This window comes from Quercus lobata, chromosome 10 (assembly GCF_001633185.2).
Source record: "Quercus lobata isolate SW786 chromosome 10, ValleyOak3.0 Primary Assembly, whole genome shotgun sequence".
Classification (NCBI taxonomy): domain Eukaryota; kingdom Viridiplantae; phylum Streptophyta; class Magnoliopsida; order Fagales; family Fagaceae; genus Quercus; species Quercus lobata.
Window position 1 is genome coordinate 19,235,942 of NC_044913.1, and position 144,179 is coordinate 19,380,120.

Genomic DNA, 144,179 nt, shown 5'->3' on the forward strand with positions numbered 1-144,179 from the left:
AAAATTTCAAGTAAAACATGGACGAATACAAAGCAAATCTACAAAGTGGATGGATCATCCCAAGAGGATGGAAATTTTAAGTCCAAAATGGACGAACTCAGAACTATTCCACAAGGTGGACGGGTCTCCCAAAAGAGTGATAATTCTTCTGACAATGTAGACAGAAAACATCCACAAACATGACAGATCCAATGAAAAGCAAAAACCAATAAGGAGATGGGTACAAACAGGGTCCGCAATAACAAAATTCAAGTGCAAAATTAAAACACTCAGCATATAAAACGAAGTGAACGGATGTATTCGACAAAAAATATAATAAGCCCTTAAAAGGAAATGTTTACATATCATCCACAACGGATGAAAATTGTTCTCCCAGTACGTTTAAAAAAAAAAAAAAAAAAAAAAAAAAACTATCTACTCAACTTGGTCCTCATTAACAACGGACTAAGGGACCGTTTCCGTATCAGGCTATACTTGTGCAATTTTTGCTGGTGCTGACTCCCCGTCACCAAGGACATCGTCATCAGCAAAGAGGTCGTCTATATTCTCTGAAGCCGCAAGCATGATGGATGTCTGGGCTGGGTCTTCAAACTTGATCTTTGAAACGTCCAAGTCTGGATAAGCTTGCTTGACCTGACGGATGGCGTCCTCGAAACCCTGAAGGAAGGAGTCCCTTAGTTCAGAAATCAGGGCGTCAGAGTCACGGTACTCACGAACCGTGACGTCCTTAGCCTGATGGACCTCATTCTTCAGGTCTTGTATCTCTTTGTCCTTATCTTCAAGAGTCTTCTTCGCCTCCTCCGTCACCTGTTCAAGACTTTTCCTTACCTTCTCTGAAAGTTTAAGTTTCTTCTCCATCTTGGGTTTCCAATTTCGCAACTGGTTAAACTCGTCCTCCGTCTGCTCCGCTTTCGCCCGTACACGATCCAAGGCCGTCTCATTGTTGAGACACCCTCCCATCAGCCCCTTCATCATAACCATTGCCTAAAAATATAATAGTGATAGTTATGAAATGAAGAGTGTGGACAAAAAAGAAAAGTAATTAGCATTGGTAAAGTAGACGGAATGTCTTACCTGTGTAATCGCAAACAGGCCTGTCTCCCATGGCCTCCGTCGAATGGTTACCTAGATCTTCATAAGCCTCCGTCGACATAATGGAGGAAATCTGTTCTAAGGCATGCTTAGAATCCTCACGAAGGAGGACGGACGACTTTTCTTGATCCTTCGACGGCCCCTTCATGAGGCCCTTGCCGACCCCATGCTTGATTGGAGTGGCCATCTTCGCAGCCTCAGCCATAAGCCCTACGACGGGCTCCAAGAATACTTTGGCCTTCTTGGCCTGACGGTCCCCTTTGGGCTGCGGTTTCCTCTTGACAGACGGATTACTTGGGCCCGTCCTAAGGGGAGCTACATCGCCTGTGTCTTTCTTCTTTGTGGCTTTGGACCTGATCAAAGCTCTCCTCTTGGCGTTATCCATTTCTAAAAAGTGGACGGACAATGTTAGCTATCAAAATAAGATACAGAACTTGTCAAGACAGAACCAAGGTCTTGCATGGTCCTCGGACTCAAACCTATGGGGAAACTACAGAACCAAGGTCTTGCATGGTCCTCGGATTCAAACCTATGGGGAAACTAATTACTTCAAGAAGAACCTAAGTACTAGACAGAACCAAGATCTTGCATGGTTCTCGGATTCAAACCTATGGGGAAACTAGTTACTTCAAGAAGAACCTAATTACTAAACAGAATCAAGGTCTTGCATGGTCCTCAGATTCAAACTTATGGGGAAACTATTTACTTCAAGAAAAACCTAAGTACTAGACAGAACCAAGGTCTTGCATGGTCCTTGGACTCAAACCTATGGGGAAACTAGTTACTTCAAGAAGAACCTAAGTACTAGACAGAACCAAGGTCTTGCATGGTCCTAGGACTCAAACCTATGAGGAAACTAGTTACTTCTTGAAGAACTTAAGTACTAGACAGAACCAAGGTCTTGTTTGGTCCTCAGACTCAAACCTAAGTACTAAACAGAACCAATATCTTGCATGGTCCTCAAACTCAAACCTATGGGGAAACTAGTTACTTCAAGAAGAACCTAAGTACTAGACAGAATCAAGGTCTTGCATGGTACTCGGACTCAAACCTATGAGGAAACTAATTACTTTAAGAAGAACTTAAGTACTAGACAGAACCAAGGTCTTAATTGGTCCTTAGACTCAAATCTATGGGGAAACTAGTTACTTGGCATCTTCTAAAGTGGTTAAACAAAACCTTAGCTATGTCGGGTTCTCGGACCTCCTGCTTTAGGGAAATTAACACGCACTCGAATCTTTTGAAGCGGTTAAACAGAACCTTAGCTATGTCGGGTCCTCAAACCTCCTGCTTTGGGGAAATTAACACACACCCGAATCTTTTGAAGCAGTTAAACAAAGCCTTAGCTATGTCAGGTCCTCGTAGAGGCCAAGACCCAAAAGTCCATATTCGCAAAGACTTATCTAGCTTTTGGAGGTTTGGAATATTGACTCGCCAGTTTGTAAAATCTATATAGTAAGTATCACTAGCTCACGAAGCAGACGGATGGAACAACTTATCTAGCCTCTACTATGTACTATAACTATTGTCTTTAAGAAATTCGTTAATTAAAACTTTTTATTTTTTCATTAACTAAATTTTTTTTTTCCTAATACATTAAGAATAAAATAAGGGAAATATTAACAAACATTATGTAATGTTTGTTAAGATTTCTCCATATAGATCTTACTTAAAAAAAAAAAAAAAATTATTAACGGACACCGCACACGACCAGATTACTGAACGTGTAAATAGGAAGCGTGTAATAAAGCGTGTTTTGTGCCCCCACATAACACACACGCCCTGTTTGACGAACGTGGAAATGGTAAGGCAGTTGGCCAACCCACCATAATTATACATTAATATTCCACAAAGTTTATTAAAGAGCCAATTGGACTGCACAGTAAGATAAGAAGAATAATAAATGTGATGGTTTGTGACTTTTTCGGCATGTACGAGTCTCCCCTCTCTCACTCTTTTCTTTTTTTCCTTAATTTATTTATTTTTTATGGTCACTCTTTTCTTTTTTACTCTTTTGCTATGTGTGTGACTTATGGTCTTTGCGAATATGGACTTTTGGGTCTTGGCCTCTACTATGCTCAATTCAATACATATACAACAGTCATAATAACATCTCTCTGACTTATGTGGCAGACGGATGGAAATGTTGTCTGGAATTTGATAATTATCTCTAAATGTTTTGAAGTGCTTTTCTTTGATAATAGATATGAAGTAATTAACCGTCCACTCTTGTAGCATGACGAACTCCCTGAGCCCATCAGCACCAATGACAGATCTAACTATCTGTTCCTCACCGTCATCAAAGCCCTCTTCTTGTTCAACCACCTCCGTGTCCTCATATGTTGAGGATGAGGAGGAGGAAGATGGACTCCTATCATCACCTGGATTCTCTTGTTCTTTGTGACCGGATGGATATACTTCCTCGTAATCCAGCCCGTCACGGACAACCGATTGATTACTGGACGCACTAGACATTTCCTACACGAAACGATAAAAACCTAAGACTCTGACCGATCTATATATTCGTGACGGGTGTGTATAGTTAGGTGAATTAAAACAAAATTGGTCTTTGGAAAAAGAGCACTTACCAAATTTGTGAGTGAAAGGAGGAAGTACAACGCTGACGATTGAAGCAATGAGACGTTTCAGCCTCTGACAAGTATGACGGGTGAGCTCTGACAAGTGAATTTTTGCTGAAAATGGAGAAATGAGAAGGAAGACTCTCTTATTTATAAGGAAGACGCACGGAAGCCGAAGCGAAACTTCGATACGAGATAAAACCCAATCAAATTACGACGCGTGTCATCATCATTAATGACTTTCTTACAGCCTGTCAGTAGTTGGTGTGGTCGACGGTTTCCTCGCTTGCACCGTCACCTTATCTGGCATGAATCCGTCAACCCGTTATAGTGGTAACCTCAAATCCTTTGCTTTAATAAACTCATTGGTCTCATCCCGTCATCAAAAATTGTCCGTCACGCCCTTAACTTAGGATCGTCACCCCATGGTTCCTTTGTTCTAAAATGACGGACCCTTGGGGTGAAGGGGGCAACTGAAGAGGATAAAATATAGCCTGACAAGCCTGTTGTAATGGGCCTGACGGATCTGATTCTTTGGGCCGATATGGAGCTGGTCCAACACTCGTTAAAGCCCATCGCTGATGGATACAGTAAGGGCCCTTGATCTAAGGTCTCTATTGCTTACTTCAGAATCACCCTAGAATCTCAAAATGGAAATCCTAGCATAAGGGGAATTTTAGAAGATGATACGCACACTAAAAGAAGGTCTCCTCTACAAGGAAAGACCTTGCTCACCACGCTCGGAAATATTTAAGTAGAGTTCTATAAGGAAAAGACTTCCACACCAAGGAGGAGTAGCCGATCATCTACTACTATAAAAACCCCAATACCCTCGCAAGTGAAGGTACGCATAATTTACCCTCTCTAGCAATCTAGAGCTGTGAGAATAATTCTAACTTGACCTTCGGAGGGTATTTGGCTGGCACCACACCGATACTCTCTGAGGTCGTCTATCATTTTGTTGTGCAGGTCTGCTTTGAGTCGCGAGTGTTGTGTGACCTATTGGTGATATTTTCGGCATCATCAGTAATATTTCTAAATATAAATGTCTTTGAAACTTTGCTCAAAAAAAGAAAAAAAGAAGAAAAAGAAGAAGAAGAAAGTCTTTGAAACAGTCTAGACTGTCTAGTCAAGATTAGAAAATCATTGGATAATAATTTCTTAAGACAAAATTTAAGTACAATATTTAGGTGCTGTTCTTTAAATTCTCTTCTTAAGATTCAGTCATGTGATTACTTAACTAAAAAATACATTTTTATTCTATAACAAAAAATCCACATGGCAAAATTTTAAGAGGGAAACCTAAAGAACAAAACTTAAGTACTGTACTTAAGTCTTACCCAATTCCTTATATGAAAAACAATGTCTACTATCAACCAAATGGGAAAAAAAAATACACTTCTATTTTATGACAAAAAATTCACATGACATAATTTTAAGAGGAAAATCTAAAAAATAATACCTAAGTACTGTACTTAAGTCTTGGTCAATTCCTTATAAGAAAAACAATGTCTACTATCAACCAAATGGAAAAAAATATCTTCTTCACTAAATGCATGAGACCTATTATTGAGTAATAATATGTGAGTCTCACATATGTAGGACTCATATATCAATGAAATATGGGTCTCATAAAATATATATATATATATATATTTTTTTTTTTTCTTTTTTAAGATGTGCGAGACCCATCTCTCGATTACATGTAGGTCCTACATGCATAGTACTCGCATCACTTAAAGGATTTCTCCCTAATGTCATTATTTTACCCCATTAAAAAAGAAAAAAAAAGTCAGAGCATTTTTTTACTTACACAAGAAAATAGTAATATTTTTACTATGTCATTCTCCCATTAAAAAAAAAAAAAAAAAAGCAAGGGCTATGTTTTTACTGACAAAAAAAATCTAATAATATTTTTACAAATCAAACTATTAATTTACCATAGGTCCAAAAAAAATAATTATACTTTTTTTTGGAGAAAGAAATATACTTGAACAACCAGAACTCAAAAGTCAACGCATCAAAAAAAAAAACTCAAAAAGTAAAAAAAAAAAATAGTAAATAGATAAAAAGAGAGAGACAAGAAAAGATGGGCGAGTAGTTTATGTGGCACAATCTAGTAGTTTCTAGCGCCACCTGGCACCGCTTCCACGACCTTCCAGATGTCTCTGTTCTGTTAACATAAGGGACTCCCACTCTCCTCTTTCTCCTCACTACTACTCTGTTTCTTACAACAACAAAGAAAAACACCACACACACAAATTTTCAAAATAATTTCTTTCATTTCTTTGAAACGAAACAAACAATTTTGCTGCTGACGATTTCAGAGATTGCAAAACCAGAATAGCGGAAAAATCTTCTTTGCAAAGAGCAAGTTCTAAAGACCCATCAACGAATTTCAGTATCTCTCTGCTAAAAAGGTACTGGAAAAACCCTATCTGTTTTTTTTATTTGAAAATTTTTTCTATGATTGTGTAACTCTGATGGGTCTCTTTTGCTTCTCTGTTGTTGTTTCTTAATGCCTCTGGAATGCTGTGGTACTTGTGTTTTTTTTTTTTTTTTTTTTGGTTAAGGATTGAAAAGTAGACATTACATTTAGCTTAGTACAATTCAGATTGTCATGGTCCCAAAAAAAAAATACATAGTTCTTACAAACTGGGGTGTCATATTTGAAACAGAACACAGAAAGCAATTAGGAAAGTTATTTATTATGTTGTTGATTTGATAATTTGTATAGCTAAATACATTCAATTTTTTTGCTATGTGTATGTGTGTGTGTATTGCATGTTTCATTTGGGGTATTGTATAATTTTCGGTTTAATATGCGACTTTTTTGGTTGCGAAGCTTTCTTTTTTTCTATATGAATTCTGTTCCTTGTGGCTTTGATGTTATGGTAACAAAGGTTTTTAATAGTGATTTTTATATTTTACAGTCTTTATAGGTGCTAAGACGCAAAAAAGATGAATCCTGAGAAGAACACCCACAAGACCAATGAGACTATACTCGCGGCTAATGAGTTAGCAACGACTGCTGGGCATGCCCAATTCACTCCTCTTCATCTTGCTGTTGCTTTGATCTCCGATGCTAGTGGCATCTTCAAACAAGCAATTGCCAATGCTGGTGGTGAAGATGCCACCAAGGCAGTGGAGAGAGTGTTCAGCCAGGCATTGAAGAAACTCCCATCTCAATCTCCTCCCCCAGATGAGGTTCCAGCCAGCTCAAGTCTTATCAAAGTAGTGCGCCGTGCCCAAGCCGCTCAAAAAACACGCGGGGACACGCATTTAGCTGTTGATCAGCTGATTCTTGGCCTTCTTGAGGATTCTCAAATTGGGGACTTGTTGAAAGAAGCCGGTGTTCCTGCGGCGAAAGTGAAATCAGAGGTCGAGAACCTTCGTGGGAAGGCAGGAAGGAAGGTGGAGAGTGCTTCTGGGGATACCAATTTTCAGGCTTTGAAGACTTATGGGAGGGACCTTGTTGAGATGGCAGGAAAGCTTGATCCAGTCATTGGCAGAGATGAGGAGATAAGGAGAGTTATTCGAATTCTCTCAAGGAGAACTAAAAACAATCCTGTCCTTATTGGAGAGCCTGGTGTTGGTAAAACTGCTGTGGTGGAGGGTTTGGCTCAAAGGATTATGAGAGGTGATGTCCCTAGTAATCTTGCTGAAGTAAGACTCATAGCATTGGATATGGGGGCATTGATAGCTGGAGCAAAGTATAGGGGAGAGTTTGAAGAGAGATTGAAGGCTGTATTGAAAGAAGTTGAAGAGGCTGAGGGAAAAGTTATACTTTTCATTGATGAAATTCATCTCGTTCTTGGTGCTGGTAGAACTGAAGGGTCTATGGATGCTGCAAACCTCTTCAAACCAATGCTTGCGAGAGGGCAGCTAAGGTGCATTGGTGCAACCACACTTGAGGAGTATAGGAAATATGTGGAGAAAGATGCTGCATTTGAGAGAAGGTTCCAACAGGTGTTTGTGGCAGAGCCTAGTGTTGCTGACACAATAAGTATCCTTCGAGGTTTGAAAGAGAAGTATGAAGGTCATCACGGTGTGAGGATTCAGGACAGGGCTATTGTTGTTGCAGCCCAGCTCTCAAGCCGTTACATTACAGGTATGTACTTTCAAGACTACCATGACCTAGTGTGATTGTGTTGGTTTCCTTTTTAGATGTGTTCTTTCATTTGTAAGTCTTATTCTAAGTTGAGATATTGATGTATAAGTTTTCTTTTTGGTTAGGGCGCCATCTCCCTGATAAGGCAATTGATTTGGTGGATGAAGCATGTGCAAATGTGAGAGTCCAACTTGATAGCCAGCCTGAAGAAATTGATAACCTTGAGAGGAAGCGTTTACAGCTCGAAGTTGAACTTCATGCGCTCGAAAGGGAGAAGGATAAAGCTAGTAAAGCCCGTCTTGTTGAAGTAAGTGTTTGTTTTCAAAGACTGTCTGGAATATACTTGTGGTTGTTATGTAAAATGTTTTGTATCATTTGCGTTCTAAATCTATTGTCCTCCTTATAGGTACGGAAAGAGCTTGATGATTTAAGGGACAAGCTTCAACCTTTGATGATGAAATATAAAAAGGAGAAAGAAAGGATTGATGAGCTTAGACGACTAAAGCAGAAGCGAGAAGAGCTCTTGTTTGCTGTACAAGAGGCTGAAAGAAGATATGATTTAGCTAGAGTTGCTGACTTGAAATATGGGGCGATCCAGGAAGTGGAAGCTGCTATAGCACGGCTTGAAGGAAACGCTGATGATAACTTGATGTTAACAGAAACTGTTGGCCCAGAGCATATTGCAGAGGTTGTCAGCCGCTGGACTGGCATACCTGTCACAAGGCTAGGCCAAAATGAGAAGGCTAGGTTAATTGGCCTAGCTGAGAGGTTGCACAAGAGAGTAGTTGGACAGGATCAAGCAGTTGGTGCTGTTGCTGAGGCAGTATTGAGGTCCAGAGCTGGGTTAGGAAGGCCTCAACAACCAACAGGTTCATTCCTATTCCTAGGTCCAACTGGTGTTGGTAAGACTGAACTTGCAAAGGCTCTTGCTGAGCAACTCTTTGATGATGAAAATCTGTTGGTGAGGATTGACATGTCTGAGTATATGGAGCAACACTCGGTTTCACGGTTAATTGGTGCTCCACCAGGGTAAGTGTCTTAGCATATTTATTCAACCAGTCTTTATATATTTCCGATGTGAAAGTAGATTCTTACTCTCATTCTACTCTTGCAATTCTCAGGTATGTTGGACATGAGGAAGGGGGACAGCTCACGGAGGCTGTGAGGCGCAGGCCTTATAGTGTAGTACTCTTCGATGAAGTGGAAAAGGCACACATCTCTGTATTTAATACTCTACTCCAAGTTTTAGATGATGGAAGGTTAACCGATGGCCAAGGCCGTACCGTTGATTTTAGGAACACTGTGATTATCATGACATCAAACCTTGGAGCAGAGCACCTCCTTTCTGGACTGATGGGCAAGGTCTCAATGCAAGTTGCACATGATCGTGTAATGCAGGAGGTATTGAATTACTTTCAATACTTAACAAATAAATGTACATATTTCTGTTATGTTGAAATTGGTAGTAATCCCTTTGTTGTTACTTGACAGGTAAGGAAGCACTTCAGGCCAGAGTTGTTAAATAGGCTGGACGAGATTGTGGTATTTGATCCTCTTTCACATGAGCAGCTGAGGAAGGTTGCTCGGTTACAAATGAAGGACGTTGCAAGTCGGCTTGCTGAGAGGGGAATTGCCTTGGCTGTAACTGATGCTGCTTTGGACTTTGTATTAGCAGAAAGTTATGATCCGGTTAGTATTCCTTGTCCAATTAGTCTAAAGACACAACTTTTCTCGATACTTTTATTTTCCTTACTTTTGAGTTGACAAGTTGTTAATGGTAGTAGACAATAGAGTGCTGTTAATGTTGAGTCTATATGAATATCAATAACTTGACAATTCAACGGTTGTAAAAAGTGGTTTGAAAAAAGATTTGTCCCGCTTAAATCTGGTTTGCTTTGAGCTTGCAAGAAATACTTAATGGTATTTTTTTTTTCCCTGTTCAGGTTTATGGTGCTAGACCAATCAGGAGGTGGCTGGAGAAGAAGGTTGTGACAGAGCTGTCAAAAATGCTTATAAGGGAAGAGATTGATGAAAACTCAACTGTGTACATAGATGCTGGGCCTAATGGGAGTGGATTGGTGTACAAGGTGGAGAAGAATGGAGGGTTGGTTAATGCAGCCACTGGTCAAAAATCAGATGTTTTGATCCAAATCCCTAATGGGGCAAGAAGTGATACTGCTCAAGCAGTAAAGAAGATGAAGATAGAAGAAATTGATGATGATGATGATGAGATGGATGAGTAAAGTGTTTCCTTAGGAAAAAGAAAAGTGTGTAGTCCTATGCATCCCTAAAGGGGATAGTTAATGAGCATTTTGCGGTTTCTGTATTTGAATGTACTTTTTTGGTTTTTGCTTTTCCTTGTTTTAAAGTACTGCCGAATGATGAAATGCAGTGGGGAGTTCCTCCCATGTATTGTCTACTGAAATATATAAATGGTCCTTTTTTTTTATTAGCTCAGTCTTTATTCATTTGGTTATTGAGATTTGAGAATGTTAACTATTTTTGTTTTTTTTTGTTTTTTGGCTAAATATTACCTATTTTTGTTAATTGTTAATGCTCATCTATAAGAAATTGTTAATTCTCATCTAGCCGACCCTAAACCATAAAAATTTGGGACTAGGATCTTAGACTGCCATTAGCTCTTTGTTTTTCTTAAACTTCATTGTTGACAGCTGTTTCCAAGGAAACATCTTTGAAAGTTTTTTAGCAGTGTTTCAGAAATCAGCATAATCAGGGAAAAATATAGACTAACTATGTAATCACAAACAAGAAGGATTGCAGCAACCCGAATCCACCGTTCGACCATTATCTAATGATGCCGGACAATCTTTAAGTGCATGACTTAGCAGTCCACAATGGTAACAAAAATTGGGGAGTCTTTCATACTTGAACTGGACCCACCTGGACTCACCTCCTTCAATGGTGATTCTTTTGCCACGGACGAGTCTTTTTGTAGCATCAATCTGGACACGCACCCTAAAGGCATTTACCCCAGTGCACTCCTGAATCAGGGACATCAACCTCCATGGCAGTCCCCAAAGAGGACCCAATCGCCCAACCCGTTTCCTTTGTCCAACTCATTAGAGGTAAATTAAAAATCTGAATCCAAAAGGGCGACCATTTTAGCTCCATCTCCTTTGGAGTTAGCTCCCCTTCAAACTCCTGTATAATCACCAATTGTTTCTCAAAACTCCGAGGGCTCATATCGAGAACTTTCTTTTTATCTTTCACATCTCCAAACTCCACTAGAAACAACTCTGCTTCAAGCCCATTTGTTTTCCACAGCATCCTCAGGTTCTTTCTCAAGGTATCTAAGCTTATGCTTCTATGGGTCATTATCTTCATAATAGCATAATTTTAACCCACCTCCTTTGCAGCTCTGGTACTGCTGCTACCCAGTTCAACACCTTCACCCTCGTAAAGGATAACTTCCTCCATAACACTTCCAACTCTTCAGCCATTTGTACACTTCTAGCGTTGCCCACCCCAAAAGGATGTTACTGCCTTAAAAACCAACGTCCACCCCGACCTTACCCACGGAAGGCCACGCTAACTCTTGCAAGGGCTGCAAGACAAAACTGCTTCTACGTGCACAAAGACACGAGAGCACCTAGATCCCACAAGTCTAAAGTTTCACCCAGTTTTCCCCAGTTTTTTTCTTTTAGAGATTACTGTTCCATTAAAGAGAAAGGGGGACGGGCCCAGCTCATAAGCCCATCTTTACCTACCTTCGACAAAACAAGACATCATTTTCATTTTCACTTGGTATAAAGCCTGTACAATTTTAGGTATTCTAAAGTGGCGCATAAAAACGACATGATTGTATGAATTGAATATGTTTCGTTTGGTTAGGTATTAGTCCCTATCCAACCATAGTCAAGTGAAAATAAAAATTCCTTCAAAAAAAGAAAAAAGAAAAAAGAAGAAGAGTGAAATAAAAAACTTGCTGCTTAAAATGTATTCCTGTCCCTATAGAATAGTTGGACTTATTTTAAGATGACAATGGCATTTGGCCCATGGGATTTGCACTTACGGTTGGTTTCACTACAAGTTACTTAGTAGAAAATGTAAATAGTTTGCCTAATAGGGTTTTACAGATATTGTATTAAAAGTTATCTATTTGAGATTACTAATAAATATAAAAGGTTGTGTTAATATGAAAATGGAATGAAAGATGAATGGTTAGAATGAAACTTTTGAATGGTAAAGAATCAACATAAAAAACAACTCCTAACTTTTAAGGCCAGGAATGTACTTCAATCTATATTTTATGTGTCATTATATTTTTTGTCAAGATGATGCATGGTTGATCACCACTTAATTAATACACCGTTTATTAATTCTATATCTCTGTATATTCCCTACTATATAATAAAAGGTAGGCCTTAGAAGTGGTAATTTTATTTTTATTGAGAGATTCAACCTATGGTGTCCATTTAAATTAATAAACAATTTATTAATTCTATATCTATGTATATTCCCTCCTATATAATAAAAGGTAGGCCTTAAAAGTGGTAATTATATTTTTATCGAGAGATTCAACTTATGGTGTCCGTTCTTGATGATAACTCTCTATTATTAGACCAAAACACCAATCAAATTTTAGTGTAAACGAAGATTGAATCCCAAATCTCTTATTCAATCATTAAAGATTTTACCAGTTGATCTAACTGGAACACTTAGAAGTGGTAATTATGTCAAGAGGATATCCTCTTCTTTTTCTTTTTCTTTTTTATCAACCTCGATCATTTTCTCTTTATGTCATCTGATGCGTTATAAGTACATTAAAATAATTAACAAACTAGCTTTGTGTGATGCACAAGATATTGTAAAACTAAATATTAATTAACTAAAAGGAAGAATTAATTTATACATTTCAAATCTCTTAAACTGTACGTAAGCTGAATATATTAGGATAAAAAGACAAGTTCAAGAGTAGAGGGGCATATGATTATTACATTTAGCAAAACATTTATAACGCCCGTATAATTATCAGCATCACTAAGAAGCTGCATTCTAGAAGTAGACAAATTTTAAAAAGACTTGTCAAATAATTCAATTGGAGTTGGTGTAGAAATGTGTAGAACTTCTACAACTAAGACATCTCTTCAGCTGAAAACTGAAAATTGAAAACTGAAAACTGAAAACACTGTAGCAAAATAATTTTCAAATGTGTGAATAGTACCGTGGGACCCATTTTTAATGAAAAAATTGATAAAAAATAAAATTTGTGGGTCCATGAACAGTGCATAAATGCACTGTTCATGAAAAACTGGTCAAATATTGCAGCTACTGTTCATGTACAGTACATGAACAGTAGCCGCTTGTGAGGGGTAACACGCGTGCTCCAAAAAAAAAAAAAAAAAAAAAAAGAGTAAACGCAGAAATAGAAACGCAGCAAAGAAAACGCTGTATCCAAACTCCCTCTAAATGTTAATTTGATTGTGTGAATAGTACTTTCAGATTGCATTATTTGCGTTGAATCCATTACTTATGAACCTCTTCGTAGCTCTTGTGAATTCAACAAGCTTGTAGACACACTATTAGTTATATACCTATTATATATTTTATTATAATTTTAAAATTATTAATTAATTATTTGTGACATCATCCAACCTTGGTTGAATAAAAAAATTGGGAACTAGTCTCTTTTCCAGTTCTTTGTCTAATATAATTATTAAACCATGGCTAGCTAATCCAAAACTACAAACCAAGTGTGCCAACCTTCACTTATGATCTTGTAGCTACATTCCAATAAGGACCCTCTTAGCCATTATAGGATAATAATGTGCACAAGGCTCACCCAAGGTTTTAAAAAATAAAACATTTCAATCAACCCTAATTAACCATGTTTATATCAAATTCAAACAATTTTAGACGTGTAGCTAACAATGCAAACACCTTAAGCATGTTAACAGCATGTTATTCATACCTTTAGCACGTTTTTAGCATACTTCTAAAAGCTGGAAACAAATCAAACAACAACCCAAACTATAAACTCCCTAAAATATGGGTTTTTAGGTGAGCCTACGCACACATGTCCAATCTATGTACATAAGCTCCTCAATATGCGTATGTATGGACAAGCCTAAGTACGCGCTTTGGGGAAGAAACCATAAATTTAATCTAAGAGTTTGTTTGTGATTCATTTATTTTACTGAAATTGAAAACTTTTTACTGAAAATATTGTACATAAAGGTGAAAGTTAGCTGAAATAGTAAAGTGGGACCTATGAATAGTACCAAAAAGTACAGTGGGGCCTATGAATAATAGCAAAAATAAGCTGAATAGTAAAATAAATTAACTTTTTAATTTGGAGCCAAACGCACACTAAGTTAGCCTAAACATGTTCCTAACCTAAGAAAATCTAAGGCAAGAAAGCAATTAATCTACAGAGTAAAATAACTAAATAAAAAGTCATAAAAAAAGAGCTTACCTCGATTTGGAAGAGGCTTTGGCCAAGCAAGAACTAAGAACTCAAAGGAATTTAAATTAAACTCTGTGAGAGTCCCTTTTTGGACAGTGTCTAGGCCCAAGCTGAAGCGAGGACCCCGGGCCCTCTTGTTGTAGTTTGAAGGGACTGAACTTGGTTCACCGTAGCTAAATGGGCTGTTTACAAACCAAGTGGTGCACAGAACAAGAATCCTACAATACGTACATACTAGCAAGCAAGAATATATGTATTGAACAACAAGAAAAACAGCAAAGGAAAACAATGTAATAAAGAAACACACAAAATAACTATTAAGGATCCTTAAATCAGTATGAAATATTTCATTATTTTTCTTAATTGTGGATTACAATGTGCTCACTAAGACGTGTTAACAAGGTTCAAATAAGCTCAAAAATTACAGACTTAGATGGCTATCTAAGCCTCTAAGACTTGCAAAGTTTGAATCCCTTTGAATCCAAGTATGTTCTATAGTGGCTGTTTTTGAGATACCGAGCGATATTTCCCTACTTTCTTTAAATTTTTGACAGAGTTTTCTCAATGATTTTATTGTGATTTACTCTTACTGAATGCCCATTTAACATTGGTTGCTTCCCCTTTTATAGTGTCACTCTAGAGCTCTAGAGTACCACTGATTCCTCTTTTTTACTCCCCTAGATACCAGAGCCCGTGCTGTGCCAGTCACTTAGAGGGCTGGTCCTTTTCTTATTTCTTATAATTTTCTCCTTTTGGTGTTGTCTCCCTGAAAGTCCCTTACTAACTTTCCATTCTGAGGTGTCCTTAGGGAGCTGGCCTCAGCTTTTTGGCTTTTTCACCTTTTTAGACTTAGCTTTTGGCTGTCCTTCTTCTTGTCATTTTTCCCAAGTGAGCAGAATCCATTCTTGCTGGGTGGAAGGTTTTCCTAGCCACTTCCCTACTTGTTCATGAATGGTTACTCCAAGCCTTCTGATTCCCCGTTGCGTCATTGGGTGCTTGAGAAGGACACATCTGTCCTTCGTCCTTGTGTTTTTTTGGTACTCTCTTTGAGCTGTCTCAATCCCACCTCAGCTGTGCTGCACGTCCCGAGGATCTCGAGCCCTTGGCAGCCTTTGGGGATCCCGGCCCAATTCTTTCCATTGGACTTTCTTTGATCCTTTGATCTTGGTAGGCTGGGCCTTTACTTTCTTCCCTTTGTTTCATGGCCCCGAAGGCCTGTCCTTTCATGGATTTTGGGCTTCAAATCTTTTGGTGAACCATCATTTTCCCTTGTGGCGAGCTCAACCCTTTTAATATTACTTTCTATGGGGTTGACCCATTGTGCTATTTTTTGGGCCTTGGTGTTATGATTTTTTAGACCTCAACAAACTCCCTCTTTTATTTAGGAGGAATCGCTTTGGTAGCAATTATAATGTGTATTTTTAAGGACATTTGCTTCTCTTTGTTGAAGGGGGTGAGTGGGGATTTTTATAGCTAAAAATCTAAGTTCAAAGTCTTCTCCAACGATGTAGGATCAGTCTTGCAACTGATTGTCGAGTAGAAATTTCCATAAGCAACGTATGTATGGATGGACCAATTCTACGTACGACTGTACGTAGCTCTTTTGTGTCTTGCTTGATCAAACCCTCTCAATAATGATTCCCTCATGTATTATCATTGGTGAACGGGACTAAACTCATTGTGTGAGATACAAAATGAGATGTCTAGAAGCATGAGCGGAGCAGGACTAAACTCATTGTATGAGATACAAAATGAGAGGTCTAGAAGCATGAGCGGAGCCAAGGAGGGGGAGGGAGGGGGGGGGGGAGAGAGAGAGAGCAATTGCATATCTTTTCACATTTCCTTATGTATTATATGTCAAATTTTATTGAAAAAAAAAATAGAAGAAGAAAAATATCATTGAAGAGAAAAAAAAAAAAAAAAAACAAAAGCGAAATAAAAATTGTAACCCTCCAAATTAAAGTGTAAAGAGCTCAAATTATTTATGACTTATTCATATATAACAAACAAACAAAATATAATTGATATTTAACTATGTTTTATCCTTTTATCTTTTTATGTATTTCTATCATTGAAATAATGTTAGTATTCACAGGAGTTGTGCACACGACACACTTGCTCATTCAAAGACATGTGTATATATTATTTTAGGTAAAATACTATTTTTGTCCCTAAACTTTACTAAAAGTTTGTTTTTCGTCCATAAACTTTAAAAAGTTCTTTTTTCATCCCTAAACTTTGTAAATAGTTTTTTGAATAGTAGAGAGACAAAAATAAGAATGAAAAAAGAAAATTTTCAATAGTTTAGGGATGAGAAACAAACTTTTAGTAAAGTTTAAGGATATAAATAAAACATTTTCAATAGTTTAGGGACGAAATATAAACTTTTCAATACTTTAGGGATGAAAAATGAACTTCTTAAAGTTTAGGGATGAAAAACAAACTTTTAGTAAAGTTTAGAGACTAAAATGGTATTTTATCCTATTATTTATACATAACATTTGCACACTTTAAAATCAAATCTTGGCTCCATTATTAGTTTATTACCTACAAACAATGCATTTTCTTTTTGATTTGACAATTGGGTTCCTTGTGGTCATAATAATTCAAATTCTTTACAGTTTCATCTGATTAGTTATTCTAGAATGCTTCCTTAAGTTACTTGACTTAATTACTCTGTCAGAAAATTTGAATTTTCACTTATTCATCCTTCATATTGACTTAGTCATATTCAATAAAAAGAAAAAGAAAAAAAAAGAAGAAGATGTTATTCCAGAGATTCTTTATTTCCTTGAATATATATATATATAGAGGGAAATGCTAACAAGTGCCCTTAGGGCACTCGTTAAGAATCTAGTTAAAGAAAGTTTTGACATTACTTTTATGGAAAATGAAAAAAGTTATTAAAACATTAATTTTTTTTTTCTTTTCCCATAAAAACTTTTTTTAATTGAATTCTTAACCAGTGCCTTATATATATGGTCATAACTCATGATAGTAAACTTTAACCACCAATCATGACTTAGTCATCTTCCTAGTTTTAAACTTTAACCACCAATCCTGCATTATATATGGTTTAATTGAAGCTTTTCATATCCTCTGCAGCTATTTCTTGTTCTAAACTTCAATTTATGAAAGGAACCCACTTAATTCATATTCAATTATCACTTAAAAAATGAAAAAAAAAAAAAAAAAAAAAAAAAAAAAAACTCTAAAATTTAACTATTTTTGTCTAAGCATTTTTTTTTAATTAATCAAGATTGGCACCTAATTACGGTCATAGCTCTTAATTTTTTTGTACCACTAACGGACATGTTATATTATAATTACAGTCAGAAAATCCGATTGGTACCGACCCCCTCACCCACTTTTTCATAGGCTCCCAAGTCCCAACTAGTACTTATTACTAATTTACTATGCAGTGGATCTCAGATTTATTCGAGCAAGCATGGATGGTGCCAAAAATTGCTAATTTGACACTACAAAAAGTTACTTTATTTATTTTACTATTTCACTTTATAAAACATCCAATATTGGTAGTTTTATTATAACATTCAACACAATAAAATAATATAAACAACATAATAAAATAAGGACAAAGGCTACAACTAGTTTGTAGCTAAAACTATAACCTTATTGAATATCTTTTTATTGGAGGTGAATTTTGACAAATCTACTATTGGATTACATTTTTTTTCTTATATCCTCCATACTTGTAAAATTTCTAAAAAAATTAAATATCAATAGCTATATCATTAATAAATTGTTTAAATTATAAGTTTCCATAGTTTAAATTTAAAATTATGCATAAACTATAATTTTATAGATAATATAGTAAATAATATTCAATTGACACAAAATTTAACATGTGTATTAAGAGCGTAAAGAACATGCAATCTAATTATTAGATTTTTGAAATATGTAGTAATGTTAATAATATTGAGTAAAATTGTAACTTTAGGCTACAACTAATTTTGTAATTTTTTTTGTAGAGAACTAATTTTATAATTAAACTTTGTTTATAAAATAAATTTTTTTGCTTTATTTTAGCATTCAACACAACACCAACAACAAAACACCCACCACCACCACCACCACCACCGCTCAACAACCGACTCACAAAAGCCACAAAACCCAGCAACAAACTGACCCACATCGTCACCAATCTCAGCTAGAGAGAAACGGAGAAGCGAAAGAGAAAAAGAAAAAAAATAAAGAGAAAGAATGAAGAGAGAGTGAGTGGAACAAGAGAAACGGTGACTGGGCAGGGGAGATGCGAGTGGAGGAAGAGATAAAAGAAAAATAAAAGGGTGAGGGTGAGTGGAACAGAGGGATGAAACGGAAAAAGAGAAAGAAAAAGGAATAAGAAAACATTATTTAATTGAGGATCAAATAAAATAAGGCAGTGCACTGTAACTAAAGTGGTAAAATTTATAGCAATAGCTCTACTAATGTAGGTTCATTTTTGTTATCTTGGTTGTTAAAAATAGCAATTTCGCAATTTGACACTACCAATGCTAATATTCTAAACCTTTATTATAAAATTACAGATAGCGAGCACAATGGTCGGCAGGAATTGAAGATGTTTTGCTTGGTTGCGAAATAAGTAAAAACTTTGAAATAATTTGCGGCTTAGAATTTGTTGTAAAATTGATGTGAATTTAGCACTTCTTTTAATAATAAAAATTAGATTTCTTACAGGTTCCTCAAAAAAAAAAATTGATTCAAGTTTTACTTGCTGACTTGTTGTAACTTTAGTATTCGTTTGCCTCCAGTTTATTCAACAAACTTTTAGTTTTTAATTTTTATGTACATGTTTTTTTAAAACTTAACTCTTTTTCACATTTTCAAAGTATAAGTACAGTTTAACACAATTTCAGTAAAAAACTAAATAAGTTAATACCAAATACATACTAAGTTACATTATTTAATAATATATTTTTATATTATAGGTGTATTTTGATAAATTTACACTTTTTAATTTTAAATTTTTTTATATATTCATCATGCTTATAAAATTTCAAGATGATTAGAAATTAATAACTATCTTATTTATAAATTCTTTAAATTTCAATTTTTTTTTTTTTTTTTGGTTTTTTAAATTATACAAAACATAAGTTTTGAATCTAATAATAAATGAAATTTGACATAAACGGTATTGATTGTTGTAACATTTATAAAGAATTATATCAGATTTATCCCACGGATACTTCTCAATACATGAAACTACCAAATGGCGGTAGTTGGCTGCAACTCACTTTTTCTATTAGTTCCCTTTTGTTTTTTTGTTTATTTTTTAATAAGTAATTAAAGAGAATCAGAATAGATGAAGATTTATAGTGGTCCATCCACATTTATGTCTCTGCTTTTATTTATTCGTAAATGTAAATAATCATATATAGTTATATACCCTTCTAGACTATTTTAGCATTTCATGTATAACTTTCTTAATCTTTTCTTTTTTCTTCTAATATATTTTTCTTACTTACTCTTCAAGAGATTTAAAATGTAAAATCGAATTCTTCCTTTCAGTTAATTTGTATAACATCCTTATGTTTAGTTTTACAATCTCCTTTGCACTGCACAGGTTAACAGGTAGTATGCTAATTATTTAGTTTTCTTTGTCTTCTAATGCAGGTTTCTGAATATGACTTAAATGTTTATTTATTTTTTATTAATATGCAAATTGCATCTTCTAAGTTTAATTGAAATTCATTTCAGTTTTTTAACTTTACTTTTATTCAATTGAGTAATCTAAATTTCAAATTTATTCAATTTAAACATTCTGTCCAATTTCGCTAAAAATTTTCCATTAAAAAAAAATATTTTTGCTCACATTAAAAATTTTTATAAAATTAATAAAAATATGTTATAGATTTTTTATGTGAGGATTTTTTTTTTTCATTAGGTAATTGCATACTTAACGACATTTTTTTTTTTTAATAACAAAATTGGACGAAAAACTTGAATTGAATAAGTTTAAAACTTAGAGGACTCAGGGTCCGTTTGGATACAACTTATTTTTGCTGAAACTGAAAACTGAAAACACTGTAGCAAAATAATTTTTAAATAGGTGAATAGTGCCGTGGGACCCGTGAACAGTACGTAAATAATGCATAAGTAACACAACACCACACATTAGAATACAGCAGGTAGAAGCAACAAGAAATATGATTTTCAATGATAGAATCAGACCTCCACAACCTATTCCCAATCCTTGTTTCTCTCCTCTGCTTTCTCTTTCACTCCCCTCCTTCCAAACAACACAAATATAATTAATGGTCCCCCAACCAAATCAGACTAGTACAATTCATAATCGCAATTAATACCATCCATGCATATGTACTTTAATTATTGTGGATTATGGGTTAATAAGGAAAGAAAAAATGAGACTTTAATAGTTTATAGGAATGAAAAATGGAAGGGGTGGCAATGAAGTGGGGTGGGGCCGAAGGATGAGGTATTTGCCCCCGTCTTATATGGTTTTGTCTTGCATCATTCCTGTCTTTTGGAGCCCGTGAAACCCCGGCCCACTCCGTAAAACTCTACTTTTTATTAATTTGTCTCACAATTATTATAAATTTTTTTTAATAAAGTTTTGTTTCGTTAACAAAAATATAATTGAAATTCTAACTAAATTTATCCCATCAAATCAAATTAATTTTTTTGCAAAAATAGGATAGTATTATCCAAGTGTTTAACAAAACAATATTAAAATAAAAACAAAAATCTCATAGTATAACAGGTAACAAAATAGAAATAAAGAGTCACATTGGGTAAAATAAAATAAGCTAATATTGATATGTTTATTTAAATAGCAGGATTTTAAAGTATAAAAAAAAAAATTATAATTATAACATTTATCAACATGGGGCGGAGTGGAGTGGAGTGGGGCATGGTGGGTTAAAAAGTCTAAACCCATTCCTGTCTGGGGCTAAAATCTCGCCACATCCCTTTTGCAGGACGGAAAAAACCAGTGTTGGGCAAAGAGGAAGGGGCAAGTCAAGTGAGGTGGGGCAATTTTTGCAAAATTTGTCTTATGGATACAACTAAACTACAATTTTTGCAAAATTAGAGGAAATTTTCTCCAAACTCCTCTAAATTGGTTAGGGAAAAAATTTTGTTTAAAGAGAAAAAATTATCATACTTTATGATCATTTATAATATCCACTTTATGATGATTAATCTTTATCATTTAAGTTATGATACTAATTAGTTTATGGTGTAAAAGAAATTTAAAGTTCAAATATCTTATTCTACTACAAGAAACTTTACTAAACTATTAAAGGTAACCCACTTACTTACCATATATATATATATATATATATTTTTTTTTTAATTTTGTCAAACAGAATTTACCGTCAAAACATATAACTTGCCAAGGGGCAGATGGGATACAGAGTTGTAGATGATGTACATGTGCTATGTACGTAGCTATCTAACAGTCAAGTTGACCTACCACTCAACAATCTCGATAAATGAAATCACGTTTCAATCTAACTCTATGAGGGCGTGACTCACCCGCCATCTCATCAAATATTGTTTATAAGCTCCACAAGCAAAGACACTCGTACAAAAGCTAAACACACAAGAAAAAAACCATGTCTTCGTTCTCTCTCATTTTGGTAACCATAGCCATAGCTATCTTTGTATATTACCTCCTAAACCTTCGTACCCGTAGTAGTAGAGGTCTTCCTCTTCCACCAGGTCCAAAACCATGGCCCATCATTGGAAACTTGCCTCACTTGGGCACAGTACCTCACCACTCTCTAGCAGACATGGCTCGAACCTATGGTCCTCTCATGCACCTCCGTCTAGGCTTTGTTGATGTTGTCGTGGCGGCCTCGGCTTCTGTTGCTGCACAGTTCTTGAAAGCCCATGACGCAAATTTTTCAAGCAGACCACCAAACTCGGGTGCTAAGCATATTGCGTATAACTATCAGGACCTTGTGTTTGCACCGTACGGCTCGCGTTGGCGTATGCTAAGGAAGATCAGCTCAGTTCATTTGTTCTCTGGAAAAGCCTTGGATGAGTTTAGACATGTTCGCCAGGTTAGATACCAATTCAACATTTTCCAATTTCAATGCTGTTATAGAGTATTCATTTTTTTTTTCGTTAAAAACAAAATAAGTGTATAGTGTGTATATAAGAGTAATTATGGATATATATAAAATATGTATTTCACGCCTACAAGTGGAAAAGACATTTGTTATTAGATGATATTTATTAAATTCTAAAAGACGTAATATCATTTTATATAAAATACTTTTTTTTCAAAGTGTGACCACAAAAATGAAAATACTCTACTATAGGGCATGATCACTATTTCAATAATTCAATGAGTTGACTGGTCCCATTAGACAACTGCATAATTTTTCTTTAATTTTTTTATTATAATTATTTAACCAGATGTCCTTTTCGAGCGTTTTGTTGTTTTCTCTTCCTGTTTTTGTTAAGCATGAATAAGGGAGGATTCGATCTTTGAAGTATATATCACGAGAAAGATGTGTGGTGTGAGACAGTCTCATCATGAGACTCCACTCTCTCACTTTTGTATAGTATGTACTACTTGTATATGAAATTGACAAAATAATGTGAGAAAGTGTAATTTTCATTTTCCAAAATGGATGAGTATTACTATTATGGACCACGACTTCATGAGATCTCATGTAACAGCATATAGGTAGGGGACCCCATTAATGGAGCATAGTTCCTGCATAGGAAGGTTCTTGATTACTCCTTAATTGCGTTTTTTATGAGTTTGTCTTTTATAAGGGTATGCAGTTTTTCAATTTTCATGATGGAATATTGTAATATATAATTTTTTTTGGATGATTCGATAGTTAGTAAAGGTAGGATTTGAACCGTGACATCTTGATTGAATATACTAGGAATTATCAATTGAGCAACAATGCTCTTAGCACAAAAGAAATAAATATATTTTTATATTATATTTTAAAATATATAATTATTTTCAAAAGTGAAAATAAATTAATGAGCATAATATTTTTTTTTTCAATTATTGTTTACTTTATTTAAAAAGTCACTATATATTTTTAATAGCTCTATTTTAGTTTGAATTAAGAATCATTGATTTAAAACTGATATTTTTTATTTAAAAAAATCTGAAATACAACACATTGAATAATATTTACTTAAAACATTGAATATATATACGTTTGTTTGGTTCAATTTAAAAAAAAAAAAATATATATATATATATATATTAAATATTCAACATAAAAATGAAAAATGAAAGAACATAAATAGACGTACATATTAGTATATTACAAATTTGAGTGAAAATTTTGAGACTAAAAAAAAGACTGTAAAATTATTTCATCTATTATTCTATTATATTCCAATTCAATAGCATACTATACTATTAGTATAATTTCGTAAAATATTATAAAAATTAATTTAATAAAGCATTCAACATATAAGTATTTTTTTATAAAAACTTTGTTAATAAAACAAAGGTTGAAACCACCAGATCTCCCTTTCTTTTTTGTGCAAGTAAATTGTATTGATTCAATCTACATGAATAACCAGGAAGAGGTGGCAGTGTTGATACGTGCTATAGCAAATGAAAAGTCGAAGCTCGTGAATTTAGGACAATTGCTCAATGTATGTACCGTAAACGCCCTAGGGCGGGTGATGCTAGGGCGGAGGGTTTTCGGTGATGGTAGTGGTGGTGGTGATGCCAAGGCAGATGAATTCAAATCAATGGTAGTGGAGGTGATGGTGTTGGCTGGAGTGTTCAACATAGGTGACTTTATTCCAGCATTGGAGTGGCTAGACTTACAAGGGGTAGCAGCTAAGATGAAGAAGCTACACAAGAGGTTTGATGCATTCTTGACCACAATTGTTGAGGAGCACAAGACTAACACTGGTGGGCAGCACAAGGACATGTTGAGTACCTTGCTTTCATTGAAAGAGGTTGCTCACGATGAGGGAGAGAAGCTCACAGACACAGAGATCAAAGCCTTGCTTTTGGTACCTATCAATCTCTCTCCTTTTAATTCTCTTATTTTTTTGGCCAATCTTTCTCTTTGAGTTAAAGAATAATTCTAAATACACTCAATTGCACACATAATTTCACAATTTGTTGATTTGTGAAACTGTAAATAGTCCACATTTTATGCTCACTATTGACTTGTACAACCAACCACTTTTTATCAATTACTTATAATAGCACAAATCAAGAAATTGTAAAATTGAACATGAAAAATAAAACATTAAAATTGAAATGTAACATGATACAATAAAATGGGCTTAAAACAAACATTAGGATATATAAGAATTGATTAACTAATGTACATAGGGGAACTTATACTTTAAATATGCTTTGTTTTAATGAATCATCATATTACATAAAAGAGTGCTAAAAAGTGAGAGATGGAGTATTGATCTTTTAAACGAGGGTAGTACAATTTTAAATTGACATTGCTACACAAATTTTCTCAAAAAATCTTAGAGGAGTTATTACGTAATGGACATAGAATTGAAAACTCGGATGCACTTGATACACGTATAACATTTAAAAGTCCATATAGCTGGAACTATCACAATTGAATTGAGGTCTTATGAAATGCAAAGAAAAATAGGGTCCACCTTGAATCAAAATAATTTATACTTTTATACATTTTCATAATGTCCTTCATGCTTATTACTGACTTTCACGATCCAATACTTTTTGTCGATCAATCATAATCACACAAGTAGATTATAAATGAATTACAACTGGTTCATTAATAGGTACTGGCCGACACCTGTTAACAAAGTCCTTATCTTTATGGAAATGTATATTTTAAATATGATTTGTTTCAATGAAACATATACCATTAAATTATGAGTACTAAAAAGTGACGTGCTGATCTTTTATACAAGGGTAGTACAAATTGACGTTGACATACAACTAACATAAAGTTTTGATAGGATTGCTACAAAAATTTTCTCATAAAATCTTATTGGAGTTATTAGGTGATTGACGTAGATAGGAAGATCGGATGCAATTGCTACACGTATAACATTTACATGTCCCAATTATCACAATTGAATTAATTGAGGCCTTTCAAAAGGTACAGATGGAGATGTGTCATTCGGACCTAGCAATTTAATTTTTTTTCAATCAGAGAGAAAATGGCTAGGAATAATAAAATTACAAAATTATCCGTAACTATAATAAAAGTATAGAAATATTTACTTCTTCATCTCTCTTACCAAACACACGAAAAAAAAAATCTTTATTTTCTTTTTCTCCCACATTTTCTATCATTTCTATATTTTTTATTTCCATTTGTATCATCCTCTTAACCACATATACACTAAAATAACTATCGTTTTAATTTTTTTTTTTTTTTTGAGAAGATTGTTTTTATTAATTAATATCTAAAAGAATAAGTGCGTGAATGGGAACATTAGTTTTGTAGGGCCACTCATTTTGCATGTTATTTTTTGTTTTGTTTTTTTAGTTTTTCAAATGTGTTTAGTTAATTTATTTGCTATTAATTTATTTATTTAAGTGTGATAAAAAATGACTTAAAAAATAAATTACTTTTTAAAATTTTTTTTTTTAAAAAAAAAAAGTAAGCTGACTTTTAAGAAAATAAGCAAATTTTAAACAACTAAACGAGTTTATTTACTTTATATGTGTGTCCTCAAAATGCTCTTTGTGCCAGCCTAAAATGGTTAACTCAAGGGTTTTTTTTTTTTTTTTTTTTTTTTTTTTTTTCTAAATAAGGAAATGCATGCACTTGTTGTCGTTTCAAATGCAATTAGAATCATTTCTCATTCCCTTTCATGCTTGCTAGCTTATACCTACCATAACAAATTAACAATTCCCTTGCCTAATAGAATTGTCCAAAAGAAGAAAAGATTGCATCAGCCATTCTTTATCTTATATACACTATTTGAAGATAGTGATTCGAATGTCTATCTCTTGTCTATGTGCTTGCCTTTACTACCAACCTACCTTAAACCACTGCACTTGCTTGTAGAACTCCCAAAACACAGAAAAGTGCTTGCTTTTATATATATATATATATATATATATATATATATATATATATATATATTTTTTTCCTCCTATAAAAGTAAATTTTACATATTTTGCTATGACATGATTGAACATAGCTGACAACCTTTGTAATTAATTCATCTTTGTAGAATATGTTCACAGCAGGCACTGACACGTCATCTAGCACAGTGGAATGGGCCATAGCCGAACTCATCCGACACCCTAAGATCTTGGCCCAAGTCCAACAAGAGCTTGACTCCGTTGTGGGCCGAGACCGGCTCGTAGGTGAATTAGACCTAGCCCAACTCACTTACCTCCAGGCTGTGGTCAAGGAAACCTTCCGGCTCCACCCTTCAACCCCGCTCTCTTTACCACGCATGGCAGCTGAAAGTTGTGAAATCAATGGCTACCACATTCCAAAGGGCTCCACTCTTTTAGTCAATGTTTGGGCCATATCTCGTGATCCAAAACAATGGACCAACCCATTAGAGTTTAGGCCTGAACGCTTCCTACCGGGTAGCGAAAAGGCCCATGTTGATATTAAGGGAAATGACTTTGAAGTCATACCATTTGGTGCTGGGCGTAGAATATGTGCTGGGATGAGCTTAGGTTTACGCATGGTTCAACTATTAACTGCTACCTTAGTTCATGCATATGATTGGGACCTGCCTGATGGATTGATGCCTGAGAAACTGAACATGGATGAGGCATATGGGCTGACCTTGCAGCGAGCCGCTCCGTTGATGGTGCACCCTCGGCCGAGGCTCTCCTCACACGTCTATCGAGCATCCTCTTGAAAGAATTTTAATATGTAACAAAAAATTGGACCTTGTACGTTTTTGTTTTTTTTGTTTTTTTTTTTTTTTTAATTCGATATTTTTTTAAGTAGGTGGTTGATTTGCACAAATCAGTTGCCACCAAGGTTTATTTATCTTAGTTTTCCATGATGGTTTTGTGTGAAACTCAATAAATACTTAGTCACCATCCTAGTGCATCAATCGTCTTACTTTCAATAGTTTCACTTAGTTGTAGAACTAGTTAAATTAGTGGACTTGAAATTAATTAGAAGGCAATATTTTTAGCAGTTCATTACTTTTTGTGATCTTTGCTTCAATTCAACCTCTCATATAGGTGGTGGAGAGTTGGTGCCATTCATTGGCTTTGAGATTTATTGTAAGTAAATGACAATGTGACCGTGTGGGATTTGACAAAAGGGAATGGCTAATACAAGCTTTTTTTCTTTTCTTTTTTTGTGGGTTGGTCATATGATCATATCTACCGTAAGTATTTCATGCCTTCAAGCCTAAAATTTCCAAAAACAACAAACAAGTTGGATAGAGTTTACCTCAAAACGTGTTTGAATGAATTTTCTTCAACCTACTATATCATTATATTTGTAAAATTGTTTAAGTATATTAAATCATATAATTACTCATTAAATTATTTAAACAATGACCCATTAAATAAGTTATATGACCAAGTGTACATAATAGTTTTATAAATTGCTACATCGTGGTTTAGAAGAATTTGCCTTCAACTTGATTTATAAATAAACTTAGTCCAAAATGTTTTATACAAAAACTAAAATGATTCATGGCCTCGAAATTGCCCAAGCATCGAGGCTTTAATTTTCCTTTTTTTTGGCTCATAAGCAATAAGCTTCAAGTTGACAAGTTAGGTTTTTTTGACTGGCATTTTAGAAATTATACAAAAAAAATTGAAGCCTTATTAATTAAAAATCATATATCAATGGGATATGGAGGGACAAGAATGGATGATGAACTACCTTTTTTCTAAAGAGGATTGATTAACAACTTCAACTGTGATATAAATAATTGAGGGTTGAATTCGGGTTTAGATGATAGTCTAATAGTAACAAAGTCATTTGTAGCGTTTTATGCTTGTAGTTTGATTCTCAGCTCCCCTCTCCAATCTCCACTATATACATATCTTAAAATATAGACGATCGAAATAGAAGATGATGCTTTACTACCCTAGATAGTAATAAATAAATAAAAATCTAGAATTAAGTGAGTTACAAAGGTTATAAACTCGATTTCTATTTATCTTTTTTACAATCTCTCAATCTCAAGATGTTAATAATACAAATAAGAGGAAACTTATTTCTCTTAAAAATCCGAGGAACAGACAAAGTCCAAGGATTATTTACATCTACTATTATTGCTCACAAGACTTTCAAGTCAATTTTGTTTAAATAAATCTTTTCTTTTTTAAAAGAAACTTCACATTCTTTGTCAAATATCAACTAAATTTTTAAATTTTCCTTTTAAAAAAAAATAACTTTCTATATACAATGACTTTGGAGATACAAAAATTTCACAACTATAGAGATAGTTAGTTATTAACCCCAACATTTTCATAACACTTTCATAATAAATTATAAGTGATAAGTTGTTATTAATTCTACTTTTAACCCATTACTAAAATAACTTCTTTGCCCATATATAACAATAAGTTACAACCTACTATGTACTTAATATTTATTGTAAAAATGTTGTGAAAATATAAATCATAGGTAGTAAGTTGTTATTAATTCTAATTTTCTAAATACAATGACTTTGGAGACACAAAAATTTCACAACTGTCGAGATAGTTAGTTGTTAACCACTTATTAATTCTACTTTTAACCCATTACTAAAATAACTTCTTTGCCCATATATAACAATAAGTTACAACTTACTATGTACTTAATATTTATTGTAAAAATGTTGTGAAAATATAAATCATAGGTAGTAAGTTGTTATTAATTCTAATTTTCTAAATACAATGACTTTGAAGACACAAAAATTTCACAACTGTCGAGATAGTTAGTTGTTAACCACAACATTTTCATAGCACTTTCATAACAAATCATAGGTGGTAAGTTGTTATTAATTCTAATTTTAACCCATTACTGAAATCACTTCTTTACCCAATAAGTAACAACCTACTATGTATTTAATATTTATTATAAAAGTGTTGTGAAAATATTAGCTACATTTACAACAAATCATAACCAATTGAGTTTTATTAGTTGTAATAAGTTGGGAAAAAAAAAGTAATTTAAAATAATACGGCGTCGTGTCAACCAGTTACTTCTGCTTTCTGCAAGTTCATCGAAACTCCACTCTTCCAAGTCCAACGACTCGCAAACTTTTCATTTCATCACAATCTCTTAAGAAAACTTTTTTTTTTTTTCCTTTTCTTCTCCTTTCTCTCTTATTTTCTCACCAACCAAACAATGCCCAACGGTCCAAAATTAGGGTTTCCATAACCCCCACCGACCAAACAAAAACCGGAAAATGTCGACGACGAGCCTCCAAATCAACCCCGAGTCTCCTCCCTTATCTCTCCAGCCACTGCTCATTCCGGCCAACACCGACGGCCACGATGGTTCACCGGGATGCCATGGAGTATGGTTCGACGTGGTTCTGGTGGTGGCATCAGTGGTGTTCTTAGGGTACCTATCGATCCACGCGAAGAAGAACCTGAAGAAACTGTACAATCGAGGCTCGTACATTTTAATTTCCTACTATGCCCTTCTCTGGTTCGCTACCTTACTCAACCTCACTTGGTCCTCTCTTCAGGTCCCCTATTTACTTTCTTTCTTAAAAAAAAAAATTATTTAATTTAATTTAGATTTTTTTAATTAAATTTTTTTGGTAATTGTTAATATATTATCAATTGGGTGAAATCTTATGGGTGCGTTTGTATAAGCTGTTGTTGCAAAACGGTGTTTTGAGAGTTTAAAATGAGTGTCTGGAAAAGAGCTATGAGGAGTTGCTGTTGCGAATCAGAGTTTTGGGTTTTTAAAAACGCTCTTTTTATGCACCCTGAATGCCTAACCAAATGGACCCTTAATATGACAATTCAGTTGTTATCAATTTGTATGTTTAACTTTCATTCAAATCAATGGCATGGATAAGAGGCATGAAATTCAGTTAATAAATCTAGCAAAAAAAATGCAGTTAATATAATAGCAGCAATAAATAGAATTTACCGTTTCAGTTCAAAACAAGATGTGTATCCATTTTGCATCAGCTTAATTGGATTTTTTTTTTTTTTTTTTTTTTTGAAAATGATTTAAAAGTATACTTGTACTTCGAAAAAGTGAGGTTTAATAAAGTTGTATATAAACAAAATAAGCTATAAGCTAAAAGCTAAAGGAAAAATGCTGGTGGCAAATGGACACGCATGTGATGATTTTTATAACTAAATCCCGATTGTTTGTTCGACACAGCATGTGTAAGGGTTTTGGTGAGGTTACATTTTGTTCCTAATGAAACATTATACTGGCTCAACCTTAATGACGAAATAATAATAACTCTGATTATAATATTCATCATTATAGTTTTTCTAATGGTGAGAATCCATAGTTGACCCCAAATTTTTGGGACTAAGGCTTGGTTGTTGTTGTAGTTCTAGTGGTGGAGAGTGCTAGGTCTTAATATTGCGGAATGAAAAAGTATGTAGAAACTATATAGTTAAAGAGATTGTCATTGATTGTATTTGACTGCCAGTTTTTTTTTTTTTGGCTGATTTTTGAATGGTTAAGATTTGATTGTGATGAAGTAGACATGGCAATGCTCGCCGGGGAAGGAAGTTGCATGGAATCTCTTGTCATTGTTCACGACATCTGGAATGCTTTGTTTGGAGATTAGCTTGTTGGCTTTCTTACTCCAGGAAGATTACACAAGTGGGTTGGATGCTTTAGCGCATAATTTCATGGTATCGGGGATCATTGTAGGTGTGGATATGCTTCTTAAGGTAATATTTGGCTTTTGCTCTAAGAGGCACTGTTTTTGGGTGGTTGTGTTTTTAGTTTTGTCACTGAGGCCCATTTGGGTCCTATGTTGAGGGTTTATTTTTCTGCTTTTTTCTCGTACCTTCTGCTTACGAGTGATCATTCTTATGGTAATAGTCTGTGGGATTGGTCTGTAAACATTGTCTCTTATCTCAATGATTACAGTTTCTGTTATTTGATGCTCTTACTGCTATTTTATTGAAGTAGTGAATGCTAAACAGGGCCTATCTAGACAATCTTTAAGTTGACCAAGTTGCCTTTTTGACATATTACATTATTCTTACATAAAAGTGCTTAAAAGTTTATTACTGAAAAAGAATGCAAGAGTTAAAGAGTGATTTTGGGTCAGCATCTTTTTTCCCATTAGATACTCTCTCTAGCAACAAAAATCGGAGAGCCTAAGTAAGTTATTGCTTACATTTTAAGATTGTTTGAGGGATATTAGTGGAATCTATTTTAGACGTCTCTATGTGCAACTCATGGCTTTGTACTAGTATGATGTAAATGCAAATTGCTGTATGAGAGAGAGAGAGAGAGAGAGATTGTCTCATTCCACACGCCCCCCCCCCCCCTTCTCTCGTCCTCCCTTTTCCTTCTATCCTGAAAAAAAAAGTGACTTTTTTGAATAACTTATTGTGATTGTTACTGCAAGAGCTTGGGCACACCTCTACTGCTGTTGGACGTGGATTGTGCAATAACAAAATTGTAATGAATACATTATAATTTCAGATGTGGGGCTGGCATTGCACTGGCACAAACTGATACAGTGGGAAGTGGTTGATTTAATTTACATCTCCTGGGGTTTAGTTATACTTATTCACAGAATGTACATGCATATTTGCTCATATTGTAAATTCTACCAAGTTTTCTCACAGTCCATCTTCAATGAAGATTCTGAGAGGAGGATATCAGGGTTCTTTCCTACCTCTGGCATGCATTTTGTTCATTCAGTGATACATTGAATCATATTATTCACTGATTGCAAGAGGAGATCCCATTGCTCGAAGCAGGCTGTTCAATTTGTTATATTTTTGTCACCTGTTTTATGCTTGTTAGAAGCAGCCTAGGTCATTAATAGTTCCAACGATGATAACTCGTTGTCATATTTGGTGAGATTATTAATTGCAGTTTCCTAGGTTTTTATGGTTTGGTTGATTTTTACTTATCAATAATAAAAAAAGTTCTTATATTTTGGTAGTTGAAGCTACCATTTTTTTCTTTTCTTTTCTGGAATTATTCTGAAGTTGGATTTGGTAGACAAGTGCGTAGCAAATTTCTGTCCTACATGTGCTGTTTTTGTCCTTTTTAGCTGGATATAATTGGTCTCATTTTCGGTAGACAAGTGAGAGGCAAATTTCTGTCCCACACATCTGGTAGATTTTTACTTAAAAATAAAAAATAAAAAAAGGTTCTTATGATCTGGTAGTTGAAGCTATTATTATTATTATTTTTTTCCTGGAATTATTCTGAAGTTGGTTTTGGCGGACAAGTGGCAAATTTATGTCCTACATATGCAAGTATTTTTTCTGTATGGCTGGATATAAATTGGTCTCATTTTCAGTAGACAAGTGAGTGGCAACTTTCTGTCCAGTAGATTTGGTAGATTTTTACTTGTAAACAAAAAAAAAAGTTCTTATGATTTGGTAGTTGGCTTGAAGCTACTTTTTTTTTTTTCCTGGAATTATTCTGAAGTTGGTTTTGGTAGACAAGTGAGTAGCAAATTTCTGTCCTACATGTGCATCTATGATGTATAACTGGATATATTTGGTCTCATTTTTTGGTAGACATGTGAGTGGCAAATTTCTATCCTACATCTGCATGCACTTGTTGATATAATATTAATTGGTCTCGTTTTTGTTTTTGTTTTTTGGTCTGGCCATGTAAGAAAGTGAGGAGTAGTTTCCACTTCGTATATTTACTTGTACAACTATTGTTGTGACCGTCAGCTTGTTTATATTCTTTAATACTTAATTTTCAGGTAATTTATGTATTTGGGTTTGGGGTCCCGCTGTTCGTTGATGGTGTTGGAACCACTAACAAGCTGAAGTGGAGTTTGTGGATAATCCACAAACTCTTGCTGACTGCAGTTTATGGCTTCATATTGTTTGTGCATTTCTCAAAATGGAGAGCCAAGCTGCCTCGTGAGTACATTGCTGATTCTGTTATCATCATTTTCTTGCAGGATTTAATCTTATTTAACATGCACTTCTCTCTTTTATCTTCTGCAGCCAGACCAGGATTCTACAACTACATTGTCATAATGTTTGTCATTAATGCTGTAGCATTATTTGCTTGTGGGCTTGCTGGGCTTGGGGCCGGCTTTGGAATTTGGTACCTCTAAATTTCAATTTTCTTAAAATGAAATTAAAATTGTGCCAGTACTTTCATCTATTATACTTTAAGGGTTATGTTAACGGGTGCTTTTAGGGCAATTGTTAATAAACTATATCAGGAAAGTTTTACAACCACTTTCATGAGAAATATAAGAGTTGACAGAAAAATTAATTGTTTTATCATTTTCCCATAAAATGTTTCTAAAATAGTTCCTAAACCAATGCCCTTAGGGCATTGATTAACATTTCACATACTTTAATTTGGCACTTGATTTTTCTTCCCCCTCATCTATTACACTTCCACTGCAGGTTGTACAATCTCACAGTTACCTGCTATCACTCACTTTATCTTCCTCTTCTGTATGTAACTTTTCTAGCTGATTTTTTCCAGGTGATCCCTCCACCACATATCGTAGTTATACAAGCTTTTCTAGCTGTTTCTCTTTTTTTTGGTGTGTCATGAAGGTAATAATTTCACAACCTTTTTTTTTTTAATTTACAGGAGGACGATTTTCTTTTGGAAAATGCATATTACTCTGAGATGAAAGATGCTGGATTCTTTGATGCAGATTGGGATTAGTCCTGTCCATGAACAATTTGTAAATGGGACTACAGCCTTTGTTGTATACTGTGTAAATTGTTTTAAAGAAAGTCACACTGTTGGATTCTGTTGATAAAATGAAGAGGAAAGGTTTATTAGTTGCATCCCTTAAAAAATTATTCAATCATTCAATTCATTATCATTATGAATGAAACTTGGTGATGAAATGTTATGAAAGTTGCAAGACTTGCATCATAATTTATGTGGATGATAACCACGATAAAAGTAACATTAACGGAGCCGAAATAAATGACGGGATAAATCCATTTTATTTTTGGAAAATTTTTATCACGCTTATCTCAAAATTTGCATGATATAAATTATAGGGGGCAGATGAGGTCTTGGGTTCTGGTTCTAGACTCATCAGCTGCCTATGAAATTTAACAACAGAAAAATTCTAGATAGAAATTTAACGTTAAGCTCATATATAAATTTCAAATAGTTTAGGTTTTCCGATATAATTAACAGATTTTTTCATCATATCATTTAATAAAGCTAAGTTTGTTTATAGATTTGGGCAATGAATAGTTACTCTCTAGAGCATTCAAATAGTTAAAATACTATTTTAGAACCCCAAACACCAAAAAACATATTATATTGGAACTGCTAAATCTAAAAAATATGACAACGTGCTACAGTGAGCTGCTACTAGTAGCAGCTCACTGTAACAAGTTGCTAATTTTGACTTATTCTTTTTTATTTTTGTTTGTTTTTAGACCCCTTAAAATACAACTAGATTAACCTAAGTAATTAGCTAAGTTATTACTTAGTCCAAATTCCAGATCTAGGTTAACACAATCATATAATCATATCAATGTAAAGTGAGGAAAATAAAGAACACAAAGATATTATGACCCAAGAAACCAAACCGATAAAAACCTGGGGAGAATTTAACCTAGCAATCTTTAAGGTAAAACCGAATCCACTATGAAAGAATTGAAGTTTACACAATAGCGACTTAGACCACTAACATCCTATTGCTACCTCGAGTAGGAAACTTACTACCACAACCACGTGACAGCTCCGAGTCCACGGACTACTTCTTTCTTGGATTCCCAACAAGTACAAGCACACCCACTTGTGTATCTTTAAGCTCTTGAATGCAGCAATTGAATGATCACCAAGTTCTTGACATAATCTTGAATCTTGGAAACCCTAAGTATGTGTGAAGGCAACCACCTCTTGATCTCACAAAGGATTCACACACATAGTATCTGGAGCATCTCCAAAAACATGGCTAGGGTTTTCTCTTTTATACTTAAAACAAAACATAAAACCCTACACGCCAAACGGACTTGGGCTAAGCTAGAAAATTCTGCAGAAAAAAGTTCTGCCCGAATTTTGATCGATCGAGTCTAATTCTCGATCGATCGAGCCAAACAGAATTGCACAATAAATTCTACAGTAACTCGATTCCGACTTTACGTAAAACGCATACACTTTGAGCAAGTCTAAACAAGACTAAAACCTGTTTTGATCATAGTTTGCCAACATTACAAATTAGAGTTCGAATACATTAGTTCCTAAGTCTTAGAACCTAACAATTTCATCTCTCTCTCTCTCTCATATCGGGTTGTGGTGGTGGGTTGGTTTGATTGAGTTGTGGTGGTTGGGTTCTTGGGTTTCGATTTTGTTGTGGGTTGTTGCAATTGTGGTGGGTCGTTGATCGGATTGCGGTGGTTGAGTTGGTGGTTCATGTCGTGGGCCATGGGTTGAATTTGGTGTGGTGATCTTGGCCATGAGTGGTGGGTCATGCTAAGATTTGAGGTGTGGTGGTCTTGGGATGTGTTTGGTGTGCTAGTGGGTTTTGAGTGCCATGCGTTGCGGTGGGTATGAGTTTGTAGAGGAGTTTTGACTTTCAGCTTGGGGTTGAAGATAAAAAGATGTATGGGAATTGTATTTTTCTGGAAATTTTTCTGGGTTTTCGAAGTGATTTTTAGGTTTCATGGCTGGGATTTTTACGAGTATTGCAGTGGGATTTGTGGGTGATTTTTTTGGGTTTCTTGTGTGATGTCACTGGAGGAGAATGTGATGAAAGAATGGGAAAATGTGGAAGAGGCAGAGAGATCTCTGCCAGGCCGTGCAAAAATATGGGAGAATTGTGGAAGGTGTTGGTGTGGCTGTGATATTGGGGTAGTTTTTTTTTTTTTGAAAATTTTGAAAATATTTTATATTATTTTAATGAATTGAAATTAAAATAGAAAATGAGATATAAGGTAAATTGTTAAGTAAGATATTAAAATAGATAAAATAAGTTCTTGAAGTACTAAAAGCTAAATTTTTTAGTATTTCAAATGTAAATGCTTAAGAAGCCAAATAAGGTTATAACCATATAATTTGAACAATTAGAACTTGTTCCAATTTTAAGCCCAGCCTATTCTTTGCTATAAATACATTTTCACATCATGTTATTATCACATCATTAACAATCAAACTATGCTAAGTTTTAGATATTACATGGATATTTAATCTTTTTTTTATTAAGATTACTAGTTACGGATATCATATTATAGACATAGGACTATGTTAACTTATAGATTTTGCTACATATATTATATATACAACTAATAATCATGAAAATAGCAGTTCTCTTCTTGGTCACATATGACAGATTCCATCAACATATGTGTGTACATTATCTTCAGCTAATTTTTGAAGAAATGTGGATTGAAAATGTTGCTTATAAAGCAAATTATTTATTGTTACTTTTTCCAACTTAAAATTTGAAAATCACCATAAAGGTGCCAATAAGAAAGATATTTCAAAAAAATCCGTAAAATGCACATGCTACAAGCTAGTATTAATAAATTCCAAATATGTACTCTCAAATACTATTGCTGATACCTATAATAACGATTTTAAGGCTGACAGCACATTCGTCACAATAATAAAATGAATCAAAAACTATATATAATCATCATATACAGGTGAAGTTATCTAGAATATATATATATATATATATATATATATATTTATTTATTTATTTATTTATTTATCTGTCAAGATGAGCTGAGACTCCATAACCCCCTTTGATGTTCAATCAGCAAGCCACCCCTGGTGTTGGGAAGAACATGAAATAATTTATTTCACAAAGCTTCGCCCCAGTTCCAGCTCTGGGGCAGCAAATGTGGTGGTTTTAAAACATCCACATTCCCTCTATTTGCTGACATTCAATGAAGATCTTCGAGGGAGTATTCTTGTTCAAAACCAAGATAACAATCTGAAACTAAAATCAATTTCATACCCTGGAAAAAAAAAATACAATATCCAAGTATTATTCCTTTTTATTTTTTGACGAAGTAACTTAAATAAATACTGTTTCATTTATTTCCAAATAGATTTTTGATAAAAATAAAAATAAAAAATAAAACATGTCAATGTTAATGTTATAAAAAAAAAAAAAAAATTTTAAATCCCCTTTTTATGATAAATATGTTTGAATTTAAAATTATTAAAAAAAAAGAGAGAGACATAATTCATATAACTTGATTGAATTTAATCCTCTTTGGGAAAAGATAATGCTATTTGTGATGTATTTAGTCAATGTGAACATGAATCTGAATTTAGATTGGGAACCTAATATACAGCTCTTCTTCCCATACCACAACCGAACAAAAGAAAACAACAGCTCTTCTCCCTCTTACATTTTAAAACATCCAAATAAAGGAAATAGATGACTAGTCTGTAAAGCCATATCAACTAGTCTATGATGCTATGCTTCCTTTAATACAATGAAATCATTTTGATTGTTGACGAGTAGTAAAGACCTTCAGATGGATGTTTTTGTCATCTCGCACTTTCTTTTGCCTGCCCCTTTTTATGTATTATTGATTGGCAGACTAAATTTATGGTCTGGTGAGTCAGGTTTTGGGTGTTATGGAATTAGATGGGGCAAATCCTAGACCTGATTGGATTGGGACAGGTTTTTCGATTGAATAATTAATTGGGTTCAAATGGGAACAGGTTTCTCAATTGAATATTTTAATTTTTTTTGGTGTTTTGGGAGGGCTTTCCCATCCCAAACCTAACTGGTTTCCATCCCTAACCATTAAAAACCTTTAACATGTAAAAGAACATTTAGAATAAGAAGAAAATAGAGGGGGCTGCAGGACTGAAATAGAAAGAGGGAATTAAATTTGACCTGGAGACTGCCCAGGGTTGATGGTAACTCCATGTGGGTTACTAAGCGATCAGAGAAAGAAATCCTTTTCAGAGCATATAAGACACAGGTGGAGGTGTTACCAAGAACCAACCACCATGCTTCAACTTTAACCTGTAAAAACAATCCAAGCTTAGTTGGTGCAACTGACTGCTAATATATAATGAGGTGAAATTTTACCTTGGGAAACCGGGGGGTAAAAGCTCTTGATTTGTTCCGTTTGAAATTGATCTTCTCCAATCTGATGGTTAGAGTGGGGGATTTTGCACCATCAGTGTCCCTTCTCTGAAGTTTTAATCTCACTTGAACAATGGGAAAATGTTGCAAATCCTGGTAAAACAAAATATAGAAGATTAACAACTACTGAAATCATTTGACATTCTTGCCAGCTAAGAATAAAAAATAGCAGCTGTGTTTCTAAATAATCAGACAACTGATGCCTCATATTGTCACCACCCTCCATGTGGGCATGTAGTTGCAAAGACAAAAGTTGTTAGAAGCATTAAAAAATTAAACCGTCTTAGAGGGGCACTCCACACCTGATTCAATCTTGAAGCAGGAGAATTTCCAATCACAGTCTGGAAAGTAGCCTTTGGAAGATCCAACAGTTGCTGCACGGTGGAAATTCCTCTTTTGTTTAATGAACTTGCAAGATCAACATTCATGGATGGCAACATCCAAAAACTGGAATCCACATCAAACCATAAACCCTGAAAACAATCGAAAAGATTAGAGGCACGGAGGGAGAAAGTGATATTTTTATAAAAACAAATAGATTGAGCAAAAAGAGCAAGATCTTTTTAAAATCCAATTTAATAACTTTAACACATAAATTAAGAACAATTAGGGTAAATTCACCAATCACATATTGAGTAGGTGCAAGTATTCCTTTTGCTTACAAAAAGGTCATATATAATGCACAAAACTCCCACTTCTAAGGGGGGGTTTGGGAGAGGTGATTGGTAGGAAGCCCCCAAGGTTTTTACTAGAGGCTGATTCCCGATGCCTTCTGCTTACTCGCGAAATATAATTTATCGAAAAATGTAATTTACCATTGGATTTCATTGCTATAGAAAAGATAATCTATGAGTTATGCTCTCTCATATTTCTTAGACTTAGCATATAACTCATAAAACCCAAATCCTTCAAACTCTTAACCAGAACCCAGAACAAACAAATCCACAAATATGAACCTAACAAGGGTCATTTTTGAGAAAGCTTCATTTTTCTTATTACATTCGGTCAGCTGGCATCAAGACCCATATTCTATTCTGACTTTGGTTAAATCTCCCAACTTCAGTAGGAATGTTTATTGTCTAAGATTATGCCTTTTAAGGAAAGATTTCACTTGGGAAAGTAATTATTAAAAGAAGAAAAATACAGCAAACAGGAGCTTTCATTACAGTAACACCAGATGTAAAACACAGTAAAGAGATTGGAAGTAATGAAATCTAAGAATGTTCAACCATGGCTTCAGCCATTTAGCTGGCAACATCAAAGAAGATAATCATGTTAACATGATCGCTACAGGTTTATTGAATTTATCATTTATTATAAATAGTCATATGTGGCTTAATGAGAACAAATTATGAACCTTGTCTGTGTGCTTGTGGTGGGTTTTGATTTAGAAGGATTTATGGATCTAGGGTTTAGGGGGTTGTTGACAAAAAGGGTTAGGGTTTGATAAGTTTTGATGGACTATTTAGGGTTTCCATAGTTAAGACGAAGGGCTTGACTTGGAGTTATAAGGAAAAAGGAAATTGTACACTGTTTTAAGGGTATGAACAGTATCCACAAGAAAGAGGAGGAAAGAGAAAATAAATAAAAAAGGAGAAAAAGAACAATAAGATTAACATGCCTCAATACTAAATGAACAAAATATTTATTAATCAAGTCCATCTATTCTTCGAGTACATTGGACATATATATATCTACTCGTTCTTGTACTAGTAGTATTAGAGCTCCTAACTAGTAAACTAAAACCTAATAAAGTAATCACTATAAAAGATTGACATGGACTTAAAGAAAATAAAACATAATATACCTAGGATCTCCTTGAAATTAGACAAATGAAATACCAAGATGTCATACAAAACCTTAATTCATAGGAATTGATGAAATTACAGTTTTACCGCTGAATACAAAATTGACCATAACTTGTTAATTAAAAATTGTTGTAATCCTGGGACGCATATAACTGAACTTTTAAAAACACATGACTTTTACTTCACATGTGGATCACATAAAAAAAATCTTGAATAGACTAAGGGCACGTTTGCTTCAGTGGTTTGAAAACCGCACTTTTTCAAAGGTATAAATTTTTAAAGCCTCATTCTTTTTTTTCCTAGGTACAACCTTTTTAAATACCCTATTTCAAAAATGTGAAAAATAAATTGTATCAAATGGGCACAAATTTGCATAGTAACAAATTAATCTTCCATAATTGTATCATTCTCCCTCGGTTGGAGCCTCAACATCAAGTTTAAAGTGTTGACGTACAAGAACATTTGAATTTGAAATTTGCACAAACTCTTCAATCACCTTCAAATCAAAGCACTAAGGATAATGAATTTTTCTTCCACAACACATCATTAATCATTAAATTCGTTTGAAATTGAAATGATAAAATCAATGCTTGGAAAACTTTTCAACTTTTTTTTTTTGATTGGTAAAAATGCTTTTACTATGGATCGAACTTGTGTGTTATAGGTGTGAACATGCGTGTCAAAAAGGTTGAAATTCTACTCTAACATAATCTCTAAGTGTATATTTGTATAAAGCTCCCTCCTGAAGACTTGAACCTCGGCCCTTGCCCCCTATCTCACAAAAACTTTATACTTGTGGAGTGACCATCACACCTAGTGTGCGCGGTTTGGAAGACTTTTGAACTTAAACCCTTCTTGAATTGATCCATAGCAATAACATCAATATCTTACTTACTCTTGGCTTTTCCAAGATACCTATTGTGGATCAAGGGTTTAAGGAGTTGTTCAAGAAAAGGTTAGGGTTCAAAATTAGCTAGGGTTGACAAGTTTTTTATGACTATTTGATAGAAGAAGTATATGACGTTTTAGGGTTTATTGGTAAAAGGAAAGACTTGAGTTGGGGTTGTAGGGAAGAAGAAAGAAAGATAGATAAATTTAGCGTTCAAGGGCTGTACAAACGGTACCACAGGAAAGAAAAGGAAAAACAAAAGAGAGAAAAAAGGGAAGAAGACTAACAATGGGAACATGTCTCAATACTAAACACTCATTATTTTTATTGATCAATTCCATTTAATCATCAAGTACATGGAACATTAATATGCAAACTCAAACTCCTCCTATATCTTTTTATTGGATGTGAATTTTGAAAATCTAACCATTGAATTGCATGTTTTTATTATATTCTTCATGCTTGCAAAATTTCAAGAAGATCAAAGATCAGTAACTATGTCATCAATCAAATATTTAAATTTCAAATTTTTGTGGGACAAAATTATGCATAAAAAGATATAGGAATTTGAAGGGTTTCTCTCCAAACTAACTAGTTTGGAGAGAAACCTTGTCCTTAAAGTAATAACTAATAAAAGATTGAAATGAACTCAAAGAAAAGAAAACATGAAATACTTAGGATTTCCTAGAAAATTCTAGATTCAAATAAAAGCCATACCTAGTGCACAAAATTCCCAATTCTAGGGGGCTCTAGGAGAGGTGATTAGTAGGCCGCCTTCCCCCAATTTTAGACTCAAATAAATTATCAAAAAACCTTAATTCACAGGGATCTCAAAAATTCAAATTAGCCCCTGAATATAAAATTTACCACAACTTGTTCAATAAAAACCCAAATCAAAAATTGTTTTAACCCCAAGACACATATAATTAGACCTTTAAAATTGAATAGACAAATTTGCAAAAAGTAATAAATTAATCTTCCATAGCTTCATCATGATTGGTACAGAGGATACCTGCATGATCATTTGTAAAAGACGCATGCAAGTAATTGAGCTTGATAGCCATCCACTGTTTGCACATATATCTATCATGGCCTGGATGATACGTATACTTTGATCCAACACTGACTTTAAATCTGTGACATAGTCGCTGATTGGTAATTCTAACTGAGAAAAATGTGCCTGTCTCCCAAAAAATATGTATGGTAAGTAGATAAAACTATTAGGGAAAGTTCAATAGAAAGATAGAAGGATAGAGAAGGACAAAAAAAAAAAGACATGCTAAAATTGATGTCACAAGCAGCTTCAACCTGAAATAGCAGATTTGCTTTGACATGTGGATCATCAAGGCGATTCTTGTCCACCATATATCGAACTCTCTCAGACAATGCTTCATTGTAATTTTCCTATAAAGGGTAGAGATGAAACAGATATACATACAAAATTCAAATATGTCTTGTAAAATATCAACTAAGATGAGGCCATGCAAGCAATGGATGGCATGAATGTTAGAATTCAGTGTGCATGTGTCAGAAATTGAAGAAACAATAGCAAAAATTCATGAATAATTTAAAAGAATGAGATTTTGTTTATCAGTAAGTTACATACGCACTATGTGAGTCTTGAAACCACAACCTTACTCTCCATCCCATTATTAAGGGAGGAGGAATTGTCATTTGAGCTAGAGCTCATTGGAATTTAAAAAGAATGAGCTTATGATGAACAAACTGTTTCAGAACAATAATAATCAACAAAAAATTACGTTGACTTTTTTAGGCCCGAACTGTAAAAAAATAATCAGTATAATAATTTTACATGTCATAAAGAAAATATCTCAAGGGTAGATATAGAACTGACAACAGGAATGAAAATGAGTATGAATATAATTTTGAGGTCCTTTCTTTTTCTTCCAAGTTTTAATTAGCTGCTCGCTGAACAAAGTATCAAGTGCTATTCAGCTTGACAAGAAAGACATTTCTCAGAATTCAGTAAAGCAACACGTAAGTTCATTACCAAATAATATGGGCAAAGTTTCAGATATATTATATATAATTTATTCCTTTCAAACTTGTGACACTCGATTGCTATATAAAGATAGTCAGGATACAAGTATGGGCTACACATAATCAGAAATACCTCATTATGCCGCACAGGAAGTTCATTGTACTCAGAAGCAGCAGAGAGTATATGCAGAAACACCTACAATGAAGAATTTTTTTAAGATTCATGATTAAAATAATAGTAAAAATGAAACCAATATAACTACAACTTACTTCAAGCGACGTGTCTGGACCAATATTTGAACCAAACATAGAAACAGTCATGTAGCTGAGGTAATACTGAGAAGCTATTGAGCCCAACATCATAGGCTCGACAATGTCGTCACTCATCTTGATGCATCCACTGTCTTCCAGATCCTCAAATGTGTTTTGCACTAACCTGCAAAAAGATAAAAGAGTTACCCAACTTAGCACTATCACAGAGAAGATGGCACATCCCAACAAAATTCCATAAGGTCTAGCTAATAAATTACTACTGATATAAATAAGAACTTAGAATTACTACCGAGATAAGTAAGAACTTATAATTTCAGAATCTGTACTCTCCAAGCCGTAGTAAGCAGGATTAACCGTCTGTAAAAATAAAACATGAAAATAAAAAATCATAAGCATTGATGTGCACAATATTATCTTAATCTTTTTTCCATATTTGATAAATCATGTTGTGAATCCTTTCTCTGAAAAAAGGTTTTCATGATCTTCAAATCTAGCACTTGAAGAGGAAGAACAAGGGAGGATTAGATCTGATATGTATATTGCATCTTCCAAACATTCAAGAGTGTTTAAAATAACTTGTATGACTAATTCCAGTCTAGCAACCAAATATTTGTTTCTGTAATCACCAAAACAATACCAGTCTACGGAATAAGTAAGTCCAGGTAAGGTAATGCACTGCATCCTCCTTATGGCAAATTGTGCTGGAAACTATCTCTGCATTGATGTGATCATGCAACTGCTCTCTGAGACTACTCTCAACTGGAAATGGTTCATACAAAAACTGCATGCAAAAACATCAAACTTACTCTAGATTCCCAAACAAAGGACCATTGAAAGCATACACAGTTACCATTTTGAGTTTAACCTTTTTATAGAAGCTCTTTTTGGGTTCATGAACAAGAATGACTGCTTTCCCATGTTGATCAAATTGTGGGCGGCCAGCACGACCCATCATTTGCAAGATATCTGTGATTGGAAAATCAACATATCTCTTTGCTTTTCCATCATAATATTCTGTTCCCTGCAACAGAAACACATGTTTTCTTAACAATATGGAGAAAAAAAGGATCTCACAATGGAAAGAGAGTATTGTGAGCTGCCAGAATAGCATGAATTTGAAGGCAGTACTTTCTTGCCTAGCATAAGACTCGTGATCTTATGATCGACCAGTGATGAATCTGTATTACTTAAATCATATGAAATAATTTTGTTTACAAACTTCATTGGAAAAGTGGCACTCCTACCCGTGTGGTCATCAAGATCCAGGGTTTGATTCCCTTGCCTTTATTTAGCAACACCCCCCCCCCCCAAAAAACGGGGCCGCCCCCTAAAAAAAATGTTGCAACATCTTTCAAGTGGTACTTAATCCGTGACAGAAAAGCTTTTTTTTTTTTTTTTTTCCCTCAAAATTATTTTAAACTCCTGAAATGTTCACTCTCTTCCTCGCACGAACTGAAACATGATTCTATATTGCAACATCTATCCATGACAGAAACTTTTCTTTTTCCCCTTAAAATTTCTTGTAAACTCATGAAATGTCAAACTCCTTGTCTCACCTTTAATATTTCCTCAAAAACATTGCTAAATAATATACACAAGTTTCTGTAAAGATTATAGATATGTGTATAAAACTACACCATAGTTCTCAAAAACAAAGTCCAAGCTCCTCTCCAACTGATAAAAATATGGTTGATCAATTATCAATAAGGATTCATCCCTGCTGAAATCTGGTAAGTTCAACTAACTATAAGGCAGCTCCCTTTCCAGATGCTTTACAGATTAAATGAGCTGCAAGTATAAAAAGTGTATTCTTTCCAGGTGATATTAGGTTCATGAATCCTGACACCAACTTTTAGTAAAACAAGGTTTGTTGGGTTCACTCCTAGATCAGCTGTTCTTGATTCAAAATGTCATAACATGAGTGCGGCACAATTTCACTTGAAATAGCTCAGGATTTTAATAAGTTAAGCAAAACAACACTAGGTAAAAATAAAATGATAACTAAAAAAAATTCCAAATTTCATTCTGTGGAAATATATGAAAACGCTAGCAAGAGATAAAATTGCAAATATAATTGCAATCTTGTTATATGGAAGATGGAATTTTGTTTTAAGTGAAAAATTATGTCCCAATGGCTTGGGGGCAGATCATTATCCCTGTACTTATCTCAAATCTTCATACAAATGGCCTACTTAATACAACCTAAGAATATCACAATACAATATATCACATGAAGGAGACAAAGTAGAACACTTGGAATCAAGTATGAATACCTTTCACTTACAATGAAATATGATTTCTGCAGAATTTCAGGTGACAAAATGATAAAATACCTTGAAGAAAATTTTTGAAATCTTTTTTCCCTTTTTGATAAGTAAAATAAGAAAAATTTTGAAATCTACTCTTAGTTTAAGCATAACCCTCAACAAAGTGAACCAAAACTTTCAGTTAAAACATCATTTGGATTTTCTTCAAAAATTCAATAATAATTTACAGATGAAATTTGAATGGTCTGGAAGTTCAAATGAAATTTTCGAAATCAAGTATAATGTATATAACATCCAAAATCTATCAAAATCAGTTAAGAAAGGCTTACAAAACAAGTGCACTTGATTTGAGGAGTATTTTTGAGCCAATTAGTAGGTGCTTGGACTGTTTCATGAAGAGTAAAGTGACTTAATTTGTCACCAGAAGACCAGATACATAGACCAATCTCTTGGATATTTATCTCAAAAGAACTTTGTCACTTTTTAATGCTTGCAATTTTCCTTTGCATATAAAAGTGTGAAAAAGAACTTCATGACACCATATTTAGTTTTTGTTCACCTTGATAATGACCAGATGTGCTGGAAGGTTCACACCCCACGCCAATGTGCTGGTACAAACCAATACCTATAATTGTATGATGTAATTCATTAGTATAAAAAGTTGAAACAATTTTTTTTTCCTAATTAGGAAATAAATGAAAGACTATAGAGTAGTGCCTGGATCTTGTTGTTTGCAAAAAGTTCCTCTGCCAGAGATCTATCCTTGTCATTCAAACCAGCATGGTGCAACCCAATGCCAAATTGTAATGTGTGCCTCAGGTTCTGATCAGTGACCTGAGATAGAACCATTTGAAATGCTTCTTCTGGCATATTAAGAAACTGCCTTGGTTGCTCATCTGAAGCTGCAAACTTCCATTACAAAAAAACCAGAGCAATTTAACGGCACTGAAAATTAAACAATTCATATTCAAGGTATGAAATGGATCACACCTGAATGAGGTCCAGAGCAGTAAGCCTTGTTTGGCGACGAGATGAAACAAATATAAGAACTGGTTTTGTAGGTGAATGGGTGCATATTGCAGCATATGTGGGTTTATTCATGCTATTCATCCTCGGGCAGTAAAACTTTCCAGGATAACCCTGTTCATAGAAACTGACATCAGAATTGAAATATGCAAATATATAAGGCCTCAATCAACTTTCACATCAACCAGAAGAAGTAATCATGAACAGGGTATTTGTTACTATCTCATTTACCATCCACTAAGAATATCATTGTAGTTTGAACAAATAAAGATTTATAAATCCAGAGTAAAAGATTCCAAATTTTGTAATAGTAGTTAGTTACACATGAAACAATTTTCAGAAATCTTGCGATGTTTAGACATGACAAAAAAGAAGAGAATAAAACCTTGTCTAGACCTCATACACATCTTCTTACAAAGTAAATTGTCAATGGTGGCAATGATCAGGTAAATGTGGATCACTTTCTATACTACACTTCAACAACTATTGGTACTTACATGGCTGAATGTGATACCTTTAAACCATAGCATTTGATCATCAGTTCCCTTTTTTTTTGGGAGGGGGTAAGAAGATCATCAGTTCTTATCATGTGAAAGACATAATGTTTCAAATATAAAGTATAGAAACATTTAAACAGGCACACATTAAGCAATAAGAATATTACTCGCACTTCGTAATTAAAATGAGTCAACAACACAAGGATATAGACTTGATAATAAAGTTTTGCAAGAAAAGTATGTTTATCATGTCAATTGAGAACATACATGATAAAATAATTAATAGAAAGATAATGCATAATCTCACAGTGACTTCATAAGAACAGGTAAATATTATACTGTTCATTAATTCTATAGTTTCAAATTCAGGAAGTACTGTTCATATCCTTTTGTGTTTATTTTTAAGGGAAAATAAAAGTCCATTACTTGGAAAATATTATGCCATTCTTATTATCAAATTTGTTTTGGTCCCAAAACATCCATTAGAAAAGTTATAGCATAAGAGAGCAACTGTAGAAAGGCTTGGAGTTTGATTGTATTGGGGATATGGAGAGGATTTGGCTTGAAAGAAAGTTTGAGAGAGAAGAGATTTCTCAAGTTGTAAGAGACTTGGAAGGGGACAAAGCTCCAGGTCCGGATGCGTTTACTATGACTTTTTATCATCATTGTTGGAGAGTAGTGGAAAAAACGTCTTAGCGGTCTTTGATGAGTTTTTTCAATATTGTAAGTTTGAAAAATCTCTTAATGCTACCTTCATTGCTTTAATTCCAAAAAAGAATGATGCCTCTAATATTAGAGATTTCCGACCTATTAGCCTATTAGCTTGGTGGGGAGTATGTATAAAAACTTGGCTAAGGTTTTTGCGAATCATATGAAAATGGTTTTAGATCCATTGATTTCTGAAACTCAAAATAGCTTTGTGGGTGGGAGACAAATCCTTGATTCGGTTCTTATTGCGAATGAATATGTTGATAGCCGAGTGAAGAGTCGGGTTCCTGGGGTCATATGTAAACTTGATGTTGAGAAAGCCTACGATCATGTGAATTGAGAGGCTCTTCTGGATTTATTGAATAGGATGGGTTTTGGGGTGAAGTGGTGTAAGTGGATTCATACTTGTATATCCACAGTTTAGTTCTCTGTCTTGATTAAAGGGTCTCCAATGGATTTTTTTAGTAGCTCAAGGGGCTTAAGACAAGGGGATCCGCCATCCCCTATGCTGTTTTTGATTATGAAGGAGGTTTTTAGTAGGATGTTAAGAAGAGTGGAGGGAGCTGGCTTAATCCGTGGTTTTAAAGTTGAGGGAAGGAGGGGTGGTGGGGAATGTATTTCACATTTATTGTTTGCAGATGACACTATTCTTTCTTGTGATGCAGACGTGGAGCAAATTCTTCATATTCGGTTGTTGTTACTTTGTTTTCAGGCTGTAATAGGTTTAAAGGTCAATGTGCAGAAGAGTGAAATGGTTCCAATAGGGGAGGTAGATGATGTGCATGCCTTGGCTGAAATTTTGGGTGCAGAGTTGGAACTTTACCCATGACTTATCTTGGCATGCCGCTGGGAGCTGCGCATAACTCTCCTTCAATTTGGAATCCTATCTTGGAAAAAATTGAGTGGAAGTTGGCCGGGTGGAAGAAGTTGTATTTGTCTAAGGGGGGTAGATTGACGTTACTTAAGAGCATGTTATCTAGTCTTCCTACCTATTTTCTATCACTATTCGCCATTCCTACTTATGTGGCTAATAGAATTGAAAAACTGCAAAGGGATTTTCTATGGAGTGATAGTAAGACTCATCTGGTAGGATGGGATAAAGTTTGTGCATCCATAACTAACGGAGGTTTAGGTATAAGGAAACTTACCACGTTCAATAAGGCATTATTGGGGAAATGGTTGTGGCGGTTTGGGAAAGAGGAGAATCGGCTATGGGGTAGGGCGGTAGCTTCAAAGTTTGGGGAAGAGTGGGGGGGATGGACTTCTAAGTTAGGTAGGGGAGTTCATGGGTGTGGTTTGTGGAGAGGTATTCATATGAGCTGGGAGGATTTTAGCAAAAACATTCAATTTGTTGTTGGGTTGGGGAATAGAGTGAGATTTTGGCAGAATGAGTGGTATAGGAATCAACCTTTCCAAGTGGCTTTCCCAAGGTTGTATTGTATTACTATTAACAAGGAGGCCTCTGTAGAAGCCTCTTTGTCAAGGCAAGGGGCGGAAAATAGAAGAATTTGGGATGTTCGTTTTATTCGGGAATTTAATGATTGGGAGATGGATGAAGGGCTGCATTTTCTTCGTATCTTGGGAGCCAATACTCCTTCAATGGATGTTGGAGACCGGTTGAGATGGAAGTTGAAGCCTAATGGGGATTTTTACATCCAATCGTATTATAACAAGTTGCAGGATTCTCCTTCAGTTGTCTTTCCTTGGAAAGGTATATGGAGAGTTAATGACCCTAGATGTGTTTCTTTCTTCATTTGGTTTGTAGCTTGGAATAAGATCCTAACGATTGATAACCTGAGATTAAGGGGCTTGGATTTTGTGGACTGGTGCATTATTTGTCGACATTGTGGGGAGACAGTGGACCACTTACTCCTTCATTGCGAGATGGCTTATCGGTTATAGAGCTTTGTTTTTATAACTTTTTGGAGTGTCGTGAGTCATACCTAGATCGATTCTAGATTTGTTTTTTGGCTGGTGGAACTGGTTGGGGAAGCATTCATCTCAAATCTGGAATTTAGTTTCATTGTGCACATTATGGTGTCTTTGGAAGGAACAGAATCAATTCCAATGATCAGATGCTTGCTTCTTTTAGTGGAACTCTTTTTAATTGGTCTTGGGCTTGGAGACTCACGACTAGTAATTCTCTCGCTTCTTTTCTTAGCTATCTTTCACTTTGTAATTAATCTATTGTTTGGTTTTCTATTATGTATTTTCTCTGTTTTCTTTTTTCTCTTCTAGTAATCTTCTGGTTTGCTCTGTGCTTTTCTTGCATAGAGTAGTCATCCGTATATATATCATTCTTACTTATCAAAAAAAAAAAACTGTAGAAGTTATAAACTGAAGTGTCTCTTTCAAGAACATGCTTTTGAGTACAGAGGGAGTATATATCATAGAATACATAATATAATTGAAGAACATTTCAAGAAATATCAGACAGTATGAGAAGATGGAACTACCTGGATATGAACTTCAAGAGGTACAGGCCTCACACTTGGCTTGAAATTGAAGAGACCGATTTCCGCAACACCCAACCAATCAGCCAAATCACTAAATTAAAAGAACATGAGAAAATCATAAAGTAAAAAGTATCGAGCATAGTGGTTGCAGACATTGTTCTGGTTATTCAATGTTCAAACAAATTTTTTTTAAGTAGTAGTTTAAACATTTTGTAAACACATAAAATTAACAAAAAATATTTCATGACATTAACTAAATCAAAAACTTATTTCACAAAATATTATTATAGATAGACAGGAATGGAAGCCAAAAAAAATATATATATATACATATATATATTTATGCTTTGTTGAGGAGGCCAAATAGTTGAGAAATGAAACACAAACATAATAATGATAATTCTAGGCATGGAAGTGAGATCCAACAGAAAAGAAGCAAGAGCATTCTGAAGATTCAAAGAAACTATAAAATTATGTATAAACATACCCTGCATTTGCTAAAGCTGTCGAAAGGCCTACAAACCGTACTGCACGCTCTGTTTGTGAGGATATATATCTCATCCTTGAAACAATAACCTGGAAACGTTTAGTTTTATAATTGAGATTTCTCTTTCCTTTTTTTTTTTTTTTTTTTTTCCAGATAAGAAAAGGATTTTATTCCATTGGAACCACCTCATGACCAATATAAAAAACAAGATAGCCTAAAGAATTGTAACCATAGAATTCCAAACAAAAGAAATCAAATAAACAAACTCAGTAAGATTTCCACTGTCACTAAGACCCAGGACAGATGACCATCCATAGACTAAATGAAGAAAAATTTTGTAGAATTAAATATAATATTATAAATTTGTGGGTTAATGAAACAAGAAAGACAAGGAAAAATATTTATTCCTTTATACTAGGTTTGAAACCTCTAGCCAGCATCTAGGGCCACCCAATTCCTCCCCACAATTACTTTTGTATGTGAAGAGGGGAGACTACACCCCCACAGCCCCTGGGGGGATAATTAGGTGCTCAAAGAACTCGGGACACCCTCGTTAGCAATTAAAAAAAAAAAAAACAGAATATTTATTCAAATAAAATGAGAAATGTCTCAGCTATTTTCTGCTGTATATTTTTTTCCAGTCCATTTTTGCCCTTTCACCAGAAAAAAAATTATGTATCTCTCTTGAAAATCAAAAGAAAAAGATATCCACTTGTGGAAATTACATGAATGTACAAAACTCTAATGTAAAAAAACCTAGCAATATTTCACAACAGGAATCTAACAGACCAGTGAGTCTGGAAATCTTAACAGTGAAATTTCTTTCAATGTGCTATGCATTACATTTTGATACAAGATAATAAAGAATCAGTTCTTCACTAAGAAAACCATCAAGAAAGACAAGACGAAAATAATGAAACTCAGAGAACTTAGATTCCATTATAGTGGCAGCACTCAGGAAAAGGTTACAGCAGTTGTTGAGTAATACCTCAAGGATAGGACCACGATCAGCTCCCAGTAAGTGAATCTCATCCAAAATCATAAGACCAACCTATTGATTAGATATTACACATCAATACCTAACTGGCAGAAATATGCATATGATCTAGCAATTCAGTATTGTAATATCTATAAAATGTACAAAAATGAAAGGAAAAAAGAATCCCATTAAATAAAATAACAACAAATAGATGCACCTTTGTGACATAGCTTCGACTATGCCAATTACGGCTGATACCATCCCACTTCTCAGGAGTAGATATTATGATATCAGCTGACAAGAGGGCCATCATATCTGGAGTATAATCTCCAGTCATTTCAACCTGATAAAAATATCTTGTTAATACCAGTGCCAATGTTAAAATTCATTAATGACTAATAAGCAAACACTGTCACCATCTCCTTTCCAAGCTGAGAGACAAGACGCTTTTTCCAATCATTCATTCTTTCCCGAACAATAGCCTTCAATGGTGCTATATAAATAACCTGCATTTAGTCAACAATTAAGCATACTGCCCTTCATGAAATAAAGCACCTAAAAAATTTAATGACTAAAACACTGATTATGAAACCATTTAGTTCACCTGCATAATAAGGAACCTAGTTTGTTTTTTGATAATGTTTTTAAAAGAACCATAGAATGTGTTAAAAACATATACTCTGGTACCATATGAAAATGGGCATATCTTCTTGTTAAGCAAATTTGGTTACTGTAGTTAAGGTGAGAACACATCTTTTCTTTTCTTTACTTTTTTTTTTTTTTTTTGGTTTGTTTTCTGTTTTTGGGTTTCCTAAACTCTAACCCAATAACTAAGCATCCATATAATTTGACATACTACTAGAGGAGTATATCTAGCAATACTGATTTGCCCATCAATAGAATTGCCCAATCAGCAAACATCCACTGAAAAAACCCTTGTCCTTTTTTGTTGTATTTGTCTCTAACATATTGTTATATGCTGATCCACTTTTTGTTGTGCAGAGAATTTTGTACACATCTTTGTATCAGACTGAGGTTTTTTTTCCTGATACGCATATTTCATTCAAAAAGAAAACAAAAAGGTTGTAGCCTCAACACATGAAAAATATATGAGAGATATGCAAAAGAAGAAAGAAAAAATGAAAGAGGAAAAAAATAGAAAGCAAAACTAAGATCTATAGAGACAATACTCTTCTAGTTTTATAATGCATGGAGAAAATTAATTTACATACCTTCATATCAGGCTGAGTATTAAAGAGGCGAAGCATAGCAAGCTCAGCAGATATGGTTTTCCCACTTCCAGTGGGAGCTCCTAAAAGGACATTATTGTCCGTGTGATACAGGACATGAAAAGTCTGCCCAATTCCAGCAAATGCATCAAACCACAAATTCAAATTGTCATTGTTCTGAAATAGTAAAGTATCAACTAACAATACTTGTGCTAAAATTTTGGAACCAAACCTGCGTTTGTATAGGATTAAAATGTGAAAATTTGTACAAGGCTTCATAAGAACTGTTACCCAGTGAAGTCACTGGAAGAGGTTTCAAATCTAGAAGTTCTGTGTGTGAAGTACGACCCTGAAGGAACCATAGTCTTTATATGAGAAAGAGATTTGGCATGAGCAAGTAGTAATACAAAACCACTACAATTTGAGTTTAGTCAAAATTGAAAAAATAAGATATTGATACCTCTGGCAGTGCCAAATTATGGAAAGAAATGGTATAGAAAGCCTCTGCATGCAACCAAGAATCACAAACAGCACGAATGTAGTATTGGGGTGGATGTGGTTCAAATATCGGCACAGTGAAGGAAAGCTTCTGAGGTTCCCCTCTAGCCATCCGCTTTGTCAGATTGAAAAGTTCAGAGTGGTAGATATGGTCATTCTCTGAATCCTGTTTTAAAGATTGATCAGGCATCCAATGCAGATGTTGGAAAATATGGAAACCTAATTATTACCATGACCCACAAGGAATGACAGTAAAACCTAGTCAGGACGTATTTTCCACCAAAAGTTTTAAACTACCAGTAGCGTACCAAGAATGAGATCAATTTCAAATGACATGAGCAATCCCTAGAAAACCTAGCAAAGTAAAATTTTCTATATTTAATCTAGTACAAACAGAATTGCCGGATATTAGCCACCATGATAAAAATTAAAGATAGCATTGGTTGCTGAGAGTCTGAACTCATCAACCCTATTAAAATATAAAGGATTTTTTCCTGTGCACTTAAAAATTCACATTCTACACGTATTGATCAACAATATTTTTCCCACAATTAAACCCTCAACCTTTTAAAGTGAAGTGATTTTTTAAGACAATTTAGCAGCTAATAAAATAGGTGCTAAATTCCCAAATTTTAACCAAGAAAATAATTGTCAAGTCAGCAGACTCAGCACCTCAACTAGAATCCACCAACGCAAAGCAGCACCATGAAAACGATCTTTCCATGTAAAGTCTGGCGTTATGAACAGATCCACCTGAGAAATAAAAATTAATTACATAAAAAAGGATAATCAATTTAATCCAACAGAAAATATATAAATTTTAATTTCACATGATTAGAAAGAAAGTTTCAATTTCAAAGATTTAACAGTAAAAATTCATTGGTTTCAAAGATTACACAGAATTACCTTCAGAACAGTTCTGGTGATTGGACTTACAGTTGCTGATAACTGGATCCATGGGAAATATCCTAAATATTGCTTAACCAACTTCCATCACCCAAAGAAAAGAAAGAAAGAGGGTTATTTAGAATCTAATTTTCATATGAATCCAAGACTGTTTAAAATTTTAAAACACCAATTTATGAAATGATTGATACCTTTCCTCCATGTGCATAACGAATCAGTGCTCCGATATCCTTTTCCTGCATCTCATACAGGCGATCTAAATCAGCCCCTCGTTCTTCAAGCTTTCGCGTTATCTGGACCAACCAACATAGTTAATAAAAGAGGCAACAAAAGTTTAGTTTGAGAAATAGTAAAGGTATATCAGACAAACTTCTGCTGAAATATCCCTATCAAATTGTCTAAGTGGATGTTGATGGGGCCAAATTTGCCGATCCACAGCCTTGCAATATTCCAACATTAACAAAGACATCTCAGACCAGCCTCTGCGCAAACAAATTTCGAATAAAGCCCTCATAATACGAGCCAAACTAGCACTTATATATGCAGCATCAGAAACCAATGAAAAGGTATCAATCGACCCTCGAGATATGTACAACTGCAAGTAAAATAACCAATGCATTAGTCACTACATATTACCTTTTCTTTCAGTTAAAAATTAGCAATAGTGCCAACTGCCAAAAAAACCGAAAGAAAAAAAGGCAAAAGAAGAAATGTAACCTGAATAAGAATGGAAATTTTTCCATGTTTATTTGAAGGACCACCCTTAACTTCCAACGGACATGAATTGCGTGCCATCATCTCTAACTCATTCTGTTCCTCTTCACGAACAACAATATTTTCAAATTCAGAGGAATGGGCAACCATTTCAATTACCTACAGTAGAAACAAAGTGGTATCAGGCATCAGCATATATAAAATAAAATGAAAATTCAGGAATCAGCATATATAAAATGAAATGAAAATTAACACAAAGAAAAGAACCTTGAGAAAAGAAACTACAGATAAGTGTTTCATAGGGCTCTGCATCTAGAGAATTAAGACAACACAAAAGAAGACCAATCACTGAAAAGGTAATTGGCCTTTGGTCTCTAGGTAAGTATTCCTTAATCTATGTTTTCTTTAAAGGAATTTTTTTTATAAGTAAAGTTTAGCATAACAAAAAGAAGTTAAATAATATATCAAAAGGTAGCCCAAAAAATTTAAACATCAAGTACACCAAAGGAAACATGTAGCATAAGCAATAGGTTGTAAACAATAACCTCACTCTCATTCATGTGGCGTCTCAACATTTCATTGTAAGTTTCAACACTAGAATACTGAATATAGAAGTGGCTTGCAATGCGACCAAGCTCTGTACAGTAAAAATTGCCACTTTTCTCATCAAACCGCATCATTTTTGCTTTGTCAAGTGACCGTGCAGCATCTGTTACAAGAGCTCTTTGCTTTGAACTTAAACCAGGATCTGCAATAACCTGTCAAAAAAAAGTAAAAGATCCATTGTGTAAGCACCCTTACAGTCAAAAAAATATATACATTTGTGAGCACTTTATTGGTACCAAATTCCGACCAATAACCAAGAACATGTTCAACAAGTGTCAGGGGAGGCAAAATGTCAGACATTTCTTCCAAGCTAAGTGCTCTTAGTATATGCATTCCTTAGACATTCCACCAAGGAAGAGAAAGCTTGCCCACTGGAGAGAGAAAAAACTAGAAAGATCAACCCTTGCAGAAAGTTTAGTTATTGGGACTTGGGAGACATATTCCTCCCACCGGGCTGCTCATCAACAAATAGCCACCCACAGATTAAATCTGTAGATTTTTTATTCATTATGGTTGATCTTATTTGCATTTGCATTAAGGCTTGTTACATGTCACCATCTCTCTATGTATCATTTCGTAGCTAATATCCAAGATCACTCATTGGACTTCAAGGAGTACTCAACGCGTATTACTAAAATTTTCATTAGGAAAAATCTTATTCAATGTGTGGTAACAGATATTATAGTAGTCTGTTAATTTTTGGAAAATATGAAAAAGCTAAAATCCAAAAATGTAGGGGAAAACAAATGGCATAGACATCAATAAAAATGTTCAACACAAAATGTCTATATTTACTTGTCAAACCAGACATTATCAGGAGCTAGACTATATCATAACAGATCATCATATTTGCATCAGAGAATAGTATGAACAGACATACAATACCTCATCCCATCCAATACCATATGCCAACGGATTCAACCTCATCCTTATAAAAAGATATGTATATCCAAGCCATGCACAAGCTTCCTTAACATTAGTGACTGTACCCAAAGCTACTTCCGCATTTAAATTATCTTTCAGGGAGCTAATAAACTGCAAAATATAAAGAAAGAAATCACAAAATCAAAAAGTGAAGCAATAATTAACAATATAATCTTCAGATTTATTGGATGATGTAAACATGGCAAAACTTGCAGTATAGGGAAATAAAAAACATATGAATTGCAGCATCGCCGAATAATTAATCTGAAATAATGAAACACCAAATGTATTATCTATCTCCTTCTAATTCCTGCTCTTACAAAGAATTTATGAACTTAACATCCCACTTTGCACTAGCTTGCAAGAAAAAAAAAGGGTCTAATGATAAATAAAGTTTATGAAAAGTTTCCATTTTCCAGTCTGATTAACACCTTTACTTCATCGTGAAATTTGCCCAAACTATACCAACCAAAAAAGGGGGCTGTTTTCAACATCTTGTTTGTACATAAATCCTACGAGAGAGAATGAGGCATAATAGAGATAACTTAACTAAGTAAATTAACAAAATTTTGCATAAAGCCCAACCCTTCTATCACTTCTATTCTATTACATCTTATCCTAGTAACTCAGATCATAAACAACAACACTCTATACTCAATAAATTATTATTATGGTTTCTATTTTTGTTTCAAACACATTTAGGTGTAGAATAAGCGTAAATGTTTAAAACTTCAGTACCCACTAGATTTTTTTTTCTTTTTCCTTTTTTTGGGAGAGGGGGGGGGGTGTGTGGGGGAAGTACAATCGTAGATTTAGAGATCCATGAAATCAACCAAAGAGTTACAAGGTACCCTAACATAGTACAACATTCAACCACATGGCTTTGTTGCTCAGGGGGAGTCAGGTAAGGTGTACAAACTTCATAAAGCCATACATGGCCTTAAGCAATCTCTCAAGCTTGTTTTGGTAAGTTCAGTGAAGCAGTGATCAAATTTAAATTGCATCATTACCAATCTAATCACTCTATCTTCTCTTATACCTTTGAAAGAGGAAAGATCTCATTAATTGTGTATGTTGATTGCATAATTATTACTAGTGAGGACAAGAAGGAATTGGCGTAAATGTACTTTTGGTCCCTACGTTTTGGGTCATTTCTCGATTTGGTCCCTAAACTGATTTTGCTCCTAGGTCAATCCCTGAAATTAGAAAATCGATTTTATTTTGGTCCCTGCCGTCAACCCACTAACAGAAAATACATACGTGGCAAATAGCGTGTCCTACTTGCTGACATGGCGCTAATGTGGATATTAAAATATTATTTAAAAAACTTATTTAGCATTTTTGAAATGCCATGTCAGATTTAAATTAATAAAAAATTAAAACAAAAAATCCAGGTCAGAAATTTTAAAATAAATAAACATTAATTTAACTAAATTAAGAAGAAAAAAAAAAGCTTTTTCAGTTTAAAAAATTGAGTTCCTATCCCAAAAAAAAAAAAAAAAATTTAATCAAAATTTTTTTAATCTTAAATCTAAATTTTTTTTTTTTTTTTCCAAAGGAACATATTCATGTTTTTTGTATTCTTCCTCATCGTATGATTCATATTCTTAGCAAATTAAGTCAGACTACATCTCACAAAAATCATTTCTTTTTCTTGATTTTCTTCTTCTTTCTTCCTTTCTTCTTTCTTCTTCTACGCTGGAACCCAAAAGCAAACACAAATTTTTCATTCTTCTTTCTTCTTCGTAATTTCTTTCTTCTTCTTCGCTAACATCCAGTTGCTTGCTCTAATTTCCCCTTTTCTTTATTCTTTCCTCTTCACCTTTCTTGTCACATAAATATTCTTTCTTCTTCATCAATCTGACACAGGAGAGGGAGAGAAAGGGCCGATCTATCACAGTGGGTTTGTGGCTTCCAATTGGTGTTTTGTGCAGTGGTTGCAGTGGATTGGGTTTTTAAGGGTTGGGATAGGTGGGTTATGGGTGGTTGCGATCAGTGGGTTGAGGGTTGGGATCGGTGGTTGCTGGGTTTAACTTGGTGGTGGTTGCTGGATTTAGCTTGGTAGCAGTTGCTATGTTTTGTGTGGTGGTTGTTCACGCGGGTTACCATTCTGACCAAAGTCAGCTTGTAGGCCCAGAGGTTTTTTGTTATTGTGAAGCCCAGATCAGTGGTTCTCACACCTCTCTCTAGCTCACCCTCTCTCTAAGGTTGATTTGGAAGTTTTTAGCTTGGGATTTTTGTGGATTTGATGTTACTTCTTTGCTGTTTGCTGGTTGCTGGTTGCTGGTTGCTGGGAAATTTTGGAAGATTTAGGAAGATTTGATTCGGTGGTGGTGCTTTGCTAGTTGCTTGGGTTTATGGATTTGATTGCTGGAGATATGGGTTTGGGGTTTGGTTGAGATTTGGGTTTGGGATTGATTATGGGGAAGAACACAAAGAACAAGAACATGTTTAGAAAAAATAATGAAAGGAATTAAAATTTTAAAATAAAAAAGAAAGACATTCAATATGAATATCTTCTTCTATAAAAAAAAATAATAATAATAACAAAAAAAAATTAGATTTAAGATTAAAAAATAATTTAGATTTTTTTTTTTTTTTTTTTTTGGGATAGGAACTCAATTTTTTAAACTGAAAAAGCTTTTTTTTTTCTTAATTTAATTAAATTAATGTTTATTTATTTATTTATTTTAAAATTTCTGACCTAGATTTTTTGTTTTAATTTTTTATTAATTAAAATTTGATGTGGCATTTCAAAAATGCTAAATAAGTTTTTTTAATAATATTTTAATATCCACGTCAACAAGTAGGACACGCCGTTTGCCACGTATGTATTTTCTGTTAGTGGGTTGATGGCAAGGACCAAAATAAAATCAATTTTCTAATTTCAAGGACTAACTTAAAAGCAAAATCAGTTAAGGGACCAAATCGAAAAATGGTCCAAAATGTAAGGACCAAAAGTACATTTATGCCAAGGAAATTAACAAGTTTGAAGACATTCCTTCAAAACTTGTTTTGCACTAAGGATTTAGGAAAATTGTGCTACTACTTGGGCATTGAGATGGTGCAATCTAAAGAAGGAATTATTTTTTCATAGAGAAAATATGTGTTAAGACATTTCGGAAGAAACAGGTTTGTTAGGCTATAAACTTGTACAAATGCCTATGGATCCTAATGTCAAACTTTATGTGGATTTGGGGAAGTTATCCAATCCTAAGCGTTGCTGTCATCTAGTTGGTAAGTTGAATTGTCTCACCATCACTCGCCTAGATATATCCTTTGCAATTAGTGTTGAAATTTAGTACATGGTTGTTCCTCGTTTCTCACATTGGGAGGCAATTCTCATGATTGTGAAGTATCTTTATATATATAAAATTAATATATATATATAATAGAATTTTAACCTATGACATCTGCTCCAGGGTAATTGTTTTTTATCATTAGGCCAAGACACCAATTGATTTTTGGTGTAGATGAGTTCGAATCCCAAATCTTTTTTTCGATGACAAAAAATTTCACTAGTTGAGCTAACTAGAAAACCATAGGATTGTGAAGTATCTCAAAGCACATCCAAGCCGCTGATTTTTGTATAAAGAAAATGGTCATTTATGTGTGGAAGCATTCACAAATTTAAATTGGGTAAGATCACCCTCAGAAAGGAGATCTACTACTGGATATTGCACCTTTCTAGGGGCAGTTTGATCACTTGAAAAAGCAAAAGCAAGAAGCATAATGTTATTTCCTGATCTAGTGCTAATTAAGTAATGAAATCTTTGCTCAAAAAATAAATAAATAAATAAACAATGAAATCTTTCTTAAGTCCATTTGTCAATAGCTTATTTGCATAGTGTTTATCAAAAAATATATAGTTTTTGGTAACTTTTATGTTAAATATGTGAAAAAAAAAACTAAAAGCTAGTTTATTTCCAAAAAACTAAAAGTTAGATTATTTACAAACAAGCTAAGACAAAAGGCAAATAGGCAATTGCCAAACGCACACAAAGCAACAAGAAGCATGAACTTCCTCGAAGAAATCTAAAACATCCTTCTCCATAACTCCCCCACTATACCCACTAGAGTTCTTTTTAATGTGCACGTGTAGCTTCCTTGAAGAAATTAAACAACCATATAGATATAGTGATAAGGGTGAAGCTTTTGAACTTTAAGTTAACCATGGTCCAAATTTTCACATAATGGTGTCGCAATTGTTTTCAACACCCAATGAAAGTGACCTTCAGATATGGTTTCGGAGTTAATTATTCCTTAAGTGACCCAGCTCTGATGAACATTAAAAATACAGCATACATCTCTAATGAAATGTTTTAATCTTTTAAAATCAGTTAAACGACATATAACCTGGCTTTCAATGGGGAGTTGACTCGTCAGCAACCGCAAATAGTAGGCTAGTTTGTCATGGGATGTGATGATGATGCCTTCACCACTTTTGTCAAACTGAGGTCTACCAGCCCGTCCAAAGATCTAAAACAAATATATCAATGTGATCAGTAAAAACAGCTACACAGTAAATCAACAACCGCAGCTGTATATTAAATGAACTTGTTTTTATATGTTTTTCCAACAGAAAATTTCAGGTCTTACCTGCATAACATCAAGCATGCCTAGATCTCGCCACCCACCAGCCTTTGGATCATATAATTGTGTCCCCTGAAGGATGACACCAAGCAGATGGCAACATAAGAGGACAAACTTGAAAACTATATGAGACTTATCAGGCTACAAATGCTAATATATTCATAACCAATAACATTTGCAAGTATACACGTGTGCGCACACATTTTGTATGTGTATGTAAATCAGTAAATGTAGTCAAAATTGGTTTTGAACATTAGTACTTTCATAAATTTCCATCAAAGTTACAACTTTTCATTCTAGCTTTTCTTTTAATGGGGCGACACTTCATTTAAGTGTTTCAAAGAAAGGGTCCTCTTGTGATGCAAAGATGCAAAATAAACCAACTGAATTGAAAAAGGGATCCTATTGGTAACAAACAACCGTGATAGCACATGCAAATTTCAGTTTCAGCACACTGCTAGACAGAGCCATGCATCTGCTTGCTAAAACTGGCAAGTCAAAGTTTTCAACAAGCTGAACAAAAAGAAAGTCATCTCAGTTGCAGCATGTGTACTTTAATTAAGAGTACTTTATCTAATATACCAACTTATTTCCTCTCTTTTTCCTATCCCGGTGGAGGTTGCAAACCGTATTGAACAACTTCAACAAAACTTTCTTTGGAGTAGTATGGGGGATGATAAAAAAACTCACTTGGTGAAATTGGCTATGGTTTGTGCTCCTCTTCAATCTGGGGGCTAGGCTATTAGAAGTTCGAGAAGTTTTAATAAAGCGCTATTTGGAAAATGGCTAAGGAGATTTGGGAATGGGTGACAAGCTTTGTGGAGGAGAGTGATAGGGATTAAGTATGATTGTAAAGGGGGAGGTTGGTGCTCTCTTCCCGTAACTGGTCCTTATGGAGTGAGTGTTGTGGAAGTCCATTAGCCGTGACTGGCCTTCTCTCTCGTCACATCCAGTTTGAGGTTGGGGTTAGGTCTACTGTTAAATTCTGGCAGGACATTTGGTGCAGGGACACCCCTTTGAGAATGTGCTATCCAGAATTATTCACTATAAGTCGAAATAAGGAGGCTTATGTGGCTGATCTAATGAAATTCCCAAATGGTGTTCTTTTTTGGGATTTGAATTTTGCAAGAGCGATTCAAGATTGAGAATTGGAGTCTTTATCCAATTTCATGGATAGTATTTATGAAGTCTCTTTGAGGGGAGTTGGGGAAGATAATATTTGCTGGATTCCTACTAAGAGAAGAGGTTTTGAGGTTCAATAGTATTACCAGATATTGACAAAAAGAATAGACCAGTCCTTCCCTTGGAAGATTATTTGGAAGCCTAAGATCCCTCCCAGAGTTTTTTTTTTGGGGACTGTAACTTTAGGGAATATTTTGACAATTGATAATTTACGGAAACGAAAATTTTGGATTTTAGATTGGTGTTGTATATGAGAAAGAGGGAATTAGTAGAGCACCTCCTCATCCATTGTCCTATTTGCTTCTGACTTATAGTCTATGGTGTTCACCTTGTTTGGCATTCAACTCTTGTATTTTATGCACTGGATTGTACTTTGTCCCTAATGTATACTTCCTGTATACTCAAGCAACACTTCTTTTTAAAATTTTAATATATTTATCATTACTTGTCAAAAAAATTTAAAAAAAAATGTGCTCAAACTTTACAGCAGAGGAGGGTTGAAAGCACAACCCAAATCGTCTATTATTCCAAAAACATGTAAAAGAAGAAGTAGAAAAGTTTGACCAAGCAAAGAATAGACAGACTTAGAAGTAAAACAATTGATATTGAGGATAATGTAAAACTTTATTCCTATTAGCCTATTATCCACTTGTCTTTGGTTATGCGATTAGAAAATAGATTACTTAAATTGCACTGATGCAGCAGTTAAACAGAGAACACTTGCAATGAACAAATAAAACAATTACCACAAACCTTGATCACAACAGTGTGAGCAGGCAAATTTACACCCCATGCCAAAGTTGCTGTACAAACAAGTACCTAAAGCAGCAAATTATAAAAATGCGCAAATATGTCAGTGAAAATCCAAAAGTACTGAACTATGAGTGAAAATTGAATGAGCTTTACCTTCAAGAGTCCATCAGAGAAAAGCCGCTCAGTCAAACCTCTATCAGCACGTAGCATCCCAGCATGATGAACACCGATTCCATATTCAAAAAGTTCAACAAGATCTTTGTTTCTGGACTTAACTACTTCCCTCTGAAAAGCATAAAGGAAAATCTAAGAACAAAAAGAGAAAAAGGTCCTAAGAACAACCGAAGAAAATGAAGCATTAAGTTCCCTGCCTTGATTAAGTCAAACTGTGGATGTTTATCATTGCTAAAGAGATCAAGATCATCAAATTTTCGGCCAAGTTCAACCTGTTCAACATGCCATAAAAAATATTAGTGTAAGCATAGAACACACTGATAAACTTCAAATAAGATTGCCCCATCATAGACACACATAATACCCATAAACGCATTCATTGGCATTTGAAATCTTTAACAAGAAATGTAATTTCAAAAAACATACAGATCTATCATCCATTGGAGAACAAAAGGCATAATCAGTTGTTGTCGACAAAAATTCAGACAAGTAAGATGATCTGATATGATGAAAATATATTCATGAATGGAATGCTTGTTATGAGTAGAATTTGAAAAGGTGCATAAATTCATATTGCTATAGCTGCTTCAATTGCTTTGACAACCATCCAAAGTGATGCAGGACAAAATTCAATGGAAAAATTGAAGAAAATTAAACAAAAAGAAATGATAGGCCTAGGAATCAACACCTAGGTTGCCAGGAATCATCACCCAGCTATTGGAAAATTCCAACATTAAATTTTTATTTCTCAAATCATATGTCCCCTACATTAGATAGGCTTCCAGGAAACATCAATTAGGAAAATAACATAATCCCACACAATCCTCAATCATAACAAAACATTAATGAAAATTCAAATTCAAATAAACATTAAATTTGGTGATTCAAATTCAAATGAGGACTAATATTATACATGTTTGTAAAAAACAATGCCCTCTCTAATTTCTTCTTAATCCATAATAGTTTTCTCTTCTACATATAAATTTTAGCATTGCAGTCCTCTTCCCTAAGCCGCAAAACTCTTGACTTTAGTCTCCAACTTACCTCCTCAATTAACATGATTTATTGTAAATCTCCTCCCCTCAACTCCCATTTGGATTTTTCCTCCACAAATAAAGCTCTCATCTCCTCTTTCGCATCCAATTCCTTGACCTCCCTTAGCAACTCTTTCTTCCAAACACCCACATCTCCAAATTTGTCTTTGTTCCATCAAATTTAGGTCTTGTTTCACAGCTCTTAATTTTGACAAGTACAAAACCTAGCCCTCGTTTGGGAGAAGGGAATGGAATAGAATAGAATGGAAATGAATGAAAATAATAATTTTAGAATATTCTTCTCTTCTCTTATTTGGGAGTTTATATGGGAGAAAATGGAATGAATAAGAGGGAACACTCATTCCTCTTTATTCTCTTAAAATCTCAAATTTTCATTCTCCTGAAATTGGGAAGAATGGGAGGGAATGAAATTAGATTTAGGTTGTGTTTATTTTGGGTGTAAATGATTTCCGGAAAATATTTTACACCCAGCAGCGTGTTTGGGTGCACATGTAAAATAAAGTTTTCCAGAAAATCTTAAACTTTGACTGTAAAATAAGCCCTTTGACCTGGAAAATCATTTACGCTTCTCTTTTACCTTCAAATGATTTCCGGACTCAAGACACCCAAAGAGAGAGAAAGAAAGAGTAAGAGAGAGTACAAAGAGTGATCTAGAAACACAAACAAACACATCCTCGCCGAACTCACACCCAGAGAAAGAAGACCCATCCCTCAAGCCGAGCAAGGAGAGGGTACTCCGCCGACCCATCCCTTGTCCTCGTCCTCCGCCATTCTATCCCTCATTCTCAGGGTAGCCACCGAAAAATAGATCGAACCACCATGAGTCCATGACCCAATGAACAACCCACCCTTAAGCCAATCAGACCGCCATGAGCAACCCACCCCTAAGCCGATTTGTCCACCATGTGCACAACCCACTCCTAGATCAAACCACCCAGTGAGTGACCCACTCCTAGATTGAGCCGCCACCTTTAGATCGACCCACCGTGCCCATGTCGCCACTACCGTCACCACCACCAAGTCACCCACAAACCGATCTCCCTCTCTCTCACTTAATCTCTCTCTCTCTCTCTCACAATTGGTCTTATGATTTTGATTTTTTTTGTTTTGATTTTTGTTTCTTTGATTGTTTATATATTTTGATTCTCTGTAATAATATTTGTTTGAATCCTAAGAAAATGCGAGAAACATGATAAAAATGGGTTTTCTAGAGCATTTTCAGGAACACAACCAAACACTAAAAAATATTTTCCAAAACATTTTTTGGAATCCAACCAAACACCTGAAAATGTTTTCATTTCTGAAAAATATTTTCCCCTGCATTCATTTTACACTCGGAATTCGATTTACATCGAACAAAACGCAGCCTTAATGAATTTTTTACTAAAACTCTCATAATACCCCTACATATTCAACCCTTTATTTTAAAATAGGGGTCTAACAGTAATATTGTCATAAAATGATTCCATTTCATTCCCTCTATATTACTTTCAAACAATATTACTTACATTCCATTCATTTTCATTCATTTATATTCCTTTATTTTAAAACATCCAATCAAGGTTACTTAATTTCATTCCATTCTATTATTTTCCATTCATTTTCCTTGCTTAAATACATTCATTTCCATTCCCTTATAATCATTCCATTCCATTCCCTTATGAACTTCCAAACAAAGCCTTAGGAACCTTGGTAATGATGATTCTCCCACCACTGCTTCACCTTCTACACAAGCACCTCTGACCTCAGCCACATATTTTCGAACTTAAAGTGAGACTTACCCCCCATGAAACTCCCATTTTCAAGCAAGATAGGAAAATGGTCCAAAGTGTACTAGGAAGCAAGCTTTAAGCTAAGGAGGAAAAATGTGCTTCCCAATCTTATGAAACCAAAAATCAATCCAATCCCGATATGGAAGGAACTTCCTGATTGTTGGACCACATGAATCGCCCCCCATCAATAAAAACCTAGGTCAAAACTTGCTCAGAAATGAAGTCTAAAAATTCCCACATAGCTAGAGAGGACCTGCTTCCGCCAGCCTTTCTCTAGGAAATATAACTACATTAAAATCCCATCCTCATCAGCCTTCCACAATCCAATTAGCACTAAATTTGGTGATTCAAATCCAAATGGTCACTAATTTTGGTATCCTCATCACAAAAGCTTTCTTAATAACAAGCTAATGTAGTGATAACAACATTATTAATGGAAACCTGCATAAAAAGGAGTTCAAGACAAAAATACATCCAAATTGATTACATTTAATTGGAAAGTAGAAGGGTATACCAATTTCTGAGCTGTTTTTGCTGTGTCCTTACGTGAATGAACAAACACCATTGCCTGATGACCTTGCCTTAATGAATCAACAATCTGGAACAAAAAGTATCATAAACTAATATATTGACATTCCAACAAATTACACTCACATGAGCCAAGATTGAAAGCACAAACCTTTTTATAGCAAATCTCATTCAGCAATTCATTGCGAGCTAAATAGTTCTGCTCACTAATTCCAACATATTGTTGAGCAAGAGGCACAGGACGATAACTAGAATCAAAGAAGAAGAGTCCCGCCTCTGGATTCACTCTCAGAAATTGTGCCACCTGGGTGTTCACGGAAGAGATAGAATCCATATTAAAAAGCGAAATGCAAATGAGGCTTCAAATTTAGCCTCTACAGGCTAATGAGAAGGAAATTATAAGTAAGAATTATATGGCCAAAAAACCTCCAAATAATTTGGTAGGGTGGCTGAAAGCCCCACGATACGTATCATTGTTTGTGATGACTCCACCTGTAAGAGGAAAAAAAAATACAAGCAAGTACATAGAATTACAACCAATTATGTTACAATTACTACATTTCCAAAGTATAATACAAAAACCAAATACTTTCGCAAAACTGACATATTGATCCACATGGCATCACCCTGAGACATTTAGTCATACACATCATCAGGTTGGGTGAAACTTGTCTGTCAATAAGAACAAGTAAAAATTGCAGATTTTTCCACTAAAATAGTTAATGATCCACCCAGTCACAAATTACTGGAGACACAAATCTAAACTTTATAGGACTAACTGAATTCTTTTTCTTTTTCTTTTTTGTCTGTGCAATCGGAAAGAGTATTACCAAAAAAAAAAAAAGTAAATAATTGGAACAGTCAATTGATTCAATCTTATAAGATACGGCATTTAAGGCATTTTGCGGTGCCCTAATCTTCTACAACGCACCATTCCCAACAAGATCCAATACTCTTAATACAATTATCCAGTGTAAAACATGACAAAACAAAGGTTTTTTGGTACCAAAATCACTTTCTTCAGATTTTCTCAAATGCACTTTCCCCAAGAAGATCCAATAATCTATATGATGTTATTCAATGTTTATCTTATGCTGCCCCCAAACTTGAAAAATCTCTTCATGCCACACTCATTCTGAACTTTGTTATTATTGTTGTTGTATCAGTTTTGGTTTTGTCGTGCATTAGGATTGCTTTTGGATTATCATGTGGTCGCTGAATGTTAAGTAACATGCTTATATAGACTACTAGGGTTTTTGAGCTCCCAAAAAAAATAATAATAAAATAACTACTAGGACTACAAAAATAACCTCAACTCTAGAAATTAAATATAATATTAATAACTTAATTAACCAATAAGTCCTAAAATAAAATCCAATTGACCAATAAAAATTATCGATTGGTGTTGACGTGATGTTTGTGTAAATCAGCCGGGGAAACTGTAATTCATATACTTCTTCACTCTGCTATTGCTTATGAGTTGTAGGGCATGATTTTCGCATTGTTCGGAGTTATGTAGAGCCAGAAGGGGTGGAGGATCTCCTAAAAAGCTGGAACCGCAGGCTGCATGGACCCAAAAGTCATGATTTGGAGCGCGAATCCCCATTGTCTCATATGGTGCCTATGGTGTGAAAGAAATGCATGGACCTTTGAGGGACAAGAGAAATCGGTACATGATCTTAAGACTCAAATCTTTATTTCAGTGGATGAATGCTTCGTCTCTGTTTTCTTTTGATAAGATGTTTGAGATGCTTGATTCTTGTTCTTTTGGTGCTTAGCCTATTGTCCTCTTTGTACATATCCTGTGTACCAGTTTCTACTTTTTGATTTCTAATAGAAGTTTTATTATGTATCAAAAAATAAATAAAAAATCCTCTATTGATCCATCACACTCTAACTCTATGCAATGTCCTTTAAATTATTCTTCAATTAATAGATGGTGGTCACATAAATTACCGTGTTCTACACCAACTGTCAACCTATCAAAACCTTTCTGGTACTCTCTACAGGTTCAGGACCAGATGTGTAAAAATTTTAATGGAAAAACTTGTGGCCCACCCAAAAAACAACAAAGTAAAGGAAAGAAGGATTAATGCTTGATCACATTATAAAATACATAAGTATCTGACTTCTCCAAGCTGGTAAAAGATGCACGAGTAAAGGAAGGCATATAATTTATATGATGTTAAAAAAGTCATCAAAAGCTAAGGCCTGAGAGTGATAATGAACAATATATTACAGTGGAACAAATCTATTTAACTTCCATTGATGAAAGTGATTACTTTCAACAATGGAAAGAAATGATGATCTACTAAATCTTTACCTGACGGAGGGTCCGAGCAACAAGTGCCTCTATTACAGGGCCTCTATCGTCATTCAAGAGATGCACTTCATCGATAATTAAGAGCTTCACCATCATTGAAAGTGACATGTCACTACTCTTGCGCGTAATGACATCCCACTTTTCGGGTGTTGTCACTATCATCTGATTGACAAGCAATTAGTAAACCATTAGTTCCACCACGCATGTCTCCAAAGCACCCCTAAGCATGCCTTAAAAAAAAAAAAACAAGTAACCTGAGTTTCTTCAAGTTCATTCTTTGAAAGTTGCATGTCTCCAGTAAGTTCTCTCACAGTCATGTTCAGTGGAGATAAACGGTGACTAAATGTTGAAGTGACCTCTGCAGCTAATGCCTAGAAGTACATGACCAGAAATAACCTATCAATCACAGTTACTGAGGCCCCCTTCCCTCCCATCCCTCAAAAAAAAATTTAGAAAAAGGGGAAGGAAAGGGGGGGGAAGAGTAATGTATGGGTTGGTTTTACCTTCATAGGAGCAACATAAACTATCTTAAACTCATTTTTATGCAAGTAACCATCCTTGAAGTGCTGACCAATCTGAAATAAATCATAACACTCACTCATACATCTGAATTTCAGAAACTACAACAGACACTGCCAGTATCATTTCTTTAATTTAAGTTTAAATATGAGTTCAAAAATATTTCATGCATCACACCTAAGAAGAACTTTAAATATCATAATATCACCAATAAGTTAAAACAATCTTAAACAGTCAAAAACTGAATTTTACTCATTTATATAGAGCATAAAATTTTACATATGCATATGACATGACAAAAGGCATGCCTTTATATCAATTAAAAAAAATAAGTGAAAATAAGAGGGATATCTATAAAAATATTGGATGTATTTATTCCTCAGCTCATACAAAATCATAGGACCTCTTCCATATAACAGCACAATGTGCTCAAGGAATCACATATTATCATAAAACCAAAATTGTATTTTACTTCCACCTCATAGTGTAAAGAATAACAAAATCTAAAACCCCAAAATAGTAGAGTAATCAAGGTACAGCTAACTGATTGCACACCTCATGTAGAATGGAAATCATAGCAATATTTGTTTTGCCAGCTCCTGTTGGAGCACAAACCTGCAAGTATATGAAAACTTCAGAAATATTAAAAGCAGTGCTTTTACTAATAAGGTGTTCCTGTTACTAAAATTTGATGACTCACTAGTATATTCTCATTAGTGTAATAAACTGTTTGAAATATCCGGCTCTGGATGCGGTTCAGAGACTTGTAGCCACGAAAAGCAGCTTGTGCGAAGTCATCTAATTCCTTTATCTCAATCTGACAGCATATGATAGTTTTACACAAAATGAAGAGAAAAATCAACATGAAAAAATGACAACTAGAAGTAATAATAGAGTAGCAATAGCAACCCAATTGGTTATTAAAACCAGCAAGATAGACTTATCCAGAAAGAGAACTCTAATTTGTCACAATCTCTGATAGAGATTCTCTATGCTGCAACGAAATATGGTCAAATGATCAATGCAAGGCAACAAAGCATTCTATCTTACATAAAGTTCTCCAAAATAGAGTAGTATCTACAAGCTTATGGATGAAAAGTAGTGTAAATTAATCAGTTTTTTATTTTGTTTTACACACACCTGCTGAATCTTGATCCCACAACCCCACCCTCCATCCCATTATTGTGGGCTCCATACCATTATTGTGGGAGGAGGAAGTGGAATTTGAGCTAGAGCTCATTGACTAGTGTAAATTAATCATTTATATCTTTATGCCTTTGTCTTTAGTTAATGTCAAAGAGAAAAGAAAAGGGGAAGTTTCTATAAGGTAAACAAGTCAGGTCAGACAATATTTTAGTGCTGTCACAAATGGCAATAGTCAGTTTCTTATAATTTTTTGATAATTCAATTGTTACAACAAGTGGGGAGGGGGGTTTAAAACATTTAAAGGAGACCAAACAATGCCATTGAGCGACAAGACTCTTGGCAGTTAATTTCTTATGATTTTTATTACAAAATGTAAAAATTGCACAGCAATTTTTGCTCTTGACCGCGCTTCTTAACAAAGTGTGCTAATCTTTAATTCTTTACTAAAGAATCTGCATATTCATAAAGTGATACCATTTATATCCCATAAGGGGATCTGTAAATGTAGGGTCATGCTCTAAGAAGTTCAAATTCAGAGGTCCAGATCTGATGCAAACAAAGGGATTCCTTCTTTTCACTGTATCCTCTGATAATGCCTCCCTCCCCCAACAAGCATTTTACAACTCACAAGGAAGATTTTATACTCATCCAGTACCAATGTCATATGATATGAGTAAGCTATAGTGTTATACAGAATAGGAAATGATTGACGTGTTTTATCATAATTATCCAACCACTTGGCCCATAATGACAAGTAAAATAATGATAAAACAAGAGCTTATCAATGCTACAAATCAATGAAAAAGCTTTTCCCATATCAAATCACATTACATTAATTCAAATGCAGATTTGATTGCAACTACTTCCAGTAGAAATATAGAATCTCAAAGTGTCCAAAAGACAGAGCAAGAGAGAGAGAGAGAGAGAGCACCATGCAAACAGGCAAACAGGAATAAAAAGGTATTAAGTGAACACAATAGATTTGGTTTTAGACAATTCTTTAAAAATTATATGTATATACACACACATACAAACAACAAACACCTTAGTATTGTACAGTAAGAATAATAACAAGCATATCTCAACCAGATTTTTTCTTACTTACAGCAATTTGCTACACAACTTGCTCATTATCAATCTTCCCATGTACCTTAAAATGTTCTATCTTTTTCTTTTCCCAGAATCTTGCTCTCTTATCAATTAGTGTCTCAAAGTCATCAATTTAAAGCACAAAGGACAAGAGATCACCCAATAAAAAGATATTGATGATTTACTATGATGAATATGAATGTATAACGCAACAAAAGAGAGGTACCAGTTTCTCTCCAGGTTTCATTTCTGCAGTTGGCAATGGGGGGATGATGACCTCCTCATAGCCCTTATGATGCTTCCTGACAGTTCCTTGAGGAAGAGCAGTAACTGCTAGTGAGAGGGGTCCTGGGCCAGATCCAATTAGATCATCAAATGGACTCTTCCTTTCACTTGCTTGAAGTAAAGAAGAAAAATTTGCAGCAGACAAGTCACTCTCAACCCCATATTCTGTTCCTCGTCTATGCCTTTTTTCCTCCTTGCGCCGAAGTTTATCAATTTGCCTTTCAGACTCTGTTTGAACCGTAACCTAAAACAGAAGTGGAAGCAAAGAATTGATGACAAATCTAACCTTTCAATGAATTATAGATTAATAGAAACAGTTTTTTTCTCTTCGCACAGAGATTTGATAGATTTTTTTCATACAAAATTGAGATGGTACCTGAGTACCATAACTCGGCATTCGTGATTGTGTATTTGAAGTCGTTTTGTCAGATTTCAGTCCAAGCTTACCATGATGGATAGCATCAACAAGTTGCTTCCGATGCTGGAAAAAGAAAGAATGTTTAAACCATCATCAGGAAAATTCCAGATTAAATTTCAACATTATGTCAGCAATATGAATTTCTTTTGATAAGGGGACAGATGTTGCAAGATAAATTCATGAATCAATAAGAACTGTTCATGTTCTTACCGATACAAGTTCTTGAACAGTCTCGAATGCACTATCCCCAACAAGATCCAACAAATCACCAGCAATCTTCACAAAAATTCAAGATAAAGATATTTTAAATCGTCAAAAACCTATTTTCTTCACATGCATGCTCAAAAACTACACTCATAAAGCCAAAATAAGAATAATTATTGATACCGCCTCGCCAGGTTTGTCTGAATCAAGCACCCGGCAAATGGCCATCGCCAGTTCGTCGCGTGAAAGCAGTGAAGTACTTCCCCCAACTATCCGTTCGCATCCATCTCTTAACCAACTCAAATTATAGTTTCCCCCATCAGAAGCAGAAGGGTAATGTGGAGAGCTGTCATGTTCATACCAGCCTTCATGAAACAAAGAAGGTACAGTCCTTTCCTCACCCAATAATTCCCCATCCTCCAAAGAAACATCTACCAGAAACCGAGCAGGTGCTTGAAAAACAAGGTCAGCTCCAAATTCTATATCATCGCCACTCCCATTTACATGCCACTCTGAAATAAGTATAGGCCCATGGTCACTAGGCTGCAATCTAAAAAGATTTTGAGCTAGAGAGGCAACTCTCTGCAGGTTAGCATCAGAAACCATGTGACCAAGAAGTTTTTGCAAGTCCAACCTGCATTTCAGAATCACTAACTGTAATCACTACTAGCTCAAGTTATACACTCAATCTACATTTAAGATAAACCAAATGAAGGGGACTATTCATGCACCATGGTGTATTTCATTTGGAAAGTAGTATCTGCTTTTATGAATTTTTACTTCTGGGCTGCAATTTATGCTTAATGTGTTACCATTTTTATCTCAGATTATGCAAATTCTTCACCAATAAGTTCACAACAATCACAGTTAAACCAACTCTGTTTTAAGTGTTATTCGTAAACTACACACTTTGAACCAACAACCTCACCCTTCACCTTGCTCTTGTTAAGAGAGGAGGTGTCATTTGAGCTAGAGCTCATTGGTGAAAATCATAATTAAACCAACATGCCGCTTACCACGTAGCAAACGACACTTCATAATGTGATTTTATTTTCAATTTGAACAGAAAGAACATTAAAAATAAAAAAAGGACATCTAACTCTTACTTCTTCTCAGCAATATTTCTATCAACATTGTCCTCCTCCACTGGACCAAAAAGACGATAAGCAGTGAGTGCCACCTCACGAAACGCTTCAGAGGGCACTTCTCCATCAATCAACTCCACTACCGCCGCAATGAACTGTTTATATGCTTGCCGAACTTCAAAAGAAGCTGCTCCACATATTTGCATTAACAGAGGAACATCATAACAAATTCAATGAGAAATAAATAAATACATCCACACAAAGATACACACATACACACACACACACACACACACACACACATATATATATTGAGTAATATATAAGCATTTAGAAAAATACCTTCTTCCCATTGATATACAATTTTCCGTGCAAGTTCAGATTCATCAATTGTGCTCGCAGAACTAATCATACAGTTCAAAATTAAAATAATTATTTTTCATAATATCCAGCATAAAACAATAAAACAATAAGAACTAAAGAAATGCTTGAAATGAATGTGGCAATCAATGTCATAGACCCTACAAAGCGTTACCTCTCCGTTTGGTTGCCAAGAAAGCAAAAGAAAATCAAGATTACATAACATTTTAAATCCTGTGCCTTAAATTTGGTAAAATTTTCCAAACTGTACTAAACTCACTTGAAAAGATTTAAAAAGATAATTTTATCTTGTTCTTGTTCTTTATTAATTATTTAAACAATTTAGGATTCAGAATTCTGGTTTCCCATACTTTCCTATGATTTTCTTGGCAACCAAACAGAGAATAGACGAAGAATGAAAATGAATTGAGAGGAATGGTTACTTCCGAGGCTTATTGAGGTTCTCGAGGATGAGTTTCCGATGGAGATAGGCCTGGTCGACATCGAAGGGGTTTCTCAGAGAGTTAGTCAAGCGAGGAAGTTGGACCAACATTCTTGCCGATTTTGCGTGTGGAGGTTTAAAATTTTCTGAAACCCTAGAAAGCGTTTCTTCTCGGAGAAGATCTTTGTGCGAAGGTTTTTTCTGAAATTCTTGAAACGTTTCTTTCTTGGTGCAATTTTTGTCGCCGGAGCGAGAGCTTGAAGAAGAAGTTGAAGGTGTGTTTCGCATTTATATGTGTGAGGCATGGCAAAATGGCAAAACGGCAAAGACGGCATGCCGTTTTCAATCAGACGACACCCCAAATGCCCAAACTTCAATTTGAATTTAAATCTCCATAATTTTTTTTTGGATTAACTTTTTTAATTCAATTCGTAGTTTACACTTGCACCTAAAGTTTGGGAAGTCTTTGCACTTAGGTGCACATTTATCAATATGTGTGTGTGAGAGAGATAATTAGATAGTTAAGAGAAGATAAATTTGAATTTTGAATGTGTCTATTAAACAACCCGGAAGTATTAGTTAAATTACAAAACTTTTAGCGCGCTTCTATTAATATTATTAGTATGGAAATTATAAAAAAATATGTTCATTAGTTCAGAGAAAAAATAACAACAAAAATCTAATTTGTACGGAAAGCTAACAAAAGCAAAATTCAATTTTGAATCTAGTTGAATTTTTTCTAAGCATTGGTTGGGTGTGTGTGTATGTGATTAGGTTTTTTATGGTTTACTTATATTGAATTCCTCATTTTCTACTTTGAATTAACTCACTTGGTACAAAAATTAAAAAAAACTTACATTAGATGAGACACGTGAAGCAAAATTATACTCTAATTGAATTCCAATTTTTACACTGGATTAACTAACTTGGCACCAAAATTTAAAAAATTAGATTATATGAAATATGTGGCACAAAATTAAACTCTAATTGAATTCCAATTTGAAATTTAATTGGATTTTCTCTCATCTTTACATATATATATATATATATATATATATTAGGTTCTACAATTGAAGTCCAATTTTGCGCCATGTGTCATAAATAATTTATTTTTAGAAAGAGTTTTATTTCTTAATTTTGGAGTCAAATGTGGAACCATGTCATAAATATCCATCCAAGTGAGTTATTGCGTACAAAAATCAAAGAGTCTATAATTAATGAATATAAAAAAATTAAATTAAAAAATGGACAATTTGCATTTTTTTACCTAATAATATTATTACAAGACTTTTTAAAGAGTTAAAAAAAATATAAGAACGATTATCAATGATATTTAAATTATATATGTAAGAATTATAGTATGCATTTAAATGTATATCTTTTGAGTATATTTATGCATATGCATGGGGTTACAAGCCAATTAATTAGCTCACTTGGCACAAAAATTAAAAAACTTACATTAGATAAGACACGTGATGTAAAATTAAATTCTAATTTTTACATTAGTTAACTAACTTGGCACAAAAATTTTAAAAATTTAGATTAGATAGGACACATGACACAATATATATATATATATATATATATAAAAACTGAAGTGTAGTATTTATTGTCATTCTCTAACTCATTAAATCCAACTCACTATGAACGACCTTATACATTCTTTAACTCATTAAATCCAACTCACCATTAATTTAGCTTTCTTCTAACTTTCAACTCTTCATTTTTCCTTTCAAAACCGTTTCGCTCTTTTGAAGTTTAAACCCTTCAATTGTCACTCCTGTGATTAACTATGTTATTTTTAACACTATAAATTTCCAATTGTTCTCTCTACCTCCGCGAAAGTTGCCAAAGTGGCATTAGATTTGGAAAGTCCCTTTGAGGTGTGTTATTTCCCTTCTTATTTTTTCTTTTCCCCCAACTTCGGTTTTTTCATTGGATTTCTAAAGTTTGTGGATGATATGCCTTTTTTGTGGGTTGCCGACAATGTGACCACTTTGGGGCCGTGGGTGGCCAGGATTGATTTGTCGATTATGAGAAGGGTTTTCAAGAATTAGAAATCACTATAACAACTTTTTACTTCATATTCATGTTGTACAATTTTTATTTTATAATTGTCTTTTTCCCATTCAATTTGTTTATCTTTGACATTTTAGTTTTCTTACATTTGACATTTGTTTAACTGTATGTAAAAAAAAGAAGAAAAGAAAACCAAAGTTTAATGTATTTACCTCTGATAGTTTTAAAACAACAATAGAGTATATACTGTAATTATACTCCAATTATTGCTTTCGTATTTGTTGACTCAATGGTTCTTTTTTGTTGTGGGACCTTTCTCAATTTCTGTTTGGCTTCAACAAATATTATGTTTAGCACACATTTTCTTATTATGTGTAGCACATAATAATTTGATCTTGCAGTCCAATAGACAACAAAAAATCTACCTCAAAAATTTGGTCACGACGAAATAGAAAATCTCAAAATATGATTGCAAGTTTAATTTTTATCTAATTTTGATAATACTAAATGTGGAATTTGGTTCTTGCAGGGTTTAGATCTTTGAACTAGATAGATGAGAGTTTGACAATGAAGATTTCTTAATTAACCAGAGACACTTCTAAGGAACTTTAAGAGAAAAAATTAAGTTTTTTCAAAACTTCCATTATAACATATAGTATAGATATATATAGACATTGTTTTTGGTTTTTGATTCTTTATTGATTTCATGATTTAGTTATTAAAAAAAACCCAAAATAATAGAACAAGAATGGATAATACTTTTAAAAATAGTTCAATTTTTAAGGAGAACAAACTATTTTCAATAATTTTTAGAGAATAAATTATACATTATACCATATTACAAAATAATTATATATTCTCATGCATCGAGAAAGCAAAGAAGAAAACATCCTTCGCGCAAGTTTTTTTACTTCTTGCACCCTTACTAGTAAAGGGGCTCTTTTTCCAAGGAGGCATTCTGCTAGGAAGGCCAACCGTTACATAAGTCGCCATCAGTCTAGGAGAGAAGCAAGCTACCTTTCTTTGATCCACCTTCCTGGGCAGGGAAGAGAACGAAAATAGGTCACGGATGGTCGCATGAGTCTGCGACTAGTTTATATATATAATAATAGGTGAAACTGAGAAAAACTCAAATTAGAATTCCAAATTAGAGTTCCAATTTTGAGCCATGTGTCCTACATTATTTATTTTTAAAAAGTTTTATTTCTTAATTTTATAATCAAATGTGGGACCACATTATAAATATTTATCCAAGTGAGTTATTAAGTACAAAACCCAAAAAGTCTATAATAAATGAATAGTTAAAAAAAAGTGTTTCACAATATAAATAAAAAAATTTAAAAAAAAATAAACAATTTACATTTTGTACCTAATAATATCCTTATAATTTTTTTTAAAGAATCAACAAAATATAAAAATGACTATCAATAGTATTTAAATGTATCTATACATATACATGAGGTTATAAACTAGTTTATATATATAATAATAGGTAAAGTTGAGAGAAAATCCAATTAGATTTCAAATTAGAATTCAACTAGAGTTTAATTTTGCGTCACATGTCCCATCTAAAATAAGTTTTTAAATTTTTGTGCCAAGTGAGTTAATTCAATGTAAAAATTAGATTTTAATTAGAATTTAATTTTGCGACATGTGTCCCATTTAATCTAAGTTTTTTTTAATTTTTGTGTTGTAAGGACTCGATTCGTGACGAACCGTATCAGTGTTGGGCTCATACGTAAGGAGGCCCATACAATATCATTTGTAGAGCGTGGGTTTAAAAGGCTAGGTCTTGATCGTCAAGCGGTGGGTTTTTCATGGTATTCGTGCGTGTCTAGGTTATCTTCACCCATGGAGTCTTTCTCCTGGAGGTGGGCTGGGATCTGGTTTTTGGCCATTTTTCCCAGCCCCCTCTCTAGGTTACTGATTTTTCCTTTTATACTCGCCTGTGTTCACTGTCCTTCGTCCACGTATAGGGTCAACATTTCCAAGGCTGATATTTGTCCCATCAGCCCATACCCAAAGTCGTTGGGGGTGGTTGTCAAAGCCAAAGAACGCGGCTATGTCAGGTTAAGAGTATTGAATGGCAGTAAGGGCAGCTTTCCCTGGATATTTTAGATCTTTCTTCCAAGTTTCAGTCCTATACCGTTTTTACCCCTCTTTCTGGGGGGACTTTGGGTCTGCCGAGGACTGAACTGCCCTCGGCGGTATCCATAGGCTATCTTGTCGAGCTTGGGCCATAGCCCTCCTTGGTTTGGGCCTTTGGATTCTCCCCGGGTAGATGGGCTTGGCCCATAAATCATTTGGGCCCCACAATAGCCCCTCAAAACCCGGCTGTCCAACCTCTTGGTTGGAAAGGGGGTTTTGGTAATGCTGAGCTTTTATGATGGCTCCTTTAATTCGGCCCTTCATTAATGCTGACGGTTTTCCGTCTATCCAAGAAACATACTGATCTACGAAGCGTTTTTTGATTTTACTCTTAACGCGTTCTCGTCGTTTGATTATTCAAAACACGCTTTTAACGACTTCCTTTTACGAGACTCATTTACATTCGACGGTTCGTCTGACGAGGCGGAGAAATGGAACGGACACATCTTCGTTTTTCAGATTCTTTTGGAAACCTGAACGAATTTAATGCCTTTTGTTTTGCTCTTCCTATAAGAAGACAAGTAGGAGGCTATCACTTTCGTGCAAAGACCCTTTTATTTTTCTGAGATTTGAAACCCTTTGCCTCCCTTAGCGTTTACTTAACCCAGTAGTTATACACTAAATCACAGTACATTCACCATAACAAATGATGAAGAAACCATACTCTTCCTTAAAGCGTCATGTTCTAATAAAGCTCGAAATGGCTCAGTCAGGGCAAGGATGGCGGAGGCTTAAAATTCGTCTTACCTTCCTTTCAGCCAAAATCCGAAGCAGGGACTCGTCACGTCAAACTTTCGGCGTGACTGAGTCGAGAACACCCATCATCAGTACCAACCACGCTCTTATGAGCATACCTAATATGGCTCCAGTGTGTTGGGAGTCAGGATCGAGGCAGGGACTAAGTGCCCCTGCTTCTTCCTCTCTTCGTTCACTGGCGCCTCATTTTGCCTCCCTTTCTTAGTCTTCCCAGCACCAGTTCCATCCTGGTGCTTTTCTTTCTCCCTCTTTTACTCATTTTTCTTTCTTTTCATCTCTTCTCTCTTCTTCTCCTCCTTCTTTACTCATGTCCTCCATCTTCTTCATTCATCTCCTCCATCTTCTTCTTCCTTCTCCTTCAAATTCTTCTTCATTCTCCTCCATCTTTTTCCAAAGAAGGTTCTTCTTTCAATATGAGCAATACTGAGGCAGAAATTGGAGAGACTTTGAAGACGAGTTTAAAAGACACCTGGCTGTTTACTTATCTGTACTGCGAATGTTAGGGTTGCTTCGGCAGCTCACCTTTTGTATAGGCTTGTTTGAGCCCCCCTTTGTACGTTGTAATAATTTTTTATATTAATAAAAATTGTTGTTATTTTATTTCGCATACTCTGTCTCTATGTTTTTACAAATTTGCAAACGCTGCTCAGCACAATAATATAGCATTTGAATCGATGACAACTAAGGCCAAAATACTTGCTAATAAAAAGAAGTCACCACAACTTTAACAGAATTGCTTGAACTAGCAATGCGTACCTATGAATAATGGTAATTGCCCGAAAAAACGCCAAGATTAGAACTGGATGTTCTATGCGGTGTAGGAAGTAATCGTTCGAAAACATATCACCCGCAAAAATGAACAGCCCCCTTAGGCTACCGAATAATGGAGTACCCCACCATCATCCTAACACTTTTATTGGCCTTAACATTTTACAGTATCTGAGCCGGGGACTTTTCCCATCCGAGCAGTTATAAGACTTGTAATAATAATAATTTTTTTTTACTTGGTTTCCCCATAGGCTTGAGTCCGAGGACCATGTAAGGCCTTGGTTCTGTCCAAAACTTGTAATTTTTCTTTTTTGTACTTGGTTTCCCCATAGGCTTGGGTCCGAGGACCATGCAAGGCCTTGGTTCTGTCCAAAACTTGTAATTCTTTTTTGTACTTGGTTTCCCGATAGGCTTGGGTCCGAGGACCATGCAAGGCCTTGGTTCTGTCCAAAACTTATAATTTTTCTTTTTTGTACTTGGTTTCCCCATAGGCTTGGGTCCGAGGACCATGCAAGGCCTTGGTTCTATCCAAAACTTGTAATTTTTCTTTTTTGTACTTGGTTTCCCCATAGGCTTGGGTCCGAGAACCATGCAAGGCCTTGGTTCTGTCCAAAACTTAGTTTTCCTCATCCAGGTAGTTGGTTTTCCCATAGGCTTGAGTCCGAGTACTATGCAATGCCTTGGTTCTGTCCCTGGGCCCCCATGCAGAACGGGCCTGGGCCGCAAGTTTACTGGGCCCACAAATTAAGAGGTATTTCCGTAGTCTTTGGTCACGCGGTACTTTTTGGCGTCCCAGTGTTCGAGGTGTGCCTTCACGAGACTCCTTTAATCTCACGGTTGCAGATGGCGTGGGAAATCGAGCCGGAGATATTTTGTCTGTAGCGTTCCTTGGGACGCTGCGTGAATTAAATGCCACCACCTTATTTTTTAAAATAAATAGGAGAGAAAGTTGCCTTACCTGCGTGCAAATCCTTCAATTTCCTCCCTTAGTATATCATGTTTGAGGCGAGGGTTGGGGAAAAGGAACTCTATCCGCCACGGAGGCGCCGTGTCCTCCTGAGACTCAAAGTAGTGAGGTACGGGCAAAGGAGGCATAAATTCAAGGGAACATTCCGTTTCGACGAAGGGGAAAGGGTGTTTCTCCCCCTTTTAGTCAAAATCCGAAGCAGGTTCTGTTCATGCCAGAATTTTGGTGTGTCAGAAGAAAGATTCTCCGCCATCAGCGCCTATGCCTTGTTGCAGGCAAATTTTTGGTGAAGGCTCCTCAACTTCCGGCTCCCTGCACCTTTCCTTCAGCGGTGTGAGGCTCAAGTTGGGTTCTTTTGCTGCCTGAGTTATGGGCGTGCAAAAGCATTGAGGAGGAATAAGGTCTCGAAGCAGTAGCCAACCTCTCCTCTGTGCCACCTCCTCGGCTTTATGTTCATTTTCTTGTATTTTTCTTTACTTACGTAGTTAGCTTTAATGTAAGCTTGTTTCAGCTTTTCATTGTACCCTGTACTGTTCCTTTGTCTTAATAAAAGATGTGTTTATTTCTTTATACATACTTTTCTTCTCTGCAACAACTACTTGGTGCATGAATATTAAATGTAAGCTTGCCCTTAATGATATTCCGGGCAGAAAAATGCCTTAACACAGATTCCTACTGGTTTAAACTCACAAATATTATCAAGTATAACAAGGGTAATCCTCAATAAATTAAACTCTTGGAACTAACCGGGATAACCGCTGAGTGCTGTGCGATGCATGCTAGACCAATGTCCGAGAACGATAAACTCTAAATAATTCGTCCGAGAGGGTAGCCGAGTAGCGAGGGACCTTGATTGTGCTTTTGGGTAATATATTGCACCGTATCGCAACAACCCCTTTGGTACTGGGGATCCAAAGATAGACCGGGGAATCCGTGCAATTAAGGGATTAACCCAACTGTTAACGAGGAGTTCTCTTCGGATGGATTTTGAGGTTTATGTGCCATAGTTTTTTTTTTTTAAATGGTTGGTTTCCCCATAGGCTTGAGTCCGAGGACTATGCAATGCCTTGGTTCTATCCAAAACCTAGTTTTCCTCATCCAGGTAGTTGGTTTTCCCACAGGCTTGAGTCCGAGGACTATGCAATGCGTTGGTTCTGTCCAAAACCTAGTTTTCCTCATCCAGGTAGTTGGTTTTCCCACAGGCTTGAGTCCGAGGACTATGCAATGCCTTTGTTCTGTCCAAAACCTAGTTTTCCTTATCCAGGTAGTTGGTTTTCCCACAGGCTTGAGTCCGAGGACTATGCAATGCCCTTGGTTCTGTCCAAAACCTAGTTTTCCTCATCCAGGTAGTTGGTTTTCCCACAGGCTTGAGTCCGAGGACTATGCAATGCCTTGATTCTGTCCAAAACCTAGTTTTCCTCATCCAGGTAGTTGGTTTTCCCACAGGCTTGAGTCTGAGGACTATGCAATACCTTAATTCTATCCAAAACCTAGTTTTCCTCATCCAGGTAGTTGGTTTTCCCACAGGCTTGAGTCCGAGGACTATGCAATGCCTTGGTTCTGTCCAAAACCTAGTTTTCCTCATCCAGGTAGTTGGTTTTCCCACAGGCTTGAGTCCGAGGACTATGCAATGCCTTGGTTCTTTCCAAAACCTAGTTTTCCTCATCCAGGTAGTTGGTTTTCCCATAGGCTTGAGTCCGAGGACTATGCAATGCCTTGGTTCTGTCCAAAACCTAGTTTTCCTCATCCAGGTAGTTGGTTTTCCCATAGGCTTGAGTCCGAGGAATGCCTTGGTTCTGTCCAAAACCTAGTTTTCCTCATCCAGGTAGTTGGTTTTCCCATAGGCTTGAGTCCGAGGACTATGCAATCCTTGGTTCTGTCCAAAACCTAGTTTTCCTCATCCAGGTAGTTGGTTTTCCCATAGGCTTGAGTCCGAGGACTATGCAATGCCTTGGTTCTGTCCAAAACCTAGTTTTCCTCATCCAGGTAGTTGGTTTTCCCACAGGCTTGAGTCCGAGGACTATGCAATGCCTTGGTTTTGTCTAAAACCTAGTTTTCCTCATCCAGGTAGTTGGCTTTCCCATAGGCTTGAGTCCGAGGACTATGCAATGCCTTGATTCTGTCCAAAACCTAGTTTTCCTCATCCAGGTAGTTGGTTTTCCCATAGGCTTGAGTTCGAGGACTATACCATGCCTTGGTTCTGTCCAAAACCTAGTTTTCTCTTTGTGTGGGATTTTGGCTTTAGGGGAGTTAGCTCCTCAGCCAAGCCCCTAGAATTTATCCATACGATTAACGCTACCAAGTGCCTAGTTTGCTCTTTACGGGGGACCTTGGCTTTAAGAGAGTTAACTCCTTAGCCAAGCCCCTAGTCAAGAAACGTAGCCCCTAGCAGAACTTTATACTAGAATTCTATAACCAACGGTTAGAAATAACAAAGAAACTCTATCGACCCACCTCCTATACCAACACACAAGCCTTTCCCACAGACGGCGCCAATTGTAAGGACTCGATTCGTGACGAACCGTATCGGTGTTGGGCTCGTACGTAAGGAGGCCCATACAATATCATTTGTAGAGCGTGGGTTTAAAAAGCTAGGCCTTGATCGCCAGGCGGTGGGTTTTTCGTGGTATTCGTGCGTGTCTAGGTTATCTTCACCCATGGAGTCTTTCTCCTGGAGGTGGGCTGGGAGGCTCTGGTTTTTGGCCATTTTTCCCAGCCCCCTCTATAGGTTACTGATTTTTCCTTTTATACTCGCCTGTGTTCACTGTCCTTCGTCCACGTATAGGGTCAACATTTCCAAGGCTGATATTTGTCCCATCAGCCCATACCCAAAGTCGTTGGGGGTAGTTGTCAAAGCCAAAGAACGCGGCTATGTTAGGTTAAGAGTATTGAATGGCAGTAAGGGCAGTTTTCCCTGGATATTTTAGATCTTTCTTCCAAGTTTCAGTTCTATACCGTTTTTACCCCTCTTTCTGGGGGGACTTTGGGTCTGCCGAGTACTGAACTGCCCTCGGCGGTATCCATAGGCTATCTTGTCGAGCTTAGGCCATAGCCCTCCTTGGCTTGGACCTTTGGATTCTCCCCGGGTAGATGGGCCTGGCCCATAAATCATTTGGGCCCCACATGTGTCAAATTAGTTAATTTAGTGTAAAAAACAAGGAGTCTAATATAAGTAAACCACAAAAAACATAAATTTTGAATGATTTTATATTTATGAGTCTTTCTTTTTTATAAAACTAAAAATAATTCAAATTTATAAGTCATATATATATATATATATATATATAGAGTGTTAGGTTTAAGTTACACCTGGTGTAACTTTAATTGCCATGTCATCAATCAATTGTTAAAATTCAAGTTTTTTATAGTTTAAAATAATACATAGAAGATGAATTTATAGATCAAATGGTAAATAACATCTGATTGATATGAAAATTTGCATGCATATAAAGAACATATTGAACATGTAATTTAACGATTAGATTTTCAAAGTATTAATTCAATAATAAGTTATTAGGTGGTGTAATATTGCTTAGAGTTACACTAGATGTAACTTGAATCCAACCCATATATATATATATATATATATATATATATATATGTCCCATCTAATCGAAAATTTTTAATTTTTGCACCATATGTCATAAATTGAAAATTGTATTTATAAATTGAAAATTTTAACAATTTTTCCTTATTATTTAAGCAATTAAGATAAAATATAAAACAAATCATTAATATCTTTTAGAGAGTTTTTTATTTCTTAATTTTTGAGTCAAATGTGGGACCATGTCATAAATATTCATCAAGTGAGTTATTGCGTACAAAAACCAAATAGTCTATAATTAATGAATAGAAATTTGTATTAAAAATGGATAATTTACATTTTCTACCCAATAATATTCTTACAATACTTTATAAAAAGTAAAAAAAAAAAAAAAAATGACTATCAATAATATTTAAATTATATAAGTAAGAATTATACTATGCATCTTAATATATATCTTTTAAGTATATTCATGCATATGCATGGGGTTAGAAGGTAGTTGAATTAATTTACTCAACACAAAAATTAAAAAACTTACATTAGATAAGTCACGTGGCGCAAAAATAAACTCTAAGTGAATTATAATTTTTACACTAGTTAACTAACTTGTCACAAAAATTTTAAAATTTAGATTAAATGGGACATGTAGCGCAAAATTAGACTCTAAATAAATTTCAATTTGAAATCTAATTAGATTTTCTCTAGTTTGCCTATTAATATATATTTATATATATATTAGAATTTGAAATTAGAATCCAACTTTGCGTGATGTATCTAAATTTATGTGGAAACCGTACCATAATTATCCACTTACATTTGTGTCATGTGTCAACTTAAGTTTTTTAATCTTTGTGCCAAGTGAGTTAATGAGTGCAAAATACTAAAAGTTTAATATTAATGAACTATTAAAAAAAATACAATCATTATATTCAATAAAATCATCACATGTTCTATCTTATTAAAAATTTGAAAAAAAAATCATAAGTAATATTAAATTTAAGTAAAAATTTTAATATGTGACTAATTATTTACTTTTTTTTTAAATAATTTATATTTTATGATAAAATTTGTATCTAATTTTAAATATATTCATACGTATACATGTGTTACATGGTATTTTTTTAATAATTTGAATAATTATTTATATTTTTATGATAAAAATTGTGTTTAATTTTAAATGTAGTCATGCATCTACATGGGTTACATGCTAATTATACATAATATTAGCTTACATATTTTTTTTAAAGTATACATTTCTAAAATATGTAATAATTTCTCATTATATATATGTGTGTGTGTGTGCGCTCGCCGAGGGGGGGGGGTGTGATTTAGAATTTAATTAAATTTAGACTTTTCGGTTTTTTTTTTTCAATAATTCACTTACTACAAAAATTAAAAAATAAATAGACACGTGGCGGAAAATTGGACTCCAATTGAAATTCAATTTAGAATCTAATTGGATTTGAACTCTTTGGTTTTTACACTCAATAATTCACTTGGCACAAAATTTAAATTTAAATTGATTAACTAACTTGGCACAAAAATTTAAAAATTTAAATTAGATGGGATACGTGACGCAAAATTGGACTTTAATCGAATTCCAATTTAAATTCTAATTAGATTTTCTCTCAACTTTATATATATATATATATATATATATATATGGACTAGTATGTATTATGTAGCCCTATGCATATGCTCGGATACAATTAAAAACAATCACAATTATACATTTTTTATTAAGATATTTAAATTATACATAATATTAGTTTACATTTTGTTTAAACCATGCATTTTTAAAATATGTAATGGTTTCTCATTATATATAATTTAAAATTTAATTGAATTTAGACTCTTCGGTTTTTTCTCTCAATAATTCACTCACCACAAAAATTAAAAAATAAATAGAAACGTAGTGGAAAATTAGACTCTAATTGAAATCCAATTTAGAATCTAATTGGATTTAAACTCTTCGATTTTTACACTCAATAATTCACTTGGCACAAGATTAAAATTTAAATGGGACATGTGACACAAAATTGAAAATCAAATTAAAATATAATTGGATTTTCTCTAAGCTTTATCTATTAATATATAATATTGATTCCTAACAAAAATATTCAACATTTATCTCTTTTTTTTTTTTGAGAACATTTATCTCATTGTTTATTTAAGATAAAGTTCAAATGAATGATATTAAATATATAACTCTAATAATTTGCCATCGTGTCATATGAAGAATCCAAAGCAAGTCAATAATTCAAACCCTCGAACTTATTCTTTATGTTGTGATAATATATATATATATATATATATTTTTTTTTTTGGAGAAAGATGTTGTGATAATATTGGTCATAGGAATGTCATCATCTCTTTCCATATGGTTTGGATTAAGTTCAGTGTTTTTTACAGTGAATATAACACATGTCTTAAAATGACTATATGTTACTTTCGTATCTTTTCTAATCTATAGGGACACCAGAGAAAAACTTTCGCGTTTCGTATTAAAAAGTTTTCTCGTTATTTGCATAAGAAATTGATGTTGCCCTCTGGAAGAATATATACTCATCTTAATTTTTATTATATAACATGTATAACAGTAAAAGAGACTTTTACTGCACAGCCACAAACCACAAGCTAAACAAACTAGGATCCAGGGGGCAGTGGCACTTACTGTGAGCCCCCTGACTTAAAAAAATTTATATATGATACTTATTATTTGTTTATTTTATCCTTAAGAATATTTTTGCACTCTTTAGTTGAAATCTTGCATAACCTAATCACAGATTAGTCCAACCCAGAACTAAACAATAATTAGACATTTAGTTTATTATTTATGTTAGTTATTCAAGAAAAAACAAAAGTTAGTAATAGTTCGAGTGTTTGATTGGTTAAGTAGACATTTAGTGTAATATAAAACATTTTACATTGTTTGGTTAGAATGGAAAATGAGAGGAAAAGAATTGGGATGGATGATGTTTTTCACTCAGACCCACATTTTTTCCCTTCAAATTTAGGAAGAAAAAAGGTTAGTAAATGACATTGGAAATAAAAGTACAAAACTACCCCCAACTTTCCCATATTTATACTTTTAAAATAAGTGCATAATGGTAATTTACTCTCTATCATTTCGTGTTTCCATCCTCTCTACCAAACACATATGATAGAAAACACATATATCTTAAACTTCATTTGTTTAGTTGCAAAATGTTTTATAATGCAAAATTTTCTTAATGAAAATGTTTTGTTTTTCGATGTTTGATTGCATTTTTGAGAATGCTTTGAAAAAATAATTTTAGGCATTTGGTCATTGGTGTGGCGTAAAATGAAAATATTTTCCTATCTCACAACCTAATCCACCATCACACACAACACACCAAACTAATGCAATCTCAACAGTCCGCAAACAAAACAACTGGATCAATGCAAATTTGACTGAATCCACACACAAGACAACTAAATTGACACAAACCTGATTGGATCTAGACACAAAACCATTAGATTGTCACCAATTTGCGCCAATTGAGAACCTCACAAACCCATTGAATAGATTTCAACTTAGCACAACCTTTCAACTCATTCCAACCCCGATTCCCTAAGTGTTGCCTCCCAATGACACCCCTAACCCACTACCATCAATGATCACCACTTACCTTGCGCCATCAAGCTCACAACTCGGTGCCCCATCATCAACATGCTCTATGTGAGAGAAAGGGAGAAGGGATGGTTAGGGGTATGTACAAGCATCGATTAGGAAAATGTTTTGCCAAAATTTTGTTAGTAAAACATTTTACAACTTCTCCACACAAGTTTTCTGGTCAACAAAAAATGTTTTCATGTTTGACCAAGGTTTTACATCAACAAAAAACACTATAAAATGTTGAAAATGTTTTTTAAGAAAAATTTTACAACGAAACAAACAGAGGCTTATATCATCCCACTTCCCAATCCTTTAAGTCCTGAAATTTTTCATCTTCCTAGACAAAGTGCCAAACAAAGTTTAAACACATTTGATGTGAAACTTCCCATCCATCTAGCTGGATGGAGAGAGTAGAAGAGATGATGCAAGGGCCAATGAGTAACACAATTAGTAACTTGGCCATAAATTAGTTTTTGGGAACCAGAGCTTAGTGTTGAGTATCTCTTTTTGAATAGAAACTAAAATTAAATATATTTCAAAAATTCTCATCAATAAAAATAAGACTTTTATTAATAGGTGTTATCATATACCCTTTAAGAAAGAATATAGGAGGATCAAATGCATTGAAAAACAACAAAACAAGTAAACAAACATCAGTTTAATTGACTTATGAGTGACTTAAAAAAAAAGCTAATAGATTACAATAAAAAAAATTCAACCATATAGTAGAATTTAAACTCATGACATCTACTATATAATAATTTTTTTTTGTGAGATAATACTATATAATGATTGATTGATTGTTCTTACAATTATATTAATTAAGACATTAATTAATTTTGAGTTTAGACAAAATTTAAATCCTATATTTTTATTCAACGAGAAAAAACTTTTAGAGTTAAATAAAATCACCGTTTTACACACTCGTGACCTTAAAAATAATTCTTGTATTTTACCGACAAAAAAAAAGTTACTGAAATTTTTGTTAAACCAATGAGAATAAAGTTTCTCTATCTACCGTCACCAAAATACTACCACAGTGTCATGGGCCAAGGAGCTAGTCAGGTCCCTTAGTTTGCACGTGTCCCCACCAAAACTGTGTTTTCCTTTCCCTCCTCCTCGAGAAGTGGTAAAGATGATCGAGATGGGGAAAACAAACAGCTCAATACGTACATAGAGCAAAGAAACAAACAAAAAAATTGCGACACAAATCACAATTACATATAACAACATGGATTAAACAAACCGACACCAAACAAAGACAGAGCCACTGTCATCCACATACCCCACTTTTTTCACATCACACTCTTGCTGGTATTTTTTGTCTAGATATTCCTCTCACGCTCTCATTTCTGACACTCCCATTCCACTATCTATCTCTCTCTCTCTCTCACTCCCTCAGAACCATTGATACCTCTTCTAAGTTTTGAGTTCTAACCCATCACTCTTCCTTCTTCTTCTTCAACAATAATGGCTGTTTTAGCTTTCCTGGTGCTCTTCTTGGCCATGACAGACTTTTCAAGTAAGCTCTTCAAGCTGCATTATTATTATTATTATTATTATTATTATTTTCTTCCAACTAATTAAAGCTCAAACCAGTTTCTCTTTGCTCCTAGTTAAAAAGAGGGGAAAAAAAAAGATGGTTCACATTTGTTGGTCAAGTTTCTTGGAATCAAGAACAGCACAACATATTCCTTGCTAGAAAGGGGTTTATATTCCATATTGTACATAATAATATTATTATACATTTACAGTATAATCTTCTTTTGTCATATGTTTAAAGTTACAAGCTCTAGATTTATTTCTACATGAACTTTTTTTTCCCTTTTAGTTTGTATACCTTTTACATAAGCTAGAAATGGTTTTGATGGGCCTTAATGACTCTCTCTCCAGCTAAAAATTTCTGAATACATATTTTCTTCCTTTTTTTTGGGTATAAATAAACATACTTCTCTCTCAAATCATAAATCCAAAGTAGTTCCATTTCTCTATTTATTTTTTGGGGTGAAAATTTTGCTAGCATGCACACACACTTTCTAGAAGGCTGATCTACTTTTCCTTTGTGTTTTTTTTTGGTGGGATTTTGGTTTTTAGGTGCTACATGGTGTGTTTGCAAAGATGGACTGAGTGACGCAGTGCTACAGAAGTCACTGGACTTTGCCTGTGGAGCTGGGGCTGATTGTAATCCTATCCATCAAGCTGGGTCCTGTTTTAATCCCAACACTGTTAAGAACCATTGCTCCTATGCTGTTAACAGCTACTTCCAAAAAAAGGGCCAAGCTCAAGGCACCTGTGATTTTGCTGGCACTGCTGCCATTTCTACATCTGACCCTAGTAAGTTTCCCTTAATTTCTTTGTTAAACAATGTTTATTTTACCTTACACTATATACAAGTAAGGGAAAAAAAGTTTGAAAATCAGAGAACTCATATACATAACTCTTCTAATTTTCTTTTTGTTTTTGATGATTTGCAGGCAGTACTGGTTGTCCATACCCTTCTAGCGCCAGGTATACTAGTTTTCTTTGCTTATTTGCCATGAACACAAATCATAATAATAATTAATAAGGGTTAATGATAATCACTATAATGGTAGTAGTGATTAACTGATTATGGTATTTTTAGACAAAAAAAGAAAAGAAAAGCTTTTTTTTTTTCTTTCTTTCTTTCTTAAAAGAAAAGCTGATTATAGTACCAGCATTTCTTTCATTTTCTTGTTTGGATGTGGTGGTGGCCCTGATGGGTCCTTTTGATTATTTTGAAAATGAGGGCCCACTATCTGAATAGCAATAAAAACCGAATAAAGGTCTTCGGATTCCCTGGATCAAAGCTTATCAGGGGATAATTACAAATGCCATTAAAGAAAAATAATGATAGTCAGTCTGATGCTCATAGGTATTTAATTGTAAAAAACAATAAATTTTTTTTGTTGGTTGATATAAAAAACAGCTAAAATTTAAAATTATACATTTTAAGTATAATTTTAATATTTTAGGAACAGCAGAAAGTATTCGGACTTAAAAAACCGTTATAACTTAGAAAATGGCCTATTTATGTTAAAGGAAAAGGGAAAAGGTTGCATTACAGGCGCTACATTAAATAAAGTGGTCATTTTTTTTAATAATAACATGCGATAGTTTGTGACTCTGGCTTTCATGAATCTACTATTTTTTTCTCTACCACTCATAGTTTGTCTCGTAGAAAGTTGTGGTTTTTATGTGGTTGCAGAATTTTTGAAAAAATGTGTGGTTGGAAAAGTTGAATGTGGAGTGTAAAGTTAATAAAAGTGGTCATTTTTAGATTACTCTATTCTTTATGCAGTATCTTTTTGCCCTGCAAGTGCCAAGTCCAATAGGCATTTTGTGGGAAAGAAAGTTAAGCTCTAGGAGAGGCCAAAGAGTTTTTGGGCTATATGGACGAACAAGTTCCAGGGGTGGAATTTGATAAGAATTTTTCAAGGCTTGTGAGTTTGTATAAAGTTAGTGCACGGCTCAGTACTCAAACCTCTTGCGTGGGGTGGGGTATGAGAGTCATTGATGCCACCACTTGCAAGAAGTTTGTGGACAAGTTTGTACACAAGCTTTTTGGGAGTGGGATTAGCCAATTTTAAATTTGCTTAAAGAAATCTACCTGCAGGTGAAAATTTTGTAAGAGTTGTTTTACTCTTGACTTTATATAATTGATATTCAAATGTATCCAAAAAAGTAACTGATATATTTAAAATAAAGTTACTCAAATGTGTACCCGAAAAAAGAATAATAATGAATAAAGTCACCGAAAAGAGTAATAGTCTAAGATTCAAGGATTAGAAAAACAATGACCTATCTCAAGTTGAGCTTTTTTTTCTTTTTTCTTTTTTTCCCTTTGCTTTCTTATAGAGATTACTTTGTTAAAGCTCCTGCCTTTTCTAGTTTACATGTGGAATAAGCACTTCTCTTTTCAATATTGGAGAAGGGATAGCTTTTTGGAAAATGTTCAAGTCTCCAATTATAGTCCTTCGATAATAATCTATAATTTCTTTAATGATATTTTTAGCACGTAAATCTAATAACCCCACTTTTTCTTTAACCGAATGGTCCAATCTAAATGCCTTCCTTTTGTTTTGACTAATATCATACATGCATGATGAAGTTCCTGACTCATTACTCATTTATTGACGGTAGACACTACAGTAGATATCATACTACCTTTCTCTTTCATAAAAAAAGATGCTATATAATTATTGGGATCCGATGCCATCTACTAAAGGTTAATCTATATAGAATCCAACAGTATGAAGGAGAGTCTTAGAAAAAGACAACAGTGTCCATTATTTAACCCAGCTGTGTTCAATACCTTTTTTGTCTTTGGGTAATCTACAGTGCCATGAACATGTAGGGATACCCCAATAGTCAAAAGTTGTGGCTACTATGGGATGGGATGGGATGGTTTTTTAGGCTTTAGCTAATTAGACCTGTCCACAATGAATTCTTAAAAACAGTGCTATTGCAACTTTTTGATTGTGGGGCAATTATTATGTGTGATTCATTGTAATATATAGACTTAGGGTGGTCAAGTTTTTTTGAGCTTTGAGCCTACTTTTGAAGTTAATGTCTCGTGGATTGTGCATCTTTTACCCCACTCCACCGTATTAAGGGGACACTCCCGGGACACTCCTTGTAGTACTATTCCCTTTTAAAGTTGAAAATAAATAGAAATATACCTTTTTTGTTTTTTAAATTTCAAATAAGACCATTCTTAATTGTTGAAGACTGTATGAACTGGGGAAGAAAAAAAGAATGAAATTCAATATGATCAACTTTGCTAGGAGAAGATTCATGCAATACCTACTTAATTAGGCTACCTTTGCCATGTGTTATTCCTATTTTATTAAAGATTGGTGTGTACCATTGGATAAATCTCATTTGAGGAAAATATTGTTCAAGATTCTATGTGATTGGATAATTTAAATCCCTTGTAATAGGTTCAAGTGATGATCTTAAATTGCATGAAAATAAATGTTGCTAAAATCAATTATTCTTGGTTCTTGACCTGTTGTTCTCTTGTGGGGCCAATCACATGTTGGGCATTGTTTATGTATGTTCTGATTTTGGATTCATCTACCACATGCTGAACAGTTAACAGTCATGTTATCTAAACACGATGAAAGACTGTTGTTAACCTGACAAATATTGGTGCATGTTTGCAAGGAAATGGATAATGGCCTTTAATTCTCCTTTCATGAAGCAACTGTCATGGAGATGGAGGGATGGAAACTTTGCTAATAGGACAACCTAAAGTATCATAAACTTCTAGGAACGTATTAACCTTAGATGGACTGATGTTTTTCAATTTATTGAATACAAGTTCCATATACTTATAGAAATGAACTAGAATGTACCTTAATCGACTCCAAAGCCAATTTGTTTGCCAAAGATAACAGTTAATTCATCTTTTGACATTGAGTAAGTAGGGAGTTGACAAGCTTAAACTTTTTTCTGTTCAAAATGTTATTGTCATGGTGATGCCATAAGCTCAAGGGTTGTATTTGATCTACTGCCATTGAAATATATTCCATTGCTACTTTTGATTCTCATTCTTACACATTATTCTTGCTTTCAGAAAATAAAGACGCGTACATTAATCAACACGTTTTCCATATTTTATTGAAGAAAGATTTAAATTTGCAGTGCATGATTGGGCAAAAATGTAAAATCAAATTGTTTTAAGTGTTTTTTATCAGTCATATTCTCAGTCTGCATTTAGAAAGATATTTTGTCACTTACTGCTGATCACATGCAACCCAAAAGTTAAAAGACTCAGAATGCAAAAACTTCCAAATTCCAAACTTGTCATGTTTTTGTTTTTGTTTTTGTTTAGTATATATTGAGTAATGAACATTTAATAAGTATAAAAGCTCATGAATTCCAAATAAAGCTAAAAACTATTTCGTCATATATCTGTCTATGGTTTCAATTTGCTTTGCACTGTAAAAGTGAGGTTAGAGTAATGCTATACATATTTTATTTAAATGGCTGAAATTATTCTGTCAAAATACTTGAAATACAATTACTTGCCCTTTAATATTTTGCAGTGATATTTTCTTGAGTTTGAAAAAAATTAGAGGACTTGTTATTGTGTTTCCTGTGTCTTGTTGGAATGATCTAGAGATCAAAGTTTATGATAATACCATTTTCCATCTCAAAATTGTGGATCAAGCTATGGGGCTTAATGACAAGTGAAACAATTAAGCTTAGTAAGCTTATTTAACAAACAAGGGGCATTCTCTTTTTATAAACTTAGCTGTTGTAAAGTACAGATGCTAGTAACTACTGCCATCTTGGTTTCTGACTCTCTGTGGAAGCAATGGATATTAAATCTTGTAGACTCTGTAAAATTCTTGTAAATGTAAAACTAGCGGCACTGAAGTCTTTATATTTTAACTAGCTTAAACGCCTGTTTTTATTCTTCAAATTTTTATGATTCAACCTATGTTTTCAAAGATGTGCTTGATTCTGGATTTCTGGTTTTTGAGGTTGGTTTGGTGACTCTTGGCTTGTTTTCTTAACACAGCACTGCAGGCACCAGTACAACTCCTGTGACCACAACTCCATCCACCACCACACCCTCAACCACACCCTCAACCACAACTCCATCTACCACAACTCCATCTACCACTACACCCACAACCACCACGCCAACAACCACCACGCCAACAACCGCATCTCCTTACACAACAACAACGCCTTCCAATGGAGTGCTAGGAGGCATTGGTACCGGCATAGGTCCATCAGGAGTTGGCATCAATACAGATGACAGTCATGGTGGGCTTAGACTTGCAGACACCACATTCTTCTCTTTCTTCATGACCATCTTGTTTACAGGCTTGATGTTTTGCTGGAGTTGAAGAGAAAAGGAGTGGCTGCCTATGATGGTGGAGGGGTAAGGTGGTCAGAGGTGATGCTGCATTTCAATGTGCATGTGATTGGTTGTTGTTCTGAAGGTGTTCATGTTATCTTGCTAGGTTTTGTATTTTTCTTCTCCCTCCTACTTTAAGTAAAATTTGGGCTTATGATTCCTTTTGGTAGTTTTGTTGTGTTGCTGGTGGGACTATGAGAGTTCTCTTTCACTCTCCTCCTTTTTTCCTCTTTTTGTACATCTAGATCTAGAAGATTTATTAGTAATTATTAATTTTATGAGAGTTGGGCAGCCCATTTTCCTAGTTTATACTGGATGGTCATCGCATTTTAATATCGCTCCTTCATACATAGTATGCATGTGCGTGTTAAATCATTGTGATTTTCTGTTACCTTTGGGAAAAGGATCATCTTCATTTGAAATTGATCCTTTGAGTGCCTCCATGTAGAGTAAAGACTGAAGAGGTTTTATTTCACAATAGGATTCAATTCTGTAGGATGTTTAAAACCAACTTAGGTCCAGGGAATGGTTTGAGGGGGTTAGTTACATTTGATTGTTAATTGAAGTTGTTCAAAAGTTCTCAGAATTGTTATAATATAAATTATCTGACAGCCTAACAATATTTACTCAGACCCAACCTAATGGGTAATTAGGTATATTTCTGCTTGGACAGAGTTGGATATCTATTTGAGTCGGCTCTGTTTGGTTTTCAATGAAAGTTTTACGTATCATTGGAGGTAGAAAGCTACTTGGGTTGAGTCTGTACTGTGTTTTACAACCCAGAACCATCTCATTTCCTTTCTCTAAACCTGAACAGTGGCCAAGACTAATAAAATCAACTGTATCCCAGAAATTTATACAGAATTTCCTTAACCATGATGTACATTTGGGGAGCCATAGTTGTTAGAAGAAATCAGTAATAGCCATGTTCAAATGCCTTGTCGCACTGATCATGAATCTTGCTCAGCATTGAATGTTTATCTGGCTGTATTGGTCAGTTGGTCTTGTGAAATGAGATGGTGCGTTACAACATAATCACTAATCTAGCATGTAATGAAAGTTCAACTTGAACAAGTATTGTGCAAAACTTAGGTATAGTTTCTTAGGTGCAGATGTGCAGTACATTAGATTACACCAAATTAAGTTCAAACACATAGCTAATGAATGGTTGCAAATGGTTCTGAGCTTGAGCTTTTAAGTATTGTGGTTACAAGCTATTCTGATCTTATTTATTTATGGGGATAAATGGAAGGCAGCTGTATGGAATTCCTCATCCATTCTTGCAGTGTTTTTGTGTAATATACACCAGTTGTTGGAGCATCTAACCATCTTGATGTTGTTATTGTTTTCAAGTTTCAACTTTAAATCATGAGTCTCTATTATTGCACTGTCCCATTCAATCCTTGTGGGGTTAAAGCAACGTGAAAAGTTTATGCCGGTGATCATAAAATCATTATTTCTATGAAATATTGAGAATGTGATGAGCATGTGAATCTTTTCTGATTTTGTCAGTTCTTTGTCTTGACTCTTGACATGGGTGGAAATAAATTGTCAGATCTGCAAAGGATGTATGCATTCCATTATTTTCTGTCTATGCTGGACATTCTGTCACTTCTAGTTCTTCATGAATTTTCTTTCACTTTTAGAATCATGGGGGAGAATAGTTTATTTAATTGCGATTTGTTTAAATGATTTAATAATAGGCTTGTAAATTCTAATATGGAAGGTAAAAAAGTGACTCAATTTACATGAATTTGAAATTTGAATTATAAATTTCAATTGGAAACATTGAAAATGCAAATCTAATATAAAAAAATAGAAACAGATACTTTAATAACTTGCAAGCCTAAGATGGTATCAATTGTCCCAATAAACTACAAATTTGGGGCCACAGAGGGTAGCAAGAGTCTATGAAAGCCTAAGATGCTTGCAAATATGGGGCCACAGGGGTAGCAAGGCAAGGGTCCTAAAAATAAAACACTAGTTTTTATGTTGGTATTTACCACTAAACACTTTTTTAGTTTTAAGTGCTAGACGTGTGTCTATGTCACAATCACAAACACCAAACTATGCTATCACATAGCGTGAGATTTTTAATGATTTCTGCTTGGTCCTAGAGTTAAAATCTTCCTTAAAATAGTGGGAGGCCACAATTGGTGGGTCTGTCATATGTGTGTGTGTGAAAAATGTGCCTTCTTGGAAATGCAATTCTCATGGTCCCTTTTTCAAGCTATTCGAAAGCTCCATTAAAATTTAGAAATTGGAAGGTTTTAATGGAGACCCACATGGTATAAGTTTTTTTTTTTAAAACCCTATCCTCATAGGCTCAGCCTCTGCTTTTAGTTGCACAAAGTGGGCTGCAATTCACAGCTCCCCCTTATAATTTACTGAATTGTTTACGTGCTTTGTCTACACTACACAAATATTATTTATACTTATTATGCAAAAGTATAATTGGGTTTTGTTTGCTCCATGTTACAAAAGGATTATTATTATCGTTGAAAGAAGAAAAAAAAAAAAACCAATTTAGGTTGAAATGTTTATTTATTTATTTATTTGAGGTGGGGAATGGGGTTTATGAAAGCTGGCCTTGAATTGTGTGAATTTGAAATTTTAGATTACGAAGGAGTTGTGTTGTGTGGGTGTGTGGGTGTTAATCCCACATTGAATGTGTGTTAGATAGATATGGATTAAATAAAGTGATTATGAGAAGTCTTTATTGCAATTTAATTAGTTGTTTTTAATTATCTTTTGCTTTGTTAGGTTTTTATTTTTTTTATTTTTCGGGCACGATAGGTAGATCCTAAATGGTATATATAAGATGTATTAAAAGTATCTTCTAAAAAAGAAAAGATGTACGTAATTTCTACCAGAAACAAATAGACTAAACTACAATTTTGACCCTCAAAACTTGTGGTTGTTTTTATTTTGGTCCCTTAAAAGTTTGAGATTTTATATTGGTTCTTTAAGTTTGATTTTGTTTTCAAAATGGTCTTTTTACCCATATTTATAACTGATCGGGCTATCAAGTGCTAATAAAATTACGTTTTTTTTTTTTTTTAGACTCTCTCTAAACGATAAATTAGTCATAGACATGAACAAAATGCTCATGTTGAAAACAAAATCAAACTTAGTAGATAAAAATGAAAAATATTAATTTTAAAGAACTTTAATGAAAATAAGTAAATAACTCTAAACTTTAAGAATCAAAAGTATAATTTAATTTAACAAATATAATATATATGATTATGTAGTTGGAAGTTTGGACATGAAACCTCTATGGAAAGCTTAGGAAATGGAACATGGTTATTTAGGTAATTGGGTAATACTAGTATAATCCCAAGCACACCTAATAAATCATTATCCTTATTTCTTTCTCTTTAACAATTTGAATTTATTAATACCCTTATAGCTCAACTGACATCTTTTGATGTTTCTAACAGAGACATCCATATTCCATAGTTCAGATTTCCTACCTTTATCTATTAATTTTTTTTTCTCTACTTTTTAAACAATGTGATTTTTTCAAAAATTTTGGTAGAATAAGGCAAAACCAATATTATAAGATTCAGGGCATTAGTAAAGGTAATAGTTTTCTCTTATTTGGCTCACACGAAAAGTAATTTATATTTATTGTAATTCTAAATAATTACATGATTTTTTTTTTTCATTCATGAAAATATACCCTAAATAAAAAATAAAAAAAAGTTATATTTTTAGGCTATTTGAGAGCCTTTTTTTTTTCTTTGGATAAAAGTAGGTACGTATTAAGAAAGAAAAGCTATACAAAAGCAAAGGGGCATACCCTGGAGAACAAAAACCTAGCACCTTCAAAAGCTTTCAAGTTGTATGAGAGACTACACATGAAGAAGGGTTTTGGCATCAAAGGGAGAAATAAAAGGAAAAAAAATTCTACGTAGGAATTAGGATTAACAAATATCTAGAGACATACCACAAGATCTTTGAAGCCATCTATTTTCCTAGGATGGCTTAAAACCTCGAAAAGCACTAAGCCTAGCTCTAACATTAGTGATCATACATTCATTTCTAGCTCTAGCTTAAAAATTCTTGAATTCCTTTCTTTCCAAATAGCATAGCCAGTTTTGGCTAACATACTCTAAATTCCATTTGTGAGTCTCAAATGAGAAATCATAAATTTATGCAAAAACATTAAGTGGGAAAACATGTTATTCTATATAAAAAAAAAAAAAAAATGTCATTTGAGAAAAAGGCCTACGTTAGTCAACTATTTATCATCAATCGGTCTATTTGATTTTTTTTTTTGAGAATCCAGCCGAAGCTTTTCATTAGATTGAAATTGAAATTTTGTCAAGAATTACAAAGCTGTTAGCCTCCCAGTGAATATCTTCCCTCCATATTTGTGGAGTAGAAATTTTTTTGGCTAATTTAGCAAGCTTATCCGCTACTGTATTACCACTACGTTTTACATGGGAAAAAGAAGCAAAGCGAAATTAAGAAACTAATTTTCAAGTTTCATTAGTTATGTGACCAAAGGAAGCCAAACTTGGCGAGGTTGTCGTAAGGTGCTTGTAAACTACTTCGGAGTCTCCCTCAAAAATTACCTCTTGGAGATCAAGTTCAATTGCAAAAATAACTGATCTTCGCCAAGCCAAAGCCTCTAAGTCATCCACAGATGGAGTTTTACTCAGACCCAAACTAATGGGTAATTAGGTATATTCTTGCTTGGACACAGTTGGATATCAATTTGAGTTGGCTCTGCTTAGTTTCGAATGAAAATTTTAGGTATCATTGGAGGTAGAAAGCTACTTGGGTTGAGTTTGTATTGTGTTTTACTACCACCCAGAACCATCTCATTTCATTTTTCTAAACCTGTACAATGGTCAATGGCCAAGACTACTAAATTCAGCTGTATCCCAGAAATTGATGTGTAATCATGCTGAGACACTCAGGTTGGTTGCTTTTGTGGCAATTGGACTAAGATTCGTATGATGTTTGAGTGTGACAGGCCTAATTGAGTAAGAGCTGCACCATAGCACTATATGTGCTATAGCTGACCAATTAAGGGAGTAATTAGAAAGATCCCTACTCCATCACTATGTGAGCCCTAATTAACCATTGCATAGTCCATTTTGTGTCCTTTTCAACCCAGAACTATGTTATGAAGTGAATGTTTGATGGAGTAGGTCTATGAAAGCGGTCAAGAGTGAATGAATTTACATAAGTGTATGGGGAAGATTATTTAGAACACACTATTCATTTTATAGCTCATAGCCCAAGCAATTATGATGAATCTATTGTTCACATAATCATTAGCATATTATATGGTATGGGATTAAGTATTGCTCTGAGTTTTGAACTCATGAGGGATTAAAGAAACTTGGTTGAGTCATGAGTGTGATCAATTAATTTGGGGCATAGACTAGATATTAGGAGTAATGTACTAAGTTAGTTTATATGGTAACTTAATATAATACTCCTACCCTACACCTTCTTGTTAGGTCGTACATTCCATTTTCTGTATGAAGAGAGGATTGGACTAGAGATTGAAAGGAGCCAATTCTGATTGTAGTACCCAATGTGGATGAGTGGGAGATGTTAGAAATTAGATTGGGTTTTGACCTAACCCATAACCCATGGATCGTTCACATGGGTTATCTGATTAGTGAGTTTAAATTTAATCTGATTGATCTTGATATGAGTTGTCAAGATCAATAGTGGAGTAATTTAAACTTAGTGGTTAAATACTTTTAGGGACTACCCATTTGATAGTGGGTGGATCTATCTTGATATTTAAATACACTAATAGCAGCTAGATAACTAATCACTAATAGTGAATATTGTAAGAACAAAGAACATACGTATAATTTTGTAAGTGCTCTCTTAAATAGACTATTTTTCTCTAAGGACACCATCTACAATGCCCTAGAATTTGGAGCATGGAATATATGGGAGACTGTAGTAGATTCTCTGGTGACTTGATTGTGTTCCATAAGGTGAATAATCATGATGAGGAGTTTGTAAAGCAAGTAAAGAGCAAGATCCAACAAGTATATAATTTGTTCTACAAAGGTATGTGTCTTCATCCTAATCAACACTATTTTAAGAATAGACCTCTATCTTCACATTCAAATATAAAAAATATTCTCTCTTGCTTAAAAGTTAAAAAAAAGATTTTGTAATTATCAAAATAGGAGATACAAATTAAAATAATTGAGTATTTAAATCCACATGTTTCAAGGAATTAACTTTATCTATTTGAGCATAAACCAATTTTCAATTAATTTTGGTCCCTTATTAATGTTTGCAAGTCACTTTAAGGCCGGTTGGTACGGGAAAATCCACATTATCTGGCATCTAGATTTCTTGAAATGTGATGTCTTGCAATTTGAATGTATTGGAATGTAACTATTCTTATATTTGGTTTATTCTTAGGAATCTTTTTTTTTTTTTTTTTGAGGTAAGAGATAGATATTTTATTTATTTAAAACTATAAGAGGTACATCACTTGGACTAAATACCTGCACTAGGGAAAGAAAGCCCATATACAAAAAGACAACCTACCCAGATATCACAGCACCACAGGCTTTACAATATGGAGAAGAACACGCCAGAGCACTGAGGGAGAAAAGACTAAGACAAAATACCCAAACGAAGCCCAAGTCCCACACACCACAATACAAAGCTTTTAAACTGCAACACCACAATGCCATTTATCATCATTCCAAGCAATTTTCTATCTTGCCTCGATTTCCAAAAATTGCAATTTGACACATAATTCTTCTTTTTCTACCTTGCCTATCTCTCAGTATGCCATGTGTTCATGCTTTAAATCATTATTTTTCACCCTAAACAATATCAGATTACTAGTAGCTGGTACTATAAGACAGTCAACATAGTATGGTATTTGTAATAATGCTCTCTCTCATATGTGAGAGGATTTTAACCCATAGAATTCAATTCATAATAAACGTGATTTACCATCAACTAAGACTCTTATCTCCATATACTAATTGGCAACTTGTGCAATGCGCAAGAAAGTTTAAGATAATTTTTTCAACTTTTTTTTTCTTTTACTTAAATATGAAATTTCACAATTATAGTAGTTATTAATAGACATTTATTATAATTGTGTGTGTTTATGGAATTATATAGTCTACTATTTAAAGAAAATATGATGTACCAAGATTCTAATAGGTGGTTTAAATATAAAATAGAATTTAAATTCAATTTTAAAATATATATTAGAATAATAACATGTAAAATTGTGAGTTCTAGTTAGCTAAATAGATAAAATCTTTGATAGTCTGATTGGTAAATAAGAAATCTGAGGTTCAATCTTTTCCTATACCAAAAACCAATTAGTGTAAAAAAACAAAAAATAACATATAAAATTTTTATGTGGCACAATATTATACATCTAACTCATTTATGACAAAACTCAAAACCCGCCCAACTAAACCCAATTATCACACCTAATACACAATAACTTAATTTCATTAATAGTTTTACCTCAAGACCATCTCAGGTCAAAGCTAAGAAAATATCACAAAAACACAAGGGCAAGGAAGGAAAAAGCACAACGCTGATATATTACATAGATTTTGGTGCAGACAACGATTCCATCTAGTAAAATGATGTTGCCTAGCTAAATCTCTAAAACAAAGGAAAGGAAAAAGCAAATATAGTAATGCTAACAACACATACCAAGATTTATTTTTTGGTGCACACAATGGTTCCATCCAGTACAATGATGCTGCCCACCTAAATCTCTAAAAGAAAGGAAAGGAAAAAGCAAATATAATAATGCTAACAACACATACCAAGATTTATTTGTTTGGGTAACATCTAGCTTGTTTGAATTTAACATCAAGATCCCATCCCAGTCAATTATCTTCCTATATGGTGTTGAATGGCATAGTGAAGATAAATGAACCATTTATACTTCCTTGCGATCACAATTTGCCCAATAATAACTCCAATTATGAATCCACAACCATATTCGATCACGACTACTTTCCAGTCGAATTCAGATAGCAACTTTGAGTCTTGATTTAAAGGAGGGTGCAATGAGTCCTTGAAATTTCCACATTTCTTTGGCAAAGGACTTCCACACAATCCAGGAAGACTTGTCCTGAAAGGTATCAAATTGGAACCCATGTGGTATAGGCCTTATTAGATGATTGTTAGAGACATTGAAAAATGCAACGAATGTGAGCTGTGTTAGTTGTAGAGGGATCTCTCCAGACAACTTGTTTTGAGAAAGGTCCAATGCTTCTAACGCTGTCAACTTCTCCAAGGATGAGGGTATAGAACCCGTGAGTAAGTTGTTGGAAAGGTTGAGCACCTGGATTCCTTTCAAATTCCCCATGAGTTCTGGAATTTCTCCTTCAAATTTATTGCTTGAAAGATCCATGGCTATGAAAATATATGGGATTCTCTCGTATGCAATCTCTATGCCTCTGTTTGTGAATGTCATTGAGTAAGCATAACCAGAATTCCATGTATATCCTAGTAGATCAAAACTCATGTTCGCTTGCATATAAATAGGACCATTCTTACCAATGATTTGCATGGCTTTCCAAATTCGGAAGTACTCCAATGGTAACTTACCAATGATGCTATTGTAAGAAAAGTCAACAATATGCAAATTTGGAAATACAAAATTACTTTTGGGTTTCCCTATTGCACCTTGGAGTTGATTATGTCGTAATATAAGAACCCCCAATTCTAGAAGAACCCCCAACCAATAGGGAAAAGAATCATTTATCTGGTTGTTTCCAAGAATAAGAGTTTCTAACATTGTACAGTTCACCAACGATCTTGGTATCCGCCCCTGTAATTGATTTTGACTAAAATCAATCATTTGCAATCTGCTCCCCTTTTTGCATATTTGAGGAATTTTGCCGTTAAAGTTGTTCCTTCTTAGATTGAGAAATGATAAGGAAAAACTGAGGTTTCCCAAACAGTCTGGAAGCATGCCACTCAAGTTGTTATATGACAAGTCAAGGGCATCAAGAGAACTTAGATTGCAAATCATTTTTGGGATTTCTCCAGTTAGTGTGTTATTTGAGACTGAGTAAGTAATGATGGAAGGTGATGGGATAGGAAGTGATCCCTGCAGCTTGTTATTACTAAGATCCAAACCTCGTAGATTGGTCCATGGTAGAATAACAGGAAGTTGGTGGAACCCTGTTAGAAAATTGTTAGACAGATCTAGATTCTGGAGAGATTTTTTACTTGAGTTCCACATCCAATTTGGTATTGAACCATGCAAACCATTCTTTGAAAGTCGCAAATCAACTAGTTGGGTAAGGTTTCGAATAAAAAATGGGATGCTACTATTCAAATTGAGGTTCTCTAGGCCCAACTTCATGAGTTTAGTTTGCTTACCGATCCAATCCAAAGTACCACGGTTGAAATTGTTATACGAAAGGTCCAGATTGATGAGCTTGGTAAGATTACCAAATGAGGATGGTACTGGTCCAGTGAAATTGTTATATGAAAGGTCCAGATAGATGAGCTCGGTAAGATTACCAAGTGAGGATGGTACTGGTCCAGAGAAATTGCAATCCCAAACATCAATAGTATTTAACAACTTGAGGTCACCAATTGAATTTGGTAGCTCACCATAAAAATCGTACCTGCAAGCCTCAAGCGTTTAAGAGGGCTGCTTCTGTTAAATTCTGGAACATATCCAGTGAGATCTGCATTGAACCGCACACTGAGGACCTCTAGATTTGGAAGTTGAAAAATTCCTGCCGGGAATTCACCCTGCAAACCACACTCTCTAAGTACAAGAGAAGTTAAAGAAGTAAGGTTTGCCATGTTATTGGGCACTGTCGAAGATATATTAACTTGAGTAAGATATAACTCCTTCATGTTTGGAAACTTCTCAACCAGGCTCCGTAAGCCAGGGTTTTGGAGCTTCAATAAATTTTGTTCGAGATCAAGATAAACCAGCTTAGAAAGGTGTAGAATTTCGGCTGGGATTTGGCCTGCAAATCCAGAATTGGAGAGGTCCAAATGAGTTAGATTCGAAAGCTGCCTAATACCAACAGGGATTCGAGAGTGATTAAAGTCATTGTAGGAGAGATTCAGCCTCTGGAGATTAACAAGGCGGAAAAGGCTACTTCTGGAGTTGATAGAACCATAAAGACAACTACTGCTGAGATCAAGGCTGATCACATGACCGGTGTCCTTATTGCAACCAACACCATCCCATGAGCAGCAATCATCACTCTCAAGCTTCCACGAAGAAACCTTCGGGTAAGCAGAAGCTTCATAAGATGCAGACTGATTGATGATAAAGCTTTCCTTGAATTGCAGCAAGGCGAAGCTCTCATCATCATGGCATAATGGTTGCACGAAAGAAGAGCTAGCAAACATAAGATTATACAACGAAAGTAGAGCAAGCAAGTGCATGAGCATGAACAGAGAAATTGATAAACCCATAATGTTGTACTGAATTTTGTTTTGCACTCTTAGAATTTAAGCACACATGGAGACTGGAAGTCAAGATGGAACATTATTTTAATCAAGAATATGCTTTATCGTGAGAGACCCGCGATTGCAATGTTTCTTACTATCATCATTGTAGTTGGGAAAATGAATGTGTTTCATAATTTCATGTCAAGCTCACTAATAGTTTAGACCGTGACTATATGGAATTAGGCAGAGATGCATATCGTTTGGAAGCAGCCTATTTAGCTTTTAGATGAAATTTTTTTACTGAAAGTGTGCTAAAATATATCCATAATTTTGTACTCAATTTCGTTTAGCACTCTTATAATTTAAGCACACCTGGAGGATGGGAGTTAAGATGGAACATTATTTTAATCAGAAATATGCTTTATCGTGAGAGACTTGCAATTGCAATGTTTCTTACTATCATCATTGTAGATGGGAAAATGAATATGTTCCATAATTTCATGTCAAGCTCACAATAGTTTAGACTGACTATATGGAATTAGGTAGAGATGCATATCCATTTAGGAGTAGTTTATTTAGCTTTAATGAACACTTTTTGCTAAAAGTGTGCTAAAATATATTTGTACCTAAAAAAAAGTGAAAAAAAAATATAAAGTTTTAAAAAATTGTACTTTTTTGAAGTTTTAAAACGCTGTACTTAAAAGCTAAAAATACAAAAGAGTAGTTGATAAGCTAATCCCAAACACACATTCAATGCCATTTCAATAACGACTCTAGCAAATACTATATATATATATATATATATATTAGATGGAGACTGGAAGTCCAGATGGAACATTATTTTACTTAAAAATATGCTTTAGCGTGAGAGACCTGCAATTGCAATGTTTTCTTACTATCATTATTGTAATTGGAAAAATGAATATGTTCAATTATTTAATGTCGAAGGTCACAATAGTTGAGACCTTGACTATATGGTGTTAGGCAGAGATGCATATCCGATTTGGAGTCAACTCAGTCAAGTTAACGGTGTAACATCACATATTACTAATGTTAATTCCCTTTTATAATATTTTTTTGGTTTTTGCTACATGTATTATTGCCTTCCCATATTAATACCACCTAATATAAATGCTAGAATAAAAACTTTAAGAACCGTTCTTTTTTATTTTAGTTAAAAAAAAAAAAAAAAAGAGTAACCACACACCCTTGGTGCGATAGTCACTTTATAAGTATAAGTGCTTATGGGGTGTGGGGTGTGGAGGGCAAGAGCTGGGGTTCAAATCTCTAGGAGGGAGTTTCACACACATATACATTAGATTAGGTTAGAGTAGAATTTTTATCTTGTATTTAAAAAAAAAAAAAAAAAAAAAAGAAAAAAGAAAAATGAGAGAGAGTATATTATAACTGTGGGGGTCAAAAGCAAACACCAAAATGATAATGATGGAAAAAATAACTTCACTACTAAAATCGGTAATTTAAGCTGCGTTTTCTAAAAACGCAGCTCTAGGGTCGAATTTTGAGCTGCGTTCTCATTAAACGCAGCTTCAGGATGCTGTTTGAGCTGTGTTTATTAAACCCAGCTATAGACCAGCTCTGAAGCTGCGTTTTTTGATATTAGAGCTGCGTTTAACCCGGTAGGATTGAAGCCGCGTTTTCAAAAACGCAGCTTTAGTTCCAACCTGGAATTTTTTTTTTTTTTTTTTCAATATATCTGAGAGCTGCGTTTAACAAACGCAGCTTCAAAGCTTATAGAGCTGCGTTGTTCTAAACGCAGCTCCAGACATGTCAAAGCTGCGTTTAGAAGAACGCAGCTCTAGCTGTATGTGGTAGAGCTGCGTTTATTTAAACGCAGCTCCAGACTCATTTATGCCGCAGCTATAGCCTTCCTATAAATTCAAAAAAACCCCTAAAATTTCAACCCAATCAATCCCTAAATTGAAAAACACTCAGCTTCTCAACCTAGCTCCCGATAATCTCGCCGCCGCGCTCTATCTCAACCCACAGTCCGCAATCTCAACAATGCAGGGTGACCCAGTTGGCCTCTGACTCTGTTGCTTGGACCCACGCTCAGAGAGCTTGACTGCGAAGAACTGGTTCCCGGGCTCCGAGTGGCCAAGATTTCAGAGATTCATTGCAAGGTGAGGTTTTGGGTTTGATTGGAAATTTGATTTGGGTTTAGGGTTCCGAATGGTTGTTGCTGTGAGTTTTTGATTTGGGGTTTAATCTGGGGTTTTGAGGGGCTTCGGGTTTACTGTTGTTTTGTGTATGTGTGTATGAATGTACGTTTGTGCAAGCCCATTGGCTCAGTTGTTTGCACCTCTCCCTTCTTTACCTTCTTCTGCTCACCGTTCCCAACCCAGGTGTACGTACCCTTCTTCTAGGTATTTTGTTTTTGGTATTGATAGTGGAAATTGATTTTGAATTGAAGGTTGGCGCACCCAGGAGGACCGTTGAGGACGAACAAGGCAGCGGCATTGGCGAAGTTTCTAGAAACAAAGCTACCCCGATTTCTCTCGCATCTCCACCTCCAGCGATTTCGACAGCGCCTTCACTTGCATTGTCATCACCCACTTGTACCTTACTTTCTCAACCCAAGCTTATTATTTCTTTGTTATTTTTTTTTTTCAATTTTGATTGAAATCACTGTATTTTTATTGATTTTGTTAATTGGATAGCCATTTGGATCACATTGGTGCACTTCCTTACTTCACGGAAGTATGTGGGTACAGCGGGCCAATATACATGACGGTGAGTCTTATACGTGTTCGATGAAATGTTTGGCTGACATTTTTTTTATAACTTTTTTTATAGGAAAAGTGCTTGACATATATTTGTGAACAATAACTCTCGAATCACGTTTTTTTTTTTTTTTTTTTTTTTTTTTTGGGCTGGGTTCTAGATGGTCGACAATAAAGTAATTTCGTGATGAGCCCAGATGAGAATCAATAACAATTTGATAATTTAACAGTTGTGAAAAGTATTGTGTATGTAGCATTGCTCATTTGTGAATGAAGAATTATGCTACCTAATTGATTTTATTCGTCTTTAGATTTGTTAGATGAGGATAAAATTAGGTAGACAAGAGTGACGGCATACGCTTGGCAAGGGTGGCGAGGTGTTTTTGCCGTCAGCATTCCTTCAAGGCTGACGGGGATATGAAGAAATAGAACTCCGCATATAAAGTTGGACATCCTGAGGCTGACGGGGTAAACATAAACTGACGGGGTAAATTTAAACTGACGGCGTCAGTCTATGGAATGATTGATCTGCACATTTACGTATATAAGTAAATAACTTGCTCCCCACGTTTCATGAAACCTAAGGACTCCTATATGGAAAGGATCCCGTAAAATATGCCCAAGAAGACTCCTATAAGGAAAAGACTTCTACTCCAAGGAAAAGAGGTCAACCCTCTACTACTATAAAAACCCGAGCACCCTCACAAACCGAGGTACGCATAATTTACCCTCTCTAGCACTCTAGAGCAGTGAGAATAGTTCTAACTTGACCTTCGGAGGGTGTTTGGCCGGTACCACACCGGTACTCTCTGCTAGGTTATTCCTTTTCGTTGTGCAGGTGCCATTGGCGATCGTACGAGGAACGTGTGACTCACTGGTGGTATTATTTCCGGCATCATCAAATACCAAATACGAACAATGAAACTATGTGTTTGATGATTCTTTCTTTAATGAAACTATTTGTTTTGTTTGCAGGCTGATTTGGTTGCTTAGTGGATTGCTAAAAATTGTTTTCAAGATTGCCGTGTTTGTTTTTTCTCGACATCGTATGTGTCTAAGTTTTTGTGATAATTTTGGTCCTTAGAGATAGTTGAATGCATTTGTAATTTCACATAATCACATGCTTGATATTCTATAGGTTTCCCCGAATCCTAATGCTGAGAAAGCAGTAGTGCCAAAGGAAGAGATCTTGCACAAATAATTTTTAAAAAGATGGGAAAATATTTCACAATAAGAGATCTAAACAGCAAATTGAAGGAACAGACAGATCAAAATAGGCTTTTATACATACAGAAACAATGTTCCCGAGATACAAGGGGTAGGAACAAGGACTAAAATCCCTTAGAAATATCTCTCTATTTCCACTTTTTCTCTCCTGTTCTTCTCTAAGACCTTTTTCTAAATTTTTTGAATCTCATTACCTGTTGCACCTCTCCTCCTTTTATAAGAGCATCCAAAGCAATGGTGCTATTTTTTTAGCTATTTGACACCACAAAAAGTTACTCTATCTATTTTATCTACTCACTTTATAAAATATCCAACAGCAGTGGATCTATTTTAGTTTTGAACACAATAAAATAATATAAACATCACAATAAAATAATATATCTACTACAATAAAATAATATATCAGCTACAATAAACAACAATCACAACCACTGCAACCACTACCACTGCCACTACCGCCGCTATTGCTGCCCCCACCGCTACCATCTTAACCACAAATCATATCGCAAAAATCATTGTAAAATAAAAAATAAAAAAAAATAAAAAAAAATAAAAAAAGGAAGAAGAAGAAGAAGAAGAAGAAGTAGAGAGAAGGAATAGAGTGATACCTAAGATTGGCAGAAAACCAAAGCAATGGGTTGAGGAAGGTAGCGGCAGCTTTGGCAGAGATGAGCTGGGCTTCGAAGTGGGTAAGGAGGATGATGAATCAGGTCGGCGATGGTGCATGGGTCGACGATGATGTGTGAGCTTCGGCAGTGGTGCATGAGCTTCGGTGGCAGCGGTGAGGAGGTTGATGAATCGGTGAGAGTATGTGGATGAAGATGATGGGAATCGGTGAAGCTAAAGCCTTTGTAGAGGATGAGAGTTTGAGTGCTGTGAGAGCTGAGAGCTTGAGAAGGAGCTGTGCCTTTGTCTTTGTGTGATAAACGGAAGAAAGAAAAGAAATAGAAAAAGAATTAAATAAAGAAAGAGAAGAAATATTATTTTAATGCTAGTGGGAATAAAAAAATATTTTTTCCGTTTAGCTTCAAGCTACAGTATGCAGCCAAAAGTAGCTGCGTACTATAACTCTGAAGGTAAAATATTTAGATATACCTTCACTATTGTAGAGCACTTTTTGTATTTTGGTGGAGCTAAAATAGCAATATAGCTATTTAGCACCACTATTATGGATTCTCTAACCATTTCTCCCTTTTCCTCTCTCTCCAATTGGCTTGTTCCTAGTTGGATTTGGGGGATACTCGTCCCATTGCCCCTCTGTTTTGCCACTCTTTGATCATGAAATAGGACTTTTTGGGGTGTTTCCACTGTTTAGGCCAGTCAATTAGCATTTAATGTGGCATAGATTAGGTGTAGAATCTCATTAATGCGGAAGTGACTGCTTCAGTGGTCCTTATCCCCTCCTTGCCCTTCTTGTGGTGAGTTTGATGGAAGGCGGCATCTTGGTTCAGAGGGGAATTAGTCATCTGTGGTTCTTTTATCACTTGTCATAGGGAAGGTTCAGCACATCACATCAGCAACGAACCTCAGTAATTGAAGTTAGTCTGGGCCTCTGTTGAAGTGATCCTGGGAGGTTCCCTTCTATCTACTAGATCACTTCATCCACATTCGTATCTTTGGGCTAGGCCTATCTATCTAAAAATGATCTTATTGGGCTTTTGGTTCTCAGTCTGAGCTCACACTCATCCCCCCATAATAACAAATAACTGTATTGAATTTAACTACACTTTTTTTTTTTTTTTTAACAATTTATACTTTATTAGTCAATACAATCATGTATTTAAATATAATTAGAAACTTTTATTTTAGAAACAAAATAACTGTTAAACACACACACACACACTTCATTATACACTCTCTCACCAAGCTCAATTAGGCCCATTCAATTGTTTGGTTATGTTTTTATTATATAAGACAATTATTCTTTATGAATGATTATTCTTTAAAATGAAGAATAACAAATCCTTAAAAAAAGGAGTGTAATTGTTATTCCTTAAATTATACAAATTTAAGTTCCAGAAAAAAGCTCATATTTGAATTAGAATATTTTTTCGTAACTCATTTATTCTCTCTATAGTCTTTCTTAGCTTTGTTCTTAATTGATGAGATTTCTTGTCTTAATTTTTCTGTTATTCCTTCCACTTCCAATACCACAACAAAGAGAGCCTAAATTTTATCTTATTTTAGGCTGTCAAGAGAAACCCAATTCTAGATCAATAGCTTCATTTTACATTATTTATTTCTATTAATTATCATTTTAAACTAATACAAAAAGGATAAAATGCCCAATTATTGCCATCATCACATTCTTTCTCTATTGCGAACATGAGATTAAAGCTAGTTTGTTTGTCTTTTTAGTTTGATATTCTCAAATACAGAAACTCAAGTTTGTTTATCGTTTATATCTATCTTGTTGTCCTTACAAATTGAAAATTAATTCAAAAACATAATCCAATATGTGTAAACATATAATTTTGTAAAAATGGTGTTTTGGAAATTTTGACTAAATATGATATCATTCCACCACCTTATTCATGTGTTATCACCAAATGGATGAATAAGAATTATTATTCCATTTTAGCTTCTTTTATTACTAGTAATATTTATTCTTATTATACTTTAATCATTATTACAGTGTACCAAACATGGTTGAACTTTTTACTGTAATCGACTAACTATTTTTTAGGGAGTTGAGCAAATTTCAGTTAAATGAATATTTGTTCATTAATTTTTTTTAATTTTCCAATTTAGTGTCTGTGGATGGGGAACTATTAGATTCCTCTTGAATGGTTGCACTTCACACTCATTAGCAAAAGATTTTATAAAAAAAAAGTTTAAATTTTTAATTAACATTGTTGACAAAAATAAAACATCATATATATAAAGTCAAGGCTGAGAAGAAATTCAATTAGAATTTAAATTGAATTTCAATTAAAGTTTAATTTTATGCTATGTGTCTCATCTAAACTTTTTAATTTTTGTTTCAAGTGAGTTAATTTAGTGCAAATGATGAGGAGTCTAATATAAATGAACGGTGAGAAACCCAATCATATACCCAAAATTCGAAGAAGAGAGAGTTTGAAAGATTATACTTCCAATGCCATTTGTTTGTCTAGCTAAAAATAATTCAAATTTATCAACTTTTTATATAATACTGTGAACAGTCGTTCTTTTTTAGGTAGAAATATATATATATATATATATATATATATATATATTGTGTGCGTGTGTGTGTATGTGTTTTATTGTATCGGTGCATATTGCATTTATTGTTACTACGTTGTTGTTGAGTCACATTAGCAGCTATGTCATTATTTTCTTTCCATTAGTAAACAAAAAATTTTTCCTATTTTTTTTCTATTAATCTTTTAACGATTCTATAGTTTTCACTTCTATTTCCATAACACCCCTAACTGCCTTTCTCCATTGTTTTTAACTTCCCATGTAAGCTCTTTAATGCCTCAGACTCTCTCTCTCTCTCCTCCTTTCTTGCCTCTTCTTCTTCTCATTGAACCCAACCATTTCATACATATTTAGTTGCCACCACCCCTATAAAATAAAAAAGATGATATATGAACTGTTAGACATCCTTTGTCTCTCTTAACCAGAAGATGAATGATTTTAGATTTATCTCATGCCATAAAAGAGCTAATTTCAGAGTAGCTAGCCTATATTCTTGAGAGGGGATATCATTCTACTCCTTAAAACCATATGGTATGTCAAGCTTATTTTATATATTGAAAAGTTTGTGTGTGTGTGTGTGTTTATTTATTTATTTAAATTATGTCTCTTTTACAATGAATTGTTGCCAAGCAAAACAGTTTGCTCTCTGTTTTGATGCTAAAGGTAATTTCAATATTTGCATTTTGTTAATAACCATTTTCGCGACACATTCTTTACAAGCCCGATTCAACCAAGCCTGACTTTCTCATGGGCTCAATTTATGTATTATATTTTATTTTATTCTTTTAAGCATGGCCTAAGCCCATGCGACATATTGGGGGAAACTAAGAAAGTGTGGTTTGGAGGTTATGGGTTGATTCCTTTTGGACCTTTTACATGAGACTAGCCCATGCATGCAACCAAGTGGGCAAGGGACACTGGTAGCACCTCTGGCTCATAAAGGAGGTCTTGTACCTGAAGTTTCCACCCCAAAAGAGCTTTCATGCTTTGGTTGACTATGGCCCAACTTTTCTACTCTACCATTTTTTGCTTAAAACATATAACTGACCCTAAGTGGCTGGTCTTGTCTGCTGCAACAACCAAATGCAAACTCCAAGGGCCCCCCATGTCTAGGAAACATCAACCCATGAATTTAGGCCACTCCATTTCCCAAATTATGTAAAAATCAAGCCAACCCTCTTACTTAATTAAAGAAAATCTGACCATAACCTCTTTGATTGAGACCTTGGGGTTCAAAGCCTCTTCTATTGACAGTCACTTAGAGTACCCTAGACTCAATATAAAAGGGCCTAATCAAATTCAAAATGAACCAACTATGTTTTCCCCACAAAGTTAAAACTTGAGACTAAAAGCCCATTCAGCCAGCCAACACTCTCACAATTCTGAAACTTAGGGGTGGAAATATGGTTACAACGGAACCTTCCCTCTTTTTCTCACAGTCTCTCTCAATTTCCTCTTCTTATTGAATGTGGGTCAAAATTTTGGACTTGTGTACTTTTTCTGCATTTTCTTGTATTTTAATTATGGCATTATGATTTCTCTCTTATTAAAGCACTATTAGCCTTTTGCTCATCATACATTTGGAATTTTGGGGTTGACTCTCCACAAATAATCACTTTTAAAGAACCCAAGAGGAGACTTGGGCCATTCTCACATTTTTGGCCCTTGTCGTAAAAACGTCCCCGACACATTTCTATATATGTTTCCACGTGTTTGATAAAATGACTATAAGAAGGATTTAAAAAAACAAAGATGGTCATGTTCATGTTGAAGAACAAATAGCAAGAACAAATGTTAAAGATTATTGTTATGTTAGTAAACTTCATTCATAAATATGTTTTCAACACTTAGAAAAATTCCTAAGGTGTGTTTGTGAGAGACCACACCCCTCGCCCATTTTGAATTGATTGGTATGGGCCAAACCCATGTGAATGATTTTGGTCTTAGATATAGAGTCCGTTTGGATACAATTTATTTTGTTGAAAACTGAAAACACTGTAGTAAAATAATTTTTAAATGTGTAAATAGTGCCGTGAGACTCATTTTTAATTTTTTTTTTTTAATAAAGTGGTTGTGGGTCTCATGAACAGTGCGTGAACAGTAACTTTGTCTCTTGTACAGTGTAATCATGTGCATGAACAGTACCGGTTATTGTTCATAAGCGCTGAAAAAAAAGAAGAAGAGAAAACGTAAAACGTGCAAACGCACAAACGCAAACGTGGATCCAAACGCATAAATAATCTAAGATAAAGTACATGACTTTGTTTCCTAGTTACAATCTAAAGATTGAAAATTACATGAATAAGTATTTTACAAAATGGAAAGGTGTTAGGCACCCACCTTATTTGATAAAACTGGTATTCTAGACTATAGTAATCAACATTGATGTTACATTGTCCAATCATTCAACATATTGTCAATCTAGAACATATATGTGATTTGTACTGGGTAGCTAATCAGTACGAAAATTTTCAGTCATTTCGACTTGAACTGAACTGAATCAATAATGTTGGTGTTAAGAACTCTTCGAGCACCTAATATTTTTATAGGATGTGTATAATTGCCCATTGCATACAAAATATGTCATTTGGCTTCTCACAAAAAGCATGTAGATTGTGGAGCACACGTATTATCCTTAATTTTGGATTAAATAAAATATATGCATAATAAATTTCACATTTAAAAAAAAAATATTGAGGTGACATTTAAAAAAAAATTATATAAGATAACAAGTTATGATAAGTGTATGATAAAAGTTCTTCTCAAAAAAAAAAAAAAAAAGTGTATGATAAAAGTAACGAGGGTGATATTGTATTAATCATAATCTATCATACATATATATATATATATATATATAAGAAGTCTAATTGCATTTATTAAAGTTGAAATTTTTATTGTAATCAACTAACTTATTTTTATTCCCTCAAAAAAAAATATCCTAACTTATTTTTAGCGAGTTGAGCAAATTCAAGTGAAATGGACATTGTTTATTAGCCTCTTGTTATTTTTCTCAATGCAGTGGCTATGGGACCTATTAACAGATTCCTTTTTGAATGGTTGCACTTCACGCTCCTTGACAAAAGGCTTTATTAAAAAAAAAAAGGTGTGAAATTGGTCTTCTTTTTTTTTTTTTTTTTTTTTTTTGTTGGTCGTTCGTACTTTGTAAGTTGTAACATTGTCGACAAAAATAAAACATCATAATTATAATTATAGAATCTGAAGCTTTTCTTCTTTCAACAAGCCTCGAGCCAGTTACCTTAAATATGTGAGTTTCAGATAGTGAAATTCATAAATTGTGAAATTCTTCCAATAAAAAAAAAACTAGAGCCATTTTTTTTTCACAAATTTTTTATAATAATAATATATAATAATTGAGGTGACAAATCGTAAATGACTGACAATAAATGACGTAAGCTATAAATATAAATAAAAACTAATGACAACTCAATAACTAAAGAGACATAAAATTTGTTGCAAAAAATATTGTGTTTGCTGACATTTCTCTTCTTCTCTGGTTCTTGTAGTCTCTACCAGTCAACTCCAAGTCCCAGATACTTGACGACCACGCAATAAAGAACTAAAGCAAGAATAGTGTACATTGTTAAGAACTAAAGCAAGAATAGTGTACATTGTTATATCACTGCCCAAAATGCAAGCTCCAAGAAAGACCCACCTGGTAAAAACCCTAAATTTTATTCTTCTCTTTCATCAGCAATCATTCACCATTCTTGGCATTTAGTGCTTTCTTCTTTGTCTGCTTCAAGGTTTTTTTTTTCCTTTCTTCTTCTTATTTATTTTTGAGCGTCACTTTGTGCTGTGTTTTTTTTATTCCTTTATTGGGTACTGGTCCAACCACTTATTTTGATTAGTTATTGCAACTTTTCCATCAACAAATATATATATATATATATATAGAGAGAGAGAGAGAGAGAGAGAGAGAGCAAATGTTTATATACATATGTGTGTGTATATATATATATATATATATGGTTTTCTCTTCTTTTTGGGTGTTACTTTTCTAGGATCAAGTGGAAATGGCTGAAAATTGGTTGATAATTTCTTTCTTATTTAATTATTTTTGCCCATCAAATTTCTTCTTTATGGGACTTTTTGTATGTGTGTGTGAGAGAGAGAGAGATTATTTACTAATATTCTATTCTCTGTTTACTAAGCTGATGAACACACGCCATTTGCTGTGCTAAAGTCTTAATTTTGGGTTGAAAATCTTTCTAATTTGACTATACATTTTGCTCTTCGCTGCTTGGTTTTGAAAACTTAAAATAAAAGAGTGTTAAAGAAAAGGAAAAATGCTGCAAGCTAGTGTAGCCTTCTTTTGTTTTGAGAGTTTATAAGCATTTTTTTTTTTTTTCTTTCACACTTAACAAGATCCAAAAAAAGTTTTTGCCAAGTAACAATTTGAAGATTTCGATATAATGCCTATGAAAGTCACTATTCTAGTGTTAGATGCTAGCCCATTTCTATTTACAAGTAAAATGATAATTAGGAGAGGAGGGATTTGAATCTAGATGTGACACACTGGGAGGTGTTAGTTCATTATTAATACAATTTGGATAGTTAAACATTTTGACAATCGTTATGTGGAATTTGTTTTCCTTTTGCATGTTCCAATGGATGAAAAAGAAATTGTAGTTACAAACCCAAGCTTTAGTTTTAATTTTAGAAGTGACATAGGTTTGTTCTAGTCATTCATGATATATGTCTTTTGCTTGTCTCTACCGGATGACATGATCTTATTAATTTTAACAGTACTTGTATATAGAAACCCTTTGAAGATATACTGCCCATGTCCCATCCAAATATGATTCTATTGTGAATTTGCAATATCCCTGTCTTCCGGTCATGGTTGCTGCTGTAGGCTGTAGCTATAAGGTTCTGTCTTGCAACATTAATAGGAAACATCTATTGCCTTACATTTTACCACACTACTGCACTTCATATCTTCATGATTAATTATCTGCAGAGAGTTCAACTGGATGAACATTAGGGCAGAGTGAGCTATACGCAGAATGGTGCCAAAGGGTTCTGTTTAGCATTGATATTTAGAGAGAGATTATTTGAGACTAATGTTACAAAATATGTTGAGGTCATTTTAATGAGCCAGCTTGAATTGTCATAGTTATTTTGTTGCTTGATCTTCATTTTTGTCCTTGATCACTTTAGGACAACATTAGTACTAAAAGCTTTATAGCTTGAATTTTGTTTCCACCATTTTTTGTGGTAAGTAATAAGGTCTTTTTTAATGAAGAGGAACTTCCTCATTTCCACATTGTGAGTACATAAGTTAGCCTAATGAATTACAAAAATTAGTGATTAGAATCAAAATGCGAGAATCAATAAAATCTACAATAAAATGAATATCTCTAGGACCTGAAACACGGGACCATTCAAACAATGAACTAGTGAAATACGTCTTCGGTTGAACCCTATAGAGTCCAACATCACCATAAGCAGATGGCTAGACCAAATTTAATGTATTATGTTTGTCAAAATGATTTGAATTGGATGCTGCCAGCTGATACGCTAAATTAATTCTAATATCTATAGAGTAATAACCAAGTCTTAATGCAATCTTTTCATTTGCAGGGTGAACCTTGTGATATATGTGGACATGTAGGTTATGCAGAAACTCTCGTTACTTGCTCTCACTGCAAATTAGCCCGCGAACATATGTATGATTAACTCTTTCCTCTCACCCACTCCAATTCCTTGTGTGTGTCTATGTGCGCGTGTGCACACTTGTGCAAGCATGAACGTGTGTATGTGTTGTTATTGTATTCTTTGTTCAGATCCTTGTTTACTTTCTAAGGATGGACCTACCTTATTTGCTCACATGGTTTGAATGAGTTGTGGTTTCTATCAAAATTCTTGAACTTTCCATTTCATGATCAAAGATTGTGTTGAAAGGTTCCTGGACGTGGTAGTTTATATACTCTACCTTTTGTTCTTGTTCTTGCACTTACATTATATTATCAGCTCCATTTTTTCTTTGTTTACATTTTTTTTTTTAATGAATAAGATTTTATTCAAAAAACCAAGAACAACACTACCAGATTACAAGCAGCAAGCTGCAGACACTAGCTACATCCACCCTCTAACACAGAAGGTTAAACTCAATCAATTCAAAACCAAGCAGCATTGCTGCCAAAACATTAGAAACCAGAAAAAAAAATGATTAGAACTTACAACCACTAATGGAAACTTACTAAACAATGATCTAATTAACATCTTTGCTTCCTAAGCTTTTTGGTTTTTGTATTGCATAATTGATTTTGATACTTGCTCTCGAAAATGACTGTATAGAACTCTTTCTCCAGCTACTGCACGCGAGTTCTGCTCCACATTGTTCCAGAAATTTGGTTTTGTGATGCCTGTCAGTCGAGCAAAGACGTAGTTTCTCCAATAGTTACTATGAAGAAACACTTTCCTGAGGCTTTAAACTCAAAAAAATCCAGGATATCCAACTGTGACTTTCTGCGATCTGTGAGTCCTAGCAGGATTCCTAAGAATTCAAGGAAAACAGGTCCTCTTAAAAAGCAGTTGCATATTGGAACTTCCAGAGTGAAGTTTATTCCTCCTGAAGAAGCTGTTAAAATGTTGTCTGGAGCCCGATTGAAAGAATCATATTTACCAAGTAACTTGGGCTCTAGTTCTGCCCATTCAGATACCATGGCAACAACATCCAAGTATAAAATTTCATCTCTGAAATTTTCTGGGCAGAATGTGAATGAGCATCGGAGTTCTAGACCTGCTGGACACTCTAAGCCTCCTGTAGAGGGCATTGTAGACACCAATTCAGTCACTCAGGAACAAAAGTCAGTAGCCCAAATGGTCGAATTGTATTCACCAAGTGATTTGGGCTCTAGTTCTGCTCAATCAGAGAGCATGGCAACAATATCCAAGTTTAAAACTTCATCTCTGAAAATTTCTGGGCAGAATGTGAATGAGCATCAGAGTTCTAGACCTACTGGACACTCCAAGCCTCCTATATGTGGCAGTGTAGACATCAATTCAGTCTCTCAGGAACAAAAGTCTCAAACATCTGAACATAAAGGTAGAGGTGTCCAGTAGGTCTCAAACATCTGGCATATGCATATGATTTGATCCTGCTATAAAATATAAATTCTTTTTTCCCAAGGCATATTGCCTATAATTAAATTTCAATTATAAGTCTAACAAGGGGGACAGTAGTTGTTATTTAATAAAGTAGAAGGTACTACTGACTTTCCTTTGAGACAACTGCACCCAGCTGAGCCGCCCAACTAATTACTGTTAACATTTGACTCACATGGAATATGTGCCAGATTCATGCTCCTTTATAACGTATATGTGCTGAAAGTATAGATGTATCTACCTCATGGAAACAATTTGGGTGCTTATCAATTTTTCTTTCAGATAAAACAGCTCCTGCAGCATGTAAGAATAGACCCATGTGTGAGCAGTTTTCCCTAGTCTGCAAGGAAGAGCCATTGTATGCTCTACCCATATGTACAGGCAAGGAAAATTCTTCGGCCTTTTGTGAATTTTACATGTTTGTACAAACCTGTTAGTAATTTTATACTTTGCCTATTTGGTTTCATATACTAATTGAAAAATGTATATGTTAGGAGGTATCTTCCATGGCACTGCTAAACCTGAGGAAGCTGAGAGTGATCTTCTGAATTTTTTGCCCAAAATTGAGAAATTTCTTCCAAATTATCCTGCTTTAGATGCTACCTGGTGGTGAGTGATGTTTTCTTTCATGATGTCTCAAACTCATCTCCTTATTGAGAAATGCATTTGGGTTAAAAAAAAAAAATTCAAAACTACGAATAGTGTAATGGTAGCTACCAACTATATAAGTGAGGAATTCCATACTGGCTAATGATCAAATTTTCAATGTAAAAGAAAAGTGCATGTTTATCTACTCTACACGTTCTGAGCACCAACTTGTGTGCTGAAATAATACTGTTTTGAGGAATCCATGACAATTTTCGAACTCCCCCATCAATCAATATTTTCTCCTTTCTCCTTTATCTTGTTAATGTCCTCATAAATCATCTTTCTATCTTTCTTATCTTACTAATGTATTATAAAAGAGCTTGAGTGCACAAAGTGGCCCAACACACCGATTGCTGGACAATGGGGCTTTGTGTTTTATTATTGTTTCAATATTTTACTAACTGCTCTAATATTACCTAGTGTATATATACATATATATATATATATATTTTACTCCAGGCGATTGTTTCTTTCAACCCTGGTATAATCTTACAATATGTTACTATTTTTACTTGAGTTTTCTTTTGTTTCATACAACCATAGTAAATTGCCTAGAGCCTTGTAGCTCAAATGACACCTCCTAGTATTTCCATTGGAGACGTTTAGGGTTTAAATCTCACCCTCCAATGTAACTATCAAATTATCCAAATAAAAAACCCAACCATAATAAACTACCAATAGTCCCAAAAGTTTAAGCTATTAGGAGAAGGCAAATTTAATCACTTGACCATTATTTTAACACTCCCTCTCATGTGGGGGCCCATACTGCCCCTTAATAAGTGGGTCCAACACATGGAATTTTAAATTTTTTTAAATGTGAGCTAGAGTGGAGATTGGGTTTGAACTCATAATTACTTATTCTAATACCATTATAAGCTAATACTAGTCCTAAAAGCTTAAGTTGTTAGGAAATAGGGAATATAATCATTTAACCATTATTAACAATCCATACTTGGGAAAAAACACTCACAAGTTACTTATGGCATGTAGGCAATTCAACAAAAGTGCTATTTCTTCTTAAAGTTTACAAATATATATATATATAATGATACCCATTCTCTTCTTTATATTATGCTTTATTATTATATATAGATAATAATAATGATGTGGCAAATTCTAGAAAGGTCAACAAAAAGTCAAAAGCTTCAGTTATATATATATATATATTGTGGCACTTAAATTCCTTTTATTTTACTCAACTAGAACATATTAAAGTCACACATATCTAAGTGACATTGCTTTTCTAATGATTTTGATTCTCCTTTGCTAGTGGAAGCTTTGAGATCCTTGACATGGTTTCTCGTAGTGAATTCTATGAAGGATTTCTGGCTTATCTTCCAGTCACTGTACATCCTAAAGTGTTCAAGATTTCAAAAAACATGCCTGGAGTGCTCCTTTGTACATTTCTTCCTTGTTGCAATATTTGGGTGGATGTCTTTCAAAATGTCTGCCCTACTGTAAATGATATTGCACTATACTTTTTCCCTGGAAAATTTGAGAGGTATGTTTATGAATTCAATGCTCAGGCCTTAATCTGCAATATTTTTATAGATGATAGTATGTTAATATAGAAAGACTGCTTCTATTGTAGGTCTAAAGAGCAGTATTTTAACCTGTTGGAGCTTGTAGAGATGCAAGATCTGGTACTAAGGAGTTCTGTGAATGATGTGGAACTATTAATTTTTTCTTCTAAAAGACTTCATCTGGATTCTTGTGGTGAGTCTTGTGTGAATTCTGATATAAATTGTTATTATATACTGGTAGAAATTCATTGTTCAAAATCTTAGATTATAGGTAAGTTTAAGCTATAAGATGTATGCTTGTAAATGATATGGTTGAAACAGTTAGGCAGAAGGATTAAGCCGTGGCTGTTTCAAGATTTTTATAAAGAGTGAAAAAGGAAAAAGGAAAAAGAATGTAATCTTTAGCAGACAAGTTCCTCAAATAATATTTCCTTAGTTTATTTTGATAATGAAATAATAGAGATAGAATGCTGAAACATTTGTGATTGCACCACTTAGAAATCCTGAGGTAGAAATTTAAAATGTCAAAAACCTAGTGACTTAAAGAAAGTCAACCCAAGTTTGTGATAATGATTTAAAATATAACATCAAAGTGATAAAATGATTGTATGAATGAGTTGCAGTCCTTATAACAGCTTTTATTGGTGATGACAAGAAACTAATGTTCATGATTGTTAATTTAGGATTGGAAGTGAGATCTTTTCTATGGGGCATCTTCCGCCCGTTGGAAGGCAATCTAGCAATTCCTGCCCTTCCTTTCCATGACGTGATTTTCCCAGCATGTGGACAAAGTTCCGATGTTGAGATGAAGCTGATTAAAATGAAGTTTCCCAAGGTTAAAATGGAACCATTTGATGGCCCTGATGTTCTCCCTGGCTTTTGTAAGCATGCTGCTGGTGATACTGCTCATAACATAACGTTGAGTAACTCATCAAATTCAGTTGATGCGTCAATTAAAGGTCACCAGACATCTATTTTATTTTATTTTTTGAGTGCTAAAAAATTCCTATTATTGCTGGATCTGGGTTTCCATCTCTGGAACCAGTGGTGTTTCTACCACATTAGATGCTCACTAATAATGAAATACTGAATGTTGTAATAAAGAAACAGGATAAGATAAAACTCGGATCAATATAACATGCAAGTAGTCTTGGGTAGAATAGAATTCTTTCTGCTGCATGCATATGACATTTAGTATCTGTTGGGCTTTGTGGAGCTTAGTTATGTTTGATCCGGATTATGATCTGATTCGAAATAATGTTGTTACAGTTTTTAATGGGAGATTTTCTGAGGCTTAATCCATAGAGAAAAATTTTTGGCCCCTTTTTTGTATCCTATTGTGAATCCTATGGGCAGGATATAAAAAACTGTTGTTTTGGAGATTAGGGTTTTGATGTTGTTTTTTAGAGAGAAAAACAGTATTGTCGCATTTTGTATTTTTTCCTGAGAATAGTGAAATCCCTGCAACTCCATAGACGTAGGCAAATTGCCAAACCACATAAATACTGTTTTGTGTGTGATTATTTTTCTTTGGCGTATAATTTTCTCTATTTTTGCATCTCACAGGTTTGGGAATTTCGTACATATTCCCATCAATATCAGGTTCTAAATATGCCATTTAATGTGGCTTACGAGGATTCATGATTTTGGCTGTATGAAGGAAGATATATTGTTATGGGTTTGTGACACAGTTCTTGCCCTCCACAGTCAACAGTAGCTCTAGTTATTCACTAATAAATACCATCACTGCAGATGGTCCATAGGCATTTAGCCACTTTTAAACATTTGATCCGTGTTTCTAATACACATGGTCTAACCTGCCAATGTATTCTTTTCAACATCTATTTGCTGAATTTTGTGAAATTTATATCACTGGTAATTTAATGAACTCACATTTATTTGTAATTGTAATTACAGGTCCCTATCCACCCAGTGCATGCTCACTAAGGATGCATTAGCTGTTTACTTACCAATCACCCAAGGCCTAAACACTGCCGCAACACAACTTGTATAGTTAAAATATAGGAGGCAATGCCAGGTACAATGAAATCTGCCACAAGGATACTACACTAGCAGGAAAGAGACAATCTGATTTTTCTGTGATAATTTTTGCGCTTATATGAAGAGATGTAAGTACAAGTTTGACATCAGAAATTGTTCTTAACTGACAACCCAATAAGGGGGGTCTTTCCATTTCTCCTTTCATATTTGCATGTGTTTTGATTGTTTTTAAGTGCAAAATATTCCTATTATTACTATGAAGCAATATTACGTGGTTTTGAACCCTAAACCGCCTTGCCTAGAGCTGAAGGGAAGGTCCCAGGATCCTTACCTATCTGAAATTTAGATCTCATAGTTTTGCTTGTTTCAAAGATAGGATCATAGAATAGTAAAAAAATAGTAGAGATATTACTCAAGAACATGATTTTATAGGCACTCAACTTTAAATTCTTGTGCTCCAAGCAACTAGTTCACTTAAAAATTCTTTCACCATTAGGTTTATAATCAGAAAGTTGAGTGAGTGAAAGATACACATATCACAATTTTTTCCTTTTTAATTAAGAGACAAGATATTGCTTAAAAAGCTAATTATTTCTTCTTCTTTTTCCCCTTTATCAGTAATAACGGATTTCGGATATCATGCTTAGCAATTCCGAGAACGAGTTTTCTAATTAGTCAAGAAAACCAGAAAGAGCTAGAGCTACTAGAAAATGTGGGCAGGTGTTATATTTTCATTTTATTCCAGTGACCCCCCTTCTTTTCCTCCCTTTTTGCCTCCCTTCTTAAACACAAAATTAAATGATAGGGAATAAAATAGGGACTATTGTTAACCATGAAAGCTCTTTGGCAGTTGAGACAAGTGAATTTTTGTTTGTTTGTCTTGGCTTAAAATTCCCAGCTTATTTTCTCCAATTTCATATACATTTTGTTTAAGTTTCAGTTTCGGTAGTTACAGTTATAGTTTTATCGTAGCTTAGTTTTTAAAACAAAATAAGTCAATGAAAACAAGCCCATCCAAACTCACTTTTAGGCAGAAAATGATTCTACGTGAAATGTTTTAATTGTCCAGTTATTATTTTCCTATTCTGATCGGCTTCTTTTTATCGTTATATTTTTCCTGCTGTGCAAGGCTTCTTTTAAAATCACCAAATATTTTTATTTTTTATTTTTTACTTTGAATTTTCATTAGTAGCTTTTAATCCACAAACCAAAATATATATAAAAAAAAAAAAGATGAAAACTTGGAAACTTCTAAAATTTTAATAGTTCATAAAAGTTTGTATTGAAGGGAACATGTACCTGATAATACCTGCAACCTTAAAAAAACACAAAGTTTAGTGAGACAATTTACTTCATAAATAATTTTTCCCAATTCTTTGAAATGGCAAATTATGTGCGGTGAGAAACGAAATTGGTGTCAATAATACCATCGGATTGCAAATCACTCACAACTTATTATGTCAACATTTTGTGAAAATAGTTAAAAAGATAAGATTAAAAAAAAAAAAAATTAACAACTTCCAACATATGTAACAAAACTAAAGGTTTCGTTTGGGAGTTCATAAGAAAATGGAATAAAATGTATTTAAGCAAAGCAAAGGAATGGAAAATAACAGAATAGAATGGAATTAAGTAACCTTAATTGGATATTTTAAAATAAAAGAATGGAAAAGAATGAAAATGAAAAGAATGTAAGTAATCTTATTTAAGAGTAACATAGAGAAAATTGAATTAATTCATTTTATGACAATATTACTATTAGACATCCTATGTTAAAATAAAGTGTTGAATATATAGGAGTATTTTGAGAGTTTTAATAAAAAATTCATTAAATCTAATTTCATTCATTCTAATTTCTCTCAATTTCAAGGGGAATGAAAATTTAAGGTTTTAAGGGAATAAAGAGAAATAAGTGTTCCCAAACAAGCTTCCATTAAAACTCCCAAATAAGAGAAGAGAAGAATATTCTAAAATTATTTTTTTCATTCTTTTCCATTCTATTCTATTCCCTCCTCCCAAACAGGGGTTAAGCAAAGAACTTTTCAACTATTAAGCAACAACTTAGTTAGGCCATTGATGCAAGCAAATCTAAAAGGTATTTTGGCCCAAGCTATTACCTAAACATTATGACAAATTGAACCAATCTTACACAATCATAAGATTTTAACATGGTTGTGGTCAAAGTTTTATTGTTTCACGAATAAAATGGCTGCTATATATAACTGCATGCCTGAGCTGCCTTAGCTATCAATATGAAGTTGGTTGAGATTTTGTACGTTAGTATTCCCTGCATGGCTGCAACTAGCTTACATAAAAGTGGTCCCTCATTACAATTGCAATAAGCCCTAACTCTTGTGGTGGAGTCTAAAGCTGCTTTTGTATTATTTGCTCGTCTCTCTCTTAGGAAGCCGCCAATTTCTTGGAAATTTTGAACCATCTCTACTGTGTGTAGTTCTAGATTGCGGGTGATTTTGATTCTACTGGCTTACATTTACTTGGAACAAATCTGAGTGCATTTTTTGAGTTCTTGATAAAATTGACCATGGGCCTAGATTAGTACATCAAAGAGTTTTCCATCTACCATTGCACGTTTGGGTGAGTTGGTAGTAATTGGGGAGCAAGGGGTATGCTGGGTTCAAGTTGCTGGGAGCTAGTAATTGGGTTGAGTTTAACCCAATTTTATAACTCATGGCCCATGGATCGTACACGAGTTATCTAATAAATGAGTTTAATTTTTCTTTTTTTTGAATCCATAAATGAGTTTAAATTTAAGTTTTAAATTTAAAATGATTAATCTTGATATGAGTTGTTAAGATCAACAATAGAGTATTTAAAATCAGTGATTGAGTATTTTTAGGGACCACTCATCTATAGTGGGTCTATACTCAATATTTAACTACTCCTATAGTTGCTCAATTAAACAGGCTATAGGCTCTTTCAAACACCATCTCTCTCTAGAAACACCCTAGAATCTGAAGCGTGGAATAGTGGAAGAAACTCTTAAACAAATCATCTCTCTACAGATATTTTCAAACACCATTTCTCTCTAGAAACACCCTAGAATCTAGAGAGTGGAATAGTGGAAGAAACTCTTAAACAAGTCATCTCTCTAAGGATATTATCAGCAGTATCCTGGAATTTGAAGTGTGGAATAGTGGAAGAGACTTTAGTAGCCTCTCCCATGACAAGAAGTACAGAGATCATAAGGAGAAGTTTATAGAGCAAGCAACAAGAAAGATTTGACAAGTGGATGGTCTATTCTACCAAGGTATGTGCCTATATGACCCATCTAATTTATTCTATTCTACATATATTATGTAAGTATTTCTAATCATTAAAAAAAAAAAAAAAGAGTTTTCCATGTCTATCCCTCCAAAATCCCAAACATATGGAAGCAATCATAAATATAATTATATATAAACTTTTTTGTTTATAGTTTTCCTTATTTAATATCTTGGAAGTTTTTCAACGATCATAATTCAAATATTCTAATATCACCTCTCTTCAGACCATAGAATTCACTTCTATGCTACAATTTTTCGTTTTTTCCATCCATGGGCGTACAGGCAATAAGTGCTCCGATTTTCTTCTTTCTTTCTAACACATGATGGAAGATACATGATCTCTAATAATTTTATCCTAAAACTTCAATGTTGTCAGAAAATGCTATGCTTACTACCGGTTTCACTGCCAAAACAAAATTTATAAACTAATGTAATAATAAATATGACTGATACTACTACATCAATAACATAATAAATATATTTTTTAATTATTTATATACACACACGATAATACTTCAACATATGGTGTTTACTTTCATGATGATTATTTTTTATTAGTCTTTTGTATGGGCAAGGTTTGAACCCTACATTTCTTATTCAATAACAAAAAATTTTACCAATTGAACTAACTAGAACCTACTCTTAATTATTTTTTATTGTATTTTAAAAAATTAAAGCATCTATTTATAATACCTATAATAAATTTTGTAATATTTCTAACATTACTCATAACTTATTAACATATGTCATATTACTGCATGAACTCAACATGTTGGAAGTTATTACTACCATATAAAAATTTTTGGAATATCCCTAATAGTAATTGTAACTTATTAATATATGTCATATTACTCTATGAACTCAACACGTTGGATGTTATAAACTATAATAAATTTTGTAATACCCCTAATATTACTCATAACTTGAGTCCCTTCTTCTCCCATAAATGTTTTTATTTTTATTTTTTTATTGAGTATGATCTTCTACGATAAATATACCATAAGATAATAATTATCATAAAAGTTTTAATTATTAAAAAAATAGTGAACTTAATTATTTAACTATTATTCTAATAAAAGAATTTAATCACGCATGTATAAGCAATTTATAAACTCTGAATATAGCATATTTGCAGATCCATCACTAGTAAAAGTATATCAAGTTAACCGAAAAAAAAAAAAGAGAGAAAAGTATAACAACATCAAACCGTATCATCTTAAAAAATTGAGAAAAAAAAAATTTCAGAGCACCTAACCTTAGATGTCATTAAAGAGCTGGACAACCCTTTATATCTATGATTTATGAATTTATTTATACATTTACTGCTCTTTTAAATGTGTCGGTTTAATTTGTTCAATTAAATATTTTTGAGAAAAATGATAAACACGTAAATTGTGAAGATTAAAGGGTAAACAAACGAAACGACACGAACATATCGGGCGAATGTGAAAAGTCGGGATGGATGTTTATATTGTTATTGACCACTGCATGCGCGTTAACTGTTAAAAAACTTATTTTCATGACCCAATGTTTGTTCCTATCAACATAAAACAAAAACAAAAACAAACAAAAAACTCATGTTTGTTTTTTTGTCTAAGCTAAAATTTAGTTACACTATTACCATATATATGTTTCTCACAGCAAGTTTAGTTTAACTTGTTGATCCCAAGAACTGTGTGTAGGAGCTTATTTTCATGAGTTCATGTCAGTTATTGTTTTGTTCTCCCAAAGAAAAATGTTAGTGTTTTGTTTAGTAATAGTATATTTTTTTTAATAAAATTCAAACGTTTGGTTATATTGATCAATAAACCACAAACAAAATATCAAAAGTTTTGTAGTTTAATTGATTGACGCCTGTTCAAATTTCAAAAATTTTCAATTATTGAATAATATATATTTTTTTCAAAAAAATTAAATTCAATTGGAAAAATTAATTTAAAAATTATATATATAGTTATTTAAAATAAATAAGCTCAACCAAACATGGCCTTATACATTATTTGAAGTTATTAGTATATACTCTCTAGTCTTTTTTTTTTTTTGGGGGGGGGGGGTTGGGCAATACTAGCTATAATTCATTAGATGAAGTGCATTGGGTTTCAAATTATATTCCAACAAATGATTTTATTGGCCAATAAAGCGTAAAAAATGTTATTTTTATTAAATAATAAGTTAATTTAGTGCATTTATATGTTGAATATAATTAGAAAAACTAGAATTGTACTTAATATTTATTTAAGTAAATCTTGGTAATCACAAGTTTTATAACCCATCTTTATTGAGTCCTCCTCACCCATAATAATAATAAAAAAAATTAATAAATCATAGGTCATAATAAAATGAAAAAAAAAAAAATCATAGTTCATAATAAAATGAAAAAAAAAAATCATAACAAAATCGTTGCAACTCAAAACACAAAGACGGTGTGAAAATGTGAGATTTTGTGGTGTCCTTGAACTTTTTGAGTACATTATTAACTCTTGAAAAAAAAAAAAAAGGGTGGAATGTGGACTAATCACAGACTTCAATAAATTGTGGTAAAAATAGTGGGTAAAAAAGACCTGGTCCTTGAAGATATTTACTTTCATAAATTATATAATAATAAAAAAACTGATTTATGTTATTTGGCTTTTAGTTGAAACTTGAAAATAATATACTAATATGCGTAATTTGCAAAAGACACGGGAATAGAAAGAAAGAAGTTCCAAAATATTGTCCCTCAGGGTCTGTTTTCATAGCAGTTATTTCGTTAAAATTAAAAATTAAAAATATTGTAATAAAATATAATTTTTAAATATTTAAATAGTGGTGTGAGATTATTTTTAATGAAAAAAAAGTTACTTAAAAGTGTAATTTGTGGGACCGTACGCGAATGTACTGTTTACTGCTGAGCGGCTGAAGAAAAAAAAAAAAAAAATTGAAGACGCGTGAAAACATAAAACGCAGCCGTGGACGCAGATCCAAACCTCACCTCAGTCTCTTTCTCTTCAAACAAGAAGAAGAAGAAGAAGAAGACTTTAAGTTTCACTGTCAAAAATCTTTTCTCTTTCTTTCAAGAGAGAAAAGAAAGGGACCAAACGACAAAAAATGCGACCAAATGTTACACAGAGACAGGTATTTTTGCTTTTGTCCCCACACTCGTACTCTTAAATTCTTTATTCTTCTTTCTCTTTCATATTTTATATTTTTCTGTTTACTTATTTTTCATTCAATTCCTAATTATTTATGCTACATTAAATAATATGATGTTTTCTTTTTAATCATTAAATTTTAATGCTCACTCTATTTTTTAAAATATTAAATTTGTTGGGATTTTATTTATTTATTTATATTTTGTGACTTTTGTTGTGAATTGTTAATTGGGTGAAGTGGGTTTTGCTTCTTTGATTTATTTATTTATTAAAAACATGTTGTAATTTTATGGTCTAATTGGGGTTTTGCTTCTTTGATTTATTTATTTATTAAGAAAATGTTGCAATTTTATGGGCTAATGGGGTTTGCTATTCTGGAAATTTATTTATATTTCAATGGCTGTATTCCATCTATGTGGCTAAAAAGTTAAATGCATTTAGACTTAAGTTTGGATTTGAATTTTAAAGCGATGGATTTGAAATGCTCTAATTCCAAGTCTATAAATATTGAAGTATATCTTATGGATTTAAACCTTGGTGGATTTGTGAAATCCAAATCCTTCATCCTTTTTTAAACTATCCAAACAAGGTATTTGGATTTTAATCACTGAAATCCAAATCCATGTGCCAAAGTCCTGCGATCCAAACACAGCAATAGAATCTGGGTTTTGTTTACAGGAATACCCATTATTTATATGTAATAGTATTTCTTTAACAGTGCAGAAAAAGAGAGGTGTTATCTATGCACGCAAGAAACATTGCAAAAATGTAATTATTTTCCCTTGAATTTTTACCTTAAAAAAAAAATTCTTTCTTCATTTATATATTTGCTTTTTTCTGTTTCAGCTCTCATCTTGAACTTTCTTTTTTTTTTGAGAAAAAATTATTTGGGTTTTCCTGTTTATATTTATTGCCCCCTTTTTTTGGTTTATATATATGTATCGTTTGTGCATTTTGGATCAACTTTCTTTTAGCTCCTGGACACTCTCTCATCCACAACGTGTCCTGTGATTTACTATTTATGGTTTAATTCCTCTTTATTAGTAAATACAAATACAATGGCTAAATCAATAAAAGTCTTTAGTTTTTTTGTGTATGTGTGTGTGTGTGTGTGTTTAATTTGAGTAAGGATAAAAGCCTGTTAAGCTAAAATAATATAATTGAAGTAGTTGGACAATTTGGGTTTTGGGACTAAGGTTTGGTTGTTGTTGTTGTAAAAAAGGTTGTAAGAAAATGAGAATTTGAGGAGATTAAAGTAGTTCTACAAATTTTGATGAACTAACCTAATACTTTATTTTTTTGAAAAGAAAAAAGGAAATAAAAAAAATAAATAATTATTTGCAAATGCTTTGGCATTTAGCCCTTGTTTGACATAGTAATTGCAAGATTGTTTACAAAACTTTATAGAAAACTCCAGCTTGTTACTTGCAATGTAAGCAAATGAAAAGTGCAACCTTTCTTTCTCCTCCTCTTCTTTTTAATTTAATTTTTTTAATTTATTTTTGTGTATTGATATATTAAATTGTCTTGAGTTGGTGGATAAATAATGTTGGTGAGACCACCACATGATCACCAAAAGTTCACCATAAAACACCACCACCATCGAAGAAACCACCTGAACTAATTAAGTTTGGTTTCCAAATTAATGCCACGAAATGAAGAGGCGGATATTAATCCTTACCAATAAACTATGCAGACGACAATCTCTACCCTCCATGAAGGAAACCCACTCAAAATTTCAATACCACCCAGAAACAAGCATATCCCAATTTGATCAATTTCAACTAAATTCAACAAAATTACACAACTTCAATGATTTTTTTTAGTGGTTTGGGGATTTATTGGCCTGCTTTGGTGATGTGGTGGGTTCTCGGTGATGAAACAATGTCATGGAGGACTTATTGGGAATGTATTGGTTATGGGTTGTTGATTGGGTAGAGTGGAACTTGGATTTCAACAATGTGGCAAAGTAGGAGCCTATAATTTTAGTTTAGCCATTTGTTTGTATGCTGATGGGGTGAGTTGTTGTAGAGTGGGGAGCTGGCTTTTGAAGTTGTTGGTGTGACTACATTGCATGACAAAGGTTGGGATTTTGAGGGTTAGTGTTTCGGCCAAGGTGATGGGTGGGGGGATTGGATTAATTGGGTAGTGGGCTATGAAGCATGGGTGCGTTTCTGAATTCAGGTGTGGGTGCGGGTGCGGGACTCGGCAATTTTTGAAAAAGTAGGATGCGGGTGCGGCGATTAAAAAATTATTAAAAATATTTTTATTTATATTTTCTATATATTTTTACTATTAAAATATTCTTAAAAAACACATTACTATGGCCTTGATTCACAAAACAAAGAAAGAAGAAGGCAAGAAACACAAAACAAAAAAGAAAACACAAAAGAAGCAACAAATATTCAGAATAAAATTGAGGAAGGATAGATTTAGGATGTTTGGGCCTCATTCAAAGCCGATTTTGGCTGTTCCGGCATGATTCAAGGCCAATTTCAGCCTGTTTCCATCGTTTCAGTTGCCGGCCGATACGGCCAGATTCTGGTCGAATCGCTCCGGTTCAGCGCGAATCAAAGCCGAGTTGGCGTGAATCTGAGGAAAAAAAAAAAAAAAAAAAAGCTCAGACGTGGCACCGACGCGCTGGCAGCCACGTCAGATGCCACACCCCACATCGGACTCCGGTGCGGCACCCTACCAGCCGCGTCGGTGCTTCAGAGGTAGTGGGTGAATCTGTATGGCTGACAATTTGGGTGGGAATTGGATGGTGAATTATAAGTATTTTACATGTAATTAAGCCAAGAGCCTTGTTACTCAACATGCACCTCTTAGTGTTTCCAATGGAGATGTATAGGGTTCAAATCTCTCCTCTCCTATTGTAACTATCGAATTATCCAAAAAAGAAAAAACAATTTGGTGATATAAATTGATCTTTTTTGAATTATCCCAAAAAAAATTGAGCTTGAATTTACCTTTCAATTTAAATTTGAGAATAATTTAACAGAGGAAATTCTAAATTGTTCTTGACTGGGTGTAGATATTCTATTCACTCCATGTAATTAGTTTTTAAACTATTGAGATTCATTTTTTTTGCTTTTGTAATCTATATTTCCTTTTAAACTAATTTGAGTACACAATGTTGTCAAAATTTAAAAATTGTATTGACTTTGGTAGGATCCCATATGATACTCACTTAATATAAGTATGCATTACCTAAATCATATAAGTGTAAAAAGGGGATTGTCACACTTCGTGTGATTGGTCCCTTTATATATGAAAATTTGTTATTTTATGTTGTTTGGAGGCATTCAATTCCAATGTGCCCTTGGGGAACAACATTTAAGAAGAGTTCTTCATGTAAAGAAAATATACATGGTGCTATGATTTCACCTATACAGGAGATTGGTGGGAATAAAAAATGGAAAGGGGGTAGGGAGTAGGTCCCTGCAGCTTGTTCATCATGCTTGTGGGCTTGGTGTTTGGAAGACAATTAGAGCAAGATGGAACTGTTTCTGCAGATTTGTTGGTTATGGAGTTGGTGATGGTAGACTGATAAGATAGCGTCTCCCATGATACTTGGTGTGCCAATAGGAATCTAGCTTCTTTACCTCCTGAGTTCTTTTAGATAAGTGCTAATAAGGATGCTACAATTTCAGATTGCGTGGCGATACTTAATAGGGGAATTCACTGGAATCCTGTTATTGTGAGGTCAGCCCAAGATTGGGATATGGATTGTTTGAATTTTCTTTTGAACCCTTTACTTCATCTGGATGCAAGTGGGTATGGAGGAGTTCTCCATACCCACTCCGTCTCCAAAACACCTTGTCCTCCTGGAGGACAAGGTGTTTTGGAGACGTAGCAATATTGGGTGTTTTAGTGTTCTATGAGGAGTTTAGTTGAGCTGCTTACCAGATTTCCCTTGGAAGGCGAAAGGGAGGGTGAAGACTCCTAGAAGGTTGCTTTTTTGGTGTGAACTCAGCTTGGGAGAGAATTCTTATTATTGATAATCTTATTAGAAGAGGTATGGTGTTGGCTAATTGGTGTATTTTTCGTAAGAATATAAAAGAAATGCGGATAAGTTGCTTTTGCATTGTCCATTTGCTGTGGAATTTTTTTTTTTTTTCTAGCTTTTGGAGTGAAGTGGGTGATGCCAAACAGCCAAAAATGTTGAAAAGTTTGTTATGACTTTGGCAATGAAGTTCCAATGCTTTTAGAAATTATGGAATGTTGATCCTTCTTTTTTAATGTGGCAAGTTTAGAGATAGAGGAATAGGAGGATGTTTGAAGAACATGATATCTATAGAGACATTCAAATTTCAGTTTGTATTGTCCTTATCCTATTGGATGTCATTGGATGCGAGTATACCGACTAGATGCTGAATTTTTCTGACTCATCGTATTGGTAATTGTTTGTAAGGAACTTTGGGTATACATTCTGTGCACTCCATCTGTGTCCCATTATTTTTCTTTCTTCCTTTTATGAAATTTTTATTACCTATCAAGAAACTTATGATATCAAAAAATTCTCATGCTCTTAACAATTTGAATAGAAATGGTCCTGCTTCTGCAGTTTGTATATATCCATATGGTAATGCCTTTTTTAGGATAGTGTAGGAGTGTGAATGTTAAAATATTGCAGATAATTGAATTTGTCACCAGCACTGTGCCTCTGATGCCGTTTGGGGTGGGCGTCTGTGTTTATAAGTTTGCATTTTCAGATTTTTTTTTTTCCCCCCTGCGCGTGAACAGTAACATCACATGGGTTCACTGTGCAGGGGACAAAATCACTGTTTATGCAGTGTTTATCACTGTTCACACTGTTCACGCACTAAAAAATATTAAAAATGGGTACCACGGTACTATTCACACATTTAAAAATTATTTTGCTACAGTATTTTCAGTTTTCAGTTTCAGTAACAATAAGTTCAATCCAAACAGACCCTCTGTGTATACGCTGAGTGATTACTGGCCAGACTAGAGCAAGTAAATTGTATCAATTAAATTCCAAAAGTTGACTAGAAAATTTTGATTAAACTTAATTAAATTTCGTTTATTCTGTCACTGATGGGTTCTTCTATTGGGAATTCACTTGTGATACTTTTCCACCTTGCAGGTTGAATCTTGTGAGATATGTGGTGGTGATCAGTATAGAGAAAAGATAGTTCTATGCAATAATTGCTATACTCGTCAACACATGTATGATAATACTCTTAGCCCCCTAACACCTTTGTACGCCTGTGCAATTCATTTCACTTTTTTTTCTTTTTTCTTTTTTTCATTTATTTCCTGAATAGTGTCTTCTAATTATGAGTGTTATGAAAAATGAGATTAATAATGTTTATTTCCATAATTTCTGTTAAAATATAAATAAGAAAATAAAAAATGTAGGAGAGAATGCGGGAGCAAGAGAAAGAAATAGGGAACATTTGGTACACTAAATGGAAATTATGATAGGAATGGTAATCTTTATTATTGGGAATGAAAGATGTTGTAATGAAATAACTAAAACTATTCATATGTTTGGTTTTAATATTCTAATAAAACTCTAGATTTGTATTAATGAAATATCTTACTTATTCAATTATATTTTCTAAAAAAATATTTTATAAATTTGAGGGAGAGATATCTTGATGATTTTATTTTTATGATTTTTATGTGCATATGGAAAGTTTGATTTTTGGAAATATATTAATTATAAAAGTTATTGCACTTACTAAGAAATAGTTATTAAAGTCCTTCTAGAGAGGAATAGCTATTCCTCAATTTAAGGAAGAGCTATTGAGCTATTCCTAAGGAAAAACTATTACTTATAATAAAGAAGCAACCAAATAATCTTATAGCTATTGCAAGACCTATTACAACATACCAAGCATGCCCTTAATGTGGTTTGGCTTGATGGCTTATGTCCACAGCAGAAAGTTCTTAGCAGCTACAGCTTGCTATTCTAAATGGTGCACAACCAAAACAAAATGAAACTATAGGAAAATAAAGAGATATGACCTAAGAGTCAGCACTTAGGTCTGGCTTGGATTCAACACCAAGCAAGAAAACCATTAAGTGTTAGTACCTAGGGTGGAATTGGAATCAGCACTAGACCAAAGACACACCTAAAGGCCATTTTTTGTCATTTATCAATATGTCAATTAGCTCAAAGCATTACAATAGTTTGTTTATTAAGGACTGCTAAACCCTAGTTCTATTTGGCGTAGGAAACCTGATGCAAGAGTATAACCAGAAACTGTCTCAATATCTTATTTTGGATTTTCATTGTATAATTTTAGATTTTAATGTTATTATTTGTTTAGTTTGAGTTATGATAAGGATGATATTTCATATCCTTAGATTACTTTGAGGGCGATTCTGACTAGATTTGAGGAAGTTTCAGGTTTAAGAATAAATTTGGGGAAATCAAAGTTGATACAGGCAAGTGATAGAGACAAAGTATGGTTGTATGTGGGGGGGCTGGTTTTCCAGAGCTGTGATTGGCCCTTATGGTGTTGGTTTATGGAAAAATATCAGTCAGGATGGCCTTCTTTCTCTCGCCATATTCTGTATGATATTGGTGATGGGTCTAGAGTGAAGTTTTGGAAAGACCGGTGGTGTGGAGAGACTTCTCTTGCTGTTAGATTTCCAGACTTGTTCAGATTTTGTAGGAATAAGGATGCCAGTGTGGCTGAGCTTATGATGTCCGCTCATGGTGTCCTCTTTTGGGATGTGAGATTCATTAGGAGTGTGCATGCTCAGGATCTAGAGGCTATGTCCGACTTCATGGCATCTATTTATGGTTCGCATATAAGGGGGCGAGGTGAGGATAAAATGTGTTGGATTCCTAACAAAGTAAAGGGTTTCTTGGTTAGTGGTTATTATAGAATTTTAGCTGGCACCGCTTCCATTGAGTTTCCTTGGAAAAGTATTTGGAAGCAAAAGATTCCCTCTAGAGTAGCTTTCTTTGTTTGGACTGCTGCTTTAGGGAAATGCTTGACGATTGATAATTTACGTAAAAGGAAGGTGTGGATTCTGGATTGGTGCTACATGTGTAAGAGAAATGGTGAATCGGTTGACCATCTATTTCTTCATTGTCCTTTTGCTTCGGATCTATGGTCTATGGTTTTGGGCCTTTTTGGAGTTTCTTGGGTTATGCCGCACTCTGTTCTGGGGCTGTTATGGTGTTGGCAAGGCAGCTTTGGTCGTCATCGAAATGGTTATATTTGGTCCATCATTCCTCATTGCTTATTGTGGTGTCTTTGGAGGGAGAGGAATAGTAGATGTTTTGAAGATACTGAGAAATCTATTCCTGACCTCAAGCTTCTCTTTTTTAGAACTTTAAGGGATTGGTTGTTTGCTTTGCAAGATAAATCTTTCCCCTCTTTTATTGATTTCCTAGACTCTTGTAATTTTTGTATTTGATTTCTTTCCCCTTGTACACTCCCTGTGCACTAGGGTGTCCCCTTTTTTATCAATATATCTTTTACTTATCAAAAAAAAAAAAGTTGTTGGGTTGTAGGCACTCTTCCCTTCCTTTGAAATATTTGGGGCTTCTTTTGGATGCTAAATTCAAGGAGCTGTCAATTTGGAATCCTATATTAGAAAAGATGGAGTGAATACTAGCAGGATGGAAGAGTCTTTATTTATCTAAAGGGGTAAGGTAACTCTTATTAAAAGTACCATCTCCTCCCCACCTACTTATTTCCTTTCAATTCTTCCTATACCTAGGAAGGTTGCTAATCACATGGAGAAATTACAAAGAGATTTTCTTTTGTGGTATTAGTGGTGACTCTAAATTACACATGGTAAAATGGGCTAAGGTTTGTTAGTCAATACAGGTTGGGGGGGTAGGCATAAGACATTTGAGAAGTTTTAACTTTGCTCTGTTGGGCAAGTGGTTGTGGAGGTATGGTTTAGAGACAGATGCATTATGGCGAAATATGGGAATGTTTGGGGTGGTTGATGTACGAAAAAGGTGACAAGTGTGTATGGTGTTAACCTTTGGAGGTTTATTAGAAGTGGCTAGTTGAACTTCTCTAAACTCCTACGGTATGATGTGGGTGATGGTACTAGAGTGAAATTTTGGAAGCATGTGTGATGTGGGGATTGTTCTCTTAAAGAGGCTTTTCCAGAACTTTACTGTCTTAGTAGGGCAAGGGACTCTTTAGTGAGGTTATGTGTTGGTCTGGTGGGAGGATTCATTGGACTTTTCATTTTCATCGTCCACCCTAGGATTGGGAGGAAGAATCTTTTGATTGGTTTATGGACATTGTTTACTCTTCGAAAGTGCGGGGGGTTGGCCCTAATATGTTTTGTTGGAAGCCGACAAGGAGTAGACATTTTGAGGTTAGCAGTTTTTATCTTTCTTTCTACCCTCCTACTTTTTATTTCCCTTGGAGGTTGGTATGGCAATTGAAGGTTCCTCCAAGGGTGGCTTTCTTTTCATGGTCAACTTCTTTAGTAGAATTCTTACAATTGATAACATTCGCAAAAGGCGCATTATTGTTCTTGATTGGTGTTACATGTGTAAGAGGTGTGAGGAGTTGGTGGATCATCTTTTGCTTTATTACCCCAATAGCTTTTGAGATGTGGTCTTTGGTGTTGTGTTTGTTTGGACTTCATTGGGTTATTCCACAAAAGGTAATTGATTTGTTTGAGTCTTGGCAAGGTAAATTCGGGCAACATCGCAATATAGACTTTTGGAGACTTGTGCTGCATTGCTTTATGCGATGTATTTGGAGTGAAAGAAATGCTAGATGCTTTGAGGGATGCAAACGGTCCTTACTAGAGATTAAGTCATTTTTCTTACACTCTCCTTGTTTGGTGTGTGGCTCTGTCGCATTGTTCTTGTTTTTCTTGATCATTGTAATTTGGTTCTTGATTTTTTCCCCCATAGTACATCCCCAATGTACTCGGGTTGGCTATTTTTTTCTTAATAAAATTTTTTGTTACCTATCAAAAAAAAAAAAGAAGATTAGTTTAATATCTGATTAGTATTTGAGATTATTTAGGATTATCGGATTAATATTTGAGATTTTTTAGGATTCGTATTAGGAGAGTTTATCTTTATCATTGTGATTCCTAGAGGCTGTATATAAAGTTTCAGATGATTTATTTTGTATTGAGATGATTATTAATATTATATTGAGATTATGCAAAGTTTGCATTAGGTTTGGTGGTGAAGCCTAAGGTCTACAGTGGGATTAATCTAGGTGGGAAGCCTAGGTTGTCCTACATCAAAACCCTAATTGCCTTATTACAAAAATAACCTTGCATCCAAATTAAAATACTAATAGCCTAATAAACTAGTAGGACCTAAAACATAAAAATACAATTGACTTGCAAACATAAAGGAAGCCTAGGTTGTCCTACATCAAAACCCTAATTGCCTTATTACAAAAATAACCTTACTTCCAAATTAAAATACTAATAACCCAATAAACTACTAGGATCTAAAACAAAAAAAATACAATTTACTCGCAAACATAAATAATACTAATAAAAATCTTCTTTCATCTCCCGCATTAGCTATACTAACATGGACCTACAATATACTTTGGCCATGGCATCTATAACATACACATAATATCTTTAACTTTACTCTTTAAACTCAAGGGAGAAGTTTGATTATGGCTTGAGTTTTGAACATAAGCTTGTGAATATGCCTTGGAGATGACCATGAATGACTGGATCAGATGTAGAATGGCCAAGCACAATGTGGAACACATCGTGCAAAATGTTGGCAATGTCATTGACTACTATGGCTAGAAGATGGCTAAACTGGTGGCCTTAGGAACATCGGTAGAGGACGAAATTGTGGTGAAGCATGTGTGTGCAAGTTTGAGGATTTTACATAGATTGAACCTAAAAGGAATAAACGATGGGCCAATTTGTGTAACTTGGGAGCCTTAATTGGGAAAACAGACCCCAAAGTTGGAATCTATGCAAAAACAGTGGGAAAGTGCCCTGCCCAGAGGAAAACAGTGGCCAATCTATGCCAGTCAACGCTAGTCAATGGCATCCAGAGGCAGAGGTATGACATGACATAGTGTTGACATGGTGATGATGTGGACTAAGGCTGACGTATCTAGCTAAGTAGGTGACAAATGGGATGCTCTTGGGCTGAAGTGGCTGATTTGATATGTTGGGTGTGTGGTGCGTGCAGCGCGTGAGTAGCTTCTGGTGTTGCAATGATGGCCAGAAGTTTGGGAGGCATGTGGCGGTGCATTCAAGCAGTCATTTGACATATCTCTCAAAAATATGTTGATTGGTATGGTTGGTGGCCAAAAAGGAAGATCTGAAGGCTGAGGTTTGAGGGAAACTACTTTGAAATGTGCTGGGATGGTGGCCGATGAAGACTAATCCAAAGGATGGTTGGTAGTGCTAAGCTCAGTGATGGTTAGTAGTGACTAAGTTGAGCGATGGTTGGCTGTGGGCTTCTTAAACCCTAGTGAGGCCCCTAAAAAGTGGCTTTATTCCCAGATTAAAACAAATGAGAGAAAATGAAGTGATGTAGAATGTAGAGAGAGAGCGAAAGAAAGTGGATGCAAGAGAGGAATTGATGTGGTTTGGCTTAACAGCCTTTGTCCACAGTAGAAAAACCTTAGCTGCTATATCTTGATATTCAGATTTGTGTAATATAATGAACCCTAAGTAGGGTATACATAGGAGCTGACTCTAGGCTAACTGTGTACTAACATGGGTCTATAATATACTTAGGCCACAGCATCTTTAACACACCCACAATATAACAATTTTCAAGTATACACGATTACTATTGTTCTATAAGCAAGGAGACTTAATTGAGGTAGTCTTCTCTTCCCATATAGGCCTGATATGCCGGTTCTTTCATGATACAATTGACCTCCAGCTCTTGGACAATGAGAATCTTTTTATCTTTACTCTCAAAATTGTATTAGGCCACCCAGAAAGAATAGATTTGATCATCAGGTTTATTCTCCCTCTTCTTCTTTTTCCCTTGCTAGTTTCTAAAAAAATGGTATCTTTGAGTTCTGCGTTGACTACGTCAGAATTATGATGCCTTGACATCTTTTTTTAATTGATCAAATACAATGCAAAGAATACTATTCCGGTTCTTTTTCTGAACATGCTGCCATTTTTCTCTATTTTCAGTTATTGCATGCAGGTTTATCACTCAAAGGTTCCAAGGGATTGGGTTTGTGAATCGTGTCTGTCAGGAGACACGGTTTTGCCAGAAGCTGGTGTGAAGGAAGACAAAAAGAGAACTATGCATACAGAAAGTCCCAGTTCAGGGTGGCAGGCTAATTCTAAAAGGCAAAAGCCTGTTCCAACTGGCAAAGTGAAGTACATGCCAACTGCCGAAGTCATTAAGCTATCTTCAGCCCCCCAAAAAGTCTCTCCTTTGCAAATGAAATTTGGCCCAAGATCTGTTCCTTCATGTTTCACAGCATCATCACAGAGTAATCCAGTTGGATTTAGAACTGCCACTCCAAAGTCATCAACTTTCAGGGTGCAAGCAAATCCTAGACTTGGACCTTCAGGACTTATGATGAAGCCTCCTAGTTTCAGCACTGTGCAACTCAATTCACCAATCAATAAACAGGCACCTCAAGTATCAAAGACAGTAAAAGGTGATAACTTTTTTTCCTGGGTATTCAAGTTCTACCACAGTTATTGCAAGGCTAATAATAATATATTGTATATTATTTTAGAAAAGGTTTAGACTGCATTAATGAGCTCTGGCATGATTACAAAAATTCCCTTATTGACATGCTAATATAAAAACAATATAAATTGATTCTTAACACCTCCCTCAAGCTGGAACATACAAATCAAACATGTCTAGTTTGAAAGACAATGCTGAAACAAGCCATGAGCTAACGATTTTGTGAGGATATCACCCAATTGATCATCTGAACAAAGAAAGGGGGTGACAGTTTGTTTCTTCATCAATAAATTCCAAATGAAGTAACCGTCAATCTCAATATTTTGGTGTGAGAAAGTTAGAATTCCTGATGCGTGAAAGTTGCTCTTGTAAAGAGTACTTTGTCTAGTCTTCACAACCTATCTCATGTCACTGTTCTCAGTTCTTTTGAATTTCAAATTCTTAGAATGGTAGTTTTTTCTATATTCCAATCTTCTAATGATTAATAAATAACTTTTCTGAATTCCCCTAACCAACCACAGTCTATTTAACCACCACCTCCTTTACTTCTGCCACCTCCAATACAGCCAACACCACCAACAACTCAACCCCGTCAACCATTTTTTTTCTCCCTTACCTCATTCATCTAACCCATTACCCATCCTCTTCCCACAACCACCACCTTTTTGTTGGCCAAACCAGCTTTAGTCCCTACATCCATCCCAAACCCCTTTCCTTATCCATTCTATGACCTGATACAACTAAACTTTCCTAGCCCAATATCATTAACCAACCTCAACATGTCCCTTATACCAACCAGAAAAGTCCCAGCCTAATGCTTATTCAAACCAAAACCCTGAACCACCACAGCCCACTAAACCTCAACACATTCCAGAGAATGTGGTTGCTGGTGGGGATCAAGTATGTGGGAGAAGGTGGCTGCCAGTGGTGGAGGGTTGAGAGAGCACATTGGAATACAGAAAAATCAAGTATAGAAACAGTTTAATGGGTGTGGAAAGTCAGGAAAGGATTTGTGGAGAGAAGGGGAGTTTCCAAAACTTAATGGGAATTTTACTCAGAAGGAGAGATGTGTGCGATCTTATTTTATGAGACAAAAGTCAAATTTACCCATTTATTTAAATGTTAAACAGACCCAAGTCCATTTTAACTTAAAAATATTGATAGGCCCTGAAGGTGGATGCCGGGTTAGTTAGGCTGAAAAATCTTAAGCCCCACACATTATGGGTTGCTAAAAAATAACAATCTTGCTAGTGGGCTCATTAGAGATGAATAAGGAAGGATCTACTGCTGGGCTAAGGACAGGTGACTCAATGTAGGAATGGTGGACTTGAGTTTGGCTAAGTACGGATGACCCAAAGGAAAATGCCACTGAAATTGAGACATGGTAGCACTCAAAGCAGAGGAGGTGAAGGAGAAAGAGCCATCAGGATCTAGATAGTACAGTCCATTTTCATGGCCCGAACAAATCATCTTCTTGGTCTTATGGTCCTGAAAGCAAGAAGTGGGATCATAGGTTATAGAACACTGTAACACCTTAGTCAAGCAGAGAGCAATTTAAAAGGAAAATCAGAATTATAAAGATTAGATGGTAAAGATAATGACTTAGTAGGATGAAGTCATGAAGTACACTTTTCCCAAGAACAAGCCGAGAAGAACCATCAACTAAAACGATATAGTGTTTAACAAGAGTCAAATTAGAAAAAGAGGACGATATGACTGATGGGGATGAATTGGCCATACATGCTACATTTTTTGAATCTATTAATGTAGCAATGGAAGAAGAGGGAAGTACAATGGATAATTGTTGAATGAGCTTGCTAAGTTGAGTAGTGACTGCATCACGAGAACTAGAACTAGGAGTTGCATGCCCAAATGGAGTAGAAGCAAGCCGTGGTTGGGTTATACCATCAATGATCTGATGCACATAATTTGACTTGCCATATTTCTCCCAACAATAACGCTTAGTATGATTAGCG

The 144,179-nt window shown here is 34.4% G+C and overlaps 8 protein-coding genes and 1 pseudogene across 15 annotated transcripts in view; 7 read left to right on the forward strand and 2 right to left on the reverse strand.

The window, feature by feature from the left end:
* Positions 1-5,877: 5,877 nt before the first annotated feature.
* LOC115963800 (chaperone protein ClpB1) lies at positions 5,878-10,230 on the forward strand. The gene is made up of 7 exons (XM_031082968.1): positions 5,878-6,091; positions 6,605-7,782; positions 7,908-8,089; positions 8,189-8,811; positions 8,904-9,183; positions 9,274-9,471; positions 9,726-10,230. The coding sequence occupies exons 2-7, from the start codon at positions 6,633-6,635 to the stop codon at positions 10,023-10,025; spliced, it is 2,733 nt and encodes a 910-aa protein (XP_030938828.1). The 5' UTR covers positions 5,878-6,091; positions 6,605-6,632; the 3' UTR covers positions 10,026-10,230.
* An 11,484-nt stretch (positions 10,231-21,714) lies between these two features.
* On the forward strand, positions 21,715-27,241 carry LOC115964033 (flavonoid 3'-monooxygenase). The gene is made up of 3 exons (XM_031083320.1): positions 21,715-22,260; positions 23,762-24,205; positions 26,378-27,241. The coding sequence occupies exons 1-3, from the start codon at positions 21,811-21,813 to the stop codon at positions 27,023-27,025; spliced, it is 1,542 nt and encodes a 513-aa protein (XP_030939180.1). The 5' UTR covers positions 21,715-21,810; the 3' UTR covers positions 27,026-27,241.
* Positions 27,242-29,319: 2,078 nt separating this feature from the next.
* LOC115965286 (protein CANDIDATE G-PROTEIN COUPLED RECEPTOR 2-like) lies at positions 29,320-34,108 on the forward strand. The gene is made up of 6 exons (XM_031084469.1): positions 29,320-29,815; positions 30,804-30,995; positions 33,011-33,173; positions 33,261-33,363; positions 33,675-33,756; positions 33,868-34,108. The coding sequence occupies exons 1-6, from the start codon at positions 29,531-29,533 to the stop codon at positions 33,943-33,945; spliced, it is 903 nt and encodes a 300-aa protein (XP_030940329.1). The 5' UTR covers positions 29,320-29,530; the 3' UTR covers positions 33,946-34,108.
* Positions 34,109-36,725: 2,617 nt separating this feature from the next.
* Positions 36,726-74,880, reverse strand: LOC115966043 (DExH-box ATP-dependent RNA helicase DExH14). Its single transcript, XM_031085381.1, has 49 exons — positions 74,560-74,880; positions 74,099-74,160; positions 73,778-73,943; positions 72,855-73,305; positions 72,678-72,743; positions 72,426-72,530; positions 71,991-72,293; positions 70,230-70,346; positions 70,085-70,144; positions 69,514-69,585; positions 69,265-69,381; positions 69,011-69,172; positions 67,114-67,179; positions 66,839-66,991; positions 66,674-66,757; positions 63,530-63,604; positions 63,312-63,443; positions 63,159-63,224; positions 61,230-61,295; positions 60,987-61,109; positions 56,592-56,741; positions 55,646-55,858; positions 55,104-55,259; positions 54,757-54,981; positions 54,578-54,679; positions 54,387-54,467; positions 54,153-54,233; positions 53,443-53,646; positions 53,215-53,331; positions 52,986-53,108; positions 52,170-52,259; positions 51,971-52,096; positions 51,763-51,825; positions 50,775-50,863; positions 50,288-50,378; positions 46,591-46,740; positions 46,318-46,509; positions 46,160-46,225; positions 44,199-44,354; positions 43,971-44,114; positions 43,623-43,690; positions 43,331-43,496; positions 43,194-43,256; positions 42,368-42,463; positions 42,072-42,239; positions 38,665-38,835; positions 38,306-38,455; positions 38,108-38,239; positions 36,726-37,211 (listed from the first exon to the last, which is right to left on the reverse strand). Exons 1-49 carry the CDS (start codon positions 74,844-74,846, stop codon positions 37,137-37,139), a joined length of 6,441 nt encoding a protein of 2,146 aa, XP_030941241.1. The 5' UTR covers positions 74,847-74,880; the 3' UTR covers positions 36,726-37,136.
* A 14,775-nt stretch (positions 74,881-89,655) lies between these two features.
* LOC115963813 (PLASMODESMATA CALLOSE-BINDING PROTEIN 3) lies at positions 89,656-95,604 on the forward strand. Its single transcript, XM_031082991.1, has 4 exons — positions 89,656-89,922; positions 90,495-90,734; positions 90,875-90,908; positions 94,951-95,604. The coding sequence occupies exons 1-4, from the start codon at positions 89,871-89,873 to the stop codon at positions 95,282-95,284; spliced, it is 660 nt and encodes a 219-aa protein (XP_030938851.1). The 5' UTR covers positions 89,656-89,870; the 3' UTR covers positions 95,285-95,604.
* A 7,560-nt stretch (positions 95,605-103,164) lies between these two features.
* Positions 103,165-105,745, reverse strand: LOC115964468 (annotated as a pseudogene).
* Positions 105,746-107,231: 1,486 nt separating this feature from the next.
* LOC115963234 lies at positions 107,232-110,120 on the forward strand. 3 transcript variants are annotated; one of them, XR_004085762.1, is made up of 5 exons: positions 107,451-107,846; positions 108,137-108,281; positions 108,384-108,456; positions 109,422-109,492; positions 109,585-110,120. XR_004085762.1 is itself a non-coding variant. In XM_031082168.1 (4 exons), exons 1-4 carry the CDS (start codon positions 107,986-107,988, stop codon positions 108,784-108,786), a joined length of 330 nt encoding a protein of 109 aa, XP_030938028.1. In that variant the 5' UTR covers positions 107,232-107,985; the 3' UTR covers positions 108,787-109,105. The 3 variants fall into 3 exon arrangements, 2 of the variants coding, with proteins under 2 accessions (XP_030938028.1, XP_030938029.1); XM_031082168.1 differs by lacking the exons at positions 109,422-109,492; positions 109,585-110,120 and adding an exon at positions 108,758-109,105 and having other exon boundaries at positions 107,232-108,068; XM_031082169.1 differs by lacking the exons at positions 109,422-109,492; positions 109,585-110,120 and adding an exon at positions 108,596-108,748 and having other exon boundaries at positions 107,233-108,068.
* Positions 110,121-115,889: 5,769 nt separating this feature from the next.
* On the forward strand, positions 115,890-124,363 carry LOC115963152. 4 transcript variants are annotated; one of them, XM_031082047.1, is made up of 11 exons: positions 115,890-115,959; positions 116,381-116,532; positions 118,461-118,546; positions 119,192-119,928; positions 120,270-120,368; positions 120,482-120,596; positions 121,906-122,136; positions 122,227-122,351; positions 122,842-123,117; positions 123,725-123,836; positions 124,076-124,363. In XM_031082047.1, the coding sequence occupies exons 2-10, from the start codon at positions 116,506-116,508 to the stop codon at positions 123,778-123,780; spliced, it is 1,752 nt and encodes a 583-aa protein (XP_030937907.1). In that variant the 5' UTR covers positions 115,890-115,959; positions 116,381-116,505; the 3' UTR covers positions 123,781-123,836; positions 124,076-124,363. The 4 variants fall into 4 exon arrangements, with proteins under 4 accessions (XP_030937907.1, XP_030937908.1, XP_030937911.1 ...); XM_031082048.1 differs by having other exon boundaries at positions 120,279-120,368; XM_031082051.1 differs by lacking the exon at positions 123,725-123,836.
* Positions 124,364-130,373: 6,010 nt separating this feature from the next.
* The window catches only part of LOC115965438, a 19,547-nt gene continuing 5,741 nt past the window's right edge, over positions 130,374-144,179 (forward strand). For 2 of the 3 annotated variants that reach the window (XM_031084663.1, XM_031084664.1), the window contains exons 1-3: positions 130,374-130,557; positions 135,685-135,767; positions 141,690-142,168. In XM_031084663.1, the coding sequence (XP_030940523.1) occupies positions 130,531-130,557; positions 135,685-135,767; positions 141,690-142,168 (589 nt within the window). In that variant the 5' untranslated portion in view covers positions 130,374-130,530. The remainder of the gene's footprint in view (positions 130,558-135,684; positions 135,768-141,689; positions 142,169-144,179) is intronic. The other variant, XM_031084665.1, reaches the window with a different exon arrangement.

Excerpts from the sequence above, each read along its gene's own strand:
- LOC115963813 (XM_031082991.1), top strand. The coding sequence starts at position 89,871 with ATGGCTGTTTTAGCTTTCCTGGTGCTCTTCTTGGCCATGACAGACTTT. Across the intron at positions 90,735-90,874 it reads CATTTCTACATCTGACCCTA|GCAGTACTGGTTGTCCATAC; the intron begins GTAAGTTTCCCT and ends GATGATTTGCAG. Across the intron at positions 90,909-94,950 it reads CCATACCCTTCTAGCGCCAG|CACTGCAGGCACCAGTACAA; the intron begins GTATACTAGTTT and ends TTCTTAACACAG.
- LOC115966043 (XM_031085381.1), bottom strand. The coding sequence starts at position 74,846 with ATGCGAAACACACCTTCAACTTCTTCTTCAAGCTCTCGCTCCGGCGAC. Across the intron at positions 38,240-38,305 it reads TTACCCCCCGGTTTCCCAAG|GTTAAAGTTGAAGCATGGTG; the intron begins GTAAAATTTCAC and ends TTGTTTTTACAG. Across the intron at positions 37,212-38,107 it reads CAACCCTGGGCAGTCTCCAG|GGTATGAAATTGATTTTAGT; the intron begins GTCAAATTTAAT and ends TTTTTTTTCCAG.
- LOC115963152 (XM_031082047.1), top strand. The coding sequence starts at position 116,506 with ATGCAAGCTCCAAGAAAGACCCACCTG. Across the intron at positions 116,533-118,460 it reads CTCCAAGAAAGACCCACCTG|GGTGAACCTTGTGATATATG; the intron begins GTAAAAACCCTA and ends TTTCATTTGCAG. Across the intron at positions 122,137-122,226 it reads TTCCCTGGAAAATTTGAGAG|GTCTAAAGAGCAGTATTTTA; the intron begins GTATGTTTATGA and ends CTTCTATTGTAG.
- LOC115963234 (XM_031082168.1), top strand. The coding sequence starts at position 107,986 with ATGTACGTTTGTGCAAGCCCATTGGCTCAGTTGTTTGCACCTCTCCCT. Across the intron at positions 108,069-108,136 it reads GCTCACCGTTCCCAACCCAG|GTTGGCGCACCCAGGAGGAC; the intron begins GTGTACGTACCC and ends TTTGAATTGAAG. Across the intron at positions 108,282-108,383 it reads TGCATTGTCATCACCCACTT|CCATTTGGATCACATTGGTG; the intron begins GTACCTTACTTT and ends TTAATTGGATAG.
- LOC115964033 (XM_031083320.1), top strand. The coding sequence starts at position 21,811 with ATGTCTTCGTTCTCTCTCATTTTGGTAACCATAGCCATAGCTATCTTT. Across the intron at positions 22,261-23,761 it reads AGTTTAGACATGTTCGCCAG|GAAGAGGTGGCAGTGTTGAT; the intron begins GTTAGATACCAA and ends ATGAATAACCAG. Across the intron at positions 24,206-26,377 it reads AGATCAAAGCCTTGCTTTTG|AATATGTTCACAGCAGGCAC; the intron begins GTACCTATCAAT and ends TCATCTTTGTAG.
- LOC115965286 (XM_031084469.1), top strand. The coding sequence starts at position 29,531 with ATGTCGACGACGAGCCTCCAAATCAACCCCGAGTCTCCTCCCTTATCT. Across the intron at positions 30,996-33,010 it reads GTGTGGATATGCTTCTTAAG|GTAATTTATGTATTTGGGTT; the intron begins GTAATATTTGGC and ends CTTAATTTTCAG. Across the intron at positions 33,757-33,867 it reads TTCTAGCTGATTTTTTCCAG|GAGGACGATTTTCTTTTGGA; the intron begins GTGATCCCTCCA and ends TTTAATTTACAG.
- LOC115963800 (XM_031082968.1), top strand. The coding sequence starts at position 6,633 with ATGAATCCTGAGAAGAACACCCACAAGACCAATGAGACTATACTCGCG. Across the intron at positions 8,090-8,188 it reads GTAAAGCCCGTCTTGTTGAA|GTACGGAAAGAGCTTGATGA; the intron begins GTAAGTGTTTGT and ends TCCTCCTTATAG. Across the intron at positions 9,472-9,725 it reads TAGCAGAAAGTTATGATCCG|GTTTATGGTGCTAGACCAAT; the intron begins GTTAGTATTCCT and ends TTCCCTGTTCAG.